Raw genomic sequence first — 144,179 nt, forward strand, 5'->3', positions numbered from 1 at the left:
TGCTATCCCCGTCGCCAGAACTGGCGAGGGGATAGTATTCCAAATCGTATGACACCTTACACGACATGTTTTGATAAAGCCAAACCAAAGTTGCTATATAACCGCGAGGATTATAATGCACTTAAGAGTATATGGTATGGCATTATCCTGAAACAGCTTAGGGAGTTGTTCCCGACAGCTGCAGACAGGCTCAGCTCATGCTAGAGCTCCATCTCACATTAAACCACGCACTCTGCCTCCAGGATTGATGAGGCCTTCCATAGGAGTGGCTCACAGGTTAATATGTGTCCAGATATAGGTTTAGATATAGGTATACTATACCTAAGTAAGGGGTGATTACACCACCTTACCCCAGCTGAGTGATCAGCCAGTTGTGTCAATTTAAGAACCAGCCAGGGGTGGCAAAAGATATGCTGCAGCCCCTGGTAGGCCTTGGTGGCCCCTATGCCCTGGGCACCTATAGTGCATTATACAGGGGCTGACAAGGAGTCCATTTCCAATTGTGGTATGTGCCTATAGCACATGTATCATTAATTTAGTGAGAGAACAGCAGGCTGGGGGTCTGATCAGCAGGCCCACAGCCTCAGTAGTCGAAAACCAGTGAAGCAAAAAGCAAAAATTTGGGGTGACCATAGGATAGCAGACCCTACTCTCCTACACAACCCCCCCCCAAACGCAGGGACATTAAACTAACCTTGACCAGATAAGTCTTCATGTTCTAAGTGGAAGTACCTGGAGAGACCATCTGCATTACCATGGTCAGTCCCTGGGCGGTGCTCCACTGTAAAGTCCATCCCCTGTAGGGAAATGGACCACCTGAGCAGTTTGGGATTTTCACCCTTCATCTGATTGAGCCACAAGAGGGGCTTATGGTCTGTCTGAACTAGGAAGTGAGTTCCAAACAAGTAGGACCTCAACTTCTTCATGGGCCCAAACCACAGCAAAGGCCTCCCTCTCAATGGCTGACCAACGTTTCTCTCTGGGGGTCAGCCTTCTGCTAATAAAAGCAATGGGCTGGTCTTGACCATCTTGATTAAGTTATGAGAGCACAGCTCCCACCCCGAACTCAGAAGCATCTGTCTGTACAATGAACTGTTTGGAGTAGTCAGGACTCTTCAGGATAGGTGCAGAGCACATGGCCTTCTTCAGGTCATCAAATGCCTTTTAACAGCTAACTGTCCACTGAACCTTTTTTGGCATCTTCTTGGATGTCAAGTCATTTAATGGTGTCACTATAGACCCATAGTTTTTCACAAACTTTCTGTAATACCCAGTCAGGCCCAAGAAGGCTCTGACTTGTGTCTGGGTAACTGGAGGAGCCCAGTCCTGTATGGTCTGGATTTTGCTCTCCAGTGGTTGAACCTGACCCCCACCTACTAGGTGGCCCAGGTACACAACCTTACTCTGCCCTATCTGGCACTTAGTAGCCTTGATAGTTAGGCCTGCTGTTGTGGTTGCTGATGCTGTCCCTTTAATAGAACTTCACCAACCTTGCCTTCTTGACATCATCACAAGAATGTTATGATTTCTCCTGAATAGTCAGTTGCTGTAATCTGCTGTTGATGGTTACATTAATAAAGCTCTTTCTAAAGCCTAACCTGTTTCAGAGCTTTTATCACTGGCGAGTGATGCAGAGATGCAGAGCCTCCAAAACCTTCTTCAGGTGGATCAGGTGATCCTCCCAGGTGGAGCTAAAGACAGCAATATCATCTAGATATGCTGCACAAAAGTCATCCAACCCAGCAAGGGCTTGGTTCACCAACCTTTGGAAAGTGGCAGGTGCATTCTTCAAACCAAAGGGCATTACCACAAACTGATAATGTCCACTAGGGGTAGAGAATGCTGTTTTGGCTTTTGACTCCTCAGCTAGTCTGATTTGCCAGTAACCAGCTGTCAAATCAAATGTGCTCAGAAACTTGGCAGAAGCCAATCTGTCAATGAGCTCATCTGCTCTTGGAATGGGGTGAGCATCTGTCCTAGTGACAGCATTGAGACCCCTGTAGTCCACGCAAAATCTAATTTCTCTCTTTCCATCTTGGGTATGAGGTTTTGGCACAAGGACTACTGGGCTGGCCCATGGGCTCTCTGATGGCTCAATCACTCCAAGCTCCAACATCTTTTGCACCTCAGCCTTGATGCAATCCCTGACATGGTCAGGTTGCCTGTAGATCTTATTCTTCACAGGCAGACTGTCACCAGTGTCCACCTCATGGGTGCACCAGTTAGTCTGGCTGGGTGTGAGTGAAAACAAATGCCTGTGGGCTTGCAAAACTTGTCTGCAGTCCATCTGTTGCTGGTCAGTGAGGCTGCCCGCCAAGGCTACTCCATCAACTGAACCATCATCAGGGTTCTGAGAAAGCAGGTCTGGGAGAGGGTCACTCTCTTCCTCCTGTTCCCCATCTGTGGCCATGAGCAAGCTCATGTCCTCCCTGTCCACAAATGCTTTCAAACGATTCACATGGATTACCCTGTGAGGGCTCCTAGGGGTTCCCAAGTCAACCAGATAGGTGACTTCTCCCTTTTTCTCAATGATAGGATAGGGTCCACTCCATTTGTCCTGGAGTGCTGCTGGGGCCACTGGCTACAGTACCCACACCTTCTGTCCTGGTTGGAACTCTACCAGTACAGCCTTTTGGTCATGCCAAGCTTTTTGTAATTCTTGGCTGGCCTCCAGGTTTTTGGATGCTCTCTCCATGTATTCAGCCATCCTGGAGCGGAGACCAAGTACATAGTCCACAATGTCTAGTTTGGGCTTTTTGAGAGGTAACTCCCATCCTTCCTTCACCAAACACAATGGACCCCTCACAGGGTGGCCAAACAAAAGTTCAAAAGGGCTGTAGCCAACTCCCTTCTGTGGGACCTCTCTGTAAGCAAAGAGCAAGCAGGGTAAAAGAATGTCCCATTTCCGCCTAAGCTTCTCTGGTAATCCTTTTATCAATCCCTTCAGGGTCTTGTTGAATCTCTCCACAAGCCCATTGCACTGTGGGTGATAGGGTGTGGTAAACTTGTAGTTTACTCCACACTCCTTCCACATTGCCTTCAGATAGCTAGACATAAAATTTGTGCCCCTATCTGATAGTACCTCCTTTGGAAAGCCCACTCTTGAGAAAACTGCAATGAGGGCTTTTGCCACCACAGGTGCTGTGGTGGTCCTCAGGGGAATAGCCTCTGGATACCTGGTGGCATGATCCACTACCATCAGTATAAATCTGTTTCCAGATGCTGTTTGAGGATCCATGGGACCCACAATATCTATTCCAACTCTTTCAAAGGGTACCCCCACCACAGGTAGTGGTATGAGGGGGGCCTTTGTTGTGCCACCTGACTTACCACTGGCTTGGCAAGTGACACAGGAGCGACAAAACTCCTTGACATTTTCTGACATATGAGGCCAGTGAAAGTGTGAAACAAGCCTGTCCCACGTCTTGTTCTGGCCTAAGTGTCCTGCAAGGGGAATATCATGGGCCAAGGTAAGGAGGAAGCCCCTAAACTTCAGAGCTATAACCAACCTCCTGGCTGTACCAGGCTTGGGGTCTCTAGCCTCTGAGTAAAGGAGTCCATCATCCCAATACACAGTATGGGTACCTTGGGCATCCCCAGCAGCCTCAGCAGCAGCCTGCTGTCTGAGGGGTTCAAGGGAAGGGCAATCTAATTGAGCCTGCCTCAGGTCTGCCCTTGAGGGTCCCCCTGTCCCCAGAAACTCAACCTGGTCAGGTAAGGTTCAAGTTCCTCAGAGACAGTCTCCTCTTGGACTGCAGAATCAGTTTCCTCTGAAACTTGATCCTCAACCTGGGGCAAGGTGGAAGGCTCAGCCTTTTCTCTCTTGCTCCTTCTCTTGGGTTGTGGTTGGTCTATTGTTCCAAGATCCACCACTGGTTCAGGAAGGCACTTCTTAGCCTGAGACCTTGTCACTGCAAGGACATGAGCTGAAATCCCTAGCATTTCTGCATGAGTCCTGTACTCCACTTCTGACCAAACTGAGCTTTCAAGATCATTGCCTAACAGACAGTCTACTGGGAGGTCTGCACTCACAACAACTTTCTTTAGGCCATCTACCCCTCCCCAGGAGAAGTTCACAACTGCCACACTATGGGAAGTAGTGGAGTTGCTGGCATTGGTCACTAGGTAACTTTCACCTAGTACAATCTGTCCAGGGTCCACAAAGTCAGGGGTCACCATTGTGACACTGGCACATGTGTCCCTGTAGGCCTGAGCCAGTTTCTCATTAATTAAAGGCGTCTGCCTATATTTGCCCAGGTTACTGGGGCTTACTGTAGTGGACAAAGTTAAGTCCACATCATATAGGAGAACTGCCTGAGTAGGGATTCTGACTAGGCCAGATCCTACTTCAGTACCCAGGGTCAACCCTACTACACCCTTTGGCTGTGTTCCACCACTGCTGACTGTACTAGGGGGTGCAGTTGCTTTAGGAGCTGCAGTGGTGGGGACTGGATTTGTCTTGGTGCATTCACTGCCCCAGTGTGAAACTGATTTGCAGGTATTACACCAAGGTTTCTTTGGGCCATTATTCTTCTTCTTCTTGTTTCCATTTTGGGAACCACCCTCCTTACTATTAGTTTGGGGGCCTGAAGACTTCTGGTCTTTTTCTTTATCTTTCCGATTTCCACCCTTCTGGTCTGTTTTCTTCTGGTCACCACCTTGGTTCTGGGGTTTCTGCTTAATCCTTGTTCTGACCCATTTGTCTGCCTTCTTTCCCAATTCTTGGGGAGAGGTCAGATCAGAGTCAATAAGGTATTGATGCAACAGCTGGTTTGTACAGTTATTAAGGATCTGTTCTCTCATGATAAGATTGTACAATCCTGTATAGTCTGAAACTTTACTTCCCTGCAACCAACCCTCCAGAGCCTTAGTGGCACAATCTACGAAATCAGTCCAGTCTTGAGTCTGTGCTTTTTGGGTGTCTCTGAACAACAACCTGTATTGCTCAGTGGTTAGGCCAAACCCTTCAATAAGAGCACTCTTCAAGACAGAGTAGTTTTTGGCATCCTCAGGTCTAACTGTGAGGAGCCTATCCCTCCCTTTCTCAGAAAAGGAGTACCATAAAATTGCAGCCCACTGATCCTGAGGAACCTGCTGTACCATGCAGGCTCTCTCCAGAGCAGTCATCCATTTGTGGATGTCATCCCCTTCCTTGTAGGGGGCCACAATTTTTGTCAGGTTTCTATTATCATAGCCCCTGTCTTTTTCTTTAGGAATATTGCTGCCACCAGTGGCATCTAAGCCACACAATTTCTGCTCTCTTGCCAAGGCAAGTCTAGCTTGAGCCAAGGCTACCTCCTCCCTCTCTATTTGGAGTTTGACAGCCCTCATTCTGGCCCTATGCTCTATCTTCTGAGAGGCAGTCATACCTCTCTGAGATTCTCTTGAGGCACTAGAAATATGAGAGTCCCCTGAGGGAGATCTCACTCTTCTGTTGCCTGGGAGAATGACATGGTGGGATCTGGGGAGGTGCTGGCCCTCTCCATTTCCCAGTAGGTCTAAGTTGGCCTGGTTAAGCCTGGCAACTAGGACCTGGCTACCCCTCTGATCCTGTTTGTCTGGGTCCTCTACATCTGAGTCCTCCTCCTCCTCCTCTTCCTCCTCTTCTTCTTCCTCTGGAGGGGTATCAGTTACAGGGGGGTTCACTCCATCTCCTGACTCTAAGGGAACTGCATTCGCCTTTTCTAAGTCATCCTGTTCTAGAATGGCTATCAGGATAGGACAGGTGGGACTTCTGCCCCTTTTTAACCCTCTTGATATGCACAAGGCAACCAAGTCTTTATGGGTTAACTTGTCATAGCTGGAAGTTGCCTTGGTAAGGTCAACTGTCACAGGAACAGACCCTGAGGCTTTTCCTGTGTCAGACATGACTCTAGTGTGGTGTAAGTGATGAACCTACCTACACTAAGTGTTTCCCTACTGTACCTTGCTAGTGAGTTGTAGTCAGGGTGTGCTAATCCCTTTAATCTACAACTACTAAGTTCAGTAGAACTTATATATGCTAAGCTTTTGATTTTATATGTACCTAGAGGTACTTGATGTGATCTTTCAATTTGATAAAAGATTGCAATGGTAAAACAACAGCAAGCTCAAATCCGCACCGCTGCTCACCAATGTGAGAAGTTGGCCTGATAGGTGATGTTTCCAATTCTGGAACCACCTATTATCAGACCAAACAATCCCTTATGGTGTCTGGTTGTAAGTCAACCTTGTTAGACAAGCTATCCTAGGGGTAGCATGGACTAAGCAGCCTAAAGGCTTAACTTAAGAGGTCGTGTTAAGCGAGCTGTTTTACCACATACAATCCTGTAATATCAAATGAAAGGACACCACACAAGTATATATTATAAAAATATATGTGTTTATTACTAAAAACAATCCCCAGTACTCTTTATGAATAAAGGGGCACAAGCGTTAAATCAAAAGCACAGTATAACATACAAAGTTGCACCAATATGGATGAGGGCGAGGGGCCACTCAGACCATATACTAAACAAGTGGTATAAGAGATACCAATCGAGCAGTGGTTAGGCCTAGGGCCTAGGGAATCGCTGGGAGCAGTCGGGACAAGCAATGCTGAAGTCGGAAAAGGCCCACGGGATTCGGGTGCAGTGCGGAAAGCGCACGCATGCACCAATGTTAACCAATGGTGCGTAAAAGTTGTAGAGTTAAAGTTAAAGGACACTTCCGCTGAACCTAGAGGAACAAAACTTAAGACACAGACCCTAGAGATGTGTACCAGTGTGGGAACACCGGCGGAGCAAAGTTACCTCACCCACAGGAAGCGGGTGCACAGGGTCGAAGTTGAGTCGGGTTTCGTCACGCAGGCTCTTGGTGCTTGAAGCTGAAAGGGCTGCAGGCGGGGTGAAAGAGAAGTGTCCGGTGGAGTCCAAGGGTGGACTCAAGTCGAAAAGTACCTGAAAGCAGAGGGGACAGAGTCTGGGTCACTCAGCAGTGACCAGGGTGGAACCAGGACGGAACCAGGCAATGTCGGGCGCAATCAGGTGGTCGTCGAGGAGCTTCTCTCCGCTGTCACGTGGGCTCTGGGGCATCTGCGACGTCCAGGAGCGGGTCACGATATGTCCCACGAGGGCTCTCACCGTCGGCGCAGTCGGCTTCAAGTTTGGAGCAAACAACACTTGGCAAGAGCAATCCACGCGGAACCGGGAGATTGCTTCTCACTCGAACCAGGAGGGTCAGAGTGGGGGCTCCTTTTCAGGGGAGCGGGTGCAAGTCTGGGGCAACCAGAATCGCAAGTCGATTTTCAAGTTTCGTCGGCACAGGGGCCACTAGCCGGCTGGCAAGTGACCGGGCCAACGCGTTGAGCCAAAAGTAGCAGAAGGGCCCCACGCAGCACTCGGTGAGTGTAGAGGGGTGAGCTTCAGTGCAAGAGTGGCTCAGGGTTGGGGCTTCTCAAACCCCGGTGTACAGCTTCGAGGGTCACTCGTGGGCTGCACGGTCAGCGTCTCGTGGTCTTTCCAAGATGGCGTGCCCCACGCTTCCGGTCGCCTCCACGGGTCTCAGCTCTGCAGGGACTGTGGATCGGGCTGTTGGAGGGCAGGCAAGCTTGATCTCGTCGATCTCTGTCGCTCGAGTTCCGGCGGGAACTGCGACAAAGCAGACGTCGAGGGCTGGATGGTGCCTGTTTGCACAGGGTGGTCACTCCTTGACCACAAGGGAGATTCTTCGGGATTCTACGTCGAGTAGGATGTCGAAGGGTCCAGAATTTCGTTTCTTATGTTTCTTCAGGATAATCTGAAGTGCATTGGCACTGCTCCCAGTCTTATACTAATTTTGGGGGCTGGATTACCTGCTAGGTCCCCTCCTATGGGTGGGACCCAGGAAGTGGGTGGATACACCCCCTTCCTTTGATCCAGGCTGCCCTGGCACGAGGGCTGGAGTGCCCCAGAACCGGTTTGGCCGGATTATGCAAGGGGCAGCCTTGTGCGCCCCAAGCAGTGTCTGGTTTCTTTCAAACCTCCCTGCTACAATCCACTATCTCCTGTCTGGGGGGGTGTAACACCTCCCTGCGACAGGAAACCCTTTGTCCAGGCCCCATTTGGCTGAGTTTCGGTCAGCTTCAGGGGGTCAGACTCGTGTCTGTGGCAGAGGCATCCATTTTGTGGATCCAAGGTCCTTTTAGAAATTAACCGCATTTAAGTAAAGTAACATGTCTTACCCCTCTAGAGGGGTGGAATGCTATCCCCGTCGCCAGAACTGGCGAGGGGATAGTATTCCAAATCGTATGACACCTTACACAACATGTTTTGATAAAGCCAAACCAAAGTTGCTATATAACCGCGAGGATTATAATGCACTTAAGAGTATATGGTATGGCATTATCCTGAAACAGCTTAGGGAGTTGTTCCCGACAGCTGCAGACAGGCTCAGCTCATGCTAGAGCTCCATCTCACATTAAACCACGCACTCTGCCTCCAGGATTGATGAGGCCTTCCATAGGAGTGGCTCACAGGTTAATATGTGTCCAGATATAGGTTTAGATATAGGTATACTATACCTAAGTAAGGGGTGATTACACCACCTTACCCCAGCTGAGTGATCAGCCAGTTGTGTCAATTTAAGAACCAGCCAGGGGTGGCAAAAGATATGCTGCAGCCCCTGGTAGGCCTTGGTGGCCCCTATGCCCTGGGCACCTATAGTGCATTATACAGGGGCTGACAAGGAGTCCATTTCCAATTGTGGTATGTGCCTATAGCACATGTATCATTAATTTAGTGAGAGAACAGCAGGCTGGGGGTCTGATCAGCAGGCCCACAGCCTCAGTAGTCGAAAACCAGTGAAGCAAAAAGCTAAAATTTGGGGTGACCATAGGATAGCAGACCCTACTCTCCTACAACCACTCTGATAGCTCCATGGCTAATTTGCGCCACTGCCCGGTGAACATCGCCTCCTGGATGTCTTCCAACAATCTAAAACTGAATACTGATAAGACGGAGGTCTTATTTTTTAATCAGAAATCCCCAATTCCTGCTAATGCTTGGTGGCCGTCTGAACTTAAACCCCCCCCCCCCCGGAACCAGTCCAAGCTGCCCGAAATTTAGGTTTCCATTTTGATACAGCTTTATCCTGTAAAACCCAAATCAATAAAGTTTCGGCATCTTGCTTTGGAAAGCTTCGAATGATTAAAAAAATCGTCCCCTTCCTCCCACTTGATTCACGGAGGACGGTGGTTCATGCCCTAATTACGTCCCACTTGGACTACACAAATAGTCTGTTTGTAGGAGCCCCGGAGTACCTCATTAACCGTCTTCAGACAGTGCAGAACTCAGCGGCCAGGCTGATTTGTCATATTCCTTATCGCCACTCCATTACACCTTATTTGGCTGAACTGCACTGGCTACCAGTGAGGTACCCTATACAGTTCAAGGCTCTGGTCTTTGCCTTTAGAGCTCTCAACGGACGAGGCCCTGCATACTTGAGGCATAGACTTAAAATGACACAATCGACACGTGACCTCAGATCAAATCATCTCCGCCTGATGCATGCCCCACGTTTTCGTCTCGCACGCACTGGCAGCCGGGCCTTTGCTGTGGTCACATCCAAACTTTGGAATCAACTACCGATGGAACTCAGATTTCTTACATCAGAGCCCTTGTTTCGGAGGAAACTCAAGACCTGGCTCTTTTCCATGATCTAGCCGAACTCCTCTGACTGCCGCTCGTCTACAGCGCCGGGACACCCCCGTTGGGGGTAGTCGCACGCTTTACAAGCTTCAAAATAATAATAATAATAATAATAACCCCAGAGGCCTCTCACCTGAACCCCAGATGTTAAAATCTAGATTGTGGCATAAACATTATCGGTGCCATCTTGTCTCCTTTCAGACCCATACGTGCGCGTAAGCAGCAGCCATTTTGAATGCCATGGCCTCTCTGCCCACTGTCGATAGCCAGCGCGTCTCTCCCCCTCACTCTCTGGCCTCGCAAACATCCCCCGCGCTCTGATAGCCCCCGATCTCTCCTGCCTGGACCATAAACGCTCCTCCAGCGCGACCCTGCCTCAGAGCCACATCCCGTGCTGAACCCCCACACTCCTTTCATCTCTTTCACACGAGCGGGCCTTTGATAACCTCTTCCTCCTTTTCCGATTGTCCGACCCGTTCCCAGGCCATCACCTAGCCTAGCAGATGTTGTTTATTGGCCCCTACAGTAGGAACCCGCCTCACATCAAAGGAGCGGGGATTAATCAATGCCTTCACACCCCTAGATCCGACCGATCGCCCGCATTCCTGTTCCCAGCGGAATGTCCAGCTGCGCGATAGCCATCACATGCTGAAACCGGGGTGAGAACTCTACTGTAGATGTGTGTGGGAACGGGCCTGAACCGGGTATTCCAAGGATGTCATACTGTACTTCAAAGAAATGTCACGGATGCAATATGTGTAATAAAACCATAAACTTGTGTATAAGAGGCCAGGCCTCAGAGATGCAGTTAGAGAGCACCTCGAGAAGATACTCTGTTGTCTGATTTGACGTGTTCTGCTCCGTCGGAATAAAACTCTGTTTCCTGCCTTCCAGTCTCTAGCGCCTGCCTCTTTGTTTGGTATCTTCGAGGGGTTTGAGAGGCGGCTAACGCCGGGCAATACTTAAAGGTTAACGATCGATATTTGCCCCACCCTTAACAATTGGCGACCCAAACGTGGGGCCCATCAGCGACACGTGGATCCAGTGGGAGAGGTCCTGACGACGGAGTGAACGACTGCAACGATCGGGAAGTGCACCTGCCCGATAGACCCTCGTCTGGCAGCCGATCATCCGAACTTCACCGGTTCCGAACAGACCTCTCTCGAGTGATCTACGGTCCTGACTGGGAACCATCAGGAGTGCCGCGGCAGTTTACGGAGAATAGAGGACGATCGGGCGCTGGAAGCGGAAGACAAGAAACTGTCCATGCGGTCCGGGTAAGGTCGTGTCACACGACAAATTGCGAAACGATTGTTTGATTGTTTGAAAAATACTAGTATTTGCTTATTTTGATTGCTTTGGAGATATTCTCTGTCTGCAAACGGGGAAGAATAAGAATATTCTCTCTCCCTTTGCAGATAGTGAAGGGTAGGTAACGCAGACTTTTGTCTCCCGTTGTAACCCGTCGTGCCTATCTTCTTCTCCCCATTTGATTTGATTGTTTGACTGAACATTGAATTGTTCGAAGTTGGTTCTTTTTAGGATCTTCTCTGCCTGCAAACGGGGAGGAATAGGAATATTCTCTCCCTTTGCAGATAGTGAAGGGTAGGTAACGCAGGCCTTTGCCCCTGTTGTAACCCGTCGTGCCTATTTTATTCCTCATTGATTGATTGTTTGTCCGAACATTGACTGGAATTGGTTCCTTTTGGAGGTATTCTCTGCTTGCAAATAACGTAGAATAGAAATATTCTGTCTAGTCTTTGCAAGTAGTGAAAGGATAGGTAGTGCAGACTTTTGTCTCCCATTGTAATCCGTCATGCCTATCCTCTTCCCATTGAATAGTAGTTGGGTCAACCCGGACCGCTTGTTAGAGATGAACCATCCAGCTCCGCTGGAAGGCACCCCTAATAAGGACATGTTCACAAGATATGGACTAGTCGCCATAGCCTATAGTAAACTATGGCATAAATATATGAGAAAGGATCAGGAAAGTCAGTGGCCACTGATAGGATCCTTTGACAATGATAAAATAAACGTGCTAGAAACAGCCCTTCGTAACAATAAGGCAACGTCCACTATGCTTGATAGTCTCGGCATGTGGGGCAAAGATGCAGAGCAACGGAAAAAGAGAAATGAAGTCAGGTTAGATAAAGAACTACGAAAAGCAGCTCACCTAGCCGCTAAAAAGTTAGAAGAAGAGATAAAGGAGAGAGAGGAAGCCAGACAGAAGCGAGAGTCCGAAATCTCGGGCCAGTGTCCCGTTAGAACACCTTCTACGCTTTACCCTGAATTACCTTCGAAACAACGAACGAACGACGATTTGTTATTAGGTCCCCCAATCATCTACATGCCCCCTCCATATGCCCCTTCCCAACCCTTAGTACAGCACCCACAACCCCCAAGTACAGGCGAGACTAGTGCTGGAACCTCGGTCAACACGGCCTCCGCACCGACCGAACCCCTTGCATTCAGCACAGCGCAAGCAGTAGCATTAGATGACTCTGTAGCTAGGAAGAGAGACTCCACTAGAACAAACCGATTAAGCAACGATGAACGAGCAGGGATCGATAAGGTAGTAAAGACATTGGTGGAACAAAAAGAGAGCGAAGAATACGTAACGGATATGTACAACTCATATGCCAACAGCCACAGACGACACTTTGTCGTACGCTTTTGTTATCATACCCTTAATACCTATGAGGACCGATACCACGACAAGGGTCCTGAGAGTCTTACGACTCTGTATAGAAAAGTTGACATTGGAGAGGAGGGCGAGTGTGATGTGACGGACCTCTTCATGCGTACACTTGAAGTTTTCCGCCACCTCACCGAACGGAGGTTAGACACTAACGCTATAACTCCTGTAGCGACCGAACCTCGAACAGGGAAGGCTGACACATTGATGCCTATAAAGGAAGCTGCCCCCTACTGGGTTCCCCCACGAGGAGCGGGAACGCATGATGATATTAACCACCAAGATGCAAGAGGGAGAGTAGTATACAACTGGGTCTATCAGCAGTGGGATCAGCAAGATATCCTGACTTTCCGAAAGTCCTTGCCTGATTTACGAAAGAACCTGTAAGGATTGCAGGTTGGTTCCACAGGAGCGTCAGGAATCCGAAGAATATTCCACAGCCTTCCCCTACGGCCTTCCGACTCTATCAAGCACTAGAGTACGATAGACACGCCAGGGGAAAACAGGGAGACAAAACAAGGAAAGTTTTGGGGGGGGGGAAATGTTCGATGGTGATCTCCAGGATTGGATGCGTGGTGCTTCAATGAAGGGAACTGGATAACAGGTAGGCTGCAATAAAAGGTGAGTAAGTACTCTAGCTATAACACCTTATCTGGAATACTCTAAGATACCTTTACATAATAAATATCACATACCCCAGGTTCTTAACGTGTCGCTGAATTAAACATATGGAGTCTTATATAAGGAACATCTTCTGGAGCTGTGGTAGGGATGACACAATATGTAAATGAGCACTTGTAAACTAGATACTGGTAATAATAATATGGTCTAACTTGTCCCCTTCTTACTTCAACTGTCTTGTAACAGGCTTTGAAGAAACATTCACTAACGTATGGCATGAAAAGAACCTTCAGCCCACTTCTTCTGCTGATGTTTATGACCATCTATGAAAACCAAAACGGAATATATAAATCATATGTGTGCCAATCGTGACAAAAGTATAAGTAGCGCAAAAGCGCTCTTACCGTGATTCCCTGTAGTGTAGCAGAAATGCACCCACCCTGGTCCACGCAAGAATCACTCCAAATGCCAGGGAGAGGAAATCCAGTAAACAAATCAAGTGAAGGGAAGAAAACAGGTACCAGGGGGTTTGTAGGCTAATAGGAAGGGGACGGGAATAAAAGGACACTAGCTAACTGTCTAAATGGGAAAACAGGAGGGATAATGAAAAAACCTACACCGGACAGCGGAGCACAAGCCCGGCTGTCTGATGAAGCACACTCGAACAGAGATAACGAAAGGATGAGCCCAGCCGGATATGCGGAGCAAAACCCGGCCACCGGGCGAGACTCAAGGGCCAGGGGGGAAAGGAAGGTTCACGCCGAGTAACGTGAACAAACAACACTAGGGAGGAGCAAGGCTGAGCCCAGCCGGATGGCGGAGCAAAACCCGGCCGCCGGGCGAGACTCAAGGGCAAGGGGGAAACAGGCGCCCAAGTCTGAACGCCTGCAGGCAGGGAATATCTGCAGCCTGTAAGCGTAGAATCGAAGCCCGCTCAGGAGCGCGGGGGCCGATAACGCACAGCACAAACCAAACAGGAAGATCCAAGAGGAAATACGGAAGTCAGGCAACAGGATCCAGACGGATGCGGAAAACAAAGGGAGCTTGACGCAAGAACGCGAAGCGTCTCTCCTTGTTTCCTGGTGCTCTAAATAGCACTTTTCTTAAAGGGACAGTGTATGGGAGTCTCGAGGCATGACAGAACCCCACTGCCTTTTATACTGAATTAGGCACGGCCTTGGGTTCGACGATTATGACTCTAGCAGACATCGATTTGTTTTTCGGGCTATGTCTGCCAGCTGATGTGTGGAAGCAAATCCGGAAAGTCGACCACCTTGAGCTGCTTGGACATACCTGGTCACAACTCGAGGGCATAGATAAACAAAGAGAGCCTGGACAGAAACCTTTGAAATCCATTTTAGATCTCCCAGATAAAATCGTCCAGAAGTTGAAAACCCTAATCCCAGAAAAGAAGGTGGACTGGTCGATAGTAACGGCCTGCCGCCAGAAACCCCAGGAGGACGTATCAGAATACTTCTCCCGGTTTGAGACGGTGTTCTCCGATTACAGTGGCCAGGACATGACCACCGCAACCGGACATCATCTGTTTGTTCAGAATTATGTTAAGGGCTTATCGCAGGAAGTCTCGCAGAAACTACAGACTAGTGAGAGTAGTTGGGCGGCTTCCAAGCCAGCAGCTATCCTTCAGATGGCCCAGTACTACGAGCATCAAAAGAACGAGAACGATAGGGCGACCGCGAAAAAGAAAAAGGACCTGAAAGAAAGAGTGATGATTGCTCAGCTGCAAGGGATAGCTATAAGAAGGGAACCTTACAAAGGCAGCTACCAATCGAATGCCCCTAGAAGTCAACCCTCTGGAAACTACATGTCCGCACCCAACGCTCCACGGACAGACATAGACAAAAACCAGTGTGCGTTTTGTAAAGGATTTGGCCATTGGAAATCCCAGTGTCCGGTTCTACAAGAAACACTCAGAAATAAGGGCACAAGAGACGTAGCGGGTGGGTCAAAGAAGGGAGGACAGGAACAAGGGAACGCCAACGATACTAACAACGATAGATCAGGCAGACCGAACACATTTGACCGCCCCCGACAGAACCAGTGCCAACAGACTGACTGCGACAATACCCACGATTTTGCATAGGACTGCCAAGGGCAAGGGAGGGATCCAGTCGAGCTCTATGTTGACCAGAAAGGTCCTTATGTCACCGCTAAGGTCCTGGATACGAAGTCTCCATTTTTGGTAGACACTGGCGCAACACGTAGTGCGTTATCTAAACGACTGATTCCAAGGGCACCCTTGTCTGGCTCACACGTAACATCAATAGGTTTTGATGGAACGCCCTCCACTAATCCCTTGTCCACGCCGATCTCCTTTGACCTGGATAGTAACACCACTGACACGACATTTTTGCTCTCCTCCAACACCCCCGATGCCATTATGGGACTCGACTTGTTGAAACATTTTCGAGCTACTATTAGGTGTTCACAAGACGGAGTTCGAGTCATTCTGTACGACAACCCGACACTGCTCAGATCCTGTCCCACACGACACATGTTTTCCATCACTGATGCTGACTTGTCCCTTCTCGACACCCTACCTTTGTATCTTTGGGCAAAGACTGACTTGGACGTAGGACGCATGATGATTGACACTGTACATATAACTGTTCGACAAGACGCGATGCTCCCGAAACTCCCACAGTATCGGATATCGCCCGAAGGCGAGAAGGCATTGGTAGAGATCATTCAGTCCCTGGTAGACGCAGGAGTGGTAGAGGAAGTAGTTAGCAATGTTTGCAACAGCCCTATCCTACCCATTGTTAAGAAACAGGGCGAGGGAGATGAAAAAGCGTACCGCTTCATCATCGACCTACGAGAAGTCAACAAGGTAGTTGTACCTCAGTATCCCGTAGTCTCAGACATCACCACCATTCTGACTCTGATTCCTTCCACTGCCACCACCTTCACGGTCATCGATCTCAAGAACGCATTCTTCTCCATCCCCATCCACCCAGACAGCCGCTACCTTTTCGGCTTCACCTTAAAATCCCGCTCATATAGATTTTGTAGAGCACCCCAAGGCTACACTGAAAGTCCCAGCATCTATAGTCAGGCCCTCAAAAGACAGCTGGACGCAGTCCAGTTACCGGATAGAGTGGTGTTGATCCAATACGTCGATGATATCCTTTTGGCGGCCGACACCACTCCACTTGCAGTCACAGCCACCATCCAACTCCTGCACTTCCTCGCGGAAAATGGCCACAAAGTTTCCAAGAAGAAGTTGCAATTCTGCCAACCCCAGGTCACTTACCTAGGCCATCTCCTGTCCAAAGACGGGAGGAAACTTACACCCGATCGAATTCAGACCATCCTAGAAACCCCTGTCCCTAAAACTCAGAAACAAGTCCGCTCCCTAGTAGGCCTCACCTCCTTCTGTCGGCAGTGGTTACCAAACTTCAGCCTCATTGTGAAACCGCTACTTTCCTTGCTGGCTAAAGATGTCCCCTTCCCACTCCCTTGGACCCCTGAATGCCAATCCTCCTTTAAGGAACTCCGAGACGCCCTCTGTTCTGCTCCAGTCCTAGGAACTCCCGATTACACAAAACCCTTCTCTCTCTACACTCACGAAAGGGAGGGATGCGCTTTGTCTGTCCTGACTCAGTCCATTGGCCCCAAACAACGCCCATGTGCCTACTTCTCTGCCACTCTTGACCCTGTAGCCAGAGCTTTGCCTGCCTGCCTTCGAGCTGTAGCTGCCGCTGCCATCTCTATCCGACAAAGTGAGGGGATCGTACTCTCGAATTCCCTTACGGTGTTAGTGCCCCATGCAGTCGACACCCTCCTAAACCAGACTAAGACACAGCACCTGACTAGCGCACGACTGACTGGGTACGAACTGACTCTGCTTGCACCCCACATTACGTTGAAAAGATGCACCACATTGAACCCGGCCACCTTGTTACCCTTACCCGAAAACGACCCTAGTGTACCCCCCATACATGACTGTGTGACTCTCACGGACGAACAGACCAGGAGTAGGGTTGACCTACGAGACTCCGCTTTTTCAAATCCCGACGGGGAACTATGGGTAGATGGCTCCTGTATCAAACTCCCCGATGGCACCACCTCAGCTGCTTACGCAGTTACCACGGCCCGAACTGTAGTTGAGACTGCCCGCATTGCACAAAAATCGGCACAAGCTGCAGAACTGATTGCCCTCACACGAGCCTGTATCTTAGCAACAGGGACGACGGCAAACATTTACACGGACAGCCAGTATGCCTTCGGGGTGGTTCATCAATTTGGGCTCTTGTGGAAGGAGAGGGGATTCTTGACCTCACACGGCACACCCATCCTACACGGAGATCTAGTCTCCGCCCTGACTGAAGCAGTCCTTCTTCCCAGACAACTTGCTGTAATCAAATGCCAGGCACACAAGAAGGTGACGGACATAATTGGACAGGGGAATGCACTAGCTGACATTACTGCCAGGACCACAGCCGAGAATAGGACAACGACACGCATGTATGTGACTAGGTCACAATCAGAGAAGTGGACAGACACTAGGGAAACTATTAGAGACATCCAGATGGCTAGCTCACCACACGAATTGACTGAATGGGCACGGGTGGGACTGAAAGATGATGACGACTGCTGGAGAACAAAGGACACGAACAAATGGTTGTTACCCAACTCGTACTTGATCCCCCTACTGACCATGGCACACTCCCCTGCACATATAGGATCTGCCCCATGACCGAACTTGTCGCCAAGGTTTGGCACAATGACAAGATCTCAGACACAGCTAAACATCTGGTCCAGCAATGTCTAGTATGCCTGCAACACAACCCTGGGAAAGGAACTGTCGTACCCCGGGGAGGATTTGGGGTCCCCAATCACCCATTTGAAGTCCTGCAGATGGACTACATCCAACTAGAAAGGTGCCAAGGGCTGAAATATGTACTTGTTGTCGTATGCGCATTTAGCAAATGGGTGGAAGCCTATCCAACTCGCGACAACACGGCCATTGCTACTGCAAAGGTACTACTGAAAGAATTTTTCCCTCGCTACGGCCTCTGTCGAATTTTATGGAGCGACAATGGCCCCCACTTCGTAGCCGAAGTCATCCAACTCATCTTGAAGGGGTTGGGAGTGAAACAGAAATTCCACGCAGTTTTCCACCCCCAATCTGCTGGACTAGTCGAGCGACATAATGCCACGCTAAAACTCAAACTGTCTAAAATAGTGGCTACTACCGGACTAAAATGGCCCGACGCCCTCCCACTGGCATTGCTGTCCATTCGTTCCACCCCCACCAAACACCACTTGACTCCTTACGAGGTTGTTTTTGGTCGACCTATGAGTATCTGGTCTGCACCGAAACCGTCCTCCATTCATGACGTCCCGGACGTCCTTATGTCTGACTATTTGTACAAATTGACCAAAACACTGTCTATTATCCATCAACAGGTGCTGCAGGCCATCCCCGATGCTTCCAGGGGCCCTGGACATGAGATCCGACCTGGTGACTTCGTCCTAATACGCAACTTCCAGCGTGCGAAGAGTCTGGAACCTCGGTGGACGGGCCCCTGGCAAGTCTTGATCACCACCCGAACAGCTCTTCGAGTGGAGGGAAAGAAGAACTGGCTGCATGCACATCATTGTAAGAAGATCTCCTCGACCCTGACGACGACCGAAGACGTGGACACCCAAGAAGAGCTCCTGAACAAAGACCGGCCATCTGTTACCCTGGTACAGAGACACTTGAACTGGCAGAATATCCCGATCCCACTGTGCCATCCAGAGAAGGGTATAACCTGCGACGAAAGGAGGGAGCTTCGGCTAAGTAGACCACTGACTAAGTTGCCATTCTCAGAGCGGCAGCCTAACACTACAAAGGCTGCCAGGAGAGAAACCAAACGAAGTCTGTGGTTCTGCCCACTACCGAGCACCTTGAAAATGATGGAAGCGCCCGATACGAAGATGATGGAAGCAACCGGACATCCAAAAACCCACTACAGAAACCCGAAGACAAACAGGTTACACAGCTCAAAGACTATTGCCCTCTTTATCACTCTTCTCTTTTGCCTCCTCCTCATGACTACCCTCTGGATTGTGGAAGAGAGCGCACCGGCTCATAAGACATTTCTAACGACTGCACAGCCTACCATCATGAAAGAACACTACCTGGTCTCTCTTTCACCTCAAATCCAAGAAAGGCGTAAGGAGTTCTGGAACAACTCCTTCATACAGTTGCTACACCAACACAACCTTGCTGCCAACGCCACCAACTGCTGGATCTGTGGATTGATACCACATGCCACCGGACATTCTATCCCCTTCATCCCTTCACCTTTCTCTGTTCACGGTTCCTGCCTTGCTTGGCTGATCCTCTTGCAAGAAAGTTACAGAGACAATGCCACTTCCAGCGAAACTATGTCACACTTTTATCATGGAGTCTGGCTGAACAAAACCGGAAGAACCGCTGCTCCCTTTTGCCCTCTATCCTCCAATACTTCTGTTCACATGGACATCCCCGCCAAAGAAAGGGTGGAGATGCAAATATTCAACAATCCAGCCAGACCCACCTTCTCCTACCTCCGGAAACGAACAGCTGCCACCTTGACTGTGGCCCTATCCGTCGTCAATGTCTCGGGCCTTGTATACATCACAGGTCATGGGACACAAATGGTGGGCCACAGCACTTGCCGCATCACCAGAACTTTGGACTCAACCGACCCACCCTCCTTTGTCACCTCTCCTAACATGTACTTCGTCTGAGGTACAAAAGCCTACACCTGGCTCCCGAAGGGCTGGGGAGGTACCTGTTACATTGCCTTCATCCTTCCTCCAACCTATGTGGTTCCAGCAAACCATCACCGACAAAAACGAGCAAAGGACATTGAACAGGCCGACTCCACTGGAGCACAATTCTTGGATGCAGTAAAAGGACTTGTTCCACTTTGGGGTCCGATGGCAAACAGTCGTGCCATTCGACATTTGTCCCAGGCAGTCGAAACAACAATGAACATTACAGCAGGTATCCTCACGAACAATACAGCCGAGCTTCAAGCGGTCCGTCTGGTGGCTCTTCAAAATTGCCTTGTTCTAGATGTAGTTCTGGCGGACCGTGGAGGAGCATGCCGTATCATCGGGTCCAGCTGTTGTACCTACATACCAGACAATTCGCCCTCAGTCTACAAGGCCATTGAACACCTCCACAGACTTTCCTCTGAAGTTCATCAAGAACAAGACGGATGGTCGCTTGGGAGCTGGTTCTGGAGTACTGTAAAGGACTGGGGATGGAGGTTGTTCATGATCATACTGATACCAATCGTCATAATATGTGGACTCTGCCTGGGTATTCAATGTTTGCCACCTCTGTGCTCACTGTTTGCTAACTGTGTTTACCCTAAGACCCTGAACTTCGAAGCTGAACGTATGAAAGCTTTGTATGATATCGAAATAAGTAATATAATGGGGATAGACATAGATTGACAAGCTGGCTAGATATGTTGAAAAGGGAGGACTGTTAAAATCTAGATTGTGGCATAAACATTATCGGCGCCATCATGTCTCCTTTCAAACCCATACGTGCGCGTAAGCAGCAGCCATTTTGAATGCCATGGCCTCTCTGCCCACTGTCGATATCCAGCGCGTCTCTCCCCCTCACTCTCTGGCCTCGCAAACATCCCCCGCGCTCTGATAGCCTCCGATCTCTCCTGCCTGGACCATAAACGCTCCTCCAGCGGGACCCTGCCTCAGAGCCATATCCCGTGCTGAACCCCCACACTCCTTTCATCTCTTTCACACGAGCGGGCCTTTGATAACCTCTTCCTCCTTGTCCGATTGTCCGACCCGTTTCCAGGCCATCACCTAGCCCAGCAGATGTAGTTTATTGGCCCCTACAGTAGGAACCCGCCTCACATCAAAGGAGCGGGGATTAATCAATGCCTTCACACCCCTAGATCCGACCGATCGCCCGCATTCCTGTTCCCAGCGGAATGTCCAGCTGCGCGATAGCCATCACATGCTGAAACCGGGGTGAGAACTCTACTGTAGATGTGTGTGGGAACGGGCCTGAACCGGGGATTCCAAGGATGTCATACTGTACTTCAAAGAAATGTCACGGATGCAATATGTGTAATAAAACCATAAACTTGTGTATAAAAGGCCAGGCCTCAGAGATGCAGTTAGAGAGCACCTGGAGAAGATACTCTGTTGTCTGATTTGACGTGTTCTGCTCCGTCGGAATAAAACTTTGTTTCCTGCCTTCCAGTCTCCAGCGCCTGCCTCTTTGTTTGGTATCTTCGAGGGGTTTGAGAGGACGCCGGGCAATACTTAAAGGTTAACAATCGATATTTGCCCCACCCTTAACACAGGGGCCTCTCGCCTGAACCCCAGAGGTCCCTCACCTGAACCCCAGAGACCTCTCACCTGAACCCCAGAGGCCTCTCACCTGAATACAGAGGCCTTTCGCCTGAACCCCAGAGGTCCCTCACCTAAACCCCAGAGACCTCTCACCTGAACCCCAGAGGCCTCTCACCTGAATACAGAGGCCTCTCATCTGAACCCAAGGGGCCTCTCATCTGAACCCAGAGACCTCTCACCTAAACCCCAGAGGCCTCTCACCTGAACCCCGCAGGCCTCTCACCTGAACCCAGAGGACTCTCACCTGAACCCAGAGGCTTCTCACCTGATCCCAGAGGCCTCTCACTGAACCCCACAGGCCTCTCACCTGAACCCAGAGGCCTCTCACCTGAACCCAGAGGCCTCTCACCTGAACCCCAGTGGCCTCTCACCTGAACCCCAGTGGCCTCTCATCTGAACCCAGAGGCCTCTCACCTGAAGCCCAGAGGACTCCCACCTGAAGCCCAGAGGACTCCCACCTGAACCCCAGAGGCCTCTCGCCTGAACCCAAGGGGCTTCTCACCTGAACCCCAGAGGCCTCTGACCTGAACCCCAGAGGCCTCTCACCTGAACCCCAGAGGCCTCTCACCTGAACCCAGAGGCACCTCACCTGAACCCCAGAGGCCTCTCACCTGAACCCCGGAGGCCTCTCACCTGAACCCCGGAGGTCTCTCACCTGAACACAGAGACCTCTCACCTGAACCCAGAGGCCTCTCACCAGAACCCAGAGACCTCTCACCTGAACCCCAGAGGCCCCTCACCTGAACCCAGAGGCCTCTCACCTGAACCCAGAGGCCTCTAACCTGAACCCAGAGGCCTCTCACCTGAACCCCAGAGCCTCTCACCTGAACCCAGAGGCCTCTAACCTGAACCCAGAGGCCTCTCACCTGAACACAGAGGCCTCTCACCTGATTCCCAGAGGGCTCTCATCTGAACCCAGAGGCCTCTCACCTGAACCTAGAGACCTCACCCCTGCATCCCAGAGGCCTCTCACCTGAACCCAGAGCCGCCCTCTCACCTGAGCCCAGGGGCCTCTCACCTGAACCCAGAGTCCTATCACCTGAACCCAGAGACCTCTCACCTGAACCCCAAAGGCCTCTCACCTGAACCCAGAGGCCCCTCACCTGAACACAGAGGCCTCTCACCTGATCCCCAGAGGCCTCTCATCTGAACCCCAGAGGCCTCTCACCTGAACCCAGAGGCCTCTCACCTGAACCCAGAGGCCTCTCACCTGATCCCCAGAGGCCTCTCATCTGAACCCCAGAGGCCTCTCACCTGAACCCAGAGGCCTCTCACCTGAATCCAGAAGCCTCTCACCTGAACCCCAGAGGCCTCGCACCTGAACCCCAGAGGCCCTCACCTGAATCCAGAAGCCTCGCACCTGAACCCCAGAGGCCTCGCACCTGAACCGCAGAGGCCCTCACCTGAATCCAGAGACCTCTCACCTGAACCCAGAGGCCTCTCACCTGAACCCAGAGACCTCTCACCTGAACCCCTCAGGCCTCTCACCTAAACCCCAGAGGCCTCTCACCTGAACCCCAGAGGCCTCTCACCTGAACACAGAGGCCTCTCACCTGAACCCAGAGACCTCTCACCTGAACCCCGCAGGCCTCTCACCTGAACCCCAGAGGCCTCTCACCTGAACCCCAGAGGCCTCTCACCTGAACACAGAGGCCTCTCACCTGAACCCAGAGGCCTCTCACCTGAACCCCAGAGGCCTCTCACCTGAACCCAGAGACCTCTCACGTGAACCCAGAGGCCTCTCACCTAAACCTAGAGACCTCTCACGTGAACCCAGGGGCCTCTCACCTGAACCCCAGAGGCCTCTCACCTGAACCCAGAGGCCTCTCACGTGAACCCAGAGACCTCTCACCTGAACCCAGAGACCTCTCACGTGAACCCAGGGGCCTCTCACCTGAACCCAGAGGCCTCTCACCTGAACCCAGAGACCTCTCACGTGAACCCAGGGGCCTCTCACCTGAACCCCAGAGGCCTCTCACCTGAACCCCAGAGGCCTCTCACCTGAACACAGAGGCCTCTCACCTGAACACAGAGGCCTCTCACCTGAACCCAGAGGCCTCTCACCTGAACCCCAGAGGCCTCTCACCTGAACCCGAGAGACCTCTCACCTGAACCCAGAGGCCCCTCACCTGAACCCCAGAGGCCTCTCACCTGAACCCCAGAGGCCTCTCACCTGAACCCAGAGACCTCTCACGTGAACCCAGAGGCCTCTCTCCTGAACCCCAGAGGCCTCTCACCTGAACCCCAGAGGCCTCTCACCTAAACCCAGAGGCCTCTCACCTGAACCCAGAGACCTCTCACGTGAACCCAGGGGCCTCTCACCTGAACCCCAGAGGCCTCTCACCTGAACCCCAGAGGCCTCTCACCTGAACACAGAGGCCTCTCACCTGAACCCAGAGACCTCTCACGTGAACCCAGGGGCCTCTCACCTGAACCCCAGAGGCCTCTCACCTGAACCCCAGAGGCCTCTCACCTGAACACAGAGGCCTCTCACCTGAACACAGAGGCCTCTCACCTGAACCCAGAGGCCTCTCACCTGAACCCCAGAGGCCTCTCACCTGAACCCGAGAGACCTCTCACCTGAACCCAGAGGCCCCTCACCTGAACCCCAGAGGCCTCTCACCTGAACCCCAGAGGCCTCTCACCTGAACCCAGAGACCTCTCACGTGAACCCAGAGGCCTCTCTCCTGAACCCCAGAGACCTCTCACGTGAACCCAGAGGCCTCTCTCCTGAACCCCAGAGGCCTCTCACCTAAACCTAGAGACCTCACACCTGCATCCCAGAGGCCTCACACCTGAACCCAGGGGCCTCTCACCTGAACCCAGAGGCCTCTCACCTGAACCCAGAGGCCTCTCACCTGAACCCCAGAGGCCTCTCACGTGAACCCAGGGGCCTCTCACCTGAACCCCAGAGGCCTCTCACCTGAACCCCAGAGGCCTCTCACCTGAACACAGAGGCCTCTCACCTGAACACAGAGGCCTCTCACCTGAACCCAGAGGCCTCTCACCTGAACCCCAGAGGCCTCTCACCTGAACCCGAGAGACCTCTCACCTGAACCCAGAGGCCCCTCACCTGAACACAGAGGCCTCTCACCTGAACCCCAGAGGCCTCTCACCTGAACCCCAGAGGCCTCTCACCTGAACCCAGAGACCTCTCACGTGAACCCAGAGGCCTCTCACCTAAACCTAGAGACCTCACACCTGCATCCCAGAGGCCTCTCACCTGAACCCAGGGGCCTCTCACCTGAACCCAGAGGCCTCTCACCTGAACCCAGAGACCTCTCACGTGAACCCAGGGGCCTCTCACCTGAACCCCAGAGGCCTCTCACCTGAACCCCAGAGGCCTCTCACCTGAACACAGAGGCCTCTCACCTGAACCCAGAGGCCTCTCACCTGAACCCCAGAGGCCTCTCACCTGAACCCGAGAGACCTCTCACCTGAACCCAGAGGCCCCTCACCTGAACCCCAGAGGCCTCTCACCTGAACACAGAGGCCTCTCACCTGAACCCCAGAGGCCTCGCACCTGAACCCCAGAGGCCTCTCACCTGAACCCAGAGGCCTCTCACCTGAACACAGAGGCCTCTCACCTGATCCCCAGAGGCCTCTCATCTGAACCCCAGAGGCCTCTCACCTGAACCCAGGGGCCTCTCACCTGAACCCCAGAGGCCTCTCACCTAAACCCAGAGGCCTCTCACCTAAACCCAGAGGCCTCTCATCTGAACCCCAGAGGCCTTTCACTTGAAGCCCAGAGGCCTCTCATCTGAACCCAAGGGGCCTCTCACCTGAACCCAAAGGCCTCTCACCTAAACCCAGAGGCCTCTCACCTGAACCGCGCAGGCCTCTCACCTGAACCCCAGAGGCCTCTCACCTGAACCCAGGGGCCTTTCCTCTGAACCCAGAGGCCTCTCATCTGAACCCAGAGGCCTCTCACCTAAACCTCAGAGGCCTCTCATCTGAACTCCAGAGGCCTCTCACCTGAACCCTGCAGGCCTCTCACCTGAACCCCAGAGGCCTCTCACTTGAACCCAGGGGCCTCTCATCTGAACCCCTGAGGCCTCTCACCTGAACCCCGCAGGCCTCTCACCTGAACCCCAGAGGCCTCTCACTTGAACCCAGGGGCCTCTCATCTGAACCCAGGGGCCTCTCATCTGAACCCAGAGGCCTCTCACCTGAACCCGGAGACCTCTCACCTGAACCCCATAGGCCTCTCACCTGAACCACAGAGGCCTCTCACCTGAACCCAGAGGCCTCTCACCTGAACCCAGAGGCCTCTCACCTGAACCCAGAGGCCTCTCACCTGAACCCCAGAGGCCTCTCACCTGAACCCAGAGGCCCCTCACCTGAACCCTAGAGGCCTCTCACCTGAACCCAGAGCCGCCCTCTCACCTGAACCCTAGAGGCCTCTCACCTGAATCCAGAGGCCTCTCACCTGAACCCCAGAGGCCTCTAACCTGAATCCAGAGGACCCTCACCTGAATCCAGAGGCCTCTCACCTGAACCCCAGAGGCCTCTCACCTAAACCCAGAGGCCTCTCACCTGAACCCCATAGGCCTCTCACCTAAACCCAGAGGCCTCTCACCTAAACCCCAGAGGCCTTTCACATGAACCCCGCAGGCCTCTCACCTGAACCCGGCAGGCCTCTCACCTGAACCCCAGAGGCCTCTCACCTGAACCTAGAGGCCTCTCACCTGAATCCAGAAGCCCCTCACCTGAACACAGGGGCCTCTCACCTAAAGCCCAGAGGTCTCTCACCTGAACCCCAGAGGCCTCTCACCTAAACCCAGAGGCCTCTCACCTAAACCCAGAGGCCTCTCATCTGAACCCCAGAGGCCTTTCACTTGAAGCCCAGAGGCCTCTCATCTGAACCCAAGGGGCCTCTCACCTGAACCCAGAGGCCTCTCACCTAAACCCAGAGGCCTCTCACCTAAACCCCTGAGGCCTCTCACCTGAACCGCGCAGGCCTCTCACCTGAACCCCAGAGGCCTCTCACCTGAACCCAGGGGCCTTTCATCTGAACCCAGAGGCCTCTCACCTGAACCCAGAGGCCTCTCACCTGAACCCCAGAGGCCTCTCACCTAAACCCAGAGGCTTCTCACCTAAACCTCAGAGGCCTCTCATCTGAACTCCAGAGGCCTCTCACCTGAACCCTGCAGGCCTCTCACCTGAACCCCAGAGGCCTCTCACTTGAACCCAGGGGCCTCTCATCTGAACCCCTGAGGCCTCTCACCTGAACCCCGCAGGCCTCTCACCTGAACCCCAGAGGCCTCTCACTTGAACCCAGGGGCCTCTCATCTGAACCCAGGGGCCTCTCATCTGAACCCAGAGGCCTCTCACCTGAACCCGGAGACCTCTCACCTGAACCCCATAGGCCTCTCACCTGAACCACAGAGGCCTCTCACCTGAACCCAGAGGCCTCTCACCTGAACCCCAGAGGCCTCTCACCTGAACCCAGAGGCCCCTCACCTGAACCCTAGAGGCCTCTCACCTGAACCCAGAGCCGCCCTCTCACCTGAACCCTAGAGGCCTCTCACCTGAATCCAGAGGCCTCTCACCTGAACCCCAGAGGCCTCTAACCTGAATCCAGAGGACCCTCACCTGAATCCAGAGGCCTCTCACCTGAACCCCAGAGGCCTCTCACCTGAACCCAGAGGCCTCTCACCTGAACCCCATAGGCCTCTCACCTAAACCCAGAGGCCTCTCACCTAAACCCCAGAGGCCTTTCACATGAACCCCGCAGGCCTCTCACCTGAACCCCGCAGGCCTCTCACCTGAACCCCAGAGGCCTCTCACCTGAACCCAGGGGCCTCTCATCTGAACCCAGAGGCCTCTCACCTGAACCAAGAGACCTCTCACCTGAACCCCAGAGGCCTCTCACCTGAATCCTGAGGCCTCTCACCTGAACCCCAGAGGCCTCTAACCTGAATCCAGAGGCCAACCACCTGAATCCAGAGGTGTTATATTCTTCATATCTTTTACTCTGTGTATTTCCCTTTTAATGTATTTCCCTTTTAATGTATTTCCCTTTTTAGATACATTGTATAGCACATGCCTAGCAGTTGTCTATGACATCATTATGTTCTGTATTCTGTTCTGCTACTGATGAACTTGGCTGGAAGGAGTACTGTGCTCCAGAAGAATCAACCTTATTTCTATTTAAACTGGATCTTGTAACTTTATACGAGGCCTCTCACCTGAACCCCAGAGGCCTCTCACCTGAACCCAGAGCCGCCCTCTCACCTGAACCCCAGAGGCCTCTCACCTGAATCCAGAGGCCTCTCACCTGAACCCCAGAGGCCTCTCACCTAAGCCCAGAGGCCTCTCACCTGAACCCAGAGGCCTCTCACCTGAACCCAGAGGCCTCTCACCTGAATCCAGAGGCCTCTCACCTGAACCCCAGAGGCCTCTCACCTAAGCCCAGAGGCCTCTCACCTGAACCCAGAGGCCTCTCATCTGAACCCAGAGGCCTCTCACCTGAACCCCAGAGGCCTCTCAGTTGAACCCAAAAGGCCCCTCACCTAAACCCAGAGACCTCTCACCTGAACCCAGAGGCCTCTCACTTGAACCCAGAGGCCTCTCACCTGAGTCCCAGAAGCCTCTCACCTGAACCCCAGAGGCCCTCATCTGAATCCAGGGCCCCCTACCTGAACCTAGAGGCCTCTCACCTGAATCCAGAAGCCCCTCACCTGAACCCAGAGGTCTCTCACCTGAACCCCAGAGGCCTCTCACCTGAACCCCGCAGGCCTCTCACCTGAACCCCAGAGGCCTCTCACCTGAACCCAGGGGCCTCTCATCTGAACCCAGAGGCCTCTCACCTGAACCCAGAGACCTCTCACCTGAACCCCATAGGCCTCTCACCTGAACCCCAGAGGCCTCTCACCTGAACCCCATAGGCCTCTCACCTGAACCCCAGAGGCCTCTCACCTGAACCCAGAGACCTCTCACCTGAACACAGAGACCTCTCACCTGAACCCCAAAGGCCTCTCACCTGAACCCAGAGGCCTCTCACCTGAACCCAGAGGCCTCTCACCTGAACCCAGAGGCCTCTCACCTGAACCCAGAGGCCTCTCACCTGAACCCAGAGGCCTCTCACCTGAACTCAGAGGCCTCTCATCTAAACCCAGAGGCCTCTCACCTGAACCCAGAGGGCCTATCTCCTGAACCCAGATGGCTCTCACCTGAACACAGAGGCCACTCACCTGAAACCAGGGGCCTATCTCCTGAACCCAGATGGCTCTCACCTGAACACAGTGGCCACTCACCTGGACCCCATAGGCCTCTCACTTGAACCCCAGAGGCCTCTCACCTGAAGCCCAGAGAGTTCTCACCTGAACCCCAGAGGCCTCTCACCTGAATCCTGGGGCCTATCTCCTGAACCCAGAGGCCTCTCACCTGAACACATAGGCCTCTCACCTGGACCCCAGAGGCCTCTCACTTGAACCCCAGAGGCCTCTCTCCTGAACCCAGAGGCCTCTCAACTGAAGCCCAGAGACCTCTCACCTGAACCCAGAGGCCTCTCACCTGAACCCAGAGGCCTCTCACCTGAACCCAGAGGCCTCTCACCTGAACCCCAGAGGCCTCGCACCTGAACCCCAGAGGCCTCTCACCTGAACCCGAGAGACCTCTCACCTGAACCCAGAGGCCTCTCACCTAAACACAGGGGCCTCTCACCTGATCCCCAGAGGGCTCTCACCTGAACCCCAGAGGCCTCTCACCTGAACCCAGAGGCCTCTCACCTGAACCCCAGAGGCCTCTCACTTGAACCCAGAGATCTCACACCTGAACCACAGAGGCCTCTCGCTTGAACCCAGAGATCTCATACCTGAACCCCAGAGGCCTCTCACCTGAACCTAGAGACCTCTCACCTGAACCCAGAGACCTCTCACCTGAACCCCAAAGGCTTCTCACCTGAACCCAGGGGCCTATCTCCTGAACCCAGATGCCTCTCACCTGAACACAGAGGCCACTCACCTGGACCCCAGAGGCCTCTCACCTGAACCCAGAGGCCTCTCACCTGAAGCCCAGAGGACTCTCACCTGAACCCAGAGGACTCTCACCTGAACCCAGAGGCCTCTCACCTGAACCCCAGTGGCCTCTCACCTGAACCCCAGTGGCCTCTCATCTGAACCCAGAGGCCGCTCACCTGAATCCAGGGGTCTATCAACTGAACCAGAAGCCTCTCACCTGAACCCAGAGGCCTCTCACCTGAACCCCAGAGGCCTCTCACTTGAACCCCAGAGGCCTCTCACCTGAACTCAGAGGCCTCTCACCTAAACCCAGAGGCCTCTCACCTGAACCCCAGAGGCCTCTCACTTGAACCCCAGAGGCCTCTCACCTGAACCCAGAGGCCTCTCACCGGAACCCAGAGGCCTCTCACCTGAAACCCAGAGGCCTCTCACCTGAACCCAGAGGCCTCTCACCTGAAGCCCAGAGGCCTCTCACCTGAACCCAGAGGCCTCTCACCTGAAACCCGCAGGCCTCTCACCTGAACCCAGCGGCCTCTCACCTGAACCCAGAGGCCTCTCACCTGAACCCAGAGGCCTCGCACCTGAAGCCCAGAGGACTCTCACCTGAACCCAGAGGACTCTCACCTGAACCCGGAGGCCTCTCACCTGAACCCCAGTGGCCTCTCACCTGAACCCCAGTGGCCTCTCATCTGAACCCAGAGGCCGCTCACCTGAAGCCCAGAGGACTCCCACCTGAACCCCAGAGGCCTCTCGCCTGAACCCAAGGGGTCTCTCACCTGAACCCCAGTGGCCGCCCACCTGAACCCAGAAGCCTCTCTGCTGAATCCAGAGGCCTCTCACCTGAACCCAGAGGCCTCTCACCTGAAGCCCAGAGGCCTCTCACCTGAACCCAGAGGCCTCTCACCTGAAGCTCAGAGGACTCTCACCTGAACCCCAGAGGCCTCTCACCTGAACCTAGAGACCTCTCACCTGATCCCCAGAGGCCTCTCACCTGAACCCCACAGGCCTCTCACCTGAACCCAGAGGCCTTTCACCTGAACCCAGAGGCCTCTCACCTGAACCAAGAGGCCTCTCACCTGAACTCAGAGACCTCTCACCTGAACCCAGAGGCCTCTCACCTGAACCCAAGGGGCCTCTCATCTGAACCCAGAGACCTCTCACCTGAACCCCAGAGGCCTCTCACCTGAACCAAGGGGCCTCACACCTGAACCCCAGAGGCCTCTCGCCTGACCCCAGAGGCCTCTCACCTGAACCCCAGAGGCCTCTCGCCTGAACCCCAGAGGCCTCTCACCTGAACCCAGGGGCCTCACACCTGAACCCAGAGGGCCTATCTCCTGAACCCAGATGGCTCTCACCTGAACACAGAGGCCACTCACCTGAAACCAGGGGCCTATCTCCTGAACCCAGATGGCTCTCACCTGAACACAGTGGCCACTCACCTGGACCCCATAGGCCTCTCACTTGAACCCCAGAGGCCTCTCACCTGAAGCCCAGAGAGTTCTCACCTGAACCCCAGAGGCCTCTCACCTAAATCCTGGGGCCTATCTCCTGAACCCAGAGGCCTCTCACCTGAACACATAGGCCTCTCGCCTGGACCCCAGAGGCCTCTCACTTGAACCCCAGAGGCCTCTCACCTGAACCCAGAGGCCTCTCACCTGAACCCAGAGGCCTCTCACCTGAACCCAGAGGCCTCTCACCTGAACCCCAGAGGCCTCGCACCTGAACCCCAGAGGCCTCTCACCTGAACCCGAGAGACCTCTCACCTGAACCCAAAGGCCTCTCACCTGAACACAGAGGCCTCTCACCTGATCCCCAGAGGGCTCTCACCTGAACCCCAGAGGCCTCTCACCTGAACCCAGAGGCCTCTCACCTGAACCCCAGAGGCCTCTCACTTGAACCCAGAGATCTCACACCTGAACCACAGAGGCCTCTCGCTTGAACCCAGAGATCTCATACCTGAACCCCAGAGGCCTCTCACCTGAACCCAGAGACCTCTCACCTGAACCCAGAGACCTCTCACCTGAACCCCAAAGGCCTCTCACCTGAACCCAGGGGCCTATCTCCTGAACCCAGATGCCTCTCACCTGAACACAGAGGCCACTCACCTGGACCCCAGAGGCCTCTCACCTGAACCCAGAGGCCTCTCACCTGAAGCCCAGAGGACTCTCACCTGAACCCAGAGGACTCTCACCTGAACCCAGAGGCCTCTCACCTGAAACCAGAGGCCTCTCACCTGAACCCCAAAGCCTCTCACCTGAACCCCAGGGGCCTCTTGCCTGAACCCAGAGGCCTCTCACCTGAACCCCAGTGGCCTCTCACCTGAACCCCAGTGGCCTCTCATCTGAACCCAGAGGCCGCTCACCTGAATCCAGGGGTCTATCAACTGAACCAGAAGCCTCTCACCTGAACCCAGAGGCCTCTCACCTGAACCCCAGAGGCCTCTCACTTGAACCCCAGAGGCCTCTCACCTGAACCCAGAGGCCTCTCACCTAAACCCAGAGGCCTCTCACCTGAACCCCAGAGGCCTCTCACTTGAACCCCAGAGGCCTCTCACCTGAACCCAGAGGCCTCTCACCGGAACCCAGAGGCCTCTCACCTGAAACCCAGAGGCCTCTCACCTGAACACAGAGGCCTCTCACCTGAAGCCCAGAGGCCTCTCACCTGAACCCAGAGGCCTCTCACCGGAACCCAGAGGCCTCTCACCTGAACCCCAGAGGCCTCTCACCTGAACCCAGTGGCCTCTCACCTGAACCCAGAGACCTCTCACCTGAACCCCAGAGGCCTCTCACTTGAACCCCAGAGGCCTCTCACCTGAACCCAGAGGCCTCTCACCTGAACCCCAGAGGCCTCTCACCTGAACCCAGAGGCCTCTCACCTGAAACCAGAGGCCTCTCACCTGAACCCCAAAGCCTCTCACCTGAACCCAGAGGCCTCTCACCTGAAGCCCAGAGGATTCTTACCTGAACCCAGGGGCCTCTCACCTCAATCCAGAGACCTCTCACCTGAACCCCAGAGGACTCTCACCTGAACACAGAGGCCTCTCACCTGAACCCAGAGGTCTCTCACTTGAACCCCAGAGGCCTCTCACCTGAACCCCAGAGGCCTCTCACCTGAACCCAGAGGCCTCTCACCTGAACCCAGGGGCCTCTCACCTGAACCCATAGGCCTCTCACCTGAACCCAGAGAACTCTCACCTGAACACAGAGGCCTCTCACCTGAACCCAGAGGCCTCTCACTTGAACCCCAGAGGCCTCTCACCTGAACCCAGAGGCCTCTCACCTGAACCCGGAGGCCTCTCACTTGAACCCCAGAGGCCTCTCACCTGAACCCAGAGGCCTCTCACCTGAACCCAGAGGCCTCTCACCTGAACCCAGGGGCCTCTCACCTGAACCCAGAGGCCTCTCACCTGAACCCAGAGGCCTCTCACTTGAACCCCAGAGGCCTCTCACCTGAACCCAGAGGCCTCTCACCTGAACCCAGAGGTCTCTCACCTGAACCCAGAGGCCTCTCACCTGAACCCCAGAGGCCTCGCACCTGAACCCAAGAGGCCTCTCACCGGAACCCAGAGACCTCTCGCCTGAACCAGAGGCCTCTCACCTGAACCCAGAGGACTCTCACCTGAACCCAGAAGCCTCTCACCTGAACCAGAGGCCTCTCACCTGAACCGAGAGACCTCTCACCTGATCTCCAGAGGACTCTCACCGGAACCAGATGCCTCTCACCTGAACCCAGAGACCTCTCACCTGAACCCCAGAGGCCTCGCACCTGAACCCAAGAGGCCTCTCACCGGAACCCAGAGACCTCTCGCCTGAACCCCAGAGGCCTCTCGCCTGAACCCCAGAGGCCTCTCACCTGAACCCAGGGGCCTCACACCTGAACCCAGAGGGCCTATCTCCTGAACCCAGATGGCTCTCACCTGAACACAGAGGCCACTCACCTGAAACCAGGGGCCTATCTCCTGAACCCAGATGGCTCTCACCTGAACACAGTGGCCACTCACCTGGACCCCATAGGCCTCTCACTTGAACCCCAGAGGCCTCTCACCTGAAGCCCAGAGAGTTCTCACCTGAACCCCAGAGGCCTCTCACCTAAATCCTGGGGCCTATCTCCTGAACCCAGAGGCCTCTCACCTGAACACATAGGCCTCTCGCCTGGACCCCAGAGGCCTCTCACTTGAACCCCAGAGGCCTCTCACCTGAACCCAGAGGCCTCTCACCTGAACCCAGAGGCCTCTCACCTGAACCCAGAGGCCTCTCACCTGAACCCCAGAGGCCTCGCACCTGAACCCCAGAGGCCTCTCACCTGAACCCGAGAGACCTCTCACCTGAACCCAAAGGCCTCTCACCTGAACACAGAGGCCTCTCACCTGATCCCCAGAGGGCTCTCACCTGAACCCCAGAGGCCTCTCACCTGAACCCAGAGGCCTCTCACCTGAACCCCAGAGGCCTCTCACTTGAACCCAGAGATCTCACACCTGAACCACAGAGGCCTCTCGCTTGAACCCAGAGATCTCATACCTGAACCCCAGAGGCCTCTCACCTGAACCCAGAGACCTCTCACCTGAACCCAGAGACCTCTCACCTGAACCCCAAAGGCCTCTCACCTGAACCCAGGGGCCTATCTCCTGAACCCAGATGCCTCTCACCTGAACACAGAGGCCACTCACCTGGACCCCAGAGGCCTCTCACCTGAACCCAGAGGCCTCTCACCTGAAGCCCAGAGGACTCTCACCTGAACCCAGAGGACTCTCACCTGAACCCAGAGGCCTCTCACCTGAAACCAGAGGCCTCTCACCTGAACCCCAAAGCCTCTCACCTGAACCCCAGGGGCCTCTTGCCTGAACCCAGAGGCCTCTCACCTGAACCCCAGTGGCCTCTCACCTGAACCCCAGTGGCCTCTCATCTGAACCCAGAGGCCGCTCACCTGAATCCAGGGGTCTATCAACTGAACCAGAAGCCTCTCACCTGAACCCAGAGGCCTCTCACCTGAACCCCAGAGGCCTCTCACTTGAACCCCAGAGGCCTCTCACCTGAACCCAGAGGCCTCTCACCTAAACCCAGAGGCCTCTCACCTGAACCCCAGAGGCCTCTCACTTGAACCCCAGAGGCCTCTCACCTGAACCCAGAGGCCTCTCACCGGAACCCAGAGGCCTCTCACCTGAAACCCAGAGGCCTCTCACCTGAACACAGAGGCCTCTCACCTGAAGCCCAGAGGCCTCTCACCTGAACCCAGAGGCCTCTCACCGGAACCCAGAGGCCTCTCACCTGAACCCCAGAGGCCTCTCACCTGAACCCAGTGGCCTCTCACCTGAACCCAGAGACCTCTCACCTGAACCCCAGAGGCCTCTCACTTGAACCCCAGAGGCCTCTCACCTGAACCCAGAGGCCTCTCACCTGAACCCCAGAGGCCTCTCACCTGAACCCAGAGGCCTCTCACCTGAAACCAGAGGCCTCTCACCTGAACCCCAAAGCCTCTCACCTGAACCCAGAGGCCTCTCACCTGAAGCCCAGAGGATTCTTACCTGAACCCAGGGGCCTCTCACCTCAATCCAGAGACCTCTCACCTGAACCCCAGAGGACTCTCACCTGAACACAGAGGCCTCTCACCTGAACCCAGAGGTCTCTCACTTGAACCCCAGAGGCCTCTCACCTGAACCCCAGAGGCCTCTCACCTGAACCCAGAGGCCTCTCACCTGAACCCAGGGGCCTCTCACCTGAACCCATAGGCCTCTCACCTGAACCCAGAGAACTCTCACCTGAACACAGAGGCCTCTCACCTGAACCCAGAGGCCTCTCACTTGAACCCCAGAGGCCTCTCACCTGAACCCAGAGGCCTCTCACCTGAACCCGGAGGCCTCTCACTTGAACCCCAGAGGCCTCTCACCTGAACCCAGAGGCCTCTCACCTGAACCCAGAGGCCTCTCACCTGAACCCAGGGGCCTCTCACCTGAACCCAGAGGCCTCTCACCTGAACCCAGAGGCCTCTCACTTGAACCCCAGAGGCCTCTCACCTGAACCCAGAGGCCTCTCACCTGAACCCAGAGGTCTCTCACCTGAACCCAGAGGCCTCTCACCTGAACCCCAGAGGCCTCGCACCTGAACCCAAGAGGCCTCTCACCGGAACCCAGAGACCTCTCGCCTGAACCAGAGGCCTCTCACCTGAACCCAGAGGACTCTCACCTGAACCCAGAAGCCTCTCACCTGAACCAGAGGCCTCTCACCTGAACCGAGAGACCTCTCACCTGATCTCCAGAGGACTCTCACCGGAACCAGATGCCTCTCACCTGAACCCAGAGACCTCTCACCTGAACCCCAGAGGCCTCGCACCTGAACCCAAGAGGCCTCTCACCGGAACCCAGAGACCTCTCGCCTGAACCAGAGGCCTCTCACCTGAACCCAGAGGACTCTCACCTGAACCCAGAAGCCTCTCACCTGAACCAGAGGCCTCTCACCTGAACCGAGAGACCTCTCACCTGATCTCCAGAGGACTCTCACCGGAACCAGATGCCTCTCACCTGAACCCAGAGGCCTCTCACCTGAACCAGATGCCTCTCACCTGAACCCAGAGACCTCTCACCTGAACCCAGAGACCTCTCACCTGAACCCAGAGGCCTCTCACCTGAACCCAGAGGCCTCTCACTTGAACCCCAGAGGACTCTCACCTGAACACAGAGGCCTCTCACCTGAAACCAGAGGCCTCTCACTTGAACCCAGAGACTTCTCACTTGAACCCCAGAGGACTCTCACCTTAACACAGAGGCCTCTCACCTGAACCCAGAGGCCTCTCACTTGAACCCAGAGGCCTCTCACTTGAACCCCAGAGGCCTCTCACCTGAACCCAGAGGCCTTTCACCTGAACCCAGAGACCTCTCACCTGAACCCAGAGGCCTCTCACCTGAACCCAGAGGCCTCTCACCTGAACCCAGGGGCCTCTCACCTGAACCCAGAGGCCTCTCACTTCAACCCCAGAGGACTCTCACCTGCACACAGAGGCCTCTCACCTGAACCCAGAGGCCTCTCACTTGAACCCAGAGGCCTCTCACTTGAACCCCAGTGGCCTCCTACCTGAACCCAGAGGCCTCTCACCTGAACCCAGAGGCCTCTCACTTGAACCCCAGAGGCCTCTCACCTGAACTCAGAGGCCTCTCACCTAAACCCAGAGGCCTCTCACCTGAAGCCCAGTGGGCTCTCACCTGAAGCCCAGAGGCCTCTCACTTGAACCCCAGAGGCCTCTCACCTGAACCCAGGGGCCTCTCACCTGAACCCAGAGGCCTCTCACCTGAAGCCCAGAGGACTCTCACCTGAACCCAGAGGCCTCTCACCTGAACCCAGAGGCCTCTCACCTGAACCCAGAGGCCTCTCACCTGAAGCCCAGAGGACTCTCACCTGAACCCAGAGGCCTTTCACCTGAATCCAGAGGCCTCTCACCTGAACCCAGGGGCCTCTCACCTAAAGCCCAGGTGTCTCTCACCTGAACCCCAGAGGCCTCTCACCTGAAGCCCAGAGGCCTCTCACCTGAATGCAGGGGCCTCTCACCTGAACACAGAGGCCTCTCACCTGAAACCAGAGGCCTCTCACCTGAAGCCCAGAGGGCTCTCACCTGAACCCCAGAGGACTCTCACCTGAAGCCCAGAGGGCTCTCACCTGAACCCAGAGGCCTCTCACCTGAAGCCCAAAGGACTCTCACCTGAACCCAGAGGCCTCTCACCTGAACCCAGAGGCCTCTCACCTGAACCCAGAGGCCTCTCACCTGAAGCCCAGAGGACTCTCACCTGAACCCAGAGGCCTCTCACCTGAATCCAGGGGCCTCTCACCTGAATCCAGAGGCCTCTCACCTGAAGCCCAGAGGCCTCTCACCTGAATCCAGGGGCCTCTCACCTGAACACAGAGGCCTCTTACCTGAAGCCCAGGGGCCTCTCACCTGAACATAGAGGCCTCTCACCTGAAGCCCAGAGGCCTCTCACCTGAATCCAGGGGCCTCTCACCTGAACACAGAGGCCTCTCACCTGAAACCAGAGGCCTCTCACCTGAAGCCCAGAGGACTCTCACCTGAACCCCAGAGGACACTCACCTGAACCCCAGAGGCCTCTCGCCTGAACCCGCGCTGCCTCGAGGGGTGATTGTGCGCTAGCTGCTGGACTGTATGCTCCGTTTTTAAGTTGAAGGCAAACGATTTAGGTTTGTCAACTAATTTTAAAATCACGCTGTGTTGTGCACTACTGTTTTAAATTTGTACTTTGCCTACCTGCTGACCTATTCCCCCTACCCCGTTCCACCGCAGGCGCTGCCTGATAGATGTGGAGGGTAGCAGGGGCGTTCTTCTTGGATTTTCCTCACTTCCGGGTTTGTGTGTGGAGTCAGGGGTTTCCTTAACCACCATAAAAAAAACGCCCTCGTTCCCTAGTAAATGTCCCTACTACTCCCATACCAATAAGGACTTACACGGCTGGCCTATTGAACTGTCGCTCCTTGCCGTGTCATTCAAGTGACATATGGCTGTTGCTCTCATCCAAGGCCTGGGATCTACTCTTTCTCACAGAGACGTGGATTAAGGATTCTTCTAATCCAGACATCACCTTGGCCATTCCCCCGGGCTATCGATTAACAGGCATAAACCCTGAAGGCCCGAAGCCTGGTGGTGGAATTGCTGTCATTTTACTATCTCATTTAACGATCACGACCAGGAAAATTCCCAATGTAGGGTCCATAGAGGCATTATACTTTTCCATCTTAGACGCCTCTTCTGCCATATTTTCGGGTGTCCTCGTGTATAACCCTCCCGGAACCGGTGTACAACGTTTACCACGCAATTTTTACAACGCACTACCATTACAACGAAACTTTTACAACGCAAAAACTTTTACAACCATACCATTACAACGCAAGATTTTACAACGCATATACCTTTACAACGCATACCATTACAACGTAAGTATTGGCAAGTATATAATTATTTTTTAAATTTTATATGTTTGGGTTTTTGGGTAAAGGGGTATTTTTAGGGTTTAGGGTCAGTTTTCAGTTTTTGGGTAAAGGGGTATTTTTAGGGTTCAGGGTCAGTTTTCAGTTTTTGGGTAAAGGGGTATTTTTAGGGTTCAGGGTCAGTTTTCAGTTTTTGGGTAAAGGGGTATTTTTAGGGTTCAGGGTCAGTTTTCAGTTTTTGGGTAAAGGGGTATTTTTAGGGTTCAGGGTCAGTTTTGGGTTTTTGGGTAAAGGGGTATTTTTAGGGTTCAGGGTCAGTTTTGGGGTTTTGGGGTAAAGGGGTATTTTTAGGGTTCAGGGTCAGTTTTGGGTTTTTGGGGTAAAGGGGTATTTTTAGGGTTAAGGGTTATTTTGGGGTACAGGGGTATTTTGTAAAAATAAAATAAAATTATATTTAAATTAAATTAGTTAAATAACATTTAATAAAATTAAATTATATTAAAATAATATTAATTAATTTATATTAAAAAATTATTATATACTTACCAATACTTACGTTGTAATGGTATGCGTTGTAAAGGTATATGCGTTGTAAATTCTTGCGTTGTAATGGTATGCGTTGTAAAAGTTTTTGCGTTGTAAAAGTTTCGTTGTAATGGTAGGCGTTGTAAAAGTATGCGTTGTAACGTCATACATCCCCCGGAACCCCTCTATCCGCCATGGCCTCTTTGTTGGCGGCGATTGCAGATCTGTCTCTTAAACACCCCCATTTCACCGTATTAGGGGATTTTAACCTTCCTGTTGATGTAAGTAGCTGCTCACGTGCCAACAATCTTTTGGACTCTATGCTAGGCTTGAATCTGACCCAATGGGTCATGGGTCCTACACATTCACAGGACACACTCTTGATCTGATCTTTTCCAATTGGGCTGACCTTAATGTGCTTCCTTCTCTGCCTCTCACGTGGTCTGACCACTTCTTGATCCCATTTGAAGTGACCGCTCCTCGGCCGCCCAATTTGGCATCCAAAATCAGAGAACAGGGCAGAAAATGGCATAAGGTCACATGTAAGGCTTTGGAACAAACATATATGAGTAGATTAGTCCTACTGTCTGGTGACCTTAATGGGGAGGTATCCAAATTCAACAATGATCTTTCTGCCGCCATTGAGCAAATTGCGCCTATGCAGTACCTTGCCTCCCTAAGATCCAAGCCTTCGGCTCCCTGGTTCACAGTGGAATTACGGGAGGACAGAAGCAGATGTAAAAAACTGGAGTGTGCTTGGCGCCGGACGTACGACCCGGCGGCCAAAACCCTCTACAGACCGGCTCTCAAAGAGTTCCATAAACTCAAACGCAGCACTATGAAAGATCACTATGCAGAAAAAATAAAAATGGCGAAAAATTCAACTAAGACTCTTTTTAACATTGTTGTGAAATCGAGTTTTAATTACTATTATTATTATTTTTTTTTTTATTGAAATTAACAACAACAATAATATGTTACACAAGGCAAGAATGGATTGGAAATACAGTCGTGGGTCCATGCACTCGGCGCTTCAGCAATGTAGCACACATAACACAGCACAGTGTTTCGAGGGGAGGGGGCAGTGAGGAAACCAGCAGCAATACAATGTAATTAATATTTGGAATGTCAATCAGGGGGACAAGGGAGCATCGGGAAACAAGTCTTGAGGAGGTGTACATATATTGCCACGATATGCGTTCCATTGCGACCAGATTCTACCCCACTTCTTGGGCCTTCCACGCGACAGATAAACAGTCTTCTCACGAAACATACACCATTCCATATTCTCCGCCCACAATGCTACAGTGGGAGACCTATGGGAACCCCAGAGCTGTGCAATATCTCTTTTGGCGATAATGTTACCAAGGGTGGCCCAAGTAATCTGTGCTGCATTGTAGTCGTTGGGCTCCCAGACATTCAGGAGGCAGCGCCTGGCCTCTGGCAGCAGCGCCACCCCAGTGACTCTCTCCATTACGACATGCACACGGGGCCAGAACTCAACCATCTCAGGGCATTCCCACAGAATATGAAGAAATGTACCAGTCATACCACAGCCGCGCTTACACAAACCATCAGAAGAATATCCCATGGGGAAACAACCTTTACAACGCAACTTTTACAACGCACTACCATTACAACGCAACTTTTACAACGCAACATCCATTACAACGCATGTTTTTACAACGCAACCATTACAACGCATGACACTACAACGCATACCATTACAACGAATACCATTACAACGCAGTCATTACAACGCATACCATTACAACGCAAAACTTACCATCCAATACTTACCCTACTGTTGCACCCCCTGGATTTAGAATAGTAATTTTAACCCCTACACTCTCCAATACTTTCCCTACTGTTGCACCCCCTGGAGTTAGAATAGTAATTTTAACCCCTACACAATCCAACACTTACCTTAATTGTAATGTAATGTAATGCGTTGTAATGGTATGCGTTGTAAAAGTAGTATGCGTTGTAGTGGAATGCATTGTAAAGGTATTTTTTAAGAATTCGTTGTAATGGTATGCGTTGTAAAAGTGTGCGTTGTAATGGATGTTGCGGTGTAAAAAATGCGTTGTAAAGGTATGCGTTGTAAAAGTGTGTGTTGTAACGTCGTACATCCTATCCCATGCGTACCAGACTCGGGCCAGTGACATACACACGGTGGAGGATCTTAAATTGAAAAAATCTAAGGCGTGCAGGTATGGCAACTTCTTTTAGCGAGGACAGGGCGGACTGCCAGTCCTCATCATCTAATTCCAGACCGTCGGCAATCCACGAGTCCCTCAGGCGCACGAGCAGGTCAGCCCTGTTATATATCAGCTTCTTGTAAATTAAGGAAATAGTGCTGTTGGGCACATGTCCATCAAGAATACGATCCTCAAGGGGTGAGGATTCAGGGATAGCTGTACCCACAGCAAAGATCGACAGTAGGGCATGCCAGACCTGAGCGTACCTGAAGAATTCCCTGTCCCCGAGTTCATACTCCGCCTTAAGTGCGGCAAAGGTCTTAACATCACCTTTGGACCAAAGATCCCCCACCTTAGTGATTCCGATCATATCCCATTTGTCAAATCCTTTCGTTCGCCATAAATTACCCAGGCATTCAGAGTCATACAGGGGGGTCGCTCAAGTGAATCGATCCTTCCATCCCAAGGCCGCATTCGCATCATGCCACACACGTACCGCAACTTTAGTTGGGCCAGTCAGTGATGTACAGAGCCTCCTGGAATACAGCGCCCTATTGAAGTTCCCCCCTGGCAGAAGGTGTTTATCCATTGCGAAGGCAGGGGCGGGACCGGGAACATATGTTGCGTGGTTGACCGCACTCAATTGGGAGGCCCAATAATAGCGCCTGATGTCAGGAAGGGTGATGCCTCCGTCATACCACGGTAGCGTGAGTTTAGACAGAGCAACGCGTGCACGGCCATCCCAGATCAGTTGCCGTTGTAAACTCTCCACCTCCCGAAAGTAACGGGAGGGAACGGGGTCAAACGAGTTTTGGAGCGCATACAAAAATCTAGGCAGCGACATCATCTTAAAGAGAGCCGCACGACCTAGCGGTGACAGTGGCAAACGACGCCAACGTGTAACATCCAACTTCAGCCGTTGAAGAGGGGGCAGCAAGTTGCGCTCATATCGAACGGTGGGGTCCAAGGAAACATATCCCCAGGTACTTAAAACCGGATTCAGTGACTTGGATCGGAAATCTACGAGCCAATGGGGGGAGACCACCGGCCAAAACGTAGACACATGACTTGGTCCAATTAATAACGAGTCCCGAGTTCTTCCCGAAGGAGGTAAGAACATCGAAGAGCACGTTTAAGGACTTCTGAGGGGAAGTTAGATATAGGAGAATGTCGTCCGCGTATAGCGAGACACGATCCTCGAAATCGGGAGACCACCGAATGCCTTTTATGGAAGGCTCCCAACAGAGCCACTCCGCCAACGGTTCCAATGCGAGGGCGAAGAGCAAAGGAGACAGCGGGCAGCCCTGCCGAGTGCCACGTCCGAGTGTGAAAACACCGGACGCCTTCCCGTTAACCACCACCTGGGCAAGGGGCTTCGCATAGAGAAGTTTCACCCAAGCGATGAACACGGGGCCGAATCCAAATTTTGAGAGGGCCGCCCAAAGATAAGGCCATTCGATAGTGTCGAAAGCCATGGTAGCATCAAGGGAAGACTCAGTGAGAGTCCCAGCCTTCGCGAGAACTCCATGGAGTCTCCGAAGATTAAGGGCGGTGTTCCGATGAGGAATTAAACCGGACTGATACGGATGGATCAGGTAACCAATCACCTTAATCAAGCGATTAGCTAACAATTTAGCTAAAATTTTGGGTTCGGCGTTAAGCAAGGAGATAGGCCTATATGAGGCACAGCGATCCCGAGGCTTCCCCTCCTTGTGAATTACCACAATCGTGGCAAGTCGCTGATCACCGGGAAGGGAACCCGAGTCTAAAGCCTCAAGGAACATATCCTTCAAGTGGGGCGCCATTTTGTCGGGTCGCAGTTTCTAGAGTTCAATGGGTAGTCCATTGGGGCCCAATGCTTTGCCGGAGAGGAGGGAGCGTATGGCCTCCGCTATTTCATCCACCGTGAGGGGTGCATCCATGAGGTCTCTGTCATCGTCGGAAAGGCAGGGCAACGAAATGTCACGAAGCAACAACCGGGAGTCTGCCTCGCCCCTATCGCAGACAGAGGCATGCACCCTTTGAAAGTGGTCAACAAAACACTCAAAAATCCCAACCGGGTCAGTAATACACTCACCATTCAGCCTCTCAAACACAGGGACAACACAATTAGCTCTTTCCTTCTTGTCAAGCCAAGCAATCAATTTACCGGCCTTGTCACCCACATCATACAACCTGCCCTGTTGCTCCCTGTTCATCACCTTGTCCGCGTCAGTGACGACGGACCTATAATCGGCCTGCTTCAAACTGAGGGAATGCATTTTTATACGTGTTACTCCTGTAGCAAGGTCACTCTCTAGTGCAGTTATCTCAGTCTCCAGGCGTATAAGCTCCTAATTTTTAGCCTTCTTGGCAGCGGCAATCAGTGAAAGAGAATGTCCATGAATGACAGTCTTAAAAGCTTCCCACAGAGATACAGAAGAAGAAACAGACCCCACATTGTCATTAAAGTAGTGATCCACGGCCTTAACAAGTTCAGAACGGGTTTTTGGGTCTCGAAGGTACCAGGGTTTAATAGGAGCCACTCTGCCCCCTCTGCCCACACCCATCGCAAGCCGAAGCCACAAGGGGGAGTGATCAGAAATACCCCTGGGAAAATGGCGAACCTCATTGATGGAGGAGGTTTGAGCCGAAGGCATCAGAAAATAGTCTAACCTAGAAAGACTGCCACGTGCCCCAGAATGGAAGGTGTACTGAAGCTGTGTAGGGTGCAACAAACGCCAGCTATCGACAAGCCCACAGGTATCAAGGAAGTCACTCAGCCACATCTGGGATCTGGCCAAATCCCTGGGGGGGAAACGGTCAGATGTACCAGAGACAACGGAGTTAAAATCACCTCCGAGGATGAGAAGGCCCTCAGGCAACCCCAGTAGGACCTTACCCAAATCGGCATACGTGGAGGCCTGAAGGCCCGGGGGGATGTATAACGAAAGTATGGACAGTGTCTTCCCTTCCCATCGACCCGTGAGCGCAGCATAGCGCTCTCTATCATCAAGTTTAACTTCATCGATTTCGAGGGGGAGAGAAGACCGAATAAGAATGCCAACCCCCCCCTGGAACCAGAGGTGAAACCGGAGTGAGCAACTAGGCGGTATCCACGTCTGTTCATGGCTCAACACGTATTCCCTATAAGATGCGTCTCCTGTAGAAGAATGACATCGGGAGAATGGCGCCTAAGGAACTGCAACACCACCCCTCGCTTTATCCTGTCTCCCAACCCATTAACATTCCATGACAGTAGTTTCAACTCACCCCCCCATCCCCAAGAAGAAGCAGAGCGCCCCCGACACTGAACTCGAAGACCGAGACAATTAACCCCTTCCATGCTCATGACGGAACGGTTCCGTCATCAGCGTCGGTGCTCCGGTGCTGATGACGGAACATTTCCGTCATGAGTCAATGTGATTTATGACCCTTCAGCACTGCAGCGAAATTCGTGCAGCACTGAAGGGGTTAAAGAAAACAGTGGAATGCCTTGTGAACTAAAACAACCGCACACACATCCCCCCACCCCCCCAACTGAGACCCGTTACAACACCCCCCACCCTGCACCCCTGCGTTAGACTCAAAATCCACCCCAACTTGCAGTGTGCCTGTCGCCCCATGAAGAAACTAATCTACACAAAGAACCCCAGAGGAGGAAGAAACCCCTTCACCCCCGCCACCCTCAGGCCAATGTGAAGGAAGAACTAAAGAATCATTGTCCAAACTCAGCTGGAGAAGTTGAAAAGTTCAGACGTCAGGATCCACCGAATCACTCCTGCTCCTGCAAGCCACCATCGGCTCCGCCGGGGTGCTCAGTACGATCATCCTTTTTTGGCAAAGAATCAAGCCAGTCACTGACACTGTCCGGGCGATCGAAGAAAAACGTTTGTTCCCCATACTCAATACGAAGCCTGGTCGGAAACAGCATGGCGTACTTGAGGCCCAAGTCCCGTAGTCGTCTTTTGACTCCCTGGAATCCCATTCTCTGCCTCTGAACGAATGGGGTAAAGTCCGGATGAAAGTTCACGGTGGCATTCTCGAACTTCACAGGGCCCTTGTCCCGAGAGGCTTGCAGGATGGCATCTCTATCCCTGAAGTGGAACAGTTTAGCAACGATAGGTCTCGGGGGGGAACCCGGCTGGGCATTTCCGCCAGGAATTCAATGTGCGCGCTCGACCGCAAAGAACTTAGTGAGTCCGGCGGGAGCTAGATAATTGGTGATCAGGTCTTCCACCAGGAGGTCAGTCGCAGAAGCTTCCGGGTTTTCAGGTACCCCAATAATGCGCACGTTGTTGCGACGGGCCCTGTTTTCATAGTCCTCCAGACGACGGGCAAGCACATCCCGGGAAGAACGCAGATTCCCAATCTCGGTCTGAATGTCCGTGACATCAGTGGTCAGGCTGGAGGTATTCAGATCTAACGCCTTGACCCTCTCATTAGTCTTTGCCAGGTCCGCTCTAATCAGCGTAACATCCACGGCCACCGTGTCGATCTTGGAGGCAAGAGCCTCATACTGTTGCCCTATGGAGGCCTCCATGTTGGTGATAGCACTCATCACGTCTTGCAGCGACACTCCCAGTGTCGTACCGGAGGTAGCCTTAGGTCATCAGGCGTACGGCCAACACTACTGGGGGAACCCTTCAATTGGGAGTAATGATCCATGATATTCGTCTGGGTTTGTCCCCCTCGGTGAGCCATCTTGATCTTGCGTCTCTCCGTCTCGGGTCTGGCGGCCATACTGGAGATAGACCCCCTCAGGGGTCCGCGCGACCTGATGAAAATGGCCGGCCGGGATGTGGTCAAAAACAGTGAAATCGGCCAAAATCGAAGTAAATGCCAATAGCGCGGACTAAATGGCTAAACGCCAGGAGGACACACCACGGTGCGAGGGCATCAGGCAGGGCCAAGGGTAGATACGAGCAGCGTTGCAGCCAATCATTGCCGGGAGTAGGAAAATGAAACTAAAAGTCAGACAGGTGACCGCTGGAGAGGGGACCCCTCTGGCCGATGGCAAAGTGGCCGAGCCCCCAGTCTGGCCACGGGGTGGGACGCAAAGTTTGAGACGGCGTAAAAGTGGATCCCAACGTCCGATTTCAATTCGTCAAAGAATGTCGGGATCAGCAAGAGTTCGTCTTCAAAAGCCCATCTTCAAAATCAGGATATTATAAGGATATGTGCGAAGGGCGGCGCGGGTCTCGAGAGCCCTCTGCTCACACGACCATCTTGGATGCCCGCGAAGCTCCTCCTCCTTTTTAACATTGTTAAAGAAATTGCTAACCCCCCTGCCTTGGCCTGTTCTGCTGCCCCGAGTCAATTGCTTTGTGATTGTTTGTCAGATTTTTTCTACGAGAAAATCGCTAACATCATGGCAACAATCAAACAGAACCGTACAGCGGTGACTGTAGATAATGGTATTACTTATGATGAAGTGCTTACTTCATTTAAACCCTTGACCAAAGAATATGCTCTGTCTCTGCTCCTAAAATGTAAATCAGGCTCCCCGCTTGACCTGGCCCCGGCTCAGACTCTGAGTGATATGGCACCGTTACTGATTAATCCTTTGTTAGAAATGTGGAATACCTCTCTGCAATCTGGCCTTTTGCCCTCTCTGTGGAAACATGTAATGTTGTTAACAATTTTTTAAAAAGCAGATGCTGATCCACTATGTTTCAGTAACTACCGGCCTATCTTACTCCTCCCCAAGCCAGCAAAAGTTTTGGAGTATGCGGTACAGGAGCAACTGTCCGAATACCTAGAATCCAACCAGTTGCTACATGACACACAGGCAGGATTTAGGCCAGACTTCAGTACAGAGTCAGCCCTACTGGAAGTGTCTGAGTCAATTCGCGAGTGTGTGGGAAGAGGAGGCCATGTTGGTCCTCCTCGACCTATCCGCAGCATTCGATACTATCTCGCATGATATCCTGTTGGATCGTCTCCGTGAGGTGGGCATAGGTGGGATCCCGCTGGCCTGGGTGAAATCCTTCTTGACGGACAGAACTCAACAGGTCTTCCTTAGGCCGTTTGTCTCCACGGAGAAACCATTGACACGGGGGTCCCGCAGGTCTCTGCATTCAGCCCTCTTCTATTTAACGTATATCTGACTAAGTGGTCGAATCCTGGGGCATCAGAGTGGCCTTCTATGCTGATGATACTCAGCTTGTGTTTTCTTTTAAAGACCACTCTGATAGCTCCATGGCTAATTTGCGCCACTGCCTGGTGAACATCGCCTCCTGGATGTCTTCCAACAATCTAAACTGAATACTGATAAGACGGAGGTCTTATTTTTTAATCAGAAATCCCCAATTCCTGCTAATGCTTGGTGGCCGTCTGAACTTAACCCCCCCCCCCGGAACCAGTCCAAGCTGCCCGAAATTTAGGTTTCCATTTTGATACAGCTTTATCCTGTAAAACCCAAATCAATAAAGTTTCGGCATCTTGCTTTGGAAAGCTTCGAATGATTAAAAAAATCGTCCCCTTCCTCCCACTTGATTCACGGAGGACGGTGGTTCATGCCCTAATTACGTCCCACTTGGACTACACAAATAGTCTGTTTGTAGGAGCCCCGGAGTACCTCATTAACCGTCTTCAGACAGTGCAGAACTCAGCGGCCAGGCTGATTTGTCATATTCCTTATCGCCACTCCATTACACCTTATTTGGCTGAACTGCACTGGCTACCAGTGAGGTACCCTATACAGTTCAAGGCTCTGGTCCTTGCGTTTAGAGCTCTCAACGGACGAGGCCCTGCATACTTGAGGCATAGACTTAAAATGACACAATTGACACGTGACCTCAGATCAAATCATCTCCGCCTGATGCATGCCCCACGTTTTCGTCTCGCACGCACTGGAAGCCGGGCCTTTGCTGTGGTCACATCCAAACTTTGGAATCAACTACCGATGGAACTCAGATTTCTTACATCAGAGCCCTTGTTTCGGAGGAAACTCAAGACCTGGCTCTTTTCCATGATCTAGCCGAACTCCTCTGACTGCCGCTCGTCTACAGCGCCGGGACACCCCCGTTGGGGGTAGTCGCACGCTTTACAAGCTTCAAAATAATAATAATAATAATAATAACCCCAGAGGCCTCTCACCTGAACCCCAGATGTTAAAATCTAGATTGTGGCATAAACATTATCGGTGCCATCTTGTCTCCTTTCAGACCCATACGTGCGCGTAAGCAGCAGCCATTTTGAATGCCATGGCCTCTCTGCCCACTGTCGATAGCCAGCGCGTCTCTCCCCCTCACTCTCTGGCCTCGCAAACATCCCCCGCGCTCTGATAGCCCCCGATCTCTCCTGCCTGGACCATAAACGCTCCTCCAGCGTGACCCTGCCTCAGAGCCACATCCCGTGCTGAACCCCCACACTCCTTTCATCTCTTTCACACGAGCGGGCCTTTGATAACCTCTTCCTCCTTTTCCGATTGTCCGACCCGTTCCCAGGCCATCACCTAGCCCAGCAGACGTAGTTTATTGGCCCCTACAGTAGGAACCCGCCTCACATCAAAGGAGCGGGGATTAATCAATGCCTTCACACCCCTAGATCCGACCGATCGCCCGCATTCCTGTTCCCAGCGGAATGTCCAGCTGCGCAATAGCCATCACATGCTGAAACCGGGGTGAGAACTCTACTGTAGATGTGTGTGGGAACGGGCCTGAACCGGGTATTCCAAGGATGTCATACTGTACTTCAAAGAAATGTCACGGATGCAATATGTGTAATAAAACCATAAACTTGTGTATAAGAGGCCAGGCCTCAGAGATGCAGTTAGAGAGCACCTCGAGAAGATACTCTGTTGTCTGATTTGACGTGTTCTGCTCCGTCGGAATAAAACTCTGTTTCCTGCCTTCCAGTCTCCAGCGCCTGCCTCTTTGTTTGGTATCTTCGAGGGGTTTGAGAGGCGGCTAACGCCGGGCAATACTTAAAGGTTAACGATCGATATTTGCCCCACCCTTAACAATTGGCGACCCAAACGTGGGGCCCATCAGCGACACGTGGATCCAGTGGGAGAGGTCCTGACGACGGAGTGAACGACTGCAACGATCGGGAAGTGCACCTGCCCGATAGACCCTCGTCTGGCAGCCGATCATCCGAACTTCACCGGTTCCGAACAGACCTCTCTCGAGGGATCTACGGTCCTGACTGGGAACCATCAGGAGTGCTGCGGCAATTACGGAGAATAGAGGACGATCGGGCGCTGGAAGCGGAAGACAAGAAACTGTCCATGCGGTCCGGGTAAGGTCGTGTAACACGACAAATTGCGAAACGATTGTTTGATTGTTTGAAAAATACTAGTATTTGCTTATTTTGATTGCTTTGGAGATATTCTCTGTCTGCAAACGGGGAAGAATACGAATATTCTCTCTCCCTTTGCAGATAGTGAAGGGTAGGTAACGCAGACTTTTGTCTCCCGTTGTAACCCGTCGTGCCTATCTTCTTCTCCCCATTTGATTTGATTGTTTGACTGAACATTGAATTGTTCGAAGTTGGTTCTTTTTAGGATCTTCTCTGCCTGCAAACGGGGAGGAATAGGAATATTCTCTCCCTTTGCAGATAGTGAAGGGTAGGTAACGCAGGCCTTTGCCCCTGTTGTAACCCGTCGTGCCTATTTTATTCCTCATTGATTGATTGTTTGTCCGAACATTGACTGGAATTGGTTCCTTTTGGAGGTATTCTCTGCTTGCAAATAACGTAGAATAGAAATATTCTGTCTAGTCTTTGCAAGTAGTGAAAGGATAGGTAGTGCAGACTTTTGTCTCCCATTGTAATCCGTCATGCCTATCCTCTTCCCATTGAATAGTAGTTGGGTCAACCCGGACCGCTTGTTAGAGATGAACCATCCAGCTCCGCTGGAAGGCACCCCTAATAAGGACATGTTCACAAGATATGGACTAGTCGCCATAGCCTATAGTAAACTATGGCATAAATATACGAGAAAGGATCAGGAAAGTCAGTGGCCACTGATAGGATCCTTTGACAATGATAAAATAAACGTGCTAGAAACAGCCCTTCGTAACAATAAGGCAACGTCCACTATGCTTGATAGTCTCGGCATGTGGGGCAAAGATGCAGAGCAACGGAAAAAGAGAAATGAAGTCAGGTTAAAAGCGCTGACTGCGAGCACATTTGCATGACTCCTACTCCTGAGGCGGATAGCCGGGAGGTGTATTCCTTGATCGTTTTTAAAACATTTTATCTTTGAGTGTGTTGAATAACTGTGTATTTTAACTGAATCTACCAACCTTCAAGACCTCTTGACATTGTCCTGGGAGCCTGCTGATCACGAGCAGCGCCTCCCTCACCTTGTCAAATCGCCCTCGGGCCGCCGCCATTGACGGCGTGCAACGAGGCCACGCCCCCTCTCTGGCTACGCCCCCCGCCGAGTTAAAAGCGCTGACTGCGAGCACATTTGCATGACTCCTACTCCTGAGGCGGATAGCCGGGAGGTGTATTCCTTGATCGTTTTTAAAACATTTTATCTTTGAGTGTGTTGAATAACTGTGTATTTTAACTGAATCTACCAACCTTCAAGACCTCTTGACATTGTCCTGGGAGCCTGCTGATCACGAGCAGCGCCTCCCTCACCTTGTCAAATCGCCCTCGGGCCGCCGCCATTGACGGCGTGCAACGAGGCCACGCCCCCTCTCTGGCCACGCCCCCCCGCCTCCCCACACTATACAATGTGCCACTGGAGGAAGCGCAGCGGACGAGCGCAGCGGGAGCGCCGTTTGCGCGCCTAAGGCGCGCCTAAGGCAAGCCCGTCTGCGCCCGTCCGCGACCGACCTGCGACCAGCGCCAGCCATGCTGCCCGTGCCATTGCACACAAACAAAGGATAGTCTGGTCCAGTGCGGAGCTCCGGTCTATGAATACTGACACCATCTGTCAGTCGCCTGAGCTCAATTTGATGACTCTGGATCTCCCTTCCCTCTGCCCACGCTGCCACAAGTCTCTAGGCATCATCTCTTCGCAAACAACCTCACTTCTCAAAAAAGCTAGTAAACCTTCGCGTAACACCCCCCCCTCCCAACTTAGGATCGGACTACTTAACTGCAGATCTCTTCCCAAGCATGCTGATGATCTATGCTTGCTCATAACGGACTCACAATGGGACGCCATGTGCCTCACAGAGACATGGCTCAATGAAGACAACATGGCATTCATTTCGCTAGCAATCCCGCCAGGCTTTAAAATGAGTTTTTCCAATAGAAAGGAGGGCCGCAGAGGAGGTGGAGTGGCTTTCATCTACAACGAGAAATACACATTGTTGTCCTCCACTCCCACCACATTCCCAAGCATTGAGGGGCTACGCTTCTGCCTCCAAATTACCCCCCAACTGTCTCTTATAGGCCTAGTTATTTACAGACCCCCGGATTGCCCGACATCAGCCCTGTGCGAGCTTATGGACTTTATTGTTCTAAACTCCCTAGTCCACTCTTACTTTATTGTAGCCGGCGATTTTAATCTTCACGCCGACAATCCTGACTGCCCACAGGCCTCTCATCTTATCTCTACCATGCATTCGGCCAATCTAACTCAAGCTATTACAGGCCCCACGCATCGAGCGGGGCATACGCTGGATCTTTTCTTTTCCAACATATTGAACACAACAGCCTTCTCTCCGCTACCACTGCTCTGGACGGACCACTACTTAATTACCATGACAATCCCAATCCCCCCCCAATCTCAGATCACAGGAAAACGATCCTATGTGCGGAGAAAATGGGACAATTTAATAGCTGACATATTGTGTCCAGCACTTCGGGCAAATCCTCTACCCCTTACCTCGGATGCAAACTCCGATGCTGCATCTCTGAACGTGTGGATAAGCAAAATAGTGGACTCTATAGCGCCGGCCAGCACTGTTACATCACGCAGAGAATCGCCCTCTGCACCGTGGTTCACCCCTGAACTCATGGCCGAAAAAAGTAAATGTAAAAAACTGGAACGCCGGTGGCGAGCAAATTATTGCGATTCAGCCAAATCCAGCTATAAAAAAGCTCTTCATGCTCTACATTTATCTATCAAAAAAGCCAAGAAAAACTTCTTTGAGGCCTCCATTCTACAGGCAGATCAATCGAGTAAAGAAGTTTTCAAGATTGTTCAATCCTTCTTCAAACCCAGAGCTATCGAGACGGATATTATCCCTTCGGTAAGACTCTGCGAATCCATGTCAGACTTTTTTGACACCAAAATTCTAAAAGTCTATGACACTTTTACGGACCCTGAGCCGACATTAATGGATGAGCTAAGAATTTCTGAATGTCCCACTACCCCCTTAAATCAATTTCAGCCTATTACCCTCTCTGAGGCAGTAAAAGAAATACAAAAATGTAAATCGGGAGCCCCGGATGATCCCTGTCCACCTAAACTGTGGAAATTAATGTCTGAAGCAATCGCAGCTCCCCTCTTACACATATGGAACATGTCCATTGTTACGGGCACGTTTCCGGACTGCTGGAAACAGGCCACTCTTCTCCCGCTGAAAAAAAAACCCCAAGGCGCATTGGATGATCTGAACAATCTCCGACCCATCTCTCTTCTTGCAGCCCCCGGCAAAATGCTTGAAAAAATGATTCAGAGGCAGCTAAAAAACTTTATTGAAGACAGCGGCGCCTTACATGAAACTCAGTCAGGCTTTAGGGCCGGCTTCAGTACCGAGACGGCCCTCATTGAGGTTGCAGAGTCTATCAGGTGGTCCCTAGATTCAGGGGCATCAGCTATGCTGGTGCTCCTGGATCTATCAGCTGCTTTCGATACTGTAGATCACAGCAGACTACTGACCCGTCTTAAGGACATAGGCCTTGGAGACAAAGCACTCAACTGGCTACTCTCCTATCTCACTAATCGCTCCCAGAAAGTGGCCTTGGGCCCTTTCTCCTCTAGACCAAAAAATCTCTGGTGTGGCGTCCCACAGGGGTCGGCTCTCAGCCCCCTGCTGTTCAATGTCTATTTGGCCCCGCTTTTCACCTTGATTGGGGGGTCAAGGCAATATCCTATGCGGACGACACTCAATTAGTCTTCCCATATACAGACACGTCCGAGGCAGCCTTCAGCAAAATCAGGGGCTGTCTTCAAGACGTGGCCAAATGGATGAACACTAACAAGCTCAAATTGAACGCGAGCAAAACGGAGGTGTTATTCTTCGGAAATCTCAAACATCCCCCTCCGGATCTGTGGTGGCCAACGGAAATGGGCCCTGACCCATCTCCCAGCACCCAGGCTAAAAATCTAGGAGTAAAATGGGATGAGAACTTGTCTTTTTTGCCGCATATACAACAGCTTACCGCTGGCTGCCTGCATAAACTCAAAAATTTGCGGAAAATTCTGCCTCTGCTACCAGTCGAGTGTCGAAAAACGGTGGTTCACGCAACAATCACATCTCGACTCGATTATTCTAATGGCCTCTATCTTGGTCTACCTAAATATGCGGTGCAACGCTTACAGATCGTGCAGAATGCGGCTGCGAGATTGATAAAATGTGTCCCTTTTAGGCAGCACATCTCTCCGCATCTGCACGAGCTGCATTGGCTGCCAGTGGCAAGCAGAATTAAGTTCAAAGTGCTTACCCTGGCTTTCAGAGCGCTAAAAGGTTCGTGTCCCAATTATCTAAAACTCCGACTCCCCAGCTACCACCAAAAACGAGAGCTGCGCTCAAACTCCCTGCTCAAGCTAATTGTACCACGCGTGAGGAAAGCTAGACTTGGAGGTAGGTCCTTCTCAGCCGGCACGGCGAAACTTTGGAATTCTCTGCCCCCTGCCATCCAATCCGCCACGTCAGAAGCCAGCTTTAGGAAACTCCTAAAAACCTGGTTTTTTATGCAATAATCCTTCTCCCTCCTGTCTACTCACCCTTGCTGTAGGACTCGCTAGCGCCGGGACACCTCCCCAGAGGTAGCTGTTCGCGCTTAATAAGCTTCTGTATTATTATTATTATTATTAGATAAAGAACTACGAAAAGCAGCTCACCTAGCCGCTAAAAAGTTAGAAGAAGAGATAAAGGAGAGAGAGGAAGCCAGACAGAAGCGAGAGTCCGAAATCTCGGGCCAGTGTCCGTTAGAACACCTTCTACGCTTTACCCTGAATTACCTTCGAAACAACGAACGAACGACGATTTGTTATTAGGTCCCCCAATCATCTACATGCCCCCTCCATATGCCCCTTCCCAACCCTTAGTACAGCACCCACAACCCCCAAGTACAGGCGAGACTAGTGCTGGAACCTCGGTCCACACGGCCTCCGCACCGACCGAACCCCTTGCATTCAGCACAGCGCAAGCAGTAGCATTAGATGACTCTGTAGCTAGGAAGAGAGACTCCACTAGAACGAACCGATTAAGCAACGATGAACGAGCAGGGATCGATAAGGTAGTAAAGACATTGGTGGAACAAAAAGAGAGCGAAGAATACGTAACGGATATGTACAACTCATATGCCAACAGCCACAGACGACACTTTGTCGTACGCTTTTGTTATCATACCCTTAATACCTATGAGGACCGATACCACGACAAGGGTCCTGAGAGTCTTACGACTCTGTATAGAAAAGTTGACATTGGAGAGGAGGGCGAGTGTGATGTGACGGACCTCTTCATGCGTACACTTGAAGTTTTCCGCCACCTCACCGAACGGAGGTTAGACACTAACGCTATAACTCCTGTAGCGACCGAACCTCGAACAGAGAAGGCTGACACAATGATGCCTATAAAGGAAGCTGCCCCCTACTGGGTTCCCCCACGAGGAGCGGGAACGCATGATGATATTAACCACCAAGATGCAAGAGGGAGAGTAGTATACAACTGGGTCTATCAGCCGTGGGATCGGCAAGATATCCTGACTTTCCGAAAGTCCTTGCCTGATTTACGAAAGAACCTGTAAGGATTGCAGGTTGGTTCCACAGGAGCGTCAGGAATCCGAAGAATATTCCACAGCCTTCCCCTACGGCCTTCCGACTCTATCAAGCACTAGAGTACGATAGACACGCCAGGGGAAAACAGGGAGACAAAACAAGGAAAGTTTTTTGGGGGGGGGAAATGTTCGATGGTGATCTCCAGGATTGGATGCGTGGTGCTTCAATGAAGGGAACTGGATAACAAGTAGGCTGCAATAAAAGGTGAGTAAGTACTCTAGCTATAACACCTTATCTGGAATACTCTAAGATACCTTTACATAATAAATATCACATACCCCAGGTTCTTAACGTGTCGCTGAATTAAACATATGGAGTCTTATATAAGGAACATCTTCTGGAGCTGTGGTAGGGATGACACAATATGTAAATGAGCACTTGTAAACTAGATACTGGTAATAATAATATGGTCTAACTTGTCCCCTTCTTACTTCAACTGTCTTGTAACAGGCTTTGAAGAAACATTCACTAACGTATAGCATGAAAAGAACCTTCAGCCCACTTCTTCTGCTGATGTTTATGACCATCTATGAAAACCAAAACGGAATATATAAATCATATGTGTGCCAATCGTGACAAAAGTATAAGTAGCGCAAAAGCGCTCTTACCATGATTCCCTGTAGTGTAGCAGAAATGCACCCACCCTGGTCCACGCAAGAATCACTCCAAATGCCAGGGAGAGGAAATCCAGTTAACAAATCAAGTGAAGGGAAGAAAACAGGTACCAGGGGGTTTGTAGGCTAATAGGAAGGGGACGGGAATAAAAGGACACTAGCTAACTGTCTAAATGGGAAAACAGGAGGGATAATGAAAAAACCTACACCGGACAGCGGAGCACAAGCCCGGCTGTCTGATGAAGCACACTCGAACAGAGATAACGAAAGGATGAGCCCAGCCGGATGGCGGAGCAAAACCCGGCCGCCGGGCGAGACTCAAGGGCCAGGGGGGAAAGGAAGGTTCACGCCGAGTAACGTGAACAAACAACACTAGGGAGGAGCAAGGCTGAGCCCAGCCGGATGGCGGAGCAAAACCCGGCCGCCGGGCGAGACTCAAGGGCAAGGGGGAAACAGGCGCCCAAGTCTGAACGCCTGCAGGCAGGGAATAGCTGCAGCCTGTAAGCGTAGAATCGAAGCCCGCTCAGGAGCGCGGGGGCCGATAACGCACAGCACAAACCAAACAGGAAGATCCAAGAGGAAATACGGAAGTCAGGCAACAGGATCCAGACGGATGTGGAAAACAAAGGGAGCTTGACGCAAGAACGTGAAGCGTCGCTCCTTGTTTCCTGGTGCTCTAAATAGCACTTTTCTTAAAGGGACAGTGTATGGGAGTCTCGAGGCATGACAGTACACTCCCCCCACAATGCTCCCCTCCCGGTTTGGGCCTGTCAGGATGTTTTTGATGATACACCCTTAACAATCGAGGTGCATGGATATTGGAAGCGGGTTCCCACGTGCGCTCCTCAATACCACAACCCTTCCAATGAACCAAGTATTGTAATGTGTTCCTTACTCTCCGGGAATCTAGGATGGCCTCAACCTCATATTCTTCCGAATCTTGCAGTGTTATAGGAGCAGGTCTTATAGGTACTTTAGTCCCAGGTTCAACCGGTTTGAGTAGTGACACATGGAATACTGGATGGATCTTAAAAGATGGAGGAAGAACCAGTCTCATGGCAACAGGATTAATCACCTTCTCCACCCTGCAGGGACCTATGTATTTGGGGTTAAACTTGCGCGGACCCCCCAGAGTGATGTATTTAGTGGAGAGCCAGACCTCATCTCCTGGTATGTAAATGGGTTCCAATCTCCTGTGTAGGTTTGCTCCTTCAGTGTATCTCACTTTAGCCATTTCAAGAGTCTCTAATGCTTTCTTCTGTACTTCATGTAGTCTTTCTACCCTGTCGGAAGCAGCAGGGGTTGGACAATCGGTAGGAATACCGGAGGGTAACAACTTGGGGTGATAACCATATGTGCAAAAGAAAGGAGAGGTGTTGATGGAGGAGTGTGTACTGTGGTTGTAAGAGATTTCAGCTAACCAGACTAACTCATCCCAATCCTCTAGGGTTTGCAACATCTGATTCCATATGTACTGTTCAAAACACTGGTTAACTCTCTCCGTTTGCCCGTCTGACTGTGGGTGGTGACTGGAAGACAAACGGACGTCTATTTGGAGTAATGAACATAGACTCCTCCAGAATCTTGACACGAATTGGGCCCCTCTATCGGACACCAGAACAGAAGGAAAACCATGCAGTCGAACTATCTGTTGCATGAAAATGGATGCCAGTTCTACCGCAGTAGGTAGACCCTTTAAAGGCACGAAATGAGCCATCTTTGTGAATAGGTCTACTACCACTAACAATGTATTGTTCTTCAGCTTCGTGAGCGGTAGTTCCACAATAAAATCAAGGGACACAGTATGCCAAGGGCCAGAAGGAGAGGGTAATGGCATGAGAAGGCCCACGGGATTAAGGCGTGATACTTTGGTTTGCGCGCATACAAAACATGTCTTCACAAATTGTTCAATGTCTTTTAGCATAGTTGTGAGAAGTTGGCCTGGTAGGGGATGTTTCCAATTCTGGAACCACCTACTACCTGACCAAACAATCCCTTATGGTGTCTGGTTGTAAGTCAACCTTATTAGACAAGCTATCCTAGGGGTAGCATGGACTAAGCAGCCTAAAGGCTTAACTTAAGAGGTCGTGTTAAGCGAGCTGTTTTACCACATACAATCCTGTAATACCAAATGAAAGGACACCACACCAGTATATATTATAAAAATATATGTGTTTATTACTAAAAACAATCCCCAGTATTCTTTATGAATAAAGGGGCACAAGCGTTAAATCAAAAGCACTGTTTAAACATACAAGTTGCACAATTATGGATGAGGGCGGGTGGCCACTCAAACCATATACTAAACAAGTGGTATAAGAGAGGCCACTCGAACAGTGGTTAGGCCTAGGGCCTAGGGAATCGCTGGGAGCAGTCAGGACAAGCAATGCTGAAGTCGGGAATGGCCCTCGGGATTCGGGAGATGTGCGGAAAGCGCACGCATGCACCAATGTTAACCAATGGTGCGTAAAAGTCATAGAGTTAAAGTTTAAGGACACTTCCGCTGAACCTAGAGGAACAAAACTTAACACACAGACCCTCGAGGTGTGCACCAGTGTGGGAACACCGGCGGAGCAAAGTTACCTCACCCACAGGAAGTGGGTGCACAGGGTCGAAGTGGCGTCGGGTTTTGACACGCAGGCTCTTGGTGCTTGGAGCTGAAAGGGCTGCAGGCAGGTTGAAGATGAAGTGTCCGGTGGAGTCCAAGGGTGGACTCAAGTTGTAGAGTACCTGAAAGCAGAGGGGACAGAGTCTGGGTCACTCAGCAGTGACCAGGGTGGAACCAGGACGGAACCAGGCAATGTCGGGCGCAATCAGGTGGTCGTCGAGGAGCTTCTCTCCGCTGTCACGTGGGCTCTGGGGCATCTGCGACGTCCAGGAGCAGGTCACGATCTGTCCCACGCAGGCTCTCACCGTCGGTGCAGTCGGCTTCAAGTTTGGAGCAAACAAGCCTTGGTAAGAGCAATCCACGCGGGATCGGAAGATTGCTTCTCACTCGGACCAGGAAGGTCAGAGTCGGGGCTCCTTTTCAGGGGAGCTGGTGTGGATCTGGAGCAACCAGATTCACGAGTCTTCTTTGTAGTTTCGTCGGCACAGGGACCAATAGCCAGCTGGCAAGTGACCGGGCCAACGCGTTGAGCCAAATAGAGCCAAAGGGCCCCACGCAGCACTCGTCGAGAGTGGAGAGCTGAACTTCGGCTCAGGAGTAGCTCAGGGTGGGGGCTTCTCAAACCCCGGTGCACAGCTTCGAGGGTCACTCGTGGGCTGCACGGTCAGCGTCTCGTGGTCAATTCAAGATGGCGTGCCCCACGCTTCCGGTCGCCTCCACGGGTCTCAGCTCTGCAGGGACTGTGGATCGGGCTGTTGGAAGGCAGGCAAGCTTGATCTCGTCGATCTCAGTCGCTCGAGTTCCGGCGGGAACTGCAACTAAGTAGACGTCGAGGGCTGGATGGTGCCTGCTGCTGCAGGGTGGTCACTCCTTGACCACAAGGGAGATTCTTCGGGCTTCCACGTTGAGATGGAGGTCCAAGGGTCCAGAGTTTCGTTTCTAATGTTTCTTCCAGGAAATCTGATGTGCATTGGCACTGCTCCCACTCTTATTCCAATCTGGGGGGCGTGATTACCTGCTAGGTCCCCTCCTATGGGTGGGACCCAGGAAGTGGGTGGATACACCCCCTTCCTTTGATCCAGGCCGCCCTGGCACGAGGGCTGGAGTGCCCCAGAACCGGTTTGGCCGGATTATGCAAGGGGCAGCCTTGTGCACCCCAGGCAGTGTCTGGTTTCTTTCAAACCTCCCTGCTACAATACACTATCTCCTGTCTGGAGGGCGGTGACACCCTCCTGTGACAGGAAACCCTTTGTCCAGGACCCATTTGGTCGAGTTTCGGTCAACTGCAGGGGTCCAGACATTTGTCTGTGGCAGAGGCATCCATTGTGTGGATCTTAAGGTCTTTGGAGAAATTAACCGCATTTAGTAAAGGAACATGTCTTACCCCTCTAGAGGGGTGGAATGCCATCCCCGTCGCCAGAACTGGCGAGGGGATGGTATTCCAAATCGTATGACACCTTACACGACATGTTTTGATAAAGCCAAACCAAAGTTGCTAAATAACCGCGAGGATTATAAGGCACTTAATAGTATATGGTATGGCATTATCCTGAAACAGCTTAGGGATTTGTTCCCGACAGCTGCAGACAGGCTCAGCTCATGCTAGAGCTCCATCTCACATAAAACCACGCACTCAGCCTCCAGGATTGATGAGGCCTACTATAGGAGTGTCTCACAGGTTTACATGTGTCCAGATATAGGTTTAGATATAGATATACTATACCTAAGCAAGGGGTGTTTACACCACCTTACCCCAGCTGAGTGATCAGCCAGTTGTGTCAATTTAAGAACCAGCCAGGGGTGGCAAAAGATATGCTGCAGCCCCTGGTAGGCCTTGGTGGCCCCTATGCCCTGTGCACCTATAGTGCATTCTACAGGGGCTGACAAGGAGTCCATTTCCAATTGGTATGTGCCTATAGCACATGTGTCATTAATTTAGTGAGAGAACAGCAGGCTGGGGGTCTGATCAGCAGGCCCACAGCCTCAGTAGTCGAAAACCAGTGAAGCAAAAAGCAAAAATTTGGGGTGACCATAGGATAGCAGACCCTACTCTCCTACAATAGTAGGCCACCAAAAACGGTCACGCACTGCTTCTGTTGTTCTTTTAATCCCTGGATGACCTGCTACCGGATGAGAATGGTACCACTTCAGAACCTGTTCCTGTAAATCCTTTGTCGGTAACACCACTCCCCCTTGTACCCACACAAGTCCTCGTCTCAGAGACATTTCATGTGCCCCTACCACCTGCATTATGTCTACCGAGGCTTGACTGTTTCTGACCTGTGTTAGGAATTCATCCTCCTTCTGTATGGTTCCTATGATATTAGCTCTGGGAATGATATAGGTCTGCTCAATGGGGTCTGAAGGGGTATCAAAACCCAATCGTGACAGGGCATCCGCCTTGCCGTTTTTCCTCCCAGGTCTATATTGGACAGTGAAGTCGAATTCACTAAAATATTGTGACCACCGTAACTGTCTCATGGATAGTGCCTTGGCTGATTTGAGGTATTGGAGGTTTCGATGGTCTGTATATACCACAGCAGGATATCTAGCCCCCAAGAGGTACTGCCTCCACTCTTCAAATGCTTTCTTGATGGCTAAAAGTTCTTTGTCCCCTACGGCATAGTTATTTTCAGCAGGGGTGAACTTATGCGAGTAGTAAGCAACTGGATGACACTCGCCAGTCACTGCATCCGCTTGGGACAGTACACCTCCCACAGCCACTTGAGAAGCGTCCACCTCCACTACAAAGGGCAATGCAGGGTCTGGATAACGCAAAACAGGGGCACTGGTGAAAGCCTTTTTTAGAAGCCGAAAGGAAAGGTCCGCTTCACAGGACCACACAAAGGGAACACCTTTCTTTAATAGGGCTGTAACAGGTGATACCAAGGCGGAAAAATTGCGGATGAACCGTCGATAAAAATTGGCTAGACCCAAAAAGCTCTGGATTTCTTTTACTGAACGAGGAGCAGGCCATGCTAGAACAGCCTCCACCTTGGAGGTATCCATACTAAGACCTCTAGGGGAAACAACATATCCCAAAAAGGGTACCTCCCTGGTGTGAAAAGTACACTTTTCTAGTTTACAATACAGATGGTTGTCAAACAAACGTTCGAACACGTTGCGTACATGTTGTTGGTGTTCAGTCAAGGTAGAAGAAAAAATTAACAAGTCATCTATGTAGGCAATCACATAGATCTCCAGCATGTCTTTTAATACTTCATTAATGAAGAATTGAAACGCCGCAGGGGAGTTGCATAGCCCAAAGGGCATCACAAGATACTCAAAGAGACCGTATTTGGTGCAAAAGGCTGTCTTCCACTCGTCTCCCTCCTTGACCCGCACAAGATGGTAAGCCCCACGTAAGTCTAACTTAGTGAAGTATTGGGCATTGCGTATCTTGTCAAGGAGAGAGGCGATGAGAGGTAGAGGGTAACGGTTCTTTATTGTGACAGCATTTAACTTCCGATAATCAATACAGCAACGCAAACCCCCTTCACGTTTCGGAATAAAAAATAAAGAAGAAGAGGCCGGGGAACGGGATTGTCTGATAAACCCTTTTTCAAGCATGGAATCCAGATGGTCACGTAAATAAACATTCTCCTTCTCAGTGAGGGCATAGACTCTGCTGCATGGAATCCTAGCCCCTGCCTCGAGATTAATACGGCAGTCGTAGACCCTGTGTGGGGGGAGAACCTCTGCTTCCTTAGCATCAAAGACCGCCTGTAGGTCTTGATAACAGGGCGGTAGGGAAGGACTATTCTCACAACTGTCGCTGTCTATGTGTAAGTCTTCCACAGCTGCCCCTATTAAGGGTAGAGGAACGACAGGAGGAAATGTCACTGTAGAGGTTTCCCAATTGATGATAGGGTTTTGAGACCTCAGCCACGGGATACCCAACAGCACCGGAAATTGGGGAGAACAAATTAAATCGAACATCACTTCTTCCTGATGATCAGGATCTATTGTCATGTGTAATGGATTGGTACGTTGCATTACAGGGCCAGATATAAGAGAACTGCCATCGATAGTGGTGACAGTACTGGCTATCTCCTTCTCTGTACAAGTTATCATATTCTCTTTTGCCCACTCAAGGTCCATGTAGTTTCCCGATGCCCCAGAATCAATCATTACCAATACATGTAATCCAAGTGCACCTTGAGTCAAATGTGCAGAGACATATAAATGATTAGTGGGAGTGGTGCTAAGGTCAGAGGAAGAGACTGTAAGACCAGACCTACCTGGGTTCCTCGTCTCACATGAACCCAGGCTTACTAGTTTCCCGAATGTTTTGATTGTGTGGGCTTTACCGGGCACTCTCGCAGAAAGTGACCTGCTTTACCACAATAGAGGCAAAGTCGAAGAGTTCTTCTCCTCTGTCTTTCTTCGTGGGTCAGAGGTCCTCTAATTATACCTATCTGCATAGGTTCGCTGTCTTCGCTGGGTTTCTCAGGAGCGCTCCTTTTCTCCTTTGTAGCAACATAACGGTACTCATGCTTCCCTCTCTCTTTCTTTCTTTCTTGGAAGCGATGATCAATTTTTACTACCAAATCAATCAATGCTGTACAGGAGGTGGGGAGGTCAACTATTTGAGATAGAGCGTCCTTTAAATCATCTCGCAAACCCCTGTAAAATATAGTACTCCGTTTTTCTTCAGGCCAGTCGGATTCAACCACCAACCTGCGAAGTTGAGTTATGTAAGACACTAAATCTTGAGTACCTTGTTTAAGGTCTAGTAATTCGGTATCAGATGAATGAGTATACATATGTCTGTCAAAAAGTTTGCGGAATTCTCGCCTAAAAGATGAGTAGCTATGTAATAATGGGTCATCCCTGTCTACTAATGGAATCGCCCAGTCAGCCGCTGACCCACTAAGGTATGAAATTACAAAAGCTACCTTGGCCTGGTCTGAGGGAAAACAGGCGGCTTTACAGGAAAAATGCAATTGACATTGGCTAAGGAAAGCAGTGCATCGCGCTGCTTCTCCTGCGAACCTTTCAGGGGGTGCTAGAGGGATGACAGGGGGAGTGGTTACTTGTACCACTGGCGTTCCCCCACCTGTCGCCCCCGAAGTTTGATGTCTTTGAATAGTGTCTACCCTTGCCATTAATGTTTGAGTTTCAACTTGCAGATTTCCTAACATACCCGCTAGATCTGCCAAAGTTACTGTTTCGAGATCCATGACGCTCGGGCAGAACGTACCACGTGGGCTTCACGTTCTGTAAGGATTGCAGGTTGGTTCCACAGGAGCGTCAGGAATCCGAAGAATATTCCACAGCCTTCCCCTACGGCCTTCCGACTCTATCAAGCACTAGAGTACGAGAGACACGCCAGGGGAAAACAGGGAGACAAAACAAGGAAAGTTTTGGGGGGAGAAAAATGTTCGATGGTGATCTCCAGGATTGGATGCGTGGTGCTTCAATGAAGGGAACTGGATAACAGGTAGGCTGCAATAAAAGGTGAGTAAGTACTCTAGCTATAACACCTTATCTGGAATATTCTAAGATACCTTTACATAATAAATATCACATACCCCAGGTTCTTAACGTGTCGCTGAATTAAACATATGGAGTCTTATATAAGGAACATCTTCTGGAGCTGTGGTAGGGATGACACAATATGTAAATGAGCACTTGTAAACTAGATACTGGTAATAATAATATGGTCTAACTTGTCCCCTTCTTACTTCAACTGTCTTGTAACAGGCTTTAAAGAAACATTCACTAACGTATGGCATGAAAAGAACCTTCAGCCCACTTCTTCTGCTGATGTTTATGACCATCTATGAAAACCAAAACGGAATATATAAATCATATGTGTGCCAATCGTGACAAAAGTATAAGTAGCGCAAAAGCGCTCTTACCGTGATTCCCTGTAGTGTAGCAGAAATGCACCCACCCTGGTCCACGCAAGAATCACTCCAAATGCCAGGGAGAGGAAATCCAGTAAACAAATCAAGTGAAGGGAAGAAAACAGGTACCAGGGGGTTTGTAGGCTAATAGGAAGGGGACGGGTATAAAAGGACACTAGCTAACTGTCTAAATGGGAAAACAGGAGGGATAATGAAAAAACCTACACCGGACAGCGGAGCACAAGCCCGGCTGTCTGATGAAGCACACTCGAACAGAGATAACGAAAGGATGAGCCCAGCCGGATGGCGGAGCAAAACCAGGCCGCCGGGCGAGACTCAAGGGCCAGGGGGGAAAGGAAGGTTCACGCCGAGTAACGTGAACAAACAACACTAGGGAGGAGCAAGGCTGAGCCCAGCCGGATGGCGGAGCAAAACCCGGCCGCCGGGCGAGACTCAAGGGCAAGGGGGAAACAGGCGCCCAAGTCTGAACGCCTGCAGGCAGGGAATAGCTGCAGCCTGTAAGCGTAGAATCGAAGCCCGCTCAGGAGCGCGGGGGCCGATAACGCACAGCACAAACCAAACAGGAAGATCCAAGAGGAAATACGGAAGTCAGGCAACAGGATCCAGATGGATGCGGAAAACAAAGGGAGCTTGACGCAAGAACGCGAAGCGTCGCTCCTTGTTTCCTGGTGCTCTAAATAGCACTTTTCTTAAAGGGACAGTGTATGGGAGTCTCGAGGCATGACAGAACCCCACTGCCTTTTATACTGAATTAGGCACGGCCTTGGGTTCGACGATTATGACTCTAGCAGACATCGATTTGTTTTTCGGGCTATGTCTGCCAGCTGATGTGTGGAAGCAAATCCGGAAAGTCGACCACCTTGAGCTGCTTGGACATACCTGGTCACAACTCGAGGGCATAGATAAACAAAGAGAGCCTGGACAGAAACCTTTGAAATCCATTTTAGATCTCCCAGATAAAATCGTCCAGAAGTTGAAAACCCTAATCCCAGAAAAGAAGATGGACTGGTCGATAGTAACGGCCTGCCGCCAGAAACCCCAGGAGGATGTATCAGAATACTTCTCCCGGTTTGAGACGGTGTTCTCCGATTACAGTGGCCAGGACATGACCACCGCAACCGGACATCATCTGTTTGTTCAGAATTATGTTAAGGGCTTATCGCAGGAAGTCTCGCAGAAACTACAGACTAGTGAGAGTAGTTGGGCGGCTTCCAAGCCAGCAGCTATCCTTCAGATGGCCCAGTACTACGAGCATCAAAAGAACGAGAACGATAGGGCGACCGCGAAAAAGAAAAAGGACCTGAAAGAAAGAGTGATGATTGCTCAGCTGCAAGGGATAGCTATAAGAAGGGAACCTTACAAAGGCAGCTACCAATCGAATGCCCCTAGAAGTCAACCCTCTGGAAACTACATGTCCGCACCCAACGCTCCACGGACAGACATAGACAAAAACCAGTGTGCGTTTTGTAAAGGATTTGGCCATTGGAAATCCCAGTGTCCGGTTCTACAAGAAACACTCAGAAATAAGGGCACAAGAGACGTAGCGGGTGGGTCAAAGAAGGGAGGACAGGAACAAGGGAACGCCAACGATACTAACAACGATAGATCAGGCAGACCGAACACATTTGACCGCCCCCGACAGAACCAGTGCCAACAGACTGACTGCGACAATACCCACGATTTTGCATAGGACTGCCAAGGGCAAGGGAGGGATCCAGTCGAGCTCTATGTTGACCAGAAAGGTCCTTATGTCACCGCTAAGGTCCTGGATACGAAGTCTCCATTTTTGGTAGACACTGGCGCAACACGTAGTGCGTTATCTAAACGACTGATTCCAAGGGCACCCTTGTCTGGCTCACACGTAACATCAATAGGTTTTGATGGAACGCCCTCCACTAATCCCTTGTCCACGCCGATCTCCTTTGACCTGGATAGTAACACCACTGACACGACATTTTTGCTCTCCTCCAACACCCCCGATGCCATTATGGGACTCGACTTGTTGAAACATTTTCGAGCTACTATTAGGTGTTCACAAGACGGAGTTCGAGTCATTCTGTACGACAACCCGACACTGCTCAGATCCTGTCCCACACGACACATGTTTTCCATCACTGATGCTGACTTGTCCCTTCTCGACACCCTACCTTTGTATCTTTGGGCAAAGACTAACTCGGACGTAGGACGCATGATGATTGACACTGTACATATAACTGTTCGACAAGACGCGATGCTCCCGAAACTCCCACAGTATCGGATATCGCCCGAAGGCGAGAAGGCATTGGTAGAGATCATTCAGTCCCTGGTAGACGCAGGAGTGGTAGAGGAAGTAGTTAGCAATGTTTGCAACAGCCCTATCCTACCCATTGTTAAGAAACAGGGCGAGGGAGATGAAAAAGCGTACCGCTTCATCATCGACCTACGAGAAGTCAACAAGGTAGTTGTACCTCAGTATCCCGTAGTCTCAGACATCACCACCATTCTGACTCTGATTCCTTCCACTGCCACCACCTTCACGGTCATCGATCTCAAGAACGCATTCTTCTCCATCCCCATCCACCCAGACAGCCGCTACCTTTTCGGCTTCACCTTAAAATCCCGCTCATATAGATTTTGTAGAGCACCCCAAGGCTACACTGAAAGTCCCAGCATCTATAGTCAGGCCCTCAAAAGACAGCTGGACGCAGTCCAGTTACCGGATAGAGTGGTGTTGATCCAATACGTCGATGATATCCTTTTGGCGGCCGACACCACTCCACTTGCAGTCACAGCCACCATCCAACTCCTGCACTTCCTCGCGGAAAATGGCCACAAAGTTTCCAAGAAGAAGTTGCAATTCTGCCAACCCCAGGTCACTTACCTAGGCCATCTCCTGTCCAAAGACGGGAGGAAACTTACACCCGATCGAATTCAGACCATCCTAGAAACCCCTGTCCCTAAAACTCAGAAACAAGTCCGCTCCCTAGTAGGCCTCACCTCCTTCTGTCGGCAGTGGTTACCAAACTTCAGCCTCATTGTGAAACCGCTACTTTCCTTGCTGGCTAAAGATGTCCCCTTCCCACTCCCTTGGACCCCTGAATGCCAATCCTCCTTTAAGGAACTCCGAGACGCCCTCTGTTCTGCTCCAGTCCTAGGAACTCCCGATTACACAAAACCCTTCTCTCTCTACACTCACGAAAGGGAGGGATGCGCTTTGTCTGTCCTGACTCAGTCCATTGGCCCCAAACAACGCCCATGTGCCTACTTCTCTGCCACTCTTGACCCTGTAGCCAGAGCTTTGCCTGCCTGCCTTCGAGCTGTAGCTGCCGCTGCCATCTCTATCCGACAAAGTGAGGGGATCGTACTCTCGAATTCCCTTACGGTGTTAGTGCCCCATGCAGTCGACACCCTCCTACACCAGACTAAGACACAGCACCTGACTAGCGCACGACTGACTGGGTACGAACTGACTCTGCTTGCACCCCACATTACGTTGAAAAGATGCACCACATTGAACCCGGCCACCTTGTTACCCTTACCCGAAAACGACCCTAGTGTACCCCCCATACATGACTGTGTGACTCTCACGGACGAACAGACCAGGAGTAGGGTTGACCTACGAGACTCCGCTTTTTCAAATCCCGACGGGGAACTATGGGTAGATGGCTCCTGTATCAAACTCCCCGATGGCACCACCTCAGTGCTTACGCAGTTACCACGGCCCGAACTGTAGTTGAGACTGCCCGCATTGCACAAAAATCGGCACAGGCTGCAGAACTGATTGCCCTCACACGAGCCTGTATCTTAGCAACAGGGACGACGGCAAACATTTACACGGACAGCCAGTATGCCTTCGGGGTGGTTCACCAATTTGGGCTCTTGTGGAAGGAGAGGGGATTCTTGACCTCACACGGCACACCCATCCTACACGGAGATCTAGTCTCCGCCCTGACTGAAGCAGTCCTTCTTCCCAGACAACTTGCTGTAATCAAATGCCAGGCACACAAGAAGGTGACGGACATAATTGGACAGGGGAATGCACTAGCTGACATTACTGCCAGGACCACAGCCGAGAATAGGACAATGACACGCATGTATGTGACTAGGTCACAATCAGAGAAGTGGACAGACACTAGGGAAACTATTAGAGACATCCAGATGGCTAGCTCACCACACGAATTGACTGAATGGGCACGGGTGGGACTGAAAGATGATGACGACTGCTGGAGAACAAAGGACACGAACAAATGGTTGTTACCCAACTCGTACTTGATCCCCCTACTGACCATGGCACACTCCCCTGCACATATAGGATCTGCCCCCATGACCGAACTTGTCGCCAAGGTTTGGCACAATGACAAGATCTCAGACGCAGCTAAACATCTGGTCCAGCAATGTCTAGTATGCCTGCAACACAACCCTGGGAAAGGAACTGTCGTACCCCGGGGAGGATTTGGGGTCCCCAATCACCCATTTGAAGTCCTGCAGATGGACTACATCCAACTAGAAAGGTGCCAAGGGCTGAAATATGTACTTGTTGTCGTATGCGCATTTAGCAAATGGGTGGAAGCCTATCCAACTCGCGACAACACGGCCATTGCTACTGCAAAGGTACTACTGAAAGAATTTTTCCCTCGCTACGGCCTCTGTCGAATTTTATGAAGCGACAATGGCCCCCACTTCGTAGCCGAAGTCATCCAACTCATCTTGAAGGGGTTGGGAGTGAAACAGAAATTCCACGCAGTTTTCCACCCCCAATCTGCTGGACTAGTCGAGCGACATAATGCCACGCTAAAACTCAAACTGTCTAAAATAGTGGCTACTACCGGACTAAAATGGCCAGACGCCCTCCCACTGGCATTGCTGTCCATTCGTTCCACCCCCACCAAACACCACTTGACTCCTTACGAGGTTGTTTTTGGTCGACCTATGAGTATCTGGTCTGCACCGAAACCGTCCTCCATTCATGACGTCCCGGACGTCCTTATGTCTGACTATTTGTACAAATTGACCAAAACACTGTCTATTATCCATCAACAGGTGCTGCAGGCCATCCCCGATGCTTCCAGGGGCCCTGGACATGAGATCCGACCTGGTGACTTCGTCCTAATACGCAACTTCCAGCGTGCGAAGAGTCTGGAACCTCGGTGGACGGGCCCCTGGCAAGTCTTGATCACCACCCGAACAGCTCTTCGAGTGGAGGGAAAGAAGAACTGGCTGCATGCACATCATTGTAAGAAGATCTCCTCGACCCTGACGACGACCGAAGACGTGGACACCCAAGAAGAGCTCCTGAACAAAGACCGGCCATCCCTGAGCTGTTACCCTGGTACAGAGACACTTGAACTGGCAGAATATTCCGATCCCACTGTGCCATCCAGAGAAGGGTGTAACCTGCGACGAAAGGAGGGAGCTTCGGCTAAGTAGTCCACTGACTAAGTTGCCATTCTCAGAGCGGCAGCCTAACACTACAAAGGCTGCCAGGAGAGAAACCAAACGAAGTCTGTGGTTCTGCCCACTACCGAGCACCTTGAAAATGATGGAAGCGCCCGATACGAAGATGATGGAAGCAACCGGACATCCGAAAACCCACTACAGAAACCCGAAGACCAACAGGTTACACAGCTCAAAGACTATTGCCCTCTTTATCGCTCTTCTCTTTTGCCTCCTCCTCATGACTACCCTCTGGATTGTGGAAGAGAGCGCACCGGCTCATAAGACATTTCTAACGACTGCACAGCCTACCATCATGAAAGAACACTACCTGGTCTCTCTTTCACCTCAAATCCAAGAAAGGCGTAAGGAGTTCTGGAACAACTCCTTAATACAGTTGCTACACCAACACAACCTTGCTGCCAATGCCACCAACTGCTGGATCTGTGGATTGATACCACATGCCACCGGACATTCTATGCCCTTCATCCCTTCACCTTTCTCTGTTCACGGTTCCTGCCTTGCTTGGCTGATCCTCTTGCAAGAAAGTTACAGAGACAATGCCACTTCCAGCGAAACTATGTCACACTTTTATCATGGAGTCTGGCTGAACAAAACCGGAAGAACCGCTGCTCCCTTTTGCCCTCTATCCTCCAATACTTCTGTTCACATGGACATCCCCGCCAAAGAAAGGGTGGAGATGCAAATATTCAACAATCCAGCCAGACCCACCTTCTCCTACCTCCGGAAACGAACAGCTGCCACCTTGACTGTGGCCCTATCCGTCGTCAATGTCTCGGGCCTTGTATGCATCACAGGTCATGGGACACAAATGGTGGGCCACAGAACTTGCCGCATCACCAGAACTTTGGACTCAACCGACCCACCCTCCTTTGTCACCTCTCCTAACATGTACTTCGTCTGAGGTACAAAAGCCTACACCTGGCTCCCGAAGGGCTGGGGAGGTACCTGTTACATTGCCTTCATCCTTCCTCCAACCTATGTGGCTCCAGCAAACCATCACCGACAAAAACGAGCAAAGGACATTGAACAGGCCGACTCCACTGGAGCACAATTCTTGGATGCAGTAAAAGGACTTGTTCCACTTTGGGGTCCGATGGCAAACAGTCGTGCCATTCGACATTTGTCCCAGGCAGTCGAAACAACAATGAACATTACAGCAGGTATCCTCACGAACAATACAGCCGAGCTTCAAGCGGTCCGTCTGGTGGCTCTTCAAAATCGCCTTGATCTAGATGTAGTTCTGGCGGACCGTGGAGGAGCATGCCGTATCATCGGGTCCAGCTGTTGTACCTACATACCAGACAATTCGCCCTCAGTCTACAAGGCCATTGAACACCTCCACAGACTTTCCTCTGAAGTTCATCAAGAACAAGACGGATGGTCGCTTGGGAGCTGGTTCTGGAGTACTGTAAAGGACTGGGGATGGAGGTTGTTCATGATCATACTGATACCAATCGTCATAATATGTGGACTCTGCCTGGGTATTCAATGTTTGCCACCTCTGTGCTCACTGTTTGCTAACTGTGTTTACCCTAAGACCCTGAACTTCGAAGCTGAACGTATGAAAGCTTTGTATGATATCGAAATAAGTAATATAATGGGGATAGACATAGATTGACAAGCTGGCTAGATATGTTGAAAAGGGAGGACTGTTAAAATCTAGATTGTGGCATAAACATTATCGGCGCCATCATGTCTCCTTTCAGACCCATACGTGCGCGTAAGCAGCAGCCATTTTGAATGCCATGGCCTCTCTGCCCACTGTCGATAGCCAGCGCGTCTCTCCCCCTCACTCTCTGGCCTCGCAAACATCCCCCGCGCTCTGATAGCCCCCGATCTCTCCTGCCTGGACCATAAACGCTCCTTCAGCGCGACCCTGCCTCAGAGCCATATCCCGTGCTGAACCCCCACACTCCTTTCATCTCTTTCACACGAGCGGGCCTTTGATAACCTCTTCCTCCTTGTCCGATTGTCCGACCCGTTTCCAGGCCATCACCTAGCCCAGCAGATGTAGTTTATTGGCCCCTACAGTAGGAACCCGCCTCACATCAAAGGAGCGGGGATTAATCAATGCCTTCACACCCCTAGATCCGACCGATCGCCCGCATTCCTGTTCCCAGCGGAATGTCCAGCTGCGCGATAGCCATCACATGCTGAAACCGGGGTGAGAACTCTACTGTAGATGTGTGTGGGAACGGGCCTGAACCGGGGATTCCAAGGATGTCATACTGTACTTCAAAGAAATGTCACGGATGCAATATGTGTAATAAAACCATAAACTTGTGTATAAAAGGCCAGGCCTCAGAGATGCAGTTAGAGAGCACCTGGAGAAGATACTCTGTTGTCTGATTTGACGTGTTCTGCTCCGTCGGAATAAAACTCTGTTTCCTGCCTTCCAGTCTCCAGCGCCTGCCTCTTTGTTTGGTATCTTCGAGGGGTTTGAGAGGACGTCGGGCAATACTTAAAGGTTAACAATCGATATTTGCCCCACCCTTAACACAGGGGCCTCTCGCCTGAACCCCAGAGGTCCCTCACCTGAACCCCAGAGACCTCTCACCTGAACCCCAGAGGCCTCTCACCTGAATACAGAGGCCTTTCGCCTGAACCCCAGAGGTCCCTCACCTGAACCCCAGAGACCTCTCACCTGAACCCCAGAGGCCTCTCACCTGAATACAGAGGCCTCTCATCTGAACCCAAGGGGCCTCTCATCTGAACCCAGAGACCTCTCACCTAAACCCCAGAGGCCTCTCACCTGAACCCCGCAGGCCTCTCACCTGAACCCAGAGGACTCTCACCTGAACCCAGAGGCTTCTCACCTGATCCCAGAGGCCTCTCACTGAACCCCACAGGCCTCTCACCTGAACCCAGAGGCCTCTCACCTGAACCCAGAGGCCTCTCACCTGAACCCCAGTGGCCTCTCACCTGAACCCAAGTGGCCTCTCATCTGAACCCAGAGGCCTCTCACCTGAAGCCCAGAGGACTCCCACCTGAAGCCCAGAGGACTCCCACCTGAACCCCAGAGGCCTCTCGCCTGAACCCAAGGGGCCTCTCACCTGAACCCCAGAGGCCTCTGACCTGAACCCCAGAGGCCTCTCACCTGAACCCCAGAGGCCTCTCACCTGAACCCAGAGGCACCTTACCTGAACCCCAGAGGCCTCTCACCTGAACCCCGGAGGCCTCTCACCTGAACCCCGGAGGTCTCTCACCTGAACACAGAGACCTCTCACCTGAACCCAGAGGCCTCTCACCAGAACCCAGAGACCTCTCACCTGAACCCCAGAGGCCCCTCACCTGAACCCAGAGGCCTCTCACCTGAACCCAGAGGCCTCTAACCTGAACCCAGAGGCCTCTCACCTGAACCCCAGAGGCCTCTCACCTGAACCCAGAGGCCTCTAACCTGAACCCAGAGGCCTCTCACCTGAACACAGAGGCCTCTCACCTGATCCCCAGAGGGCTCTCATCTGAACCCAGAGGCCTCTCACCTGAACCTAGAGACCTCACCCCTGCATCCCAGAGGCCTCTCACCTGAACCCAGAGCCGCCCTCTCACCTGAACCCAGGGGCCTCTCACCTGAACCCAGAGGCCTATCACCTGAACCCAGAGACCTCTCACCTGAACCCCAAAGGCCTCTCACCTGAACCCAGAGGCCCCTCACCTGAACACAGAGGCCTCTCACCTGATCCCCAGAGGCCTCTCATCTGAACCCCAGAGGCCTCTCACCTGAACCCAGAGGCCTCTCACCTGAACCCAGAGGCCTCTCACCTGATCCCCAGAGGCCTCTCATCTGAACCCCAGAGGCCTCTCACCTGAACCCAGAGGCCTCTCACCTGAATCCAGAAGCCTCTCACCTGAACCCCAGAGGCCTCGCACCTGAACCCCAGAGGCCCTCACCTGAATCCAGAAGCCTCGCACCTGAACCCCAGAGGCCTCGCACCTGAACCCCAGAGGCCTCTCACCTGAACCCAGAGGCCTCTCACCTGAACCCAGAGGCCTCTCACCTGAACCCCAGAGGCCTCTCACCTGAACCCAGAGGCCTCTCACCTGAACCCAGAGGCCTCTCACGTGAACCCAGAGGCCTCTCACCTAAACCCAGAGGCCTCTCACCTAAACCCAGAGGCCTCTCACCTGATCCCCAGAGGCCTCTCATCTGAACCCCAGAGGCCTCTCACCTGAACCCAGGGGCCTCTCACCTGAACCCCAGAGGCCTCTCACCTAAACCCAGAGGCCTCTCAGATATAAACCCAGAGGCCTCTCATCTGAACCCCAGAGGCCTTTCACTTGAAGCCCAGAGGCCTCTCACCTAAACCCAGAGGCCTCTCACCTAAACCCCTGAGGCCTCTCACCTGAACTGCGCAGGCCTCTCACCTGAACCCCAGAGGCCTCTCACCTGAACCCAGGGGCCTTTCATCTGAACCCAGAGGCCTCTCACCTGAACCCAGAGGCCTCTCACCTGAACCCCAGAGGCCTCTCACCTAAACCCAGAGGCCTCTCATCTGAACCCCAGAGGCCTCTCACCTGAACCCTGCAGGCCTCTCACCTGAACCCCAGAGGCCTCTCACTTGAACCCAGGGGCCTCTCATCTGAACCCCTGAGGCCTCTCACCTGAACCCCGCAGGCCTCTCACCTGAACCCCAGAGGCCTCTCACTTGAACCCAGGGGCCTCTCATCTGAACCCAATTAAATGGAGCACTTCATAATGAGCATAGATGTGGCTCCGCAAATTACACATATATTAAATCCAAACTCCTCAGAGTTTATATCAAGAAAATAGAGCAACAACCTACTGCTCTTCACAGCCCAAAACTAGGAAAATGGAGCACTTTAAATAGAGTATAGAAGTGGCTTCCTAGAAAGTACATATTTATAGTGGAGTGCCTCAAACATGAGCACCGAAGTGGCTCCAGCAAGATTTCATATTCAATAAATCCAACATTGGACAACTAATTTCCTAAAATGAAAACTTCATAATAATTAAAGCACATAGTGGTTCACATCAGCATATCAGAATCAAAATTATCAGCAAATAACACGAGAATTAAAAAAAACAAATAGAGCACTGCAACCAAAAGTAGAGTATAATAATGTTTCACTCCATAAATAACTAAATCAGAAATTTGAATAAAATTGATAGGGCACCTCAACATCCGTTGAGCATACACTTGGCTCCCACATTCAAAATACATGAGAATAATTACATTGCAATTTAAAATGAAGTGGTGTCATCCCAATAAATACATAAATGAACCTTCCCTCTGAAAACGAGTTATATTAAAATTTTAATTTCCAGAAACACCGGTGAACGATTTATCACCCGAGGACATCTCAGAATGGCTTTCTTTAAACAAGTATAAAGATTTGCAGTATAAATAAATACGTTGAAATTTCCTCCTTGAAAATAGTGTAAAGGTTATGAATGAAGTACCCGGAAATTCCCAGCTGAAAACTTCAAAAGCATCACCCATTTGACTTTCCTCACAGTTGACAATAGTTCATTATGTCAATTAACATTGCAAAAGCGGCTCCAAAATTGACGAAAATACATGTGTGCAAAACAGTAATTCGTCCGTTGAGTTTAATGGGTCAGGGTTCCTCAATGAAGTCTACCATACTGCAAAGTTCAACAAAAGAGAAGAAAACATCATCCAAATACCTTCGGACTTTAGAAATATCAAGTTATCGGAACAGGAAATAACTTCCGGTTTAAGGACAAAGTGAAATGAACTTGCCGATGACATAATAACGTTGCGTTGGGTCGCGTACGTCTCATTGCGTATGTAGTTTCCATGGACGGAGAGAAGTCAAACAAACTCTGCGTTGTCAAGGTGATGACCACGCTCAAAGACCGTTGTGAGCGCATGAAGCATTGCACACGTAAGCTGTCGTTTTTCTTAGTTTTAAAAATCGCCCCAAGAGTTGAAAAGTAGCAATCATGTATAAAAGAAGCATCAAAACTGTGCCAGAAAACTTCGGCTTCTATATACCATAACAGTCGAATTTCCGATGTTCCCTCAGACATCGCAGTCAGTAATCTGTTCAGTAATGACAGAATATCGCCTTCAGGGGCCATGGCAAAATAAAATGTCATTTTCCGATTTCTCAAATACTGTTCATTTCCCAAACGTGGCAAAACTATAAGCACTGGGTTGCTCATCCAGAAAGTTCATATGCAGAGCGCATTAATTAGTGATCATTTAACTCTACACTTCACTGCAGCTTGCCTTCGCGTTGTCTTTCAGATTGAAATAAAAACTTTGTTTAAACGAAATTAACTTGCAGCTGTTTATAGATTCTTTTGAATGCTGTCAACATATCATGCAGTCTGAAATCATATATTCTGGGATGGCAGGCTGTCCTCATGCCAAATCACGCATTCTGAAGTCAAACACCCTGGGATGGGAGGCTGTCCAGGTGACTGGGGACACTGGTGGGGCTAACCAGAGCGTTTCAATGAATTTACCTTTTCTTTTCAGCTTTAAAAGGTTCCTTAGTTGCAGTAGTAATACATTAAATCCGTCTTCCTTCCACGCATAAGTTCAGTTCTGTCCCTCGTCGCCAATTTGTAACAAATAATGTTCTTGAATCCATTAAGTATAAATAGGTATGATTTATTGTTGATAAATCTAAATTATAAGATCAATAGATATAATGATAAAAGTCCCACCAGGAGCAGATCTTCTCTCGCTCAGCCTGTCTGCCATCAACTGTCCCTACCTAGAGCAGTCAGGTACTTAGGATTCTAGTATGACATCAGACATTCTATTACATGCAGTGGCTAAGCAATGGGGAAACTAAGTAAGGGAAATGTAAAGCATGAGCAAGATATAACAGCCTCTCATCTGAACCCCAGAGGCCTCTCACCTGAACCCTGCAGGCCTCTCACCTGAACCCCAGAGGCCTCTCACTTGAACCCAGGGGCCTCTCATCTGAACCCCTGAGGCCTCTCACCTGAACCCCGCAGGCCTCTCACCTGAACCCCAGAGGCCTCTCACTTGAACCCAGGGGCCTCTCATCTGAACCCAGGGGCCTCTCATCTGAACCCAGAGGCCTCTCACCTGAACCCGGAGACCTCTCACCTGAACCCCATAGGCCTCTCACCTGAACCCCAGGGGCCTCTCACCTGAACCCAGAGGCCTCTCACCTGAACCCTGCAGGCCTCTCACCTGAACCCCAGAGGCCTCTCACTTGAACCCAGGGGCCTCTCATCTGAACCCCTGAGGCCTCTCACCTGAACCCCGCAGGCCTCTCACCTGAACCCCAGAGGCCTCTCACTTGAACCCAGGGGCCTCTCATCTGAACCCAGGGGCCTCTCACCTGAACCCAGAGGCCTCTCACCTGAACCCCATAGGCCTCTCACCTGAATCCTGAGGCCTCTCACCTGAACCCCAGAGGCATCTAACCTGAATCCAGAGGCCAACCACCTGAATCCAGAGGTGTTATATTCTTCATATCTTTTACTCTGTGTATTTCCCTTTTAAGGTATTTCCCTTTTAATGTATTTCCCTTTTTAGATACATTGTATAGCACATGCCTAGCAGTTGTCTATGACATCATTATGTTCTGTATTCTGTTCTGCTACTGATGAACTTGGCTGGAAGGAGTACTGTGCTCCAGAAGAATCAACCTTATTTCTATTTAAACTGGATCTTGGAACTTTATACGAGGCCTCTCACCTGAACCCCAGAGGCCTCTCACCTGAACCCAGAGCCGCCCTCTCACCTGAACCCCAGAGGCCTCTCACCTGAACCCCAGAGGCCTCTCACCTAAGCCCAGAGGCCTCTCACCTGAACCCCGCAGGCCTCTCACCTGAACCCCAGAGGCCTCTCACCTGAACCCAGGGGCCTCTCATCTGAACCCAGAGGCCTCTCACCTGAATCCAGAAGCCCCTCACCTGAACCCCAGAGGCCTCTCATCTGAACCCCGCAGGCCTCTCACCTGAACCCCGCAGGCCTCTCACCTGAACCCCAGAGGCCTCTCACCTGAACCCAGGGGCCTCTCATCTGAACCCAGAGGCCTCTCACCTGAACCCAGAGACCTCTCACCTGAACCCCATAGGCCTCTCACCTGAACCCCAGAGGCCTCTCACCTGAACCCCATAGGCCTCTCACCTGAACCCCAGAGGCCTCTCACCTGAACCCAGAGGCCTCTCACCTGAACCCAGAGGCCTCTCATCTAAACCCAGAGGCCTCTCACCTGAACCCCAGAGGCCTCTCACCTGAACCCAGAGGCCTCTCACCTGAACCCCAGAGGCCTCTCACTTGAACCCAGAGATCTCATACCTGAACCCCAGGGGCCTCTTGCCTGAACCCAGAGGCCTCTCACCTGAATCCCAGAAGCCTCTCACCTGAACCCCAGAGGCCCTCACCTGAATCCAGGGGCCCCTCACGTGAATCCAGAGGCCTCTCACCTGAACCTAGAGGCCTCTCACCTGAATCCAGAAGCCCCTCACCTGAACACAGGGGCCTCTCACCTAAAGCCCAGAGGTCTCTCACCTGAACCCCAGAGGCCTCTCACCTGAACCCAGGGGCCTCTCACCTAAAGCCCAGAGGTCTCTCACCTGAACCCCAGAGGCCTCTCACCTGAACCCAGAGGCCTCTCACCTGAACCCAGGGGCCTCTCACCTAAAGCCCAGAGGTCTTTCACCTGAACCCCAGAGGCCTCTCACCTGAACCCAGAGGCCTCTCACCTGAACCCAGAGGCCTCTCACCTGAACCCAGAGGCCTCTCACCTGAACCCAGAGGCCTCTCACCTGAACCCCAGAGGCCTTTCACCTGAACCCAGAGGCCCCTCACCTGAACCCTATAGGCCTCTCACCTGAACCCAGAGCCGCCCTCTCACCTGAACCCTAGAGGCCTCTCACCTGAACCCCAGAGGCCTCTAACCTGTATCCAGAGGCCCCTCACCTGAATCCAGAGGCCTCTCACCTGAACCCCAGAGGCCTCTCACCTGAACACCAGAGGCCTCTCACCTGAACCCAGAGGCCTCTCACCTGAACCCAGAGCCGCCCTCTCACCTGAATCCAGAGGCCTCTCACCTGAACCCCAGAGGCCTCTAACCTGTATCCAGAGGCCCCTCACCTGAATCCAGAGGCCTCTCACCTGAACCCCAGAGGCCTCTCACCTGAACCCCAGAGGCCTCTCACCTGAACCCAGAGGCCTCTCACGTGAACCCAGAGGCCTCTCACCTGAACCCCAGAGGCCTCTCACCTGAACCCAGAGGCCTCTCACGTGAACCCAGAGGCCTCTCACCTGAACCCCAGAGGCCACTCACGTGAACCCAGAGGCCTCTCACCTAAACCCAGAGGCTTCTCACCTGAACCCCAGAGGCCTCTCACCTAAACCCAGAGGCCTCTCACCTAAACCCAGAGGCCTCTCACCTAAACCCAGAGGCCTCTCACCTGAACCGCAGAGGCCTCTCACCTGAACCCAGAGGCCTCTCACCTGAACCCAGAGGCCTCTCACCTGAACCCAGAGACCTCTCACCTGAACCCAGAGGCCTCTCACCTGAACCCCAGAGGCCTCTCACCTAAACCCCTGAGGCCTCTCACCTGAACCCCGCAGGCCTCTCACCTGAACGCCGCAGGCCTCTCACCTGAACCCCAGAGTCCTCTCACCTGAACCCAGGGGCCTCTCATCTGAACCCAGAGGCCTCTCACCTGAACCCAGAGACCTCTCACCTGAACCCCATAGGCCTCTCACCTGAACCCCAGAGGCCTCTCACCTGAACCCCATAGGCCTCTCACCTGAACCCCAGAGGCCTCTCACCTGAACCCAGAGGCCTCTCACCTGAACCCAGAGGCCTCTCATCTGAACCCAGAGACTTCTCACCTGAAGCCCAGGGGCCTCTCACCTGAACCCCAGAGGCCTCTCATCTGGACCCAGAGACCTCTCACCTGAACCCAGAGACCTCTCACCTGAACCCCAAAGGCCTCTCACCTAAACCCAGAGGCCTCTCACCTGAACCCCAGAGGGCTCTCACCTGAACCCCAGAGCCGCCCTCTCACCTGAACTCCAGAGGCCTCTCACCTGAACCCAGAGGCCTCTCACCGGAACCCCAGAGGCCTCTCACTTGAACCCAGAGATCTCATACCTGAACCCCAGGGGCCTCTTGCCTGAACCCAGAGGCCTCTCACCTGAATCCCAGAAGCCTCTCACCTGAACCCCAGAGGCCCTCACCTGAATCCAGAAGCCCCTCACCTGAACCCAGGGGCCTCTCACCTGAACCCAGAGGCCTCTCACCTGAACCCAGAGGCCTCTCACCTGAACCCAGGGGCCTCTCACCTAAAGCCCAGAGGTCTCTCACCTGAACCCCAGAGGCCTCTCACCTGAACCCCAGAGGCCTCTCACCTGAACCCAGAGACCTCTCACCTGAACCCAGAGACCTCTCACCTGAACCCCAAACGCCTCTCACCTGAACCCAGAGGCCTCTCACCTGAATCCAGGGGCCCCTCACGTGAATCCAGAGGCCTCTCACCTGAACCCAGAGCCGCCCTCTCACCTGAACCCCAGAGTCCTCTAACCTGAGTCCAGAGGCCTCTCACCTAAAGCCCAGAGGTCTCTCACCTGAACCCAGAGGCCTCTCACCTGAACCCCAGAGGCCTCTCACCTGAACCCAGAGGCCCCTCACCTGAACCCCACAGGCCTCTCACCTGAACCCAGAGCCGCCCTCTCACCTGAACCCTAGAGGCCTCTCACCTGAATCCAGAGGCCTCTCACCTGAACCCCAGAGGCCTCTAACCTGTATCCAGAGGCCTCTCACCTGAACCAGAGGCCTCTCACCTGAATCCAGAGGCCTCTCACCTGAACCCAGGGGCCTCTCACCTAAACCCCAGAGGCCTCTCGCCTGAACCCAGGGGCCTCTCATCTGAACCCAGAGGCCTCTCACCTGAACCCCATAGGCCTCTCATCTGAACCCCTGAGGCCTCTCACCTGAACCCCAGAGTCCTCTAACCTGAGTCCAGAGGCCCCTCACCTGAATCCAGAGGCCTCTCACCTGAACCCCAGAGGCCTCTCACCTGAACCCCAGAGGCCTCTCACCTGAACCCAGAGGCCTCTCACCTAAACCCAGAGGCCTCTCTTCTGAACCCCAGAGGCCTCTCACCTGAACCCAGAGGCCTCTCACCTGAACCCCAGAGGCCTCTCACCTAAACCCAGAGGCCTCCCACCTAAACCCAGAGGCCTCTCACCTGAACCCAGAGGCCTCTCACGTGAACCCAGAGGCCTCTCACCTGAACCCAAGAGGTCCCTCACCTGAACCCCAGAGGCCTCTCACCTGAACCCAGAGGCCTCTCACCTAAATCCAGAGGCCTCTCACCTGAACCCCAGAGGCCTCTAACCTGAGTCCAGAGGCCTCTCACCTGAACCCAGAGGTATCTCACCTGAACCCCAGAGGCCTCTCACCTGAACCCAGAGCCGCCCTCTCACCTGAACCCTAGAGGCCTCTCACCTGAATCCAGAGGCCTCTCACCTGAACCCCATAGGTATCTCACCTGAACCCCAGAGGCCTCTCACCTGAACCCAGAGCCGCCCTCTCACCTGACCCCAGAGCCGCCCTCTCACCTGAACCCTAGAGGCCTCTCACCTGAGTCCAGAGGCCTCTCACCTGAATCCAGAGGCCCCTCACCTGAACCCCAGAGGCCTCTCACCTGAGCCCAGAGCCGCCCTCTCACCTGAACCCTAGAGGCCTCTCACCTGAATCGCAGAGGCCTCTCACCTGAACCCAGAGGCCTCTCACCTGAACCCAGAGACCTCTCACCTGAACCCCATAGACCTCTCACCTGAACCCCAGAGGCCTCTCACCTGAACCCAGAGGCCTCTCACCTAAATCCAGAGGCCTCTCACCTGAACCCCAGAGGCCTCTAACCTGAGTCCAGAGGCCCCTCACCTGAACCCCAGAGGCCTCTCACCTGAACCCAGAGGCCTCTCACCTGAACCCAGAGGCCTCTCATCTGAACCCCAGAGGCCTCTCACCTAAACCCAGAGGCCTCTCACCTGAACCCCAGAGGCCTCTCACCTGAACCCCAGAGGCCTCTCACCTGAACCCAGAGGCCTTTCACTTGAAGCCCAGAGGCCTCTCATCTGAACACAGAGGCCTCTCACCTAAAGCCCAAAGGTCTCTCACCTAAACCCCTGATGCCTCTCACCTGAACCCCTGAGGCCTCTCACCTGAACCCCAGAGTCCTCTAACCTGAGTCCAGAGGCCCCTCACCTGAATCCAGAGGCCTCTCACCTGTACCCCAGAGGCCTCTCACCTGAACCCCAGAGGCCTCTCACCTGAACCCCAGAGGCCTCTCACGTGAACCCAGAGGCCTCTCACCTAAACCCAGAGGCCTCTCACCTGAACCCCAGAGGCCTCTCACCTGAACCCAGAGGCCTCTCACCTGAACCCCAGAGGCCTCTCACCTAAACCCAGAGGCCTCTCACCTAAACCCAGAGGCCTCTCACCTGTACCCAGAGGCCTCTCACGTGAACCCAGAGGCCTCTCACCTGAACCCCAGAGGTCCCTCACCTGAACCCCAGAGGCCTCTCACCTGAACCCAGAGGCCTCTCACCAAAATCCAGAGGCCTCTCACCTGAACCCCAGAGGCCTCTAACCTGAGTCCAGAGGCCTCTCACCTGAACCCAGAGGTATCTCACCTGAACCCCAGAGGCCTCTCACCTGAACCCAGAGCGGCCCTATCACCTGAACCCTAGAGGCCTCTCACCTGAATCCAGAGGCCTCTCACCTGAACCCCAGAGGTATCTCACCTGAAGCCCAGAGGCCTCTCACCTGAACTCAGAGCCGCCCTCTCACCTGAACCCAGAGCCGCCCTCTCACCTGAACCCTAGAGGCCTCTCACCTGAGTCCAGAGGCCTCTCACCTATACCCAGAGGCCCCTCACCTGAACCCCAGAGGCCTCTCACCTGAGTCCAGAGGCCTCTCACCTATACCCAGAGGCCTCTCACCTGAACCCCAGAGGCCTCTCACCTGAACCCAGAGGCCTCTCACCTGAACCCAGAGACCTCTCACCTGAACCCCATAGACCTCTCACCTGAACCCCAGAGGACTCTCACCTAAACCCAGAGGCCTCTCACCTGAACCCAGAGGCCTCTCACGTGAACCCAGAGGCCTCTCACCTGAACCCCAGAGGTCCCTCACCTGAACCCCAGAGGCCTCTCACCTGAATAAAGGGGCCTCTCACCTAAACCCCAGAGGCCTCTAACCTGAGTCCAGAGGCCCCTCACCTAAACTAAGAGGCCTCTCACGTGAACCCATGGGCCTCTCACCTGAACCCCAGAGGCCTCTCACCTGAACCCAGAGGCCCCTCACCTGAACCCCAGAGGTCTCTCACGTGAACCCAGAGGCCTCTCACCTAAACCCGGAGGCCTCTCACCTGAACCCAGAGCCGCCCTCTCACCTGAACCCCAGAGGCCTCTCACCTGAATCCAGAGGCCTCTCACCTGAACCCCAGAGGCCTCTCACCTAAGCCCAGAGGCCTCTCACCTGAACCCAGAGGCCTCTCACCTGAACCCAGAGGCCTCTCACCTGAACCCCAGAGGCCTCTCACCTAAGCCCAGAGGCCTCTCACCTGAACCCAGAGGCCTCTCATCTGGACCCAGAGACCTCTCAGTTGAACCCAAAAGGCCCCTCACCTAAACCCAGAGACCTCTCACCTGAACCCAGAGGCCTCTCACTTGAACCCAGAGGCCTCTCACCTGAGTCCCAGAAGCCTCTCACCTGAACCCCAGAGGCCCTCATCTGAATCCAGGGCCCCCTACCTGAACCTAGAGGCCTCTCACCTGAATCCAGAAGCCCCTCACCTGAACCCAGAGGTCTCTCACCTGAACCCCAGAGGCCTCTCATCTGAACCCCGCAGGCCTCTCACCTGAACCCCGCAGGCCTCTCACCTGAACCCCAGAGGCCTCTCACCTGAACCCAGGGGCCTCTCATCTGAACCCAGAGGCCTCTCACCTGAACCCAGAGACCTCTCACCTGAACCCCATAGGCCTCTCACCTGAACCCCAGAGGCCTCTCACCTGAACCCCATAGGCCTCTCACCTGAACCCCAGAGGCCTCTCACCTGAACCCAGAGGCCTCTCACCTGAACCCAGAGGCCTCTCATCTAAACCCAGAGGCCTCTCACCTGAACCCCAGAGGCCTCTCACCTGAACCCAGAGGCCTCTCACCTGAACCCCAGAGGCCTCTCACTTGAACCCAGAGATCTCATACCTGAACCCCAGGGGCCTCTTGCCTGAACCCAGAGGCCTCTCACCTGAATCCCAGAAGCCTCTCACCTGAACCCCAGAGGCCCTCACCTGAATCCAGGGGCCCCTCACGTGAATCCAGAGGCCTCTCACCTGAACCTAGAGGCCTCTCACCTGAATCCAGAAGCCCCTCACCTGAACACAGGGGCCTCTCACCTAAAGCCCAGAGGTCTCTCACCTGAACCCCAGAGGCCTCTCACCTGAACCCAGGGGCCTCTCACCTAAAGCCCAGAGGTCTCTCACCTGAACCCCAGAGGCCTCTCACCTGAACCCAGAGGCCTCTCACCTGAACCCAGGGGCCTCTCACCTAAAGCCCAGAGGTCTTTCACCTGAACCCCAGAGGCCTCTCACCTGAACCCAGAGGCCTCTCACCTGAACCCCAGAGGCCTCTCACCTAAACCCAGAGGCCTCTCACCTGAACCCAGAGGCCTCTCACCTGAACCCAGAGGCCTCTCACCTGAACCCCAGAGGCCTCTCACCTGAACCCAGAGGCCCCTCACCTGAACCCCATAGGCCTCTCACCTGAACCCAGAGCCGCCCTCTCACCTGAACCCTAGAGGCCTCTCACCTGAACCCCAGAGGCCTCTAACCTGTATCCAGAGGCCCCTCACCTGAATCCAGAGGCCTCTCACCTGAACCCCAGAGGCCTCTCACCTGAACACCAGAGGCCTCTCACCTGAACCCAGAGGCCTCTCACCTGAACCCAGAGCCGCCCTCTCACCTGAATCCAGAGGCCTCTCACCTGAACCCCAGAGGCCTCTAACCTGTATCCAGAGGCCCCTCACCTGAATCCAGAGGCCTCTCACCTGAACCCCAGAGGCCTCTCACCTGAACCCCAGAGGCCTCTCACCTGAACCCAGAGGCCTCTCACGTGAACCCAGAGGCCTCTCACCTGAACCCCAGAGGCCTCTCACCTGAACCCAGAGGACTCTCACGTGAACCCAGAGGCCTCTCACCTGAACCCCAGAGGCCACTCAAGTGAACCCAGAGGCCTCTCACCTAAACCCAGAGGCCTCTCACCTGAACCCCAGAGGCCTCTCACCTAAACCCAGAGGCCTCTCACCTAAACCCAGAGGCCTCTCACCTAAACCCAGAGGCCTCTCACCTGAACCGCAGAGGCCTCTCACCTGAACCCAGAGGCCTCTCACCTGAACCCAGAGGCCTCTCACCTGAACCCAGAGACCTCTCACCTGAACCCAGAGGCCTCTCACCTGAACCCAGGGGCCTCTCACCTGAACCCCAGAGGCCTCTCACCTAAACCCCTGAGGCCTCTCACCTGAACCCCGCAGGCCTCTCACCTGAACGCCGCAGGCCTCTCATCTGAACCCCAGAGTCCTCTCACCTGAACCCAGGGGCCTCTCATCTGAACCCAGAGGCCTCTCACTTGAACCCAGAGACCTCTCACCTGAACCCCATAGGCCTCTCACCTGAACCCCAGAGGCCTCTCACCTGAACCCCATAGGCCTCTCACCTGAACCCCAGAGGCCTCTCACCTGAACCCAGAGGCCTCTCACCTGAACCCAGAGGCCTCTCATCTGAACCCAGAGACTTCTCACCTGAAGCCCAGGGGCCTCTCACCTGAACCCCAGAGGCCTCTCATCTGGACCCAGAGACCTCTCACCTGAACCCAGAGACCTCTCACCTGAACCCCAAAGGCCTCTCACCTAAACCCAGAGGCCTCTCACCTGAACCCCAGAGGGCTCTCACCTGAACCCCAGAGCCGCCCTCTCACCTGAACCCCAGAGGCCTCTCACCGGAACCCAGAGGCCTCTCACCGGAACCCCAGAGGCCTCTCACTTGAACCCAGAGATCTCATACCTGAACCCCAGGGGCCTCTTGCCTGAACCCAGAGGCCTCTCACCTGAATCCCAGAAGCCTCTCACCTGAACCCCAGAGGCCCTCACCTGAATCCAGAAGCCCCTCACCTGAACCCAGGGGCCTCTCACCTGAACCCAGAGGCCTCTCACCTGAACCCAGAGGCCTCTCACCTGAACCCAGGGGCCTCTCACCTAAAGCCCAGAGGTCTCTCACCTGAACCCCAGAGGCCTCTCACCTGAACCCCAGAGGCCTCTCACCTGAACCCAGAGACCTCTCACCTGAACCCAAAGACCTCTCACCTGAACCCCAAAGGCCTCTCACCTGAACCCAGAGGCCTCTCACCTGAATCCAGGGGCCCCTCACGTGAATCCAGAGGCCTCTCACCTGAACCCAGAGCCGCCCTCTCACCTGAACCCCGGAGTCCTCTAACCTGAGTCCAGAGGCCTCTCACCTAAAGCCCAGAGGTCTCTCACCTGAACCCAGAGGCCTCTCACCTGAACCCCAGAGGCCTCTCACCTGAACCCAGAGGCCCCTCACCTGGACCCCACAGGCCTCTCACCTGAACCCAGAGCCGCCCTCTCACCTGAACCCTAGAGGCCTCTCACCTGAATCCAGAGGCCTCTCACCTGAACCCCAGAGGCCTCTAACCTGTATCCAGAGGCCTCTCACCTGAACCAGAGGCCTCTCACCTGAATCCAGAGGCCTCTCACCTGAACCCAGGGGCCTCTCACCTAAACCCCAGAGGCCTCTCGTCTGAACCCAGGGGCCTCTCATCTGAACCCAGAGGCCTCTCACCTGAACCCAGAGACCTCTCACCTGAACCCAGAGGCCTCTCACCTGAACCCCAGAGGCCTCTCACCTAAACCCAGAGGCCTCCCACCTAAACCCAGAGGCCTCTCACCTGAATCCAGAGGCCTCTCACCTGAACCCCAGAGGCCTCTCACCTGAACCCCAGAGGCCTCTCACCTGAACCCAGAGGCCTCTCACCTAAACCCAGAGGCCTCTCACATGAACCCCAGAGGCCTCTCACCTGAACCCAGAGGCCTCTCACCTGAACCCCAGAGGCCTCTCACCTAAACCCAGAGGCCTCCCACCTAAACCCAGAGGCCTCTCACCTGAACCCAGAGGCCTCTCACGTGAACCCAGAGGCCTCTCACCTGAACCCCAGAGGTCCCTCACCTGAACCCCAGAGGCCTCTCACCTGAACCCAGAGGCCTCTCACCTAAATCCAGAGGCCTCTCACCTGAACCCCAGAGGCCTCTAACCTGAGTCCAGAGGCCTCTCACCTGAACCCAGAGGTATCTCACCTGAACCCCAGAGGCCTCTCACCTGAACCCAGAGCCGCCCTCTCACCTGAACCCTAGAGGCCTCTCACCTGAATCCAGAGGCCTCTCACCTGAACCCCATAGGTATCTCACCTGAACCCCAGAGGCCTCTCACCTGAACCCAGAGCCGCCCTCTCACCTGACCCCAGAGCCGCCCTCTCACCTGAACCCTAGAGGCCTCTCACCTGAGTCCAGAGGCCTCTCACCTGAATCCAGAGGCCCCTCACCTGAACCCCAGAGGCCTCTCACCTGAGCCCAGAGCCGCCCTCTCACCTGAACCCTAGAGGCCTCTCACCTGAATCGCAGAGGCCTCTCACCTGAACCCAGAGGCCTCTCACCTGAACCCAGAGACCTCTCACCTGAACCCCATAGACCTCTCACCTGAACCCCAGAGGCCTCTCACCTAAATCCAGAGGCCTCTCACCTGAACCCCAGAGGCCTCTAACCTGAGTCCAGAGGCCCCTCACCTGAACCCCAGAGGCCTCTCACCTGAACCCAGAGGCCTCTCACCTGAACCCAGAGGCCTCTCACCTGAACCCCAGAGGCCTCTCACCTAAACCCAGAGGCCTCTCACCTGAACCCCAGAGGCCTCTCACCTGAACCCCAGAGGCCTCTCACCTGAACCCAGAGGCCTTTCACTTGAAGCCCAGAGGCCTCTCATCTGAACCCAGAGGCCTCTCACCTAAAGCCCAGAGGTCTCTCACCTAAACCCCTGATGCCTCTCACCTGAACCCCTGAGGCCTCTCACCTGAACCCCAGAGTCCTCTAACCTGAGTCCAGATGCCCCTCACCTGAATCCAGAGGCCTCTCACCTGTACCCCAGAGGCCTCTCACCTGAACCCCAGAGGCCTCTCACCTGAACCCCAGAGGCCTCTCACGTGAACCCAGAGGCCTCTCACCTAAACCCAGAGGCCTCTCACCTGAACCCCAGAGGCCTCTCACCTGAACCCAGAGGCCTCTCACCTGAACCCCAGAGGCCTCTCACCTAAACCCAGAGGCCTCTCACCTAAACCCAGAGGCCTCTCACCTGTACCCAGAGGCCTCTCACGTGAACCCAGAGGCCTCTCACCTGAACCCCAGAGGTCCCTCACCTGAACCCCAGAGGCCTCTCACCTGAACCCAGAGGCCTCTCACCAAAATCCAGAGGCCTCTCACCTGAACCCCAGAGGCCTCTAACCTGAGTCCAGAGGCCTCTCACCTGAACCCAGAGGTATCTCACCTGAACCCCAGAGGCCTCTCACCTGAACCCAGAGCGGCCCTCTCACCTGAACCCTAGAGGCCTCTCACCTGAATCCAGAGGCCTCTCACCTGAACCCCAGAGGTATCTCACCTGAAGCCCAGAGGCCTCTCACCTGAACCCAGAGCCGCCCTCTCACCTGAACCCAGAGCCGCCCTCTCACCTGAACCCTAGAGGCCTCTCACCTGAGTCCAGAGGCCTCTCACCTGAACCCAGAGGCCCCTCACCTGAACCCCAGAGGCCTCCCACCTGAACCCAGAGCCGCCCTCTCACCTGAACCCTAGAGGCCTCTCACCTGAACCCCAGAGGCCTCTCACCTGAACCCAGAGGCCTCTCACCTGAACCCAGAGACCTCTCACCTGAACCCCATAGACCTCTCACCTGAACCCCAGAGGACTCTCACCTAAACCCAGAGGCCTCTCACCTGAACCCAGAGGCCTCTCACGTGAACCCAGAGGCCTCTCACCTGAACCCCAGAGGTCCCTCACCTGAACCCCAGAGGCCTCTCACCTGAATCCAGGGGCCTCTCACCTAAACCCCAGAGGCCTCTAACCTGAGTCCAGAGGCCCCTCACCTAAACTAAGAGGCCTCTCACGTGAACCCATGGGCCTCTCACCTGAACCCCAGAGGCCTCTCACCTGAACCCAGAGGCCCCTCACCTGAACCCCAGAGGTCTCTCACGTGAACCCAGAGGCCTCTCACCTAAACCCGGAGGCCTCTCACCTGAACCCCAGAGTCCTCTAACCTGAGTCCAGAGGCCCCTCACTTGAATCCAGAGGCCTCTCACCTGAACCCCAGAGGCCTCTCACGTGAACCCCAGAGGCCTCTCACCTGAACCCAGAGGCCTCTCACGTGAACCCAGAGGCCTCTCACCTAAACCCAGAGGCCTCTCACCTGAACCCCAGAGACCTCTCACCTGAACCCAGAGGCCTCTCACCTGAACCCCAGAGGCCTCTCACCTAAACCCAGAGGCCTCTCACCTAAACCCAGAGGCCTCTCACCTGAACCCAGAGGCCTCTCACGTGAACCCAGAGGCCTCTCACCTGAACCCCAGAGGTCCCTCACCTGAACCCCAAAGTCCTCTCACCTGAATCCAGGGGCCTCTCACCTAAACCCCAGAGGCCTCTAACCTGAGTCCAGAGGCCCCTCACCTAAACTAAGAGGCCTCTCACGTGAACCCAGGGGCCTCTCACCTGAACCCCAGAGGCCTCTCACCTGAACCCAGAGGCCCCTCACCTGAACCCCAGAGGTCTCTCACGTGAACCCAGAGGCCTCTCACCTAAACCCGGAGGCCTCTCACCTGAACCCCAGAGTCCTCTAACCTGAGTCCAGAGGCCCCTCACCTGAATCCAGAGGCCTCTCACCTGAACCCCAGAGGCCTCTCACGTGAACCCCAGAGGCCTCTCACCTGAACCCAGAGGCCTCTCACGTGAACCCAGAGGCCTCTCACCTAAACCCAGAGGCCTCTCACCTGAACCCCAGAGACCTCTCACCTGAACCCAGAGGCCTCTCACCTGAACCCCAGAGGCCTCTCACCTAAACCCAGAGGCCTCTCACCTAAACCCAGAGGCCTCTCACCTGAACCCAGAGGCCTCTCACGTGAACCCAGAGGCCTCTCACCTGAACCCCAGAGGTCCCTCACCTGAACCCCAAAGTCCTCTCACCTGAACCCAGAGGCCTCTCACCTAAATCCAGAGGCCTCTCACCTGAACCCCAGAGGCCTCTAACCTGAGTCCAGAGGCCCCTCACCTGAACCCCAGAGGCCTCTCACCTGAACCCAGAGGCCTCTCACCTGAACCCAGAGGCCTCTCACCTGAACCCCAGAGGCCTCTCACCTAAACCCAGAGGCCTCTCACCTAAACCCCAGAGGCCTCTCACCTGAACCCCAGAGGCCTCTCACCTGAACCCAGAGGCCTTTCACTTGAAGCCCAGAGGCCTCTCATCTGAACCCAGAGGCCTCTTACCTAAAGCCCAGAGGTCTCTCACCTAAACCCCTGAGGCCTCTCATCTGAACCCCTGAGGCCTCTCACCTGAACCCCAGAGTCCTCTAACCTGAGTCCAGAGGCCCCTCACCTGAATCCAGAGGCCTCTCACCTGAACCCCAGAGGCCTCTCACCTGAACCCCAGAGGCCTCTCACCTGAACCCAGAGGCCTCTCACCTAAACCCAGAGGCCTCTCACCTGAACCCCAGAGGCCTCTCACCTGAACCCAGAGGCCTCTCACCTGAACCCCAGAGGCCTCTCACCTAAACCCAGAGGCCTCCCACCTAAACCCAGAGGCCTCTCACCAGAGGCCTCTCACGTGAACCCAGAGGCCTCTCACCTGAACCCCAGAGGTCCCTCACCTGAACCCCAGAGGCCTCTCACCTGAACCCAGAGGCCTCTCACCTAAATCCAGAGGCCTCGCACCTGAACCCCAGAGGCTTCTAACCTGAGTCCAGAGGCCTCTCACCTGAACCCAGAGGTATCTCACCTGAACCCCAGAGGCCTCTCACCTGAACCCAGAGCCGCCCTCTCACCTGAACCCTAGAGGCCTCTCACCTGAATCCAGAGGCCTCTCACCTGAACCCCATAGGTATCTCACCTGAACCCCAGAGGCCTCTCACCTGAACCCAGAGCCGCCCTCTCACCTGACCCCAGAGCCGCCCTCTCACCTGAACCCTAGAGTCCTCTCACCTGAATCCAGGGGCCTCTCACCTAAACCCCAGAGGCCTCTAACCTGAGTCCAGAGGCCCCTCACCTAAACTAAGAGGCCTCTCACGTGAACCCAGGGGCCTCTCACCTGAACCCCAGAGGCCTCTCACCTGAACCCAGAGGCCCCTCACCTGAACCCCAGAGGTCTCTCACGTGAACCCAGAGGCCTCTCACCTAAACCCGGAGGCCTCTCACCTGAACCCCAGAGTCCTCTAACCTGAGTCCAGAGGCCCCTCACCTGAATCCAGAGGCCTCTCACCTGAACCCCAGAGGCCTCTCACGTGAACCCCAGAGGCCTCTCACCTGAACCCAGAGGCCTCTCACGTGAACCCAGAGGCCTCTCACCTAAACCCAGAGGCCTCTCACCTGAACCCCAGAGACCTCTCACCTGAACCCAGAGGCCTCTCACCTGAACCCCAGAGGCCTCTCACCTAAACCCAGAGGCCTCTCACCTAAACCCAGAGGCCTCTCACCTGAACCCAGAGGCCTCTCACGTGAACCCAGAGGCCTCTCACCTGAACCCCAGAGGTCCCTCACCTGAACCCCAAAGTCCTCTCACCTGAACCCAGAGGCCTCTCACCTAAATCCAGAGGCCTCTCACCTGAACCCCAGAGGCCTCTAACCTGAGTCCAGAGGCCCCTCACCTGAACCCCAGAGGCCTCTCACCTGAACCCAGAGGCCTCTCACCTGAACCCAGAGGCCTCTCACCTGAACCCCAGAGGCCTCTCACCTAAACCCAGAGGCCTCTCACCTGAACCCCAGAGGCCTCTCACCTGAACCCCAGAGGCCTCTCACCTGAACCCAGAGGCCTTTCACTTGAAGCCCAGAGGCCTCTCATCTGAACCCAGAGGCCTCTTACCTAAAGCCCAGAGGTCTCTCACCTAAACCCCTGAGGCCTCTCATCTGAACCCCTGAGGCCTCTCACCTGAACCCCAGAGTCCTCTAACCTGAGTCCAGAGGCCCCTCACCTGAATCCAGAGGCCTCTCACCTGAACCCCAGAGGCCTCTCACCTGAACCCCAGAGGCCTCTCACCTGAACCCAGAGGCCTCTCACCTAAACCCAGAGGCCTCTCACCTGAACCCCAGAGGCCTCTCACCTGAACCCAGAGGCCTCTCACCTGAACCCCAGAGGCCTCTCACCTAAACCCAGAGGCCTCCCACCTAAACCCAGAGGCCTCTCACCAGAGGCCTGTCACGTGAACCCAGAGGCCTCTCACCTGAACCCCAGAGGTCCCTCACCTGAACCCCAGAGGCCTCTCACCTGAACCCAGAGGCCTCTCACCTAAATCCAGAGGCCTCGCACCTGAACCCCAGAGGCTTCTAACCTGAGTCCAGAGGCCTCTCACCTGAACCCAGAGGTATCTCACCTGAACCCCAGAGGCCTCTCACCTGAACCCAGAGCCGCCCTCTCACCTGAACCCTAGAGGCCTCTCACCTGAATCCAGAGGCCTCTCACCTGAACCCCATAGGTATCTCACCTGAACCCCAGAGGCCTCTCACCTGAACCCAGAGCCGCCCTCTCACCTGACCCCAGAGCCGCCCTCTCACCTGAACCCTAGAGGCCTCTCACCTGAGTCCAGAGGCCTCTCACCTGAACCCAGAGGCCCCTCACCTGAACCCCAGAGGCCTCTCACCTGAACCCAGAGCCGCCCTCTCACCTGAACCCTAGAGGCCTCTCACCTGAATCGCAGAGGCCTCTCACCTGAACCCAGAGGCCTCTCACCTGAACCCAGAGACCTCTCACCTGAACCCCATAGACCTCTCACCTGAACCCAGAGGCCTCACCTAAATCCAGAGGCCTCTCACCTGAACCCCAGAGGCCTCTAACCTGAGTCCAGAGGCCCCTCACCTGAACCCCGGAGGCCTCTCACCTGAACCCAGAGGCCTCTCACCTGAACCCAGAGGCCTCTCACCTGAACCCCAGAGGCCTCTCACCTAAACCCAGAGGCCTCTCACCTGAACCCCAGAGGCCTCTCACCTGAACCCCAGAGGCCTCTCACCTGAACCCAGAGGCCTTTCACTTGAAGCCCAGAGGCCTCTCATCTGAACCCAGAGGCCTCTCACCTAAAGCCCAGAGGTCTCTCACCTAAACCCCTGATGCCTCTCACCTGAACCCCTGAGGCCTCTCACCTGAACCCCAGGGTCCTCTAACCTGAGTCCAGAGGCCCCTCACCTGAATCCAGAGGCCTCTCACCTGTACCCCAGAGGCCTCTCACCTGAACCCCAGAGGCCTCTCACCTGAACCCCAGTGGCCTCTCACGTGAACCCAGAGGCCTCTCACCTAAACCCAGAGGCCTCTCACCTGAACCCCAGAGGCCTCTCACCTGAACCCAGAGGCCTCTCACCTGAACCCCAGAGGCCTCTCACCTAAACCCAGAGGCCTCTCACCTAAACCCAGAGGCCTCTCACCTGTACCCAGAGGCCTCTCACGTGAACCCAGAGGCCTCTCACCTGAACCCCAGAGGTCCCTCACCTGAACCCCAGAGGCCTCTCACCTGAACCCAGAGGCCTCTCACCAAAATCCAGAGGCCTCTCACCTGAACCCCAGAGGCCTCTAACCTGAGTCCAGAGGCCTCTCACCTGAACCCAGAGGTATCTCACCTGAACCCCAGAGGCCTCTCACCTGAACCCAGAGCGGCCCTCTCACCTGAACCCTAGAGGCCTCTCACCTGAATCCAGAGGCCTCTCACCTGAACCCCAGAGGTATCTCACCTGAAGCCCAGAGGCCTCTCACCTGAACCCAGAGCCGCCCTCTCACCTGAACCCAGAGCCGCCCTCTCACCTGAACCCTAGAGGCCTCTCACCTGAGTCCAGAGGCCTCTCATCTGAATCCAGAGGCCCCTCACCTGAACCCCAGAGGCCTCTCACCTGAACCCAGAGGCCTCTCACCTGAACCCAGAGACCTCTCACCTGAACCCCATAGACCTCTCACCTGAACCCCAGAGGACTCTCACCTAAACCCAGAGGCCTCTCACCTGAACCCAGAGGCCTCTCACGTGAACCCAGAGGCCTCTCACCTGAACCCCAGAGGTCCCTCACCTGAACCCCAGAGGGCTCTCACCTGAACCCAGAGGCCTCTCACCAAAATCCAGAGGCCTCTCACCTGAACCCCAGAGGCCTCTAACCTGAGTCCAGAGGCCTCTCACCTGAACCCAGAGGTATCTCACCTGAACCCCAGAGGCCTCTCACCTGAACCCAGAGCCGCCCTCTCACCTGAACCCTAGAGGCCTCTCACCTGAATCCAGAGGCCTCTCACCTGAACCCCAGAGGTATCTCACCTGAAGCCCAGAGGCCTCTCACCTGAACCCAGAGCCGCCCTCTCACCTGAACCCTAGAGGCCTCTCACCTAAACCCCAGAGGCCTCTCACCTGAACCCAGAGGCCTCTCACCTGAACCCAGAGACCTCTCACCTGAACCTCATAGACCTCTCACCTGAACCCCAGAGGCCTCTCACCTGAACCCCAGAGGCCTCTCACCTAAACCCAGAGGCCTCTCACCTAAACCCAGAGGCCTCTCACCTGAACCCAGAGGCCTCTCACGTGAACCCAGAGGCCTCTCACCTGAACCCCAGAGGACCCTCACCTGAACCCCAGAGGCCTCTCACCTGAACCCAGAGGCCTCTCACCTAAATCCAGAGGCCTCTCACCTGAACCCCAGAGGCCTCTAACCTGAGTCCAGAGGCCCCTCACCTGAACCCCAGAGGCCTATCACCTGAACCCAGAGGCCTCTCACCTGAACCCAGAGGCCTCTCACCTGAACCCCAGAGGCCTCTCACCTAAACCCAGAGGCCTCTCACCTGAACCCCAGAGGCCTCTCACCTGAACCCCAGAGGCCTCTCACCTGAACCAAGAGGCCTTTCACTTGAAGCCCAGAGGCCTCTCATCTGAACCCAGAGGCCTCTCACCTAAAGCCAGAGGCCCCTCACCTGAACCCCAGAGGCCTCTCACCTGAACCCAGAGCCGCCCTCTCACCTGAACCCTAGAGGCCTCTCACCTGAACCCCAGAGGCCTCTCACCTGAACCCAGAGGCCTCTCACCTGAACCCAGAGACCTCTCACCTGAACCCCAGAGGCCTCTCACCTGAACCCAGAGCAGCCCTCTCACCTGAACCCTAGAGGCCTCTCACCTGAATCCAGAGGCCTCTCACCTGAACCCCAGAGGTATCTCACCTGAAGCCCAGAGGCCTCTCACCTGAACCCAGAGCCGCCCTCTCACCTGAACCCAGAGCCGCCCTCTCACCTGAACCCTAGAGGCCTCTCACCTGAGTCCAGAGGCCTCTCACCTGAACCCAGAGGCCCCTCACCTGAACCCCAGAGGCCTCTCACCTGAACCCAGAGCCGCCCTCTCACCTGAACCCTAGAGGCCTCTCACCTGAACCCCAGAGGCCTCTCACCTGAACCCAGAGGCCTCTCACCTGAACCGAGAGACCTCTCACCTGAACCCCATAGACCTCTCACCTGAACCCCAGAGGCCTCTCACCTAAACCCAGAGGCCTCTCACCTGAACCCAGAGGCCTCTCACGTGAACCCAGAGGCCTCTCACCTGAACCCCAGAGGTCCCTCACCTGAACCCCAGAGGCCTCTCACCTGAACCCAGAGGCCTCTCACCAAAATCCAGAGGCCTCTCACCTGAACCCCAGAGGCCTCTAACCTGAGTCCAGAGGCCTCTCACCTGAACCCAGAGGTATCTCACCTGAACCCCAGAGGCCTCTCACCTGAACCCAGAGCCGCCCTCTCACCTGAACCCTAGAGGCCTCTCACCTGAATCCAGAGGCCTCTCACCTGAACCCCAGAGGTATCTCACCTGAAGCCCAGAGGCCTCTCACCTGAACCCAGAGCCGCCCTCTCACCTGAACCCTAGAGGCCTCTCACCTGAACCCCAGAGGCCTCTCACCTGAACCCAGAGGCCTCTCACCTGAACCCCATAGACCTCTCACCTGAACCCCAGAGGCCTCTCACCTGAACCCCAGAGGCCTCTCACCTAAACCCAGAGGCCTCTCACCTAAACCCAGAGGCCTCTCACCTGAACCCAGAGGCCTCTCACGTGAACCCAGAGGCCTCTCACCTGAACCCCAGAGGTCCCTCACCTGAACCCCAGAGGCCTCTCACCTGAACCCAGAGGCCTCTCACCTAAATCCAGAGGCCTCTCACCTGAACCCCAGAGGCCTCTAACCTGAGTCCAGAGGCCCCTCACCTGAACCCCAGAGGCCTCTCACCTGAACCCAGAGGCCTCTCACCTGAACCCAGAGGCCTCTCACCTGAACCCCAGAGGCCTCTCACCTAAACCCAGAGGCCTCTCACCTGAACCCCAGAGGCCTCTCACCTGAACCCCAGAGGCCTCTCACCTGAACCCAGAGGCCTTTCACTTGAAGCCCAGAGGCCTCTCACCTAAACCCAGAGGCCTCTCACCTAAACCCAGAGCCCTCTCACCTGAACCCCAGAGGCCTCTCACCTGAGCCCAGAGGCCTCTCACCTGAACCCAGAGGCCTTTCACTTGAAGCCCAGAGGCTTCTCATCTGAACCCAGAGGCCCCTCACCTGAACCCCAGAGGCCTCTCACCTAAACCCCTGAGGCCTCTCACCTGAACCCCTGAGGCCTCTCACCTGAACCCCAGAGTCCTCTAACCTGAGTCCAGAGGCCCCTCACCTGAATCCAGAGGCCTCTCACCTGAACCCCAGAGGCCTCTCACCTAAACCCAGAGGCCTCTCACCTGAACCCAGAGGCCTCTCACGTGAACCCAGAGGCCTCTCACCTGAACCCCAGAGGTCCCTCGCCTGAACCCCAGAGGCCTCTCACCTGAACCCAGAGGCCTCTCACCTAAATCCAGAGGCCTCTCACCTGAACCCCAGAGGCCTCTAACCTGAGTCCAGAGGCCTCTCACCTGAACCCAGAGGTATCTCACCTGAACCCCAGAGGCCTCTCACCTGAACCCAGAGCCGCCCTCTCACCTGAACCCTAGAGGCCTCTCACCTGAGTCCAGAGGCCTCTCACCTGAACCCCAGAGGTATCTCACCTGAACCCCAGAGGCCTCGCACCTGAACCCAGAGCCGCCCTCTCTCCTGAACCCAGAGCCGCCCTCTCACCTGAACCCTAGAGGCCTCTCACCTGAGTCCAGAGGCCTCTCACCTGAACCCAGATGCCCCTCACCTGAACCCCAGAGGCCTCTCACCTGAACCCAGAGCCGCCCTCTCACCTGAACCCTAGAGGCCTCTCACCTGAACCCCAGAGGCCTCTCACCTGAACCCAGAAGCCTCTTACCTGAACCCAGAGACCTCTCACCTGAACCCCATAGACCTCTCACCTGAACCCCAGAGGCCACTCACCTGAACCCAGAGGCCTCTCACCTAAATCCAGAGGCCTCTCACCTGAACCCCAGAGGCCTCTAACCTGAGTCCAGAGGCCCCTCACCTGAACCCCAGAGGCCTCTCACCTGAACCCAGAGGTCTCTCACCTGAACCCAGAGGCCTCTCACCTAAACCCCTGAGGCCTCTCACCTGAACCCCTGAGGCCTCTCACCTGAACCCCAGAGTCCTCTAACCTAAGTCCAGAGGCCCCTCACCTGAATCCAGAGGCCTCTCACCTGAACCCCAGAGGCCTCTCACCTGAACCCAGAGGCCTCTCACGTGAACCCAGAGGCCTCTCACCTAAACCCAGAGGCCTCTCACCTGAACCCCAGAGGCCTCTCACCTGAACCCAGAGGCCTCTCACCTGAACCCAGAGGCCTCTCACCTGAACCCCAGAGGCCTCTCACCTAAACCCAGAGGCCTCTCACCTAAACCCAGAGGCCTCTCACCTGAACCCAGAGGCCTCTCACGTGAACCCAGAGGCCTCTCACCTGAACCCCAGAGGTCCCTCACCTGAACCCCAGAGGCCTCTCACCTGAACCCAGAGGCCTCTCACCTAAATCCAGAGGCCTCTCACCTGAACCCCAGAGGCCTCTAACCTGAGTCCAGAGGTCTCTCACCTGAACCCAGAGGTATCTCACCTGAACCCCAGAGGCCTCTCACCTGAACCCAGAGCCGCCCTCTCACCTGAACCCTAGAGGCCTCTCACCTGAATCCAGAGGCCTCTCACCTGAACCCCAGAGGTATCTCACCTGAACCCCAGAGGCCTCTCACCTGAACCCAGAGCCGCCCTCTCACCTGAACCCAGAGCCGCCATCTCACCTGAACCCTAGAGGCCTCTCACCTGAGTCCAGAGGCCTCTCACCTGAACCCAGATGCCCCTCACCTGAACCCAGAGCCGCCCTCTCACCTGAACCCTAAAGGCCTCTCACCTGAACCCCAGAGGCCCCTCACCTGAACCCAGAGGCCTCTCACCTGAACCCAGAGACCTCTCACCTGAACCCCATAGACCTCTCACCTGAACCCCAGAGGCCTCTCACCTGAACCCAGAGGCCTCTCACCTAAATCCAGAGGCCTCTCACCTGAACCCCAGAGGCCTCTAACCTGAGTCCAGAGGCCCCTCACCTGAACCCCAGAGGCTTCTCACCTGAACCCAGAGGTCTCTCACCTGAACCCAGAGGCCTCTCACCTGAACCCCAGAGGCCTCTCACCTAAACCCAGAGGTCTCTCACCTGAACCCCAGAGGCCTCTCACCTGAACCCCAGAGGCCTCTCACCTGAACCCAGAGGCCAATCACTTGAAGCCCAGAGGCCTCTCATCTGAACCCAGAGGCCTCTCACCTAAAGCCCAGAGGTCTCTCACCTAAACCCCTGAGGCCTCTCACCTGAACCCCTGAGGCCTCTCACCTGAACCCCAGAGTCCTCTAACCTGAGTCCAGAGGCCCCTCACCTGAATCCAGAGGCCTCTCACCTGAACCCCAAAGGCCTCTCACCTGAACCCCAGAGGCCTCTCACCTGAACCCAGAGGCCTCTCACGTGAACCCAGAGGCCTCTCACCTAAACCCAGAGGCCTCTCACCTGAACCCCAGAGGCCTCTCACCTGAACCCAGAGGCCTCTCACCTGAACCCCAGAGGCCTCTCACCTAAACCCAGAGGCCTCTCACCTAAACCCAGAGGCCTCTCACCTGAACCCAGATTCCTCTCATGTGAACCCAGAGGCCTCTCACCTGAACCCCAGAGGTCCCTCACCTGAACCCCAGAGGCCTCTCACCTAAATCCAGAGGCCTCTCACCTGAACCCCAGAGGCCTCTAACCTGAGTCCAGAGGCCTCTCACCTGAACCCAGAGGTATCTCACCTGAACCCCAGAGGCCTTTCACCTGAACCCAGAGCCGCCCTCTCACCTGAACCCTAGAGGCCTCTCACCTGAATCCAGAGGCCTCTCACCTGAACCCCAGAGGTATCTCACCTGAAGCCCAGAGGCCTCTCACCTGAACCCAGAGCCGCCCTCTCACCTGAACCCAGAGCCGCCCTCTCACCTGAACCCTAGAGGCCTCTCACCTGTGTCCAGAGGCCTCTCACCTGAACCCAGAGGCCCCTCACCTGAACCCCAGAGGCCTCTCACCTGAACCCAGAGCCGCCCTCTCACCTGAACCCTAGGGGCCTCTCACCTGAACCCCAGAGGCCTCTCACCTGAACCCAGAGGCCTCTCACCTGAACCCAGAGACCTCTCACCTGAACCCCATAGACCTCTCACCTGAACCCCAGAGGCCTCTCACCTGAACCCAGAGGCCTCTCACCTGAACCCAGAGGCCTCTCACCTGAACCCCAGAGGCCTCTCACCTAACCCCAGAGGCCTCTCACCTAAACCCAGAGGCCTCTCACCTGAACCCCAGAGGCCTCTCACCTAAACCCAGAGGCCTCTCACCTAAACCCAGAGGCCTCTCACGTGAACCCAGAGGCCTCTCACTTGAACCCCAGAGGCCTTTCACTTGAGGCCCAGAGGCCTCTCATCTGAACCCAAGGGGCCTCTCATCTGAACCCAGAGACCTCTCACCTAAACCCCTGAGGCCTCTCATCTGAACCCCGCAGGCCTCTCACCTGAACCCCAGAGGCCTCTCACCTGAACCCCAGAGGCCTCTCACCTGAACCCAGAGGCCTCTCACCTGAATCCCAGAGGCCTCTCACCTGAACCCAGGGGCCTCTCACCTGAACCCACGCCTCTCACCTGAACCCCAGAGGCCTCTCACCTGAACCCAGGGGCCTCTCATCTGAACCCCAGAGGCCTCTCACCTGAACCCAGGGGCCTCTCATCTGAACCCAGAGGCCTCTCACCTAAACCCCTGAGGCCTCTCATCTGAACCCCTGAGGCCTCTCACCTGAACCCCAGAGTCCTCTAACCTGAGTCCAGAGGCCCCTCACCTGAATCCAGAGGCCTCTCACCTGAACCCCAGAGGCCTCTCACCTGAACCCCAGAGGCCTCTCACCTGAACCCAGAGGCCTCTCACCTAAACCCAGAGGCCTCTCACCTGAACCCCAGAGGCCTCTCACCTGAACCCAGAGGCCTCTCACCTGAACCCCAGAGGCCTCTCACCTAAACCCAGAGGCCTCCCACCTAAACCCAGAGGCCTCTCACCAGAGGCCTGTCACGTGAACCCAGAGGCCTCTCACCTGAACCCCAGAGGTCCCTCACCTGAACCCCAGAGGCCTCTCACCTGAACCCAGAGGCCTCTCACCTAAATCCAGAGGCCTCGCACCTGAACCCCAGAGGCTTCTAACCTGAGTCCAGAGGCCTCTCACCTGAACCCAGAGGTATCTCACCTGAACCCCAGAGGCCTCTCACCTGAACCCAGAGCCGCCCTCTCACCTGAACCCTAGAGGCCTCTCACCTGAATCCAGAGGCCTCTCACCTGAACCCCATAGGTATCTCACCTGAACCCCAGAGGCCTCTCACCTGAACCCAGAGCCGCCCTCTCACCTGACCCCAGAGCCGCCCTCTCACCTGAACCCTAGAGGCCTCTCACCTGAGTCCAGAGGCCTCTCACCTGAACCCAGAGGCCCCTCACCTGAACCCCAGAGGCCTCTCACCTGAACCCAGAGCCGCCCTCTCACCTGAACCCTAGAGGCCTCTCACCTGAATCGCAGAGGCCTCTCACCTGAACCCAGAGGCCTCTCACCTGAACCCAGAGACCTCTCACCTGAACCCCATAGACCTCTCACCTGAACCCAGAGGCCTCACCTAAATCCAGAGGCCTCTCACCTGAACCCCAGAGGCCTCTAACCTGAGTCCAGAGGCCCCTCACCTGAACCCCGGAGGCCTCTCACCTGAACCCAGAGGCCTCTCACCTGAACCCAGAGGCCTCTCACCTGAACCCCAGAGGCCTCTCACCTAAACCCAGAGGCCTCTCACCTGAACCCCAGAGGCCTCTCACCTGAACCCCAGAGGCCTCTCACCTGAACCCAGAGGCCTTTCACTTGAAGCCCAGAGGCCTCTCATCTGAACCCAGAGGCCTCTCACCTAAAGCCCAGAGGTCTCTCACCTAAACCCCTGATGCCTCTCACCTGAACCCCTGAGGCCTCTCACCTGAACCCCAGGGTCCTCTAACCTGAGTCCAGAGGCCCCTCACCTGAATCCAGAGGCCTCTCACCTGTACCCCAGAGGCCTCTCACCTGAACCCCAGAGGCCTCTCACCTGAACCCCAGTGGCCTCTCACGTGAACCCAGAGGCCTCTCACCTAAACCCAGAGGCCTCTCACCTGAACCCCAGAGGCCTCTCACCTGAACCCAGAGGCCTCTCACCTGAACCCCAGAGGCCTCTCACCTAAACCCAGAGGCCTCTCACCTAAACCCAGAGGCCTCTCACCTGTACCCAGAGGCCTCTCACGTGAACCCAGAGGCCTCTCACCTGAACCCCAGAGGTCCCTCACCTGAACCCCAGAGGCCTCTCACCTGAACCCAGAGGCCTCTCACCAAAATCCAGAGGCCTCTCACCTGAACCCCAGAGGCCTCTAACCTGAGTCCAGAGGCCTCTCACCTGAACCCAGAGGTATCTCACCTGAACCCCAGAGGCCTCTCACCTGAACCCAGAGCGGCCCTCTCACCTGAACCCTAGAGGCCTCTCACCTGAATCCAGAGGCCTCTCACCTGAACCCCAGAGGTATCTCACCTGAAGCCCAGAGGCCTCTCACCTGAACCCAGAGCCGCCCTCTCACCTGAACCCAGAGCCGCCCTCTCACCTGAACCCTAGAGGCCTCTCACCTGAGTCCAGAGGCCTCTCATCTGAATCCAGAGGCCCCTCACCTGAACCCCAGAGGCCTCTCACCTGAACCCAGAGGCCTCTCACCTGAACCCAGAGACCTCTCACCTGAACCCCATAGACCTCTCACCTGAACCCCAGAGGACTCTCACCTAAACCCAGAGGCCTCTCACCTGAACCCAGAGGCCTCTCACGTGAACCCAGAGGCCTCTCACCTGAACCCCAGAGGTCCCTCACCTGAACCCCAGAGGGCTCTCACCTGAACCCAGAGGCCTCTCACCAAAATCCAGAGGCCTCTCACCTGAACCCCAGAGGCCTCTAACCTGAGTCCAGAGGCCTCTCACCTGAACCCAGAGGTATCTCACCTGAACCCCAGAGGCCTCTCACCTGAACCCAGAGCCGCCCTCTCACCTGAACCCTAGAGGCCTCTCACCTGAATCCAGAGGCCTCTCACCTGAACCCCAGAGGTATCTCACCTGAAGCCCAGAGGCCTCTCACCTGAACCCAGAGCCGCCCTCTCACCTGAACCCTAGAGGCCTCTCACCTAAACCCCAGAGGCCTCTCACCTGAACCCAGAGGCCTCTCACCTGAACCCAGAGACCTCTCACCTGAACCTCATAGACCTCTCACCTGAACCCCAGAGGCCTCTCACCTGAACCCCAGAGGCCTCTCACCTAAACCCAGAGGCCTCTCACCTAAACCCAGAGGCCTCTCACCTGAACCCAGAGGCCTCTCACGTGAACCCAGAGGCCTCTCACCTGAACCCCAGAGGACCCTCACCTGAACCCCAGAGGCCTCTCACCTGAACCCAGAGGCCTCTCACCTAAATCCAGAGGCCTCTCACCTGAACCCCAGAGGCCTCTAACCTGAGTCCAGAGGCCCCTCACCTGAACCCCAGAGGCCTATCACCTGAACCCAGAGGCCTCTCACCTGAACCCAGAGGCCTCTCACCTGAACCCCAGAGGCCTCTCACCTAAACCCAGAGGCCTCTCACCTGAACCCCAGAGGCCTCTCACCTGAACCCCAGAGGCCTCTCACCTGAACCAAGAGGCCTTTCACTTGAAGCCCAGAGGCCTCTCATCTGAACCCAGAGGCCTCTCACCTAAAGCCAGAGGCCCCTCACCTGAACCCCAGAGGCCTCTCACCTGAACCCAGAGCCGCCCTCTCACCTGAACCCTAGAGGCCTCTCACCTGAACCCCAGAGGCCTCTCACCTGAACCCAGAGGCCTCTCACCTGAACCCAGAGACCTCTCACCTGAACCCCAGAGGCCTCTCACCTGAACCCAGAGCAGCCCTCTCACCTGAACCCTAGAGGCCTCTCACCTGAATCCAGAGGCCTCTCACCTGAACCCCAGAGGTATCTCACCTGAAGCCCAGAGGCCTCTCACCTGAACCCAGAGCCGCCCTCTCACCTGAACCCAGAGCCGCCCTCTCACCTGAACCCTAGAGGCCTCTCACCTGAGTCCAGAGGCCTCTCACCTGAACCCAGAGGCCCCTCACCTGAACCCCAGAGGCCTCTCACCTGAACCCAGAGCCGCCCTCTCACCTGAACCCTAGAGGCCTCTCACCTGAACCCCAGAGGCCTCTCACCTGAACCCAGAGGCCTCTCACCTGAACCCAGAGACCTCTCACCTGAACCCCATAGACCTCTCACCTGAACCCCAGAGGCCTCTCACCTAAACCCAGAGGCCTCTCACCTGAACCCAGAGGCCTCTCACGTGAACCCAGAGGCCTCTCACCTGAACCCCAGAGGTCCCTCACCTGAACCCCAGAGGCCTCTCACCTGAACCCAGAGGCCTCTCACCAAAATCCAGAGGCCTCTCACCTGAACCCCAGAGGCCTCTAACCTGAGTCCAGAGGCCTCTCACCTGAACCCAGAGGTATCTCACCTGAACCCCAGAGGCCTCTCACCTGAACCCAGAGCCGCCCTCTCACCTGAACCCTAGAGGCCTCTCACCTGAATCCAGAGGCCTCTCACCTGAACCCCAGAGGTATCTCACCTGAAGCCCAGAGGCCTCTCACCTGAACCCAGAGCCGCCCTCTCACCTGAACCCTAGAGGCCTCTCACCTGAACCCCAGAGGCCTCTCACCTGAACCCAGAGGCCTCTCACCTGAACCCCATAGACCTCTCACCTGAACCCCAGAGGCCTCTCACCTGAACCCCAGAGGCCTCTCACCTAAACCCAGAGGCCTCTCACCTAAACCCAGAGGCCTCTCACCTGAACCCAGAGGCCTCTCACGTGAACCCAGAGGCCTCTCACCTGAACCCCAGAGGTCCCTCACCTGAACCCCAGAGGCCTCTCACCTGAACCCAGAGGCCTCTCACCTAAATCCAGAGGCCTCTCACCTGAACCCCAGAGGCCTCTAACCTGAGTCCAGAGGCCCCTCACCTGAACCCCAGAGGCCTCTCACCTGAACCCAGAGGCCTCTCACCTGAACCCAGAGGCCTCTCACCTGAACCCCAGAGGCCTCTCACCTAAACCCAGAGGCCTCTCACCTGAACCCCAGAGGCCTCTCACCTGAACCCCAGAGGCCTCTCACCTGAACCCAGAGGCCTTTCACTTGAAGCCCAGAGGCCTCTCACCTAAACCCAGAGGCCTCTCACCTAAACCCAGAGCCCTCTCACCTGAACCCCAGAGGCCTCTCACCTGAGCCCAGAGGCCTCTCACCTGAACCCAGAGGCCTTTCACTTGAAGCCCAGAGGCTTCTCATCTGAACCCAGAGGCCCCTCACCTGAACCCCAGAGGCCTCTCACCTAAACCCCTGAGGCCTCTCACCTGAACCCCTGAGGCCTCTCACCTGAACCCCAGAGTCCTCTAACCTGAGTCCAGAGGCCCCTCACCTGAATCCAGAGGCCTCTCACCTGAACCCCAGAGGCCTCTCACCTAAACCCAGAGGCCTCTCACCTGAACCCAGAGGCCTCTCACGTGAACCCATAGGCCTCTCACCTGAACCCCAGAGGTCCCTCGCCTGAACCCCAGAGGCCTCTCACCTGAACCCAGAGGCCTCTCACCTAAATCCAGAGGCCTCTCACCTGAACCCCAGAGGCCTCTAACCTGAGTCCAGAGGCCTCTCACCTGAACCCAGAGGTATCTCACCTGAACCCCAGAGGCCTCTCACCTGAACCCAGAGCCGCCCTCTCACCTGAACCCTAGAGGCCTCTCACCTGAGTCCAGAGGCCTCTCACCTGAACCCCAGAGGTATCTCACCTGAACCCCAGAGGCCTCGCACCTGAACCCAGAGCCGCCCTCTCTCCTGAACCCAGAGCCGCCCTCTCACCTGAACCCTAGAGGCCTCTCACCTGAGTCCAGAGGCCTCTCACCTGAACCCAGATGCCCCTCACCTGAACCCCAGAGGCCTCTCACCTGAACCCAGAGCCGCCCTCTCACCTGAACCCTAGAGGCCTCTCACCTGAACCCCAGAGGCCTCTCACCTGAACCCAGAAGCCTCTTACCTGAACCCAGAGACCTCTCACCTGAACCCCATAGACCTCTCACCTGAACCCCAGAGGCCACTCACCTGAACCCAGAGGCCTCTCACCTAAATCCAGAGGCCTCTCACCTGAACCCCAGAGGCCTCTAACCTGAGTCCAGAGGCCCCTCACCTGAACCCCAGAGGCCTCTCACCTGAACCCAGAGGTCTCTCACCTGAACCCAGAGGCCTCTCACCTAAACCCCTGAGGCCTCTCACCTGAACCCCTGAGGCCTCTCACCTGAACCCCAGAGTCCTCTAACCTAAGTCCAGAGGCCCCTCACCTGAATCCAGAGGCCTCTCACCTGAACCCCAGAGGCCTCTCACCTGAACCCAGAGGCCTCTCACGTGAACCCAGAGGCCTCTCACCTAAACCCAGAGGCCTCTCACCTGAACCCCAGAGGCCTCTCACCTGAACCCAGAGGCCTCTCACCTGAACCCAGAGGCCTCTCACCTGAACCCCAGAGGCCTCTCACCTAAACCCAGAGGCCTCTCACCTAAACCCAGAGGCCTCTCACCTGAACCCAGAGGCCTCTCACGTGAACCCAGAGGCCTCTCACCTGAACCCCAGAGGTCCCTCACCTGAACCCCAGAGGCCTCTCACCTGAACCCAGAGGCCTCTCACCTAAATCCAGAGGCCTCTCACCTGAACCCCAGAGGCCTCTAACCTGAGTCCAGAGGTCTCTCACCTGAACCCAGAGGTATCTCACCTGAACCCCAGAGGCCTCTCACCTGAACCCAGAGCCGCCCTCTCACCTGAACCCTAGAGGCCTCTCACCTGAATCCAGAGGCCTCTCACCTGAACCCCAGAGGTATCTCACCTGAACCCCAGAGGCCTCTCACCTGAACCCAGAGCCGCCCTCTCACCTGAACCCAGAGCCGCCATCTCACCTGAACCCTAGAGGCCTCTCACCTGAGTCCAGAGGCCTCTCACCTGAACCCAGATGCCCCTCACCTGAACCCAGAGCCGCCCTCTCACCTGAACCCTAAAGGCCTCTCACCTGAACCCCAGAGGCCCCTCACCTGAACCCAGAGGCCTCTCACCTGAACCCAGAGACCTCTCACCTGAACCCCATAGACCTCTCACCTGAACCCCAGAGGCCTCTCACCTGAACCCAGAGGCCTCTCACCTAAATCCAGAGGCCTCTCACCTGAACCCCAGAGGCCTCTAACCTGAGTCCAGAGGCCCCTCACCTGAACCCCAGAGGCTTCTCACCTGAACCCAGAGGTCTCTCACCTGAACCCAGAGGCCTCTCACCTGAACCCCAGAGGCCTCTCACCTAAACCCAGAGGTCTCTCACCTGAACCCCAGAGGCCTCTCACCTGAACCCCAGAGGCCTCTCACCTGAACCCAGAGGCCAATCACTTGAAGCCCAGAGGCCTCTCATCTGAACCCAGAGGCCTCTCACCTAAAGCCCAGAGGTCTCTCACCTAAACCCCTGAGGCCTCTCACCTGAACCCCTGAGGCCTCTCACCTGAACCCCAGAGTCCTCTAACCTGAGTCCAGAGGCCCCTCACCTGAATCCAGAGGCCTCTCACCTGAACCCCAAAGGCCTCTCACCTGAACCCCAGAGGCCTCTCACCTGAACTCAGAGGCCTCTCACGTGAACCCAGAGGCCTCTCACCTAAACCCAGAGGCCTCTCACCTGAACCCCAGAGGCCTCTCACCTGAACCCAGAGGCCTCTCACCTGAACCCCAGAGGCCTCTCACCTAAACCCAGAGGCCTCTCACCTAAACCCAGAGGCCTCTCACCTGAACCCAGATTCCTCTCATGTGAACCCAGAGGCCTCTCACCTGAACCCCAGAGGTCCCTCACCTGAACCCCAGAGGCCTCTCACCTAAATCCAGAGGCCTCTCACCTGAACCCCAGAGGCCTCTAACCTGAGTCCAGAGGCCTCTCACCTGAACCCAGAGGTATCTCACCTGAACCCCAGAGGCCTTTCACCTGAACCCAGAGCCGCCCTCTCACCTGAACCCTAGAGGCCTCTCACCTGAATCCAGAGGCCTCTCACCTGAACCCCAGAGGTATCTCACCTGAAGCCCAGAGGCCTCTCACCTGAACCCAGAGCCGCCCTCTCACCTGAACCCAGAGCCGCCCTCTCACCTGAACCCTAGAGGCCTCTCACCTGTGTCCAGAGGCCTCTCACCTGAACCCAGAGGCCCCTCACCTGAACCCCAGAGGCCTCTCACCTGAACCCAGAGCCGCCCTCTCACCTGAACCCTAGGGGCCTCTCACCTGAACCCCAGAGGCCTCTCACCTGAACCCAGAGGCCTCTCACCTGAACCCAGAGACCTCTCACCTGAACCCCATAGACCTCTCACCTGAACCCCAGAGGCCTCTCACCTGAACCCAGAGGCCTCTCACCTGAACCCAGAGGCCTCTCACCTGAACCCCAGAGGCCTCTCACCTAACCCCAGAGGCCTCTCACCTAAACCCAGAGGCCTCTCACCTGAACCCCAGAGGCCTCTCACCTAAACCCAGAGGCCTCTCACCTAAACCCAGAGGCCTCTCACGTGAACCCAGAGGCCTCTCACTTGAACCCCAGAGGCCTTTCACTTGAGGCCCAGAGGCCTCTCATCTGAACCCAAGGGGCCTCTCATCTGAACCCAGAGACCTCTCACCTAAACCCCTGAGGCCTCTCATCTGAACCCCGCAGGCCTCTCACCTGAACCCCAGAGGCCTCTCACCTGAACCCCAGAGGCCTCTCACCTGAACCCAGAGGCCTCTCACCTGAATCCCAGAGGCCTCTCACCTGAACCCAGGGGCCTCTCACCTGAACCCACGCCTCTCACCTGAACCCCAGAGGCCTCTCACCTGAACCCAGGGGCCTCTCATCTGAACCCCAGAGGCCTCTCACCTGAACCCAGGGGCCTCTCATCTGAACCCAGAGGCCTCTCACCTGAACCCAGAGACCTCTCACCTGAACCCCATAGGCCTCTCACCTGAACCCCAGAGGCCTCTCACCTGAACCCCAGAGGCCCCTCACCTGAATCCAGAGGCCTCTCACCTGAACCCCAGAGGCCTCTCACCTGAACCCCAGAGGCCTCTCACCTGAACCCAGAGGCCTCTCAAGTGAACCCAGAGGCCTCTCACCTAAACCCAGAGGCCTCTCACCTGAACCCCAGAGGCCTCTCACCTGAACCCAGAGGCCTCTCATCTGAACCCCAGAGGCCTCTCACCTAAACCCAGAGTCCTCTCACCTAAACCCAGAGGCCTCTCACCTGAACCCAGAGGCCTCTCACGTGAACCCAGAGGCCTCTCACCTGAACCCCAGAGGTCCCTCGCCTGAACCCCAGAGGCCTCTCACCTGAACCCAGAGGCCTCTCACCTAAATCCAGAGGCCTCTCACCTGAACCCCAGAGACCTCTAACCTGAGTCCAGAGGCCTCTCACCTGAACCCAGAGGTATCTCACCTGAACCCCAGAGGCCTCTCACCTGAACCCAGAGCTGCCCTCTCACCTGAACCCTAGAGGCCTCTCACCTGAGTCCAGAGGCCTCTCACCTGAACCCCAGAGGTATCTCACCTGAACCCCAGAGGCCTCTCACCTGAACCCAGAGCCGCCCTCTCACCTGAACCCAGAGCCGCCCTCTCACCTGAACCCTAGAGGCCTCTCACCTGAGTCCAGAGGCCTCTAACCTGAACCCAGATGCCCCTCACCTGAACCCCAGAGGCCTCTCACCTGAACCCAGAGCCGCCCTCTCACCTGAACCCTAGAGGCCTCTCACCTGAACCCCAGAGGCCTCTCACCTGAACCCAGAAGCCTCTCACCTGAACCCAGAGACCTCTCACCTGAACCCCATAGACCTCTCACCTGAACCCCAGAGGCCTCTCACCTGAACCCGGAGGCCTCTCACCTAAATCCAGAGGCCTCTCACCTGAACCCCAGAGGCCTCTAACCTGAACCCAGAGGCCTCTCATCTGAACCCAGAGGCCTCTCACCTAAACCCCTGAGGCCTCTCACCTGAACCCCTGAGGCCTCTCACCTGAACCCCAGAGTACTCTAACCTGAGTCCAGAGGCCCCTCACCTGAATCCAGAGGCCTCTCACCTGAACCCCAGAGGCCTCTCACCTGAACCCCAGAGGCCTCTCACCTGAACCCAGAGGCCTCTCACGTGAACCCAGAGGCCTCTCACCTAAACCCAGAGGCCTCTCACCTGAACCCCAGAGGCCTCTCACCTGAACCCAGAGGCCTCTCATCTGAACCCCAGAGGCCTCTCACCTAAACCCAGAGGCCTCTCACCTAAACCCAGAGGCCTCTCACCTGAACCCAGAGGCCTCTCACGTGAACCCAGAGGCCTCTCACCTGAACCCCAGAGGTCCCTCACCTGAACCCCAGAGGCCTCTCACCTGAACCCAGAGGCCTCTCACCTAAATCCATAGGCCTCTCACCTGAACCCCAGAGGCCTCTAACCTGAGTCCAGAGGTCTCTCACCTGAACCCAGAGGTATCTCACCTGAACCCCAGAGGCCTCTCACCTGAGCCCAGAGCCGCCCTCTCACCTGAACCCTAGAGGCCTCTCACCTGAATCCAGAGGCCTCTCACCTGAACCCCAGAGGTATCTCACCTGAACCCCAGAGGCCTCTCACCTGAACCCAGAGCCGCCCTCTCACCTGAACCCAGAGCCGCCCTCTCACCTGAACCCTAGAGGCCTCTCACCTGAGTCCAGAGGCCTCTCACCTGAACCCAGATGCCCCTCACCTGAACCCCAGAGGCCTCTCACCTGAACCAAGAGCCGCCCTCTCACCTGAACCATAGAGGCCTCTCACCTGAACCCCAGAGGCCTCTCACCTGAACCCAGAGGCCTCTCACCTGAACCCAGAGACCTCTCACCTGAACCCCATAGACCTCTCACCTGAACCCCAGAGGCCTCTCACCTGAACCCAGAGGCCTCTCACCTAAATCCAGAGGCCTCTCACCTGAACCCCAGAGGCCTCTAACCTGAGTCCAGAGGCCCCTCACCTGAACCCCAGAGGCCTCTCACCTGAACCCAGAGGTCTCTCACCTGAACCGAGAGGCCTCTCACCTGAACCCCAGAGGCCTCTCACCTAAACCCAGAGGCCTCTCACCTGAACCCCAGAGGCCTCTCACCTGAACCCCAGAGGCCTCTCACCTGAACCCAGAGGCCAATCACTTGAAGCCCAGAGGCCTCTCATCTGAACCCAGAGGCCTCTCACCTAAAGCCCAGAGGTCTCTCACCTAAACCCCTGAGGCCTCTCACCTGAACCCCTGAGGCCTCTCACCTGAACCCCAGAGTCCTCTAACCTGAGTCCAGAGGCCCCTCACCTGAATCCAGAGGCCTCTCACCTGAACCCCAGAGGCCTCTCACCTGAACCCCAGAGGCCTCTCACCTGAACCCAGAGGCCTCTCACGTGAACCCAGAGGCCTCTCACCTAAACCCAGAGGCCTCTCACCTGAACCCCAGAGGCCTCTCACCTGAACCCAGAGGCCTCTCACCTGAACCCCAGAGGCCTCTCACCTAAACCCAGAGGCCTCTCACCTAAACCCAGAGGCCTCTCACCTGAACCCAGAGGCCTCTCACGTGAACCCAGAGGCCTCTCACCTGAACCCCAGAGGTCCCTCACCTGAACCCCAGAGGCCTCTCACCTAAATCCAGAGGCCTCTCACCTGAACCCCAGAGGCCTCTAACCTAAATCCAGAGGCCTCTCACCTGAACCCAGAGCCGCCCTCTCACCTGAACCCTAGAGGCCTCTCACCTGAATCCAGAGGCCTCTCACCTGAACCCCAGAGGTATCTCACCTGAAGCCCAGAGGCCTCTCACCTGAACCCAGAGCCGCCCTCTCACCTGAACCCAGAGCCGCCCTCTCACCTGAACCCTAGAGGCCTCTCACCTGTGTCCAGAGGCCTCTCACCTGAACCCAGAGGCCCCTCACCTGAACCCCAGAGGCCTCTCACCTGAACCCAGAGCCGCCCTCTCACCTGAACCCTAGAGGCCTCTCACCTGAACCCCAGAGGCCTCTCACCTGAACCCAGAGGCCTCTCACCTGAACCCAGAGACCTCTCACCTGAACCCCATAGACCTCTCACCTGAACCCCAGAGGCCTCTCACCTGAACCCAGAGGCCTCTCACCTGAACCCAGAGGCCTCTCACCTGAACCCCAGAGGCCTCTCACCTAAACCCAGAGGCCTCTCACCTAAACCCAGAGGCCTCTCACCTGAACCCCAGAGGCCTCTCACCTGAACCCAGAGGCCTCTCACCTGAACCCAGAGGCCTCTCACCTGAACCCAGAGGCCTCTCATCTGAACCCCAGAGGCCTCTCACCTGAACCCAGAGGCCTCTCACCTGAACCCAGAGGCCTCTCACCTGAACCCAGAGGCCTCTCATCTGAACCCCAGAGGCCTCTCACCTGAACCCAGAGGCCTCTCACCTAAACCCAGAGGCCTCTCACCTAAACCCAGAGGCCTCTCATGTGAACCCAGAGGCCTCTCACTTGAACCCCAGAGGCCTTTCACTTGAAGCCCAGAGGCCTCTCATCTGAACCCAAGGGGCCTCTCATCTGAACCCAGAGACCTCTCACCTAAACCCCTGAGGCCTCTCATCTGAACCCCAGAGGCCTCTCACCTGAACCCCAGAGGCCTCTCACCTGAACCCAGGGGCCTCTCACCTGAACCCAGAGACCTCTCACCTGAACCCCAGAGGCCTCTCACCTGAACCCCAGAGGCCTCTCACCTGAACCCAGGGGCCTCTCATCTGAACCCCAGAGGCCTCTCACCTGAACCCAGGAGCCTCTCATCTGAACCCAGAGGCCTCTCACCTGAACCCAGAGACCTCTCACCTGAACCCCATAGGCCTCTCACCTGAACCCCAGAGGCCTCTCACCTGAACCCCAGAGGCCTCTCACCTGAACCCAGAGACCTCTCACCTGAACTCAGAGACCTCTCACCTGAACCCCAAAGGCCTCTCACCTGAACCCAGAGGCCTGTCACCTGAACCCAGAGGCCTCTCACCTGAACCCCAGAGGCCTCTCACTTGAACCCAGAGACCTCATACCTGAACCCCAGAGGCCTCTCACGTGAACCCAGAGGCCTCTCACCTAAACCCCAGAGGCCTCTCACCTGAACCCCAGAGGCCCTCACCTGAATCCAGGGGCCCCTCACGTGAATCCAGAGGCCTCTCACCTGAACCTAGAGGCCTCTCACCTGAATCCAGAAGCCCCTCACCTGAACCCAGGGGCCTCTCACCTAAAGCCCAGAGGTCTCTCACCTGAACCCCAGAGGCCTCTCACCTGAACCCAAGGGGCCTCTCAACTGAACCCAGAGACCTCTCACCTAAACCCCTGTGGCCTCTCACCTGAACCCCGCAGGCCTCTCACCTGAACCCAGAGGCCTCTCACCTGAACCCAGAGCCGCCCTCTCACCTGAACCCCATAGGCCTATCAGCTGAACCCAGAGACCTCTCACCTGAACCCAGAGGCCTCTCGCCTGAACCACAGAGGCCTCTCACCTGAACCCCAGAGGCCTCTCACCTGAACCCCAGAGGCCTCTCACCTGAACCCAGAGACCTCTCACCTGAACCCAGAGGTCTCTCAGCTGAACCCCAGAGGCCTCTCACCTGAACCCAGAGGCCTCTCATCTGAACCCAAGGGGCCTCTCATCTGAACCCAGAGACCTCTCACCTGAACCCAGAGGCCTCTCACCTAAACCCCTGAGGCCTCTCACCTGAACCCAGAGGCCTCTCACCTGAACCCAGGGGTCTCTCATCTGAACCCAGAGGCCTCTCACCTGAACCCAGAGACCTCTCTCCTGAACCCCATAGGCCTCTCACCTGAACCCCAGAGTCCTCTCACCTGAACCCCAGAGGCCTCTCACCTGAACCCAGAGGCCTCTCACCTGAACCCAGAGGCCTCTCACCTGAACCCCAAAGGTTTTTCACTTGAAGCCCAAAGGCCTCTCACCTAAACCCAGAGGCCTCTCACCTGAACCCCAATGGCCTCTCACCTGAACCCAGAGGCCTCTCACCTGAACCCAGGGGCCTCTCACCTAAAGCCCAGGGGCCTCTCATCTGAACCCCAGAGGCCTCTCACCTGAACCCCAGAGGCCTCGCACCGGAACCCAGAGCCGCCCTCTCACCTGAACCCAGAGGCCTCTCACCTGAACCCCAGAGGCCTCTCACCTGAACCCAGAGGCCTCTCACCTGAACCCCAGAGGCCTCTCACCTGAACCCAGAGCCGCCCTCTCACCTGAACCCTAGAGGCCCCTCACCTGAACCCCAGAGGCCTCTCACCTGAACCCAGAGCCACCCTCTCACCTGAACCCTAGAGGCCTCTCACCTGAATCCAGGGGCCTCTCACCTGAACCCCAGAGGCCCCTCACCTGAACCCCAGAGGCCTCTCACGTGAACCCAGAGGCCTCTCACCTGAACCCCAGAGGCCTCTCACGTGAACCCAGAGGCCTCTCACCTGAACCCCAGAGGCCTCTCATCTGAACCCAAGGGGCCTCTCATCTGAACCCAGAGACCTCTCACCTGAACCCCAGAGGCCTCTAACCTGAGTCCAGAGGCCCCTCACCTGAATCCAGAGGCCTCTCACCTGAACCCCAGAGGCCTCTCACCTGAACCCAGAGACCTCTCACCTGAACCCCAAAGGCCTCTCACCTGAACCCAGAGGCCTCTCACCTGAACCCCAGAGGCCTCTCACCTGAACCCAGAGACCTCTCACCTGAACCCCAGAGGCCTCTCACCTGACCCCAGAGACCTCTCACCTGAACCCCATAGACCTCTCACCTGAACCCCATAGGCCTCTCACCTGAACCTAGGGGCCTCTCACCTAAAGCCCAGAGGTCTCTCAGCTGAACCCCAGAGGCCTCTCACCTGAACCCAGAGACCTCTCACCTGAACCCAGAGACCTCTCACCTGAACCCCAAAGGCCTCTCACCTGAACCCAGAGGCCTCTCACCTGAACCCAGAGGCCTCTCACCTGAACCCCAAAGGTTTTTCACTTGAAGCCCAAAGGCCTCTCACCTAAACCCAGAGGCCTCTCACCTGAACCCCAATGGCCTCTCACCTGAACCCAGAGGCCTCTCACCTGAACCCAGGGGCCTCTCACCTAAAGCCCAGGGGCCTCTCATCTGAACCCCAGAGGCCTCTCACCTGAACCCCAGAGGCCTCGCACCGGAACCCAGAGCCGCCCTCTCACCTGAACCCAGAGGCCTCTCACCTGAACCCCAGAGGCCTCTCACCTGAACCCAGAGGCCTCTCACCTGAACCCCAGAGGCCTCTCACCTGAACCCAGAGCCGCCCTCTCACCTGAACCCTAGAGGCCCCTCACCTGAACCCCAGAGGCCTCTCACCTGAACCCAGAGCCGCCCTCTCACCTGAACCCTAGAGGCCTCTCACCTGAATCCAGGGGCCTCTCACCTGAACCCCAGAGGCCCCTCACCTGAACCCCAGAGGCCTCTCACGTGAACCCAGAGGCCTCTCACCTGAACCCCAGAGGCCTCTCACGTGAACCCAGAGGCCTCTCACCTGAACCCCAGAGGCCTCTCATCTGAACCCAAGGGGCCTCTCATCTGAACCCAGAGACCTCTCACCTGAACCCCAGAGGCCTCTAACCTGAGTCCAGAGGCCCCTCACCTGAATCCAGAGGCCTCTCACCTGAACCCCAGAGGCCTCTCACCTGAACCCAGAGACCTCTCACCTGAACCCCAAAGGCCTCTCACCTGAACCCAGAGGCCTCTCACCTGAACCCAGAGGCCTCTCACCTGAACCCCAGAGGCCTCTCACTTGAACCCAGAGACCTCATACCTGAACCCCAGAGGCCTCTCACCTGAACCCCAGAAGCCTCTCACCTAAACCCCAGAGGCCTCTCACCTGAACCCCAGAGGCCCTCACCTGAATCCAGGGGCCCCTCACCTGAACCCAGGGGCCTCTCACGTGAACCCAGAGGCCTCTCACCTGAACCCCAGAGGCCTCTCACGTGAACCCAGAGGCCTCTTACCTGAACCCCAGAGGCCTCTCACCTGAACCCAAGGGGCCTCTCAACTGAACCCAGAGACCTCTCACCTAAACCCCTGTGGCCTCTCACCTGAACCCCGCAGGCCTCTCACCTGAACCCCAGAGGCCTCTCACCTGAACCCAGAGCCGCCCTCTCACCTGAACCCCATAGGTCTCTCACCTGAACCCAGAGACCTCTCACCTGAACCCAGAGGCCTCTCACCTGAACCCCAGAGGCCTCTCACCTGAACCCCAGAGGCCTCTCACCTGAACCCCAGAGGCCTCTCACCTGAACCCAGAGACCTCTCACCTGAACCCCAGAGGCCTCTCACCTGACCCCAGAGACCTCTCACCTGAACCCCATAGACCTCTCACCTGAACCCCATAGGCCTCTCACCTGAACCTAGGGGCCTCTCACCTAAAGCCCAGAGGTCTCTCAGCTGAACCCCAGAGGCCTCTCACCTGAACCCAGAGACCTCTCACCTGAACCCAGAGACCTCTCACCTGAACCCCAAAGGCCTCTCACCTGAACCCAGAGGCCTCTCACGTGAACCCAGAGGCCTCTCACCTGAACCCCAGAGGCCTCTCACGTGAACCCAGAGGCCTCTCACCTGAACCCCTGAGGCCTCTCACCTAAACCCAGAGGCCTCTCACCTGAACCCCATAGGCCTCTCACCTGAACCCCAGAGGCCTCTCACCTAAACCCAGAGGCCTCTCACCTAAACCCAGAGGCCTCTCACCTGAACCCAGAGGCCTCTCACCTGAACCCCAGAGGCCTCTCACCTGAACCCCATAGGCCTCTCACCTGAACCCCAGAGGCCTCTCACCTGAACCCCAGAGACCTCTCACCTGAACCCAGAGGCCTCTCACCTGAACCCCAGAGGCCTCTCATCTGAACCCCAGAGGTCTCTCACCTGAACCCAGGGGCCTCTCATCTGAACCCAAGGGGCCTCTCATCTGAACCCAAAGACCTCTCACCTAAACCCCTGAGGCCTCTCACCTGAACCCCGCAGGCCACTCACCTGAACCCCAGAGGCCTCTCACCTGAACCCCAGAGGCCTCTCATCTGGACCCAGAGACCCCTCAGTTGAACCCAAAAGGCCTCTCACCTGAACCCGGAGACCTCTCACCTGAACCCCAAAGGCCTCTCACCTGAACCCAGAGGCCTCTCACCTGAACCCAGAGGCCTCTCACCTGAACCCCAGAGGCCTCTCACTTGAACCCAGAGATCTCATACCTGAACCCCAGGGGCCTCTTGGCTGAACCCAGAGGCCTCTCACCTGAATCCCAGAAGCCTCTCACCTGAACCCCAGAGGCCCTCACCTGAATCCAGGGGCCCCTCACGTGAATACAGAGGCCTCTCACCTGAACCTAGAGGCCTCTCACCTGAATCCAGAAGCCCCTCACCTGAACCCAGGGGCCTCTCACCTAAAGCCCAGAGGTCTCTCACCTGAACCCCAGAGGCCTCTCACCTGAACCCAGAGGCCTCTCACCTGAAACCCAGAGGCCTCTCACCTGAACCCAGAGGCCCCTCACCTGAACCCCAGAGGCCTCTCACCTGAACCCAGAGCCGCCCTCTCACCTGAACCCTAGAGGCCTTTCACTTGAAGCCCAGAGGCCTCTCATCTGAACCCAGAGGCCTCTCATCTGAACCCCGCAGGCCTCTCACCTGAACCCCAGAGGCCTCTAACCTGAGTCCAGAGGCACCTCACCTGAATCCAGAGGCCTCTCACCTAAACCCAGAGGCCTCTCACCTGAACCCAGAGGCCTCTCACCTGAACCCCAGAGGCCTTTCACTTGAAGCCCAGAGGCCTCTCATCTGAACCCAGAGACCTCTCACCTGAACCCCAGAGGCCCCTCACCTGAATCCAGAGGCCTCTCACCTAAACCCAGAGGCCTCTCACCTGAACCCCAGAGGCCTCTCACCTGAACCCAGAGACCTCTCACCTGAACCCCAAAGGCCTCTCACCTGAACCCAGAGGCCTCTCACCTGAACCCTAGAGGCCTCTCACGTAAACCCAGAGGCCTCTCACGTGAACTCAGAGGCCTCTCACCTGAACCCAGAGGCCTCTCACCTGAACCCAGAGGCCTCTCACCTGAATCCCAGAAGCCTCTCACCTGAACCCCAGAGGCCCTCACCTGAATCCAGGGGCCCCTCACCTGAACCTAGAGGCCTCTCACCTGAATCCAGAAGCCCCTCACCTGAACCCAGGGGCCTCTCACCTAAAGCCCAGAGGTCTCTCACCTGAACCCCAGAGGCCTCTCACCTGAACCCAGAGGCCTCTCACCTGAACCCAGAGACCTCTCAACTGAACCCCACAGGCCTCTCACCTGAACCCCAGAGGCCTCTCACCTGAACCCCAGAGGCCTCTAACCTGAACCCAGAGGCCTCTCACCTGAACCCAGAGCTGCCCTCTCACCTGAATCCTAGAGGCCTCTCGCCTGAATCCAGAGGCCTCTCACCTGAACCCAGAGGCCTCTCACCTGAACCCCAGAGGCCTCTCACCTAAACCCAGAGGCCTCTCACCTAAACCCAGAGGCCTCTCACCTGAACCCCAGAGGCCTCTCACCTGAACCCAGAGGCCTCTCACCTGAACCCAGAGGCCTCTCACCTGAACCCCAGAGGCCTCTCACCTAAACCCAGAGGCCTCTCACCTAAACCCAGAAGCCTCTCATGTGAACCCAGAGGCCTCTCACCTGAACCCCAGAGGCCTTTCACTTGAAGCCCAGAGGCCTCTCATCTGAACCCAAGGGGCCTCTCTTCTGAACCCAGAGACCTCTCACCTAAACCCCTGAGGCCTCTCACCTGAACCCCGCAGGCCTCTCACCTGAACCCCAGAGGCCTCTCACCTGAACCCAGGGGCCTCTCATCTGCACCCAGAGGCCTCTCACCTGAACCCAGAGACCTCTCACCTGAACACCAGAGGCCTCTAACCTGAATCCAGAGTCCCCTCACCTGAATCCAGAGGCCTCTCACCTGAACCCCAGAGGCCTCTCACCTGAACCCAGAAGCCTCTCACCTGAACCCCAGAGGCCTCTCACCTAAACCCAGAGGCCTCTCACCTAAACCCAAGGGCCTCTCATCTGAACCCAAGGGGCCTCTCATCTGAACCCAGAGACCTCTCACCTAAACCCCTGAGGCCTTCTCACCTGAACCCCAGAGGCCTCTCACCTGAACCCCAGAGGCCTCTCACCTGAACCCAGAGGCCTCTCACGTGAACCCAGAGGCCTCTCACCTAAACCCCTGAGGCCTTCTCACCTGAACCCCAGAGGCCTCTCACCTGAACCCCAGAGGCCTCTCACCTGAACCCAGAGGCCTCTAACGTGAACCCAGAGGACTCTCACCTGAACCCAGAGGCCTCTCACCTGAACCCAGAGGCCTCTCACCTGAACCCCAGAGGCCTCTCACCTAAACCCAGAGGACTCTCACCTGAACCCCAGAGGCCTCTCACCTGAACCCAGAGGCCTCTCACCTGAACCCAGAGGCCTCTCACCTGAACCCCAGAGGCCTCTCACCTAAACCCAGAGGCCTCTCACCTAAACCCAGAAGCCTCTCACGTGAACCCAGAGGCCTCTCACCTGAACCCCAGAGGCCTCTCACCTGAACCCAGAGGCCTCTCACCTGAACCCAGGGGCCTCTCATCTGAACCCAGAGGCCTCTCACCTGAACCCAGAGGCACCTCACCTGAACCCCTGAGGCCTCTCACCTGAACCCAGAGCCGCCCTCTCACCTGAACCCTAGAGGCCTCTCACCTGAATCCAGAGGCCTCTCACCTGAACCCCATAGGCCTCTCACCTGAACCCCAGAGTCCTCTCATCTGAACCCAGGGGCCTCTCATCTGAACCCTAGAGGCCTCTAATCTGAATCCAGAGGCCTCTCACCTGAACCCCATAGGCCTCTCACCTGAATCCCAGAGGCCTCTCACCTGAACCCAGAGGCCTCTCACCTGAACCCCAGAGGCCTCTCACCTGAACCCCGCAGGCCTCTCACCTGAACCCAGAGACCTCTCACCTGAACCCCATAGGCCTCTCACCTGAACCCAGGGGCCTCTCATCTGAACCCAGAGGCCTCTCACCTGAACCCAGAGACCTCTCACCTGAACCCAGTTGCCTCTCACCTGAACCCCGCAGGCCTCTCACCTGAACCCCAGAGGCCTCTCACCTGAACCCAGGGGCCTCTCACCTGAACCCCGCAGGCCTCTCACCTGAACCCCAGAGGCCTCTCACCTGAACCCAGGGGGCCTCTCATCTGAACCCAGAGGCCTCTCACCTGAACCCAGAGACCTCTCACCTGAACCCCACAGGCCTCTCACCTGAACCCCAGAGTCCTCTCACCTGAACCCCAGAGGCCTCTCACCTGAACCCAGAGACCTCTCACCTGAACCCAGAGACCTCTCACCTGAACCCCAAAAAGCCTCTCACCTGAACCCAGAGGCCTCTCACCTGAACCCCAGAGGCCTCTCACCTGAACCCCAAAGGCTTCTCACCTGAACCCCAGAGGCCTCTCACCTGAACCCAGAGACCTCTCACCTGAACCCAGAGACCTCTCACCTGAACCCAGAGACCTCTCACCTGAACCCCAAAGGCCTCTCACCTGAACCCAGAGGCCTCTCACCTGAACCCCAGAGGCCTCTCACTTGAACCCAGAGTTCTCATACCTGAACCCCAGGGGCCTCTCACCTGAACCCAGAGGCCTCTCACCTGAACCCAGAGACCTCTCACCTGAACCCCAAAGGCCTCTCACCTGAACCCAGAGGCCTCTCACCTGAACCCCAAAGGCCTCTCACCTGAACCCCAGAGGCCTCTCACCTGAACCCAGAGACCTCTCACCTGAACCCAGAGACCTCTCACCTGAACCCCAAAGGCCTCTCACCTGAACCCAGAGGCCTCTCACCTGAACCCAGAGGCCTCTCACCTGAACCCCAGAGGCCTCTCACTTGAATCCAGAGGCCTCTCACCTGAACCCCATAGGCCTCTCACCTGAACCCCAGAGTCCTCTCATCTGAACCCAGGGGCCTCTCATCTGAACCCTAGAGGCCTCTAATCTGAATCCAGAGGCCTCTCACCTGAACCCCATAGGCCTCTCACCTGAATCCCAGAGGCCTCTCACCTGAACCCAGAGGCCTCTCACCTGAACCCCAGAGGCCTCTCACCTGAACCCCGCAGGCCTCTCACCTGAACCCAGAGACCCCTCACCTGAACCCCATAGGCCTCTCACCTGAACCCAGGGGCCTCTCATCTGAACCCAGAGGCCTCTCACCTGAACCCAGAGACCTCTCACCTGAACCCAGGGGCCTCTCACCTGAACCCCGCAGGCCTCTCACCTGAACCCCAGAGGCCTCTCACCTGAACCCAGGGGCCTCTCACCTGAACCCCGCAGGCCTCTCACCTGAACCCCAGAGGCCTCTCACCTGAACCCAGGGGGCCTCTCATCTGAACCCAGAGGCCTCTCACCTGAACCCAGAGACCTCTCACCTGAACCCCACAGGCCTCTCACCTGAACCCCAGAGTCCTCTCACCTGAACCCCAGAGGCCTCTCACCTGAACCCAGAGACCTCTCACCTGAACCCAGAGACCTCTCACCTGAACCCCAAAAAGCCTCTCACCTGAACCCAGAGGCCTCTCACCTGAACCCCAGAGGCCTCTCACCTGAACCCCAAAGGCTTCTCACCTGAACCCCAGAGGCCTCTCACCTGAACCCAGAGACCTCTCACCTGAACCCAGAGACCTCTCACCTGAACCCCAAAGGCCTCTCACCTGAACCCAGAGGCCTCTCACCTGAACCCCAGAGGCCTCTCACTTGAACCCAGAGTTCTCATACCTGAACCCCAGGGGCCTCTCACCTGAACCCAGAGGCCTCTCACCTGAACCAAGAGACCTCTCACCTGAACCCCAAAGGCCTCTCACCTGAACCCAGAGGCCTCTCACCTGAACCCCAAAGGCCTCTCACCTGAACCCCAGAGGCCTCTCACCTGAACCCAGAGACCTCTCACCTGAACCCAGAGACCTCTCACCTGAACCCCAAAGGCCTCTCACCTGAACCCAGAGGCCTCTCACCTGAACCCAGAGGCCTCTCACCTGAACCCCAGAGGCCTCTCAATTGAACCCAGAGATCTCATACCTGAACCCCAGGGGCCTCTCACCTGAACCCCTGAGGCCTCTCACCTAAACCCAGAGGCCTCTCACCTGAACCCCATAGGCCTCTCACCTGAACCCCAGAGGCCTCTCACCTAAACCCAGAGGCCTCTCACCTAAACCCAGAGGCCTCTCACCTGAACCCCATAGGCCTCTCACCTGAACCCCAGAGGCCTCTCACCTGAACCCCAGAGACCTCTCACCTGAACCCAGAGGCCTCTCACCTGAACCCCAGAGGCCTCTCATCTGAACCCCAGAGGTCTCTCACCTGAACCCAGAGGCCTCTCATCTGAACCCAAGGGGCCTCTCATCTGAACCCAAAGACCTCTCACCTAAACCCCTGAGGCCTCTCACCTGAACCCCGCAGGCCACTCACCTGAACCCCAGAGGCCTCTCACCTGAACCCCAGAGGCCTCTCATCTGGACCCAGAGACCCCTCAGTTGAACCCAAAAGGCCTCTCACCTGAACCCGGAGACCTCTCACCTGAACCTCAAAGGCCTCTCACCTGAACCCAGAGGCCTCTCACCTGAACCCAGAGGCCTCTCACCTGAACCCCAGAGGCCTCTCACTTGAACCCAGAGATCTCATACCTGAACCCCAGGGGCCTCTTGGCTGAACCCAGAGGCCTCTCACCTGAATCCCAGAAGCCTCTCACCTGAACCCCAGAGGCCCTCACCTGAATCCAGGGGCCCCTCACGTGAATACAGAGGCCTCTCACCTGAACCTAGAGGCCTCTCACCTGAATCCAGAAGCCCCTCACCTGAACCCAGGGGCCTCTCACCTAAAGCCCAGAGGTCTCTCACCTGAACCCCAGAGGCCTCTCACCTGAACCCAGAGGCCTCTCACCTGAACCCCAGAGGCCTCTCACCTGAACCCAGAGGCCCCTCACCTGAACCCCAGAGGCCTCTCACCTGAACCCATAGCCGCCCTCTCACCTGAACCCTAGAGGCCTTTCACTTGAAGCCCAGAGGCCTCTCATCTGAACCCAGAGGCCTCTCATCTGAACCCCGCAGGCCTCTCACCTGAACCCCAGAGGCCTCTAACCTGAGTCCAGAGGCACCTCACCTGAATCCAGAGGCCTCTCACCTAAACCCAGAGGCCTCTCACCTGAACCCAGAGGCCTCTCACCTGAACCCCAGAGGCCTTTCACTTGAAGCCCAGAGGCCTCTCATCTGAACCCAGAGGCCTCTCATCTGAACCCCAGGGACCTCTCACCTGAACCCCAGAGGCCTCTCACCTGAACCCAGAGACCTCTCACCTGAACCCCAGAGGCCCCTCACCTGAATCCAGAGGCCTCTCACCTAAACCCAGAGGCCTCTCACCTGAACCCCAGAGGCCTCTCACCTGAACCCAGAGACCTCTCACCTGAACCCCAAAGGCCTCTCACCTGAACCCAGAGGCCTCTCACCTGAACCCTAGAGGCCTCTCACGTAAACCCAGAGGCCTCTCACGTGAACTCAGAGGCCTCTCACCTGAACCCAGAGGCCTCTCACCTGAACCCAGAGGCCTCTCACCTGAATCCCAGAAGCCTCTCACCTGAACCCCAGAGGCCCTCACCTGAATCCAGGGGCCCCTCACCTGAACCTAGAGGCCTCTCACCTGAATCCAGAAGCCCCTCACCTGAACCCAGGGGCCTCTCACCTAAAGCCCAGAGGTCTCTCACCTGAACCCCAGAGGCCTCTCACCTGAACCCAGAGGCCTCTCACCTGAACCCAGAGACCTCTCAACTGAACCCCATAGGCCTCTCACCTGAACCCCAGAGGCCTCTCACCTGAACCCCAGAGGCCTCTAAACTGAACCCAGAGGCCTCTCACCTGAACCCAGAGCTGCCCTCTCACCTGAATCCTAGAGGCCTCTCGCCTGAATCCAGAGGACTCTCACCTGAACCCAGAGGCCTCTCACCTGAACCCCAGAGGCCTCTCACCTAAACCCAGAGGCCTCTCACCTAAACCCAGAGGCCTCTCACCTGAACCCCAGAGGCCTCTCACCTGAGCCCAGAGGCCTCTCACCTGAACCCAGAGGCCTCTCACCTGAACCCCAGAGGCCTCTCACCTAAACCCAGAGGCCTCTCACCTAAACCCAGAAGCCTCTCATGTGAACCCAGAGGCCTCTAACCTGAACCCCAGAGGCCTTTCACTTGAAGCCCAGAGGCCTCTCATCTGAACCCAAGGGGCCTCTCTTCTGAACCCAGAGACCTCTCACCTAAACCCCTGAGGCCTCTCACCTGAACCCCGCAGGCCTCTCACCTGAACCCCAGAGGCCTCTCACCTGAACCCAGGGGCCTCTCATCTGCACCCAGAGGCCTCTCACCTGAACCCAGAGACCTCTCACCTGAACACCAGAGGCCTCTAACCTGAATCCAGAGGCCCCTCACCTGAATCCAGAGGCCTCTCACCTGAACCCCAGAGGCCTCTCACCTGAACCCAGAGGCCTCTCACCTGAACCCCAGAGGCCTCTCACCTAAACCCAGAGGCCTCTCACCTAAACCCAAGGGCCTCTCATCTGAACCCAAGGGGCCTCTCATCTGAACCCAGAGACCTCTCACCTAAACCCCTGAGGCCTTCTCACCTGAACCCCAGAGGCCTCTCACCTGAACCCCAGAGGCCTCTCACCTGAACCCAGAGGCCTCTCACGTGAACCCAGAGGCCTCTCACCTGAACCCCAGAGGCCTCTCACCTGAACCCAGAGGCCTCTCACCTGAACCCCAGAGGCCTCTCACCTAAACCCAGAGGCCTCTCACCTAAACCCAGAGGCCTCTCACCTAAACCCAGAGGCCTCTCACCTGAACCCCAGAGGCCTCTCACCTGAACCCAGAGGCCTCTCACCTGAACCCAGAGGCCTCTCACCTGAACCCAGAGGCCTCTCACCTGAACCCCAGAGGCCTCTCACCTAAACCCAGAGGCCTCTCACCTAAACCCAGAAGCCTCTCACGTGAACCCAGAGGCCTCTCACCTGAACCCCAGAGGCCTCTCACCTGAACCCAGAGGCCTCTCACCTGAACCCAGGGGCCTCTCATTTGAACCCAGAGGCCTCTCACCTGAACCCAGAGGCCCCTCACCTGAACCCCTGAGGCCTCTCACCTGAACCCAGAGCCGCCCTCTCACCTGAACCCTAGAGGCCTCTCACCTGAATCCAGAGGCCTCTCACCTGAACCCCATAGGCCTCTCACCTGAACCCCAGAGTCCTCTCATCTGAACCCAGGGGCCTCTCATCTGAACCCTAGAGGCCTCTAATCTGAATCCAGAGGCCTCTCACCTGAACCCCATAGGCCTCTCACCTGAATCCCAGAGGCCTCTCACCTGAACCCAGAGGCCTCTCACCTGAACCCCAGAGGCCTCTCACCTGAACCCCGCAGGCCTCTCACCTGAACCCAGAGACCTCTCACCTGAACCCCATAGGCCTCTCACCTGAACCCAGGGGCCTCTCATCTGAACCCAGAGGCCTCTCACCTGAACCCAGAGACCTCTCACCTGAACCCAGGGGCCTCTCACCTGAACCCCGCAGGCCTCTCACCTGAACCCCAGAGGCCTCTCACCTGAACCCAGGGGCCTCTCACCTGAACCCCGCAGGCCTCTCACCTGAACCCCAGAGGCCTCTCACCTGAACCCAGGGGGCCTCTCATCTGAACCCAGAGGCCTCTCACCTGAACCCAGAGACCTCTCACCTGAACCCCACAGGCCTCTCACCTGAACCCCAGAGTCCTCTCACCTGAACCCCAGAGGCCTCTCACCTGAACCCAGAGACCTCTCACCTGAACCCAGAGACCTCTCACCTGAACCCCAAAAAGCCTCTCACCTGAACCCAGAGGCCTCTCACCTGAACCCCAGAGGCCTCTCACCTGAACCCCGCAGGCCTCTCACCTGAACCCCGCAGGCCTCTCACCTGAACCCAGGGGCCTCTCATCGGAACCCAGGGGCCTCTCATCTGAACCCAGAGGCCTCTCACCTGAACCCAGAGACCTCTCACCTGAACCCCAGAGGCCTCTCACCTAAACCCAGAGGCCTCTCACCTAAACCCAGAAGCCTCTCACGTGAACCCAGAGGCCTCTCACCTGAACCCCAAAGGCCTCTCACCTGAACCCAGAGGCCTCTCACCTGAACCCAGGGGCCTCTCATTTGAACCCAGAGGCCTCTCACCTGAACCCAGAGGCCCCTCACCTGAACCCCTGAGGCCTCTCACCTGAACCCAGAGCCGCCCTCTCACCTGAACCCTAGAGGCCTCTCACCTGAATCCAGAGGCCTCTCACCTGAACCCCATAGGCCTCTCACCTGAACCCCAGAGTCCTCTCATCTGAACCCAGGGGCCTCTCATCTGAACCCTAGAGGCCTCTAATCTGAATCCAGAGGCCTCTCACCTGAACCCCATAGGCCTCTCACCTGAATCCCAGAGGCCTCTCACCTGAACCCAGAGGCCTCTCACCTGAACCCCAGAGGCCTCTCACCTGAACCCCGCAGGCCTCTCACCTGAACCCAGAGACCTCTCACCTGAACCCCATAGGCCTCTCACCTGAACCCAGGGGCCTCTCATCTGAACCCAGAGGCCTCTCACCTGAACCCAGAGACCTCTCACCTGAACCCAGGGGCCTCTCACCTGAACCCCGCAGGCCTCTCACCTGAACCCCAGAGGCCTCTCACCTGAACCCAGAGGCCTCTCACCTGAACCCAGAGGCCTCTCACCTGAACCCCAGAGGCCTCTCACCTGAACCCAGAGACCTCTCACCTGAACCCAGAGACCTCTCACCTGAACCCCAAAAAGCCTCTCACCTGAACCCAGAGGCCTCTCACCTGAACCCCAGAGGCCTCTCACCTGAACCCCGCAGGCCTCTCACCTGAACCCCGCAGGCCTCTCACCTGAACCCAGGGGCCTCTCATCGGAACCCAGGGGCCTCTCATCTGAACCCAGAGGCCTCTCACCTGAACCCAGAGACCTCTCACCTGAACCCCAGAGGCCTTTCACTTGAAGCCCAGAGGCCTCTCACGTGAACCCAGATGCCTCTCACCTGAACCCCAGGGGCCTCTCACTTGAACCCAGAGGCCTCTCACCTGAACCCCGAAGGCCTCTCACCTGAACCCCAGAGGCCTCTCATCTGAACCCAAGGGGCCTCTCATCTGAACCCAGAGACCTCTCACCTAAACCCCTGAGGCCTCTCACCTGAACCCCGCAGGCCTCTCACCTGAACCCCAGAGGCCTCTCACCTGAACCCAGTGGCCTCTCACCTGAACCCCATAGGCCTCTCACCTGAACCCAGAGGCCCCTCACCTGAACCCCAGAGGCCTCTCACCTGAACCCAGAGCCGCCCTCTCACCTGAACCCTAGAGGCCTCTCACCTGAATCCAGAGGCCTCTCACCTGAACCCCAGAGGCCTCTCACCTGAACCCAGAGGCCTCTCACGTGAACCGAGAGGCCTCTCACCTGAACCCCAGAGGCCTCTCACCTGAACCCAGAGGCCTCTCACCTGAACCCAGAGGCCTCTCACCTGAACCCCAGAGGCCTCTCACCTAAACCCAGAGGCCTCTCACCTAAACCCAGAGGCCTCTCACCTGAACCCCAGAGGCCTCTCACCTGAACCCAGAGGCCTCTCACCTGAACCCAGAGGCCTCTCACCTGAACCCCAGAGGCCTCTCACCTGCACCCAGAGGCCTCTCATCTAAACCCCAGAGGCCTCTCACCTGAACCCAGAGGCCTCTCACCTGAACCCAGAGGCCTCTCACCTAAACCCCAGAGGCCTCTCACCTGAACCCAGAGGCCTCTCACCTGAACCCCAGAGGCCTCTCACCTGAACCCAGAGGCCTTGCACCTGAACCCAGAGGCCTCTCGCCTGAACCCCAGAGGCCTCTCACCTAAACCCAGAGGCCTCTCACCTAAACCCAGAGGCCTCTCACGTGAACCCAGAGGCCTCTCACCTGAACCCAGAGGCCTCTCACCTAAACCCAGAGGCCTCTCACGTGAACCCGGAGGCCTCTCACCTGAACCCCAGAGGCCTTTCAATTGAACCCAGAGGCCTCTCATCTAAACCCCATAGGCCTCTCACCTGAACCCCAGAGGCCTCTCACCTGAACCCAGAGGCCTCTCACCTGAAGCCCAGGGGCCTCTCACCTGAACCCCAGAGGCCTCTCATCTGGACCCAGAGACCTCTCAGTTGAACCCAAAAGGCCTCTCACCTGAACCCAGAGACCTCTCACCTGAACCCAGAGACCTCTCACCTGAACCCCAAAGGCCTCTCACCTGAACCCAGAGGCCTCTCACCTGAACCCAGAGGCCTCTCACCTGAACCCCAGAGGCCTCTCACTTGAACCCAGAGATCTCATACCTGAACCCCAGGGGCCTCTTGCCTGAACCCAGAGGCCTCTCACCTGAATCCCAGAAGCTTCTCACCTGAACCCCAGAGGCCCTCACCTGAATCCAGGGGCCCCTCACGTTAATCCGGAGGCCTCTAACCTGAACCTAGAGGCCTCTCACCTGAATCCAGAAGCCCCTCACCTGAACCCAGGGGCCTCTCACCTAAAGCCCAGAGGTCTCTCATCTGAACCCAGAGGCCTCTCACCTGAATCCAGAGGCCTCTCATCTGAACCCAGAGGCCTCTCACGTGAACCCAGAGGCCCCTCACCTGAACCCCAAAGGCCTCTCACCTGAACCCAGAGGCCTCTCACCTAAACCCCTGAGGCCTTCTCACCTGAACCCCAGAGGCCTCTCACCTGAACCCAGGGGCCTCTCATCTGAACAAAGAGACCTCTCATCTGAACCCAGAGGCCTCTCACCTGAACCCCAGAGGCCTTTCACTTGAAGCCCAGAGGCCTCTCACCTAAACCCGGAGGCCTCTAACCTGAACCCAGAGGTTTCTCATCTGAACCCAGAGACTTCTCACCTGAACCCAGAGGCCTCTCACCTAAACCCAGAGGCCTCTCACCTGAACCCCAGAGGCCTCTCACCTGAACCCAGAGGCCTCTCATCTGGACCCAGAGACCTCTCAGTTGAACCCAGAGGCCTCTCACCTGAACCCAGAGGCCTCTCACCTGAACCCAGAGGCCTCTCACCTGAACCCCAGGGGCCTCTTGCCTGAACCCAGAGGCCTCTCACTTGAAGCCAGAGGCCTCTCACCTGAACCCCAGAGGCCTCTCACCTAAACCCAGAGGCCTCTCACTTGAACCCAGAGATCTCATACCTGAACCCAGAGGCCTCTCACCTGAACCCCAGGGGCCTCTTGCCTGAACCCAGAGGCCTCTCACTTGAAGCCAGAGGCCTCTCACCTGAACCCGAGAGACCTCTCACCTGATCCCCAGAGGCCTCTCACCTGAACCCAGAGGTTTCTCATCTGAACCCAGAGACTTCTCACCTGAACCCAGAGGCCTCTCACCTAAACCCAGAGGCCTCTCACCTGAACCCCAGAGGCCTCTCACCTAAACCCAGAGGCCTCTCATCTGGACCCAGAGACCTCTCAGTTGAACCCAGAGGCCTCTCACCTGAACCCAGAGGCCTCTCACCTGAACCCAGAGGCCTCTCACCTGAACCCCAGGGGCCTCTTGCCTGAACCCAGAGGCCTCTCACCTGAATCTCAGAAGCCTCTCACCTGAACACCAGAGGCCCTCACCTGAATCCAGGGGCCCCTCACGTGAATCCAGAGGCCTCTCACCTGAACCTAGAGGCGTCTCACCTGAATCCAGAAGCCCCTCACCTGAACCCAGGGGCCTCTCACCTAAAGCCCAGAGGTTTCTCACCTGAACCCCAGAGGCCTCTCACCTGACCCCAGAGACCTCTCACCTAAACCCAGAGGCCTCTCACCTGAACCCAGAGGCCTCTCACCTAAATCCCAGAGGTCTCTCACCTGAACCCCAGAGGCCTCTCACCTGAACCCTGAGGCCTCTCACCTGAACCCAGAGGCCCCTCACCTGAATCCCTGAGGCCTCTCACCTGAACCCAGAGCCGCCCTCTCACCTGAACCCTAGAGGCCTCTCACCTGAATCCAGAGGCCTCTCACCTGAACCCCAGAGGCATCTCACCTGAACCCCAGAGGCCTCTCACCTGAACCCAGAGGCCTCTCACGTGAACCCAGAGGCCAATCACCTGAACCCCAGAGGCCTCTCACCTGAACCCAGAGGCCTCTCACCTGAACCCAGAGGCCTCTCACCTGAACCCCAGAGGCCTCTCACCTAAACCCAGAGGCCTCTCACCTAAACCCAGAGGCCTCTCACCTGAACCCAGAGGCCTCTCATCTGAACCCCAGAGGCCTTTCACTTGAAGCCCAGAGGCCTCTCATCTGAACCCAGAGGCCTCTCACGTGAACCCAGGGGCCTCTCACCTAAACCCCTGAGGCCTCTCACCTGAACCCCTGAGGCCTCTCACCTGAACCCCAGAGGCCTCTCATCTGAACCCAGAGACCTCTCACCTAAACCCAGAGGCCTCTCACGTGAACCCAGAAGCCTCTCACCTGAACCCCAGAGGCTTTTCACTTGAAGCCCAGAGGCCTCTCATCTGAACCCAAGGGGCCTCTCATCTGAACCCAGAGACCTGTCACCTAAACCCCTGAGGCCTCTCACCTGAACCCCGCAGGCCTCTCACCTGAACCCCAGAGGCCTCTCACCTGAACCCAGGGGCCTCTCATCTGAACCCAGAGGCCTCTCACCTGAACCCAGAGACCTCTCACCTGAACCCCATAGGCCTCTCACCTGAACCCCAGGGGCCTCTCACCTGAACCCCAGAGGCCTCTCACCTGAACCCCAGAGGCCTCTCAGCTGAACCCCAGAGGCCTCTCACCTAAACCCAGAGGCCTCTCACCTAAACCCAGAGGCCTCTCACCTAAACCCAGAAGCCTCTCATGTGAACCCAGAGGCCTCTCACCTGAACCCCAGAGGCCTTTCACTTGAAGCCCAGAGGCCTCTCATCTGAACCCAAGGGGCCTCTCATCTGAACCCAGAGACCTCTCTCCTAAATCCCTGAGGCCTCTCACCTGAACCCCGCAGGCCTCTCACCTGAGCCCAGAGGCCTCTCACCTGAACCCAGAGGCCTCTCACCTGAACCCCAGAGGCCTCTCACCTAAACCCAGAGGCCTCTCACCTAAACCCAGAGGCCTCTCACGTGAACCCAGAGGCCTCTCACCTGAACCCCAGAGGCCTTTCACTTGAAGCCCAGAGGCCTCTCATCTGAACCCAAGGGGCCTCTCATCTGAACCCAGAGACCTCTCACCTAAACCCCTGAGGCCTCTCACCTGAACCCCGCAGGCCTCTCACCTGAACCCCAGAGGCCTCTCACCTGAACCCAGGGGCCTCTCATCTGAACCCAGAGGCCTCTCACCTGAACCCAGAGGCCTCTCACCTGAACCCCAGAGGCCTCTCACCTGAACCCAGGGGCCTCTCATCTGAACCCAGAGGCCTCTCACCTGAACCCAGAGGCCTCTCACCTGAACCCCAGAGGCCTCTCACCTAAACCCAGAGGCCTCTCACCTAAACCCCAGAGGCCTTTCACTTGAAGCCCAGAGGCCTCTCATCTGAACCAAAGGGGCCTCTCATCTGAACCCAGAGACCTCTCACCTAAACCCCTGAGGCCTCTCACCTGAACCCCGCAGGCCTCTCACCTGAACCCCAGAGGCCTCTCACCTGAACCCAGGGGCCTCTCATCTGAACCCAGGGGCCTCTCATCTGAACCCAGAGGCCTCTCACCTGAACCCAGAGACCTCTCACCTGAACCCCATAGGCCTCTCACCTGAACCCCAGAGGCCTCTCACCTGAACCCAGAGGCCTCTCACCTGAACCCTAGAGGCCTCTCACCTGAACCCAGAGGCCCCTCACCTGAACCCCAGAGGCCTCTCACCTGAACCCAGAGCCGCCCTCTCACCTGAACCCTAGAGGCCTCTCACCTGAATCCAGAGGCCTCTCACCTGAACCCCAGAGGCCTCTAACCTGAATCCAGAGGCCCCTCACCTGAATCCAGAGGCCTCTCACCTAAACCCAGAGGCCTCTCACCTGAACCCAGAGGCCTCTCGCCTGAACCCCAGAGGCCTCTCACGTGAACCCAGAGGCCTCTCACTTGAAGCCCAGAGGCCTCTCATCTGAACCCAAGGGGCCTCTCATCTGAACCCAGAGACCTCTCACCTAAACGCCTGAGGCCTCTCACCTGAACCCCTGAGGCCTCTCACCTGAACCCCGCAGGCCTCTCACCTGAACCCCAGAGGCCTCTCACCTGAACCCAGGGGCCTCTCATCTGAACCCAGAGGCCTCTCACCCGAACCCAGAAACCTCTCACCTGAACCCCATAGGCCTCTCACCTGAACCCCAGAGGCCTCTCACCTGAACCCAGAGGCCTCTCACCTGAACCCCAGAGGCCTCTCACCTGAACCCAGAGGCCCCTCACCTGAACCCCAGAGGCCTCTCACCTGAACCCAGAGCCGCCCTCTCACCTGAACCCTAGAGGCCTCTCACCTGAATCCAGAGGCCTCTCATCTGAACCCCAGAGGCCTCTCACCTGAACCCAGAGCCGCCCTCTCACGTGAACCCAGAGGCCTCTCACCTGAACCCCAGAGGCCTCTCACCTGAACCCAGAGGCCTCTCACCTCTCATCTGAACCCAGAGACCTCTCACCTAAACCCCTGAGGCCTCTCACCTGAACCCCAGAGGCCTCTCACCTGAACCCAGAGGCCTCTCACCTGAACCCAGAGGCCTCTCACCTGAACCCCAGAGGCCTCTCACCTAAACCCAGAGGCCTCTCACCTAAACCCATAGGCCTCTCACGTGAACCCAGAGGCCTCTCACCTGAACCCCAGAGGCCTTTCACCTGAACCCAGAGCCGCCCTCTCACCTGAACCCTAGAGGCCTCTCACCTGAATCCAGAGGCCTCTCACCTAAACCCCAGAGGCCTTTCACTTGAAGCCCAGAGGCCTCTCATCTGAACCCAAGGGGCCTCTCATCTGAACCCAGAGACCTCTCACCTAAACCCTTGAGGCCTCTCACCTGAACCCCTGAGGCCTCTCACCTGAACCCCGCAGGCCTCTCACCTGAACCCCAGAGGCCTCTCACCTGAACCCAGGGGCCTCTCATCTGAACCCAGAGGCCTCTCACCTGAACCCAGAAACCTCTCACCTGAACCCCATAGGCCTCTCACCTGAACCCCAGAGGCCTCTCACCTGAACCCAGAGGCCTCTCACCTGAACCCCAGAGGCCTCTCACCTGAACCCAGAGGCCCCTCACCTGAACCCCAGAGGCCTCTCCCCTGAACCCAGAGCCGCCCTCTCACCTGAACCCTAGAGGCCTCTCACCTGAATCCAGAGGCCTCTCATCTGAACCCCAGAGGCCTCTAACCTGAATTCAGAGGCCCCACACCTGAATCCAGAGGCCTCTCACCTGAACCCCAGAGGCCTCTCACCTGAAGCCCAGAGGCCTCTCACCTGAACCCAGAGGCCTCTCACCTGAACCCCAGAGGCCTCTCACCTGAACCCAGAGGCCTCTCACCTAAACCCAGAGGCCTCTCACCTAAACCCAGAGGCCTCTCACCTGAACCCCAGAGGCCTCTCACCTGAACCCAGAGGCCTCTCACCTGAACCCAGAGGCCTCTCACTGAACCCCAGAGGCCTCTCACTGAACCCCAGAGGCCTCTCACCTGAACCCAGAGGCCTCTCACGTGAACCCAGAGGCCTCTCACCTGAACCCCAGAGGCCTCTCACCTGAACCCAGAGGCCTCTCACCTCTCATCTGAACCCAGAGACCTCTCACCTAAACCCCTGAGGCCACTCACCTGAACCCCGCAGGCCTCTCACCAAACCCCAGAGGCCTCTCACCTGAACCCAGGGGCCTCTCATCTGAACCCAGAGGCCTCTCACCTGAACCCAGAGGCCTCTCACCTGAACCCCAGAGGCCTCTCACCTAAACCCAGAGGCCTCTCACCTAAACCCCAGAGGCCTCTCACCTAAACCCAGAGGCCCCTCACCTGAACCCAGAGGCCTCTCACCTGAACCCCAGAGGCCTCTCACCTAAACCCAGAGGCCTCTCACCTAAACCCCAGAGGCCTTTCACTTGAAGCCCAGAGGCCTCTCATCTGAACCCCAGGGGCCTCTCATCTGAACCCAGAGACCTCTCACCTAAACCCCTGAGGCCTCTCACCTGAACCCCGCCAGCCTCTCACCTGAACCCCAGAGGCCTCTCACCTGAACCCAGGGGCCTCTCATCCTTTCCTTTCAGAAACTTAACGTATGGACATCCAAGAGCTATATCAACAATTATCTATACATGAATCTACTTTAGTGAAAGAATAGAAACCATTTTGGCCTGAAAAATATAACGATCACAATGTCATCATACGGCAATCGCCGGGATAGACGTAACAACAGACTGGCAGAAGCCTTTGACCCGACAGGAGCTGCTATTAGCAAAACATCCAGTACAACCAACCTGATGTCAGCGAAAAGCACCTTCCAAGCTTTAGAAAGAGTTGCAAAGAAAGAGACCTCCAAATGGTGGGAAGGAGCATCTCTCAAAAAATACTTGGAACACAATCTCATTCCACGAGGTCTACGTATTCTCATTTTTCCCCCAATAGAAACTACATAACCTGAAAAATTGCAACTATGGGAAGAGAACCTTCGTACAGCATCAAACAACATGCTAAGACAACTTATAGATATCGCACAGGAGAAATATGAAACAAACAAAAAAGAAGTGGATACCCTATCCAAACGAATTGAAGATTCAAACTGGGGAGATATTACCACAAAGAATTATGACATCCTGGACAAATTCCTGGATGAATATGAAGAAGGCATCATACAGAGGAAAAATCGCAAATTTAGACGTGACCTAAATGATTATCAACAGGGAAGAGTCTATACATTTGCTCAGAAGTATGACAACATTAACACCACAATAACCAGCAGTAATACGAATACTCCGATTCAGACTCCTAGTTCATCTGAGGCTGGAGCAGTAGAAAATTTAACAACACCAAACAATCCTCGCTCACAGGTATATTTTCGGGAGGAAGTGCAACGACACCGATTGGGGTACGTGAAAGAGAACCGACAACGACCACCAAACCTAGGGACGCCGAAACCAAATACAGCGGGCGTACAAACCAGAGCAAGAATGAAGGAACAGCACTTGACAAAAACCTAACAAACAACTTGGTACTGAATTTATCAACAGAGGTTTTATCCGAGACACATAATCAAATTCTCAATAGAGGTCTTTCCTTTTGTCCTACGTCACAATGGGATTTGGTCAAAACAAAAGTTGACCTTTTCAAATTTACAAGGAAACTTAAGCTTCATTCTTTCTTCAATGATAATCCAAAACGGCACAACACTATCAATACTAGCCAACAAACAAGTGACATGACAGCACAAGATCTGGAAAACAGTAACCTGTTATTACATCTGGCAACAGACACTGATCCCGACCACTTAGAATTACTTACGACAACTGCAGAAGATTTGGGTATTGATATTTTCCATTCAAAACCAAGTGCACTCAAGAAAAAAACTAAGTTTACTCCCTCACTACCAGCAGGAAACTCTATCGATATGTTCTCAAAGAGAGTATCTGAGGATCTAGACAAGGAATTTCTGAAACACAAAGCAAAACAGAAATATATCCCCAATAACATCTCTGCAAAAGAAAGATTGGCCTTGAATGACCTGAGACAAAATGAAAATTTAACAATCAAAGAAGCAGACAAAGGAGGCAATGTTGTGCTTTTAAACACCTCAGATTACCTATTAGAAGCCCAAAGACAACTGGAGGATAAAACATGCTATCAAATGCTGGACCACAATCCCACCCAACATATCCAAGAGAAATTAACTGCCCTATTGAACCTCTGGTATGAAAAAGGACTACTGAGCATGGAAGAGAAAAATCTACTTCTCATCAAAAACCCAGTCACACCTACATTATACCTGCTGCCCAAAGTGCACAAGCCAGGAAGAATACCGAAAGGAAGACCAATAATCGCAGGTATGGACTACATCTGCTCAAATGTAGGAGCATTCATAGATGCAGAACTACAACCTCTAATGAAAGCGTTACCATCTTTCCTAAAAGACACCAAGGATGTTTTACAAAAATTAGAAAATATAACATGGCAAGAAGATTACTTCCTTACAACAATTGATATCAAAAGTCTGTACACCTCAATCAGACATTCTGATGGTCTAGCTGCATCAAGGAAATATCTACAGACCAGATCAGTCCATCTAACTGCACGAAACAAAATGGTGTTGGACCTATTAGAATTCTGCCTCTTTAACAACTACTTCCTTTTCAACGGTAAGTACTACGCTCAACTGCAAGGGACTGCAATGGGGGCTAAATTTGCCCCTCCCTATGCCTGCCTCCTGATGGGAGCAGTAGAAGAACATTGGGTCTGGCAAGAACGATCTGATGACGTTACTGATAACATAATTATGTGGGGTCGCTACATAGACGACATTCTCCTAATTTGGCAAGGTAGTGGAAACAAGTTGAGAACCTTTATCAAATCCCTGGTACCAAACAAATGGGGCATTGAAATCACATACAATATCTCAAGAACAGAAATAGATTTCTTGGATTTAACTATCTATGTCTCGGATCAACAATTACAGACAAAAATACACAGGAAATCAACATCTGCAAACTCAATCCTCCATGCTTCTAGCAGTCATCCATCACATACAATTGCAAACATTCCGGGAGGAGAATATAGACGGGCTCGTCTAAACTGCAGCTCAACTGAAGAATATCAAAGCTACTCTGAGGAAGTAACACAACGACTCAAACAAAGAGGCTACAAGGAACAATCACTAATTAAAGCTCAAGAAAAATTCTCGAACCTTAACAGACAATCCTTACTTCATAACAACACCATCACAGAGAAAAAACCAACTATTCGTTTCAACACTGAATACCATAGTGGACAATACACCATTCGAAAAATCTTGAACAGACACTGGCATCTCTTGAGAGATATTCCCACTCTGTCAGATTCTCTAACAGATAAACCACAACTAGGTTTCTCCAGAAGCAGGAATCTTCGTGACCTCCTTTGCCCTTCTTTCTTTGAAGTAAAGAACAAAATCAGGGACTTTCCACCACAAACTACAGGCTTTTATACCTGCACAAATTGCTCAATCTGTAAACTTGGCAATTCCAAGACCAAAGAAGTCAATATAAATGGACACAGATACAAAATCAAAGATTTCATCAACTGCGAAAGCACCAATGTAATATACTTAATCACATGCCTGTGTGGCCAACATTATATTGGAAGCTCAAGGAGACCTCTCAAAGTTCGTATTCAAGAACACTATCGGAATATTCACAAAACAGACACCAGACAATCTTTAGTGGAACATTTCTTGAAATACCATGAACATCACTTAACATTTTCCTTTGTAGGTATAAAAAGACGAAAAACTCCGAAACGTGGTGGCGACTTGGACCGCCTCCTACGAAGAGAAGAGAGCACACTGATCATAAAAATGGAGACAGTTGAAAAGGGCCTAAACCAAGAATACGAATGGCACCATTGGCTAGAGTAAAACTGTGCCTGTGAACTGGACTCTGATATAAAGACTTCATGGATGTGAATTGATTTCTACAATGAGTTAATGTCTCTTAACAACCAAGAAAGACATTGAAAGTATAGGGTTTGTTAAATTGATTATATCATCCCTGTACCATATGCTAGCTGAAAATCTTGCGACTTTCCTGATGTATGCTGATCTTAGATATAACCAAAATGCAAATGATGCGATTGCCCATCCCATAAGTTTGACACACATTGACTTTATCTCTTCAATATGCAAACTTGAGCATGGGGACTCCGTGCACGACATAACATTATCCCAAAATGCATAGGGCGACGCTTCTTCGCAAGTCTAGTGACCGAGTATTGAAATGATGTAACGTTTCTACATGATTATGTACAAAGGAACACTATGAGTGGTTACATACATTTATGTTGAAAAGTCATGTACAGTTAAAACTAAGGCATTCAAAAGAAGTTTTTGTCTTGTATAAAAAAATTCTGTCAGCTAACCAGAACCAATTGAAAATAATGGTTACAGGTCAGAATATATCCTTTTGTAAATAAATGTGTTTCTTGGGAAAAGAAAAAGGCTGATCACATATTATTTAGAATACGAAATTTGTGAGAAATTGTGAGAATTTTTCTCTCTAGGAACAGTGCACTCCGCATGTAGGCTTCGCTTACATTTCATTAGAGTATTTCACATACTGTGCAGCCAACACAGTCTGCAGAGAGCACCCTTGGTATATAAGCAGATTAATCTTGACACATTGAGTACTACAGTGCTCCTCTTATTCACCCTCTTTGGTCGACATAACATTACCTCAGACTAATTGGTGTAACCTTACCCATTTTCCAAGTAAATATAAAAACTTTGGTGCAATGTTGACTACTCGCTTGCCAAACCTGTAATTAAAACGTTATTCCACGGACAATTGCTTTGTCCATCGTAACTATTAAATAGCGAACTAACCCAAATAACGCGACTCTAAAATGGTGGAGGTTATGAACATGATCTCATGCCCTGAAGTAGTCCGCTTTTGATTTTGACTACAATACGTCACATTGCCTAAATCCTCCGGGTCAACCGGAGGGAATGCCCATACACAAATAATGAAAATAAAAACAACACGACTTGATATTAGTACCTATCGAGTCTGGTCATTTTAGAACACATACCGTGCACGGTTTACCTGAAACATTAGAAACACAGTAAACATTTTGTCCTCGCAAAACCGCATTGGTTCCGCCTTCCGGGTTATTTTTTGCCCATCCGGTTTAAAAGAGGCAGCCCGCAGCAATGCAAATGCGAAAGCGGAAGGAATAACCTGCAGGCTACCGAATACGAAACCTAGGGATTTCCCCTCACAAGTAAGGCCCACATGCATCAATATGGGCTTTTGCGACTTCTAATTTGTGAAAAATAGCGATTCGCAAATTAGAAGTCGCAAAAGCCTATGCATGAATATTTTTGCATTTTTTATGCAATTCGGTAAAAATCGCTATTTTTACCGAATCACATAAAAAATGCGATTTTCAAATTGCGAATTAGCAATTCCCATTCATTCCTATGGGCTGAAATGCCCATAGGAATGAATGGGAATTGCGAATTCGCAATTTGAAAACGCAATTCAACAAAGCTTTTCAAGGGTGGAGAGGGGGGTCCAAATGACCCCCCCCCCCCCCCCTGCACCCATGAAATGCACTTTTACCTATAAGTTACATACACACATGTCCTAAGGACATGTGTGTCTGTAATGTAACAGTTTAAAAAATGTATTTTTGTGCATTTTAAAAAAAAATCGCAAATTACCACGAGGTTCAACTTCGTGGTAATTTGCACTTGCAATTTCAAAATTCGGAATTTCAAATCAAATGATGCATAGCATTTAAGAAATTGCAAAATTGAGATTTCTTAAATGCTATCGCAATTTTAGAAATCGCAAATAAGTTGCAATTTCTAAAATTGCATGATGCATCCCAAAAAGCACTTTTGGAATCGCAAACGGCCGATTTTAAGGAATCGCACCGTTTGCGACTCAAAAAATGCTTGATGCATGTGGGCACATGTGTGCTCGCAATCTTTTATGGACAGGCTTTCCTGTGGTAATATCCTGTCTGTGTCCGAGTGACCTTATATCTGTCCAAATACGGAACCTTGTTGCTCCCCTTCGTGTAACACGCCGATAGTTAAATAATTGTGTTGGTAATAAACCCTCTTTAGATTATATACCGGAACTCATATACCAGGTCTCTAAGACTATTTCCCACTCCCGACCAGAATTAGTTTAACCCCTTCCATGCTCATGACGGAACGGTTCCGTCATGAGCGTCGGTTGAGCTGTGCTCATGACGGAACCGTTCCGTCATGACTCCGCCCGCGCAAGGCGGAGTCAGCATGGGCGGGGAATTCGCGCCGCACGGAAGCGGTTAAAAAAACTGTGCCTGCACTCTTTTGAAATGCGAGTCTCGCAGAGAGAAGGTAATACTCTGCTTAGCATTAGCTCACATGTATATATAGAACTTTGGTTTTTCAAAAAAACGACTAATTACACACCTATTGTTGGACAGGCCACATGAAGGGCTCGCTCCCTCCCCGCAGGACAGGGCCCGGGCCACCGTCAGCACCATTGCCCGGCCCAGCCGCCATCTTGGACACGGCACCACGCGGCCGCGCGGCCTCAGCCCGACCCCAACCCTGGGCCTGGCCAGGCCCCGACATCCCGGCACCACCCTCCACCCAGGAGGTGAACGGACCACTTGGCAGGTCAATGGGAGTAAGAAGTGTCGATGGCTCTCCCCCGCCAGGTGCCGAGCACCCCCAGCCTCCTCGGGCGCTGGCTCCACCCCCCTGCTGGGTGTCTGGACTCCCTCATCCCAGACCTCCCGACCTCCAAGAGCGAGGGTCCGGACATCAAAGGGCGCCAGACCTATAACTGAGGCCACCCCAGGACAGGAAGGCAGTTGTATCCTGGAGTCGAGAGACACCGCGACAAACTCATCCTTGACGGACTGCTGGCGCTGCCACAGCCCTGCCTTGTGAACTATTGTCCTGCCTGCTGGCGCTGCCGCGGCCCTCTGCAACCTTCATCCTCGTGGGACCTGCTGGCGCTGCCGCGGCCCTCTGCAACCTTCATCCTCGTGGGACCTGCTGGCGCTGCCGCGGCCCGTTGTAACCGTCATCCTCGTGGGACCTGCTGGCGCTGCCGCGGCCCGTTGCAACCTGCCTTCTCGTGGGACCTGCTGGCGCTGCCGCGGCCCGTTGTAACCTTCATCCTCGTTGGGACCTGCTGGCGCTGCCGCGGCCCGTTGCCACCTACGACCTCTGCGGGACCTGCCGGCGCTGCCGCGGTCTGACCCATCCGAACACCGAGCTCGAGGATTGGGAGCTATCACCCTTACACCTCCGTACCCGTGGGTACCAAGACTGTCCCGCTACCCCCTTCCCTTACTAGAGACTAGAATTGAGAGGATCATCGTGTCCTGATCGCCTTGTATCGTACCACTCTACTACCAGAAGTGCCTATAAAAGGTGTTACCCTGATCTTTGTGTGGTGTCCATCTGTGGGGGGGAAGTTACCTGTCTGTGCGATCACTGTGCTCGGCCGACCCTCCAGGTCCCCGTCTAACATTAGTGGCTAGCGGCGCAATCCGAACCAACGCGTACCGTACAGACAGTAACTCACCCTACGACTAAAACCACAATGACGACCAAAGAGAGCGGATCGGTGGAGAAGTTCCAGATGGAAAAGCTGGAAGAATACAACCACCGAGAGCTCAAACAATTTTGCATGGACTTAGGCATTGCTACCACCGGGCTAAGCACAAAAGAAGACTTCAAAAACGCCCTAGAGGCCTGGACAGAGACAAATACCGCAACCCCCCGGGACCCCGCAGCCCCGGAAGTGAACACCACCCGGACGGAGGAACGGAGAACAGGCCCTTCCCGTGAAGAGATCCAAGAGCGGGAAAAAAATAGATTACACGAGTTAGACTTGGCACGACTCAGATTAGACGGAGAATTGAAACTGGCGGATCAAAAAATAAACTTAGAACACTTACGGCTCAGAGAAGAGCGAGAGGAAAAACAGAGACAGAGAGACCTCGAAGAAAAAAGACTGGCATACGAGCACGAGTGCAAACTAGCGGAGATAGAAATACGCAAACTGAACAAAAACCTAGGGGTGCCCGAGCAACCGCACTCCCCGGGTCCTACCGAGCAGAAGGTCCACATCCCCAAGGATGTGGTCCGAGAATATCACCGGAACGACGACATACAGCAGTGGTTCAAGGCCTATGAGATTGCCATGACCGCCCACCGGGTCGCTCGAAGTGACTGGGGAGCCGGTCTATGGGGGAGATTCGTCAACGAGGGTCGTGATGCCCTGCTGCAGCTTCCGGACCATCAAATGACGTCCTATGACCACATGAAGGCCGCCCTCCTCAGTCGATATGGGCTTACACCCGAAATGTACCGCCAGAGGTTCCGCAACTGCACCCGGATCCCAGGTACAACGTGGTTGGAATACGTGAACTATTTCAGCCGAGCCTTCGAGGGGTGGATCAAGGGTAACAACGTAACCACTTACGAACAACTCTTCAATCTCATTGTGTGGGAGCACCTCTCCAACAACTGCTTCGTCGAGCTCAGGCAGCACCTCCTCGACAGTAAATTGACTGAACCCCGGCAGCTCGCCGCCGAGGCTGACCGGTGGGAGAGCACCCGAGTGGCCCGGAGTGGGCCGAATGAGCAGAACAGAACCAACCAAGGTCATCATCGTCCCCGAGGAGGAGGAGGAGGCCCAGGCCGGGGCAGAGACGCCGTCCCGGCCGCGCCCACTAACGCCACCCCGGCCCCAGCAGGCCGGGGAAACCCCCCGATGCGCCCGGGGTTCCGAGCTAACGTGACGTGTCATCGATGCCAGCGAGTCGGCCACTATGCCAGTGACCCGACCTGCCCGAAGAACCAGGTCCCCGGGCCCCGCCAGATGGCGGCCGCCGCCCTGGGAGAAGAACAAGTCTCCGAAGACACGGAGACCTATGAGTCGGAGCAGTTCGAGTGGGAACCCGCCGCCATGACCCTGGCATGCCTGGGAGGAAGAGACATGGTCCCGCGGACTCCCCTGCCCGCCAACACTCGGAAGTACAGCCAATGGGTGAGCATCAATGGGCGCAAGGCCGAGGCCCTGCGTGACACCGGGGCCAGTGTGACGGCCGTCCGTTGTCACCTGGTGACCCCAGAACAAATCCTACCAAACGTACTTTGCCCCGTCCGATCGGCAGATAACTCGGAGAGCCTGTGTCGGATGGCCTGCGTCCCCTTCGAATGGGGAGGAGTGTCCGGCATGCTGAAAGTAACTGTCCGCGACGATGCCCCCGTGGACTGCCTCCTGGGGAACGATCTCGAGAGCTCCCCGTGGGCCGCTGTAGAAAGAAGAGAGCATCTGGGGATGTTGGGTCTCCCGGACTGGGCGTGCGTAACCACCCGGTCCATGGCCACCCGCACCATCCCTAGACCAGAAGAACCAGAATGGGCAGCACCTCCGCCCTCGATCACTCCAGAAGAAGACTTCCTCCAGACCGACCACCCGGACCCCACCACAGAGGGGTCCACACAGCCCCCCGAGCTTCCCGACCTGGCTCAGTGGCGTCAAGAAGGGGGGCCCACCCAGGAACAATTCCGGCAGGAGCAAAAGACCTGCCCCTCCCTCGAGGGATTGCGACAGCAAGCGCTCGCCCAGAGCCAAGGAGACACCACCGGGGCCCACTGGGTTTATTGGGACAATGATCTCTTGTACAGCGAGCAGAAAATCGCAGAACTGGGGGCCGGGCGAGTGCTGGTGGTGCCCCTCCACTTCAGAGACTTCCTGTTGAACCTAGCCCATGATGTCCCCCTGGCCGGGCACCTGGGCCAAGACAAGACCTACCACCGCCTGGTGACTCACTTTTTTTGGCCCAAAATGAGAAATGACGTCTCCAACCATTGCCGGTCCTGCCCGACCTGCCAGGCCAGCGGGAAGAGCGGCCGCAAACTCAAGGCACCCCTACAACCATTCCCCGTGGTGACCACCCCGTTCGAAAGGGTGGGAATAGACATTGTGGGGCCCCTGGACCCCCGAACAGCACAGGGGCATCGCTTCATCCTGGTCCTGGTGGACCACGCCACCCGCTATCCTGAGGCGGTCCCCCTCCGTACTATAACAGCCCCAGTAGTGGGTCGAGCCTTGATGGGGATCTTCTCTCGAGTGGGCTTCCCCCGGGAAGTCGTCAGCGACAGGGGTACGAACTTTATTTCAAAGTATATGAAATCCCTCTGGCAGCAGTGCGGAGTCACTTACCTCTTCACCACCCCCTATCACCCCCAGGGGAACGGACTGGTCGAGCGGTTCAACCGCACCCTCAAGGGGATGATCATGGGGCTGGAAGAACCCCTACGCCGCCAGTGGGACGTGCTACTACCGTGCCTCCTCTTCGCCTACCGAGAAGTCCCCCAGAAGTCCCTCGGCTTCAGCCCCTTCGAACTCCTGTACGGACACCCCGTTCGCGGGCCTCTCAGCCTAGTGAAGGAGGAATGGGAAATGGCCCTCCTAAAGACCCCTCCGGACGTCTACAAATACCTCCTGACCCTCCGAAATCAGACCCGGAAATTCAGGGAGATCGCTAAAGCCAATCTGGAGGCCAGTCAGGAGGACATGAAGAAGTGGTACGACCAACATGCCTCCTCCATCGAGTTTGAACCGGGTCAGCAGGTATGGGTGATGTCCCCCATCGAACCGTGTGCCTTGCAAGACAAATGGACGGGGCCCTTCAAGGTGATCGAGCGCAGGAGTCCCGTCACCTATCTCATCGACCTGGAGTCCCCCCGGAACCCCCTCCGGGTCCTCCACGCCAACAGGCTCAAACCCCACTTCATGCGCTCAGAGCTCAGCCTGCTGATGGCGACCGACAGTGGCACAGAAGGAGACTCCGAGCCCCTCCCTGACCTACTGAGGACTCGGGAAAGAGATGGCTCGGTGGACGGGGTCCGACTCTCCGAGGCCCTGACCCCAGAGCAGCGTCAAGATTGCCGGGCCCTCCTGCTGCCGTTCGCAAACCTGTTCTCCCTCGCACCCGGAGTCACCTCCTGGTGCCTGCACGACGTGGACACGGGGGACAGTCCTCCTGTCCGACACCGGGCGTACCGAGTACCGGATCGGGTACGTACATGCATCCAAGAAGAAGTCTCCAAGATGCTCGCCCTCGGGGTCATCGAGCCTTCGGACAGTCCCTGGGCCAGCCCGGTCGTCCTGGTCCCCAAGGCCGCGGCACCGGGCACCACGCCGGAGCTCCGATT

This window comes from Lissotriton helveticus, chromosome 11 (assembly GCF_964261635.1).
Source record: "Lissotriton helveticus chromosome 11, aLisHel1.1, whole genome shotgun sequence".
Lineage (NCBI taxonomy): Eukaryota > Metazoa > Chordata > Amphibia > Caudata > Salamandridae > Lissotriton > Lissotriton helveticus.